This window comes from Pholcus phalangioides, unplaced genomic scaffold (assembly GCF_987345545.1).
Source record: "Pholcus phalangioides strain wild (caught in Gottingen) unplaced genomic scaffold, Ppha-v1.0 ptg000008l_1, whole genome shotgun sequence".
NCBI lineage: Eukaryota > Metazoa > Arthropoda > Arachnida > Araneae > Pholcidae > Pholcus > Pholcus phalangioides.
The window spans coordinates 27,193,692-27,297,599 of NW_028301601.1; the positions used below are offsets into that span (position 1 = coordinate 27,193,692).

The 103,908-nt window shown below is 36.0% G+C and overlaps 1 protein-coding gene across 2 annotated transcripts; it reads right to left on the reverse strand.

Annotated features, from left to right (window-relative positions):
- Nucleotides 1-17,604: 17,604 nt before the first annotated feature.
- Nucleotides 17,605-98,048, reverse strand: LOC149084132 (very long chain fatty acid elongase 7-like). 2 transcript variants are annotated; one of them, XM_089234476.1, is made up of 8 exons: nucleotides 97,701-98,048; nucleotides 49,615-49,674; nucleotides 33,073-33,263; nucleotides 30,873-30,953; nucleotides 24,625-24,681; nucleotides 24,387-24,492; nucleotides 22,937-23,073; nucleotides 17,605-19,364 (listed from the first exon to the last, which is right to left on the reverse strand). In XM_089234476.1, exons 2-8 carry the CDS (start codon nucleotides 49,670-49,672, stop codon nucleotides 19,116-19,118), a joined length of 879 nt encoding a protein of 292 aa, XP_089090602.1. In that variant the 5' UTR covers nucleotides 49,673-49,674; nucleotides 97,701-98,048; the 3' UTR covers nucleotides 17,605-19,115. The 2 variants fall into 2 exon arrangements, with proteins under 2 accessions (XP_089090602.1, XP_089090603.1); XM_089234477.1 differs by lacking the exon at nucleotides 97,701-98,048 and adding an exon at nucleotides 49,994-50,310.
- Between the last annotated feature and the right edge of the window lie 5,860 nt (nucleotides 98,049-103,908).

Consider the following 103,908-nt stretch of genomic DNA (forward strand, 5'->3'; position numbering starts at 1 on the left):
ACATTTGAACTCCTCATGGCACCCATGGGGGGTTGAATTTCCAGAAATCCCATCTTATTGAGTCTCTATATTTGTAAAATATAATGGTGACCGAATTTCATATTTATATTTTTTTCATATTTATATCTGAGCGATTTCGGCTCAGTGATGATTGCCACCATATTACCTTTCAAGCCCTTTATTACCAGCTCCCCTCCCACTTACTAGTCGAGTTTCGCCGAACCCCTTCTTGCTGAGTCTGTGTGTTACTGTGAAATCCCGAAGACTGTAAAACCTAGGTTTTTCTGGTAAGTCCAAGGCAGGATGATAAAAGCCCGAAATACGATTGCAAATGTTTTCATTTCGGACTTTTACCAATTCAGTGTTCGTTTTAATGAATTAATTAACCATTATGAACTTATTAGCTCTTGATTCTCATCAATTAATTAATAACTATAGTCATTTAATAATAAAAATTATTTAATCATTGTAATTAAATAATTATAATCATTGAAATTAAATAATTATAATCATTGAAATTAAATAATTATAATCATTGAAATTAAATAATTATAATCATTGAAATTAAATAGTTATAATTGACAGAATTTAAATTATATTTATTAATCAGCCGGGAAAATCTTCCCAGGTTCTGATATTCTAGGAAGTTATTGAGAACTGAAAGATTGCAATAATGTGTTGTACTAGCTGTTACCCGCGGCTTCACTCACGTGGAGTTGGCAATCTGAAAACTGCCGGGTGATGACTTCTCCATATAACATTTGAACTCCTCATGGTACCCATGGGGGTGGGGGGGTTGAATTTACAGAAATCCCGTTTTAGTGAGTATATTATAAAATATAATGGTAACAAAATTTCATATTTATAGCTTCAGCGATTTCGGCTCAATGATGATTGCCACCATATTATGGTACCCATGGGGGTGGGGGGTTGAATTTACAGAAATCCCGTTTTAGTGAGTATATTATAAAATATAATGGTAACAAAATTTCATATTTATAGCTTCAGCGATTTCGGCTCAATGATGATTGCCACCATATTACCTTTCAACCCCTTTATGACCACCTCCACTGACTAGTCGAGTTTCACCGAACCCCTTCTTGATGAGTCATCATGAAATAAAATTACTGATTGAATTTAATTTTTAGCGGTTTCGGTTCGGCGTGATTTCTTCACATAACCTTTGAACCCTCTTATGACCATCTTAAACCCCGTTCACATGTGCAAGATTGGGGGTCGCTTTGGTGGTAATTACCGGCATGACAACTTTTTTCCCCTCGTAAGGAAGAAAAGGTGGGAGAGAAGCTCATCAAAAAAAGCCCATCTTTCTTGGGGTGGATTGAAGGTCGACACCAACCTTCTCTCCCATAATCCTTTGCGCCGCGAAAACTGCTATAAGCTCCTTCGTCAACCATCTTGAATCAATCACTTCCGTTCAATCTACGTAACCAGTGACGACTTCCGGAAAGAAGAGGGGGATTACCGGCATAAACTTAACGACATGTGAACGGTTTGTAGCGAAAATCCCCGTTACCGGGGGAACGTCCCGGGATGTTTTATTGTACATGTGAACGTGGCTTTTGGGGGTCCAATTTCAAAAAATACATTTCTTAGCGTGTCTTTACATCATAAAATAAAACTACTGACCAAATTTCATATTTATATCTTCAGTAGTTTCGGCTCGGTGATGGCGAGTCTATCATTCAGTCAGTCAGTCGATCAGGACATGTTATTTTATACGTAGATAGATGTAAATGGTGACAGTAAGTTATTTATTTATCCCTATTAGAACATGGACAACACTTCGCGGCCTAGTATGACTGATGTCACAGCCAAGTACCGAGCCCCGGCCCGGTGGTTGAAAAACACTGTGCGCGATGATAGAACTCTACAAACGGCGAAAACACGCGTAAACAAGTGAACGAGCATCACTTCTACATTAAATCATTTGTCCTTGAGTTATCCGACATTCCGAATGGGTCACACCCAATGACTGGTCCTAAATCCTTACTGCTGCGGTGTAAAAAATTCTTAATTTCTTCAAAATAATTAAACGTAAGAAAAGAAAATATATATGTAACACACACACAAGAATTTTTTTTTTCTCACTCGATTTACGATATTTCTGTGAGAATCAGTGTAACGTCGGTGTGTTTACAAGTATTAATTCATTTGAAACTGCTCTTGAAGGCCAACGGCTCTTGCACAACAAGGACAGTTCTGGAAGAAAAAGATTAAAAACAGAAAAGGAGGGGAAAAAAGGAAAACCAGTGTTTCTAGGTAAACATATAAAGCTGAGGTGCACAACCTCCAGCCGGCGGGCAAAATGCGACTGGGCGACGATTTCCACCATCCGGCCCGCGAAAAGTGTTCTTTTTGATAGAAAAAAATCAACAAAGTTTATCGCATTCAACACATGTTGCGAAAATTCCTAGGTTGACCATATTTCCTTTATAAAAATACGGGAAGTCATGATCTATACGAAGCATCGCCAAACGACATTGGCAAATTCGAGTAAATTTGCAGATAATAGTTAAAAAATTATTCAAGTTAAGTAAAGTTACTAATTAGAGGGAAAAAAATGTTAAAATGGCCGGTTATAGCCAAAAAAAGGTAAAAAAATTACTTTAAATACGGATTAAACGGTTTTCCCGCATTTTAAAAAAATTTCCTGCATTTTTCGGATACGAATATCTCAGTGAATATTGCACTTGGAAACATGGAAATTTTTCTTTGCATTAGGAGACAGAGAAACAACTTTCTAATTTGATTCTGAGGCACACGGGGACTGTATAAAAAGTTAAATTATTTATTTTATTAACTATACAACGCCTTCAAATAATGAATGCCATATCTGAGTAATACATGTTAGTTAAAAGCTTTCTTTTCTAAATGGAAGTATACTTCTAGGATAATCGGTTCGCCAGTAAAATGCCATACCACCCTCAAGTTAAGCATTCCAAGGTAAACTAGGAGAATTTTCAAGTTTCATACCGTTTCAATGTACACGATATATTTTTTTTCCAAAGTACATAATACTCTATGATGCTTGGTACGATTTACCAGGAGAACGGATAGATTATGATTTCTTGGGCTGGGATTTTTATGATCTAAAAACTTCTAAAAAATGCTCTGTAAAATATGCATTTATGTTTTAAAAAACTGTAAATAAGCCTTAAAATATTTTTTCGTTCCTATCTGAAATAATATTACTTTTATTATAATATAATATTGAGAAGTGTTGATGCAGTTTAAACTATTATGAACCATTACTTATTAGAAATTCTTCATTTTACTAACTAGCAAAAATTTCCCTCAAACATTTAATTTTTGCGCAAGTTTCTCCGTCCGAATTCACAATTAATGTGCAGCCATGTATAGGTAAAAATACCTAGCCAAGTAATACGTATTTAGCTTTAAAAAAACACAAAATTAATAATAATAATATTAATAATTCTTTTATTTGATAAAAACTCTTAAAATTTCCCACAAACGTTAAAAAATCACCCACTCCTATTTTAGCCGATTTTTCCAACAGTTACTATCACCGACGCCTATTCAGATGATTAATCTATTTACAGCCACACACCAGTGTCGTTGAAGGAATAGTATTTAATGCTCTAAAAATTCAATGTTATTCCTAATTTTTTACTAATCAGCAACGACATTCCATTTTTAATGCGTAAAAATCTTAGCCTTAGCAGCTCTTGTCAAAGGCAGGAACCACAAAAAACCAGTCTGAAGATGGATTGGAATAGCGAGGATTGGATTCGATTGGAATTTTCGATAAAATTCACATTTTATCGAAAATCATGAAATATGCAAAATATGCCTTAAAATTTTGAAAATATGCTCTATCACGTGAAACTAACGAAATACGCGAAGAAAAAGAAAGAAATCCGAGTCCTGGTGATTACTAAATATAGTTCACTAAACTTGGAACATTGAGAAGAAACACAGGAAAAATAAGAAAAAACAATTTTATAGTTTGTCTGCTTGCAAAATCTCTGTCAATGCTATGGACAAAGAGCTGAAACCACGTTCAGTTATGTATTTCTAATCTCTTGCACTCCAAAAACATCAGCTAGAAAGCAATACGTCAAAAGTAGTTGAAGTGTTTCAAGGTTTACTATGGTCAGGGGGGTATAACAGTTTCCCCCACACGAAAAATATAGAGTTGAGAAACAAATGCAACACCGAGTTTGAAACCACACAGTGAGAAACTGTCAGGGACGTCCACTCATGCATGGCAAAGCATATAACATGACACAAAAATATAAAATTCAAAATGTTAATCAAAGTGCGTCAATGTATAATATACGCAAATAATGAGCCTGTGTATAAATAATAGAAAACTAAGGGGGAAAACCTCAGTCGAAACCATTTTTCTATGCCGCCAAAAGTTGGGGGTGGGGGGGGGGGTTCAAAGAGTGTCAGGGTTTTAGAGCTGCCATCTGTAATTAGAATTTTGAGTGAATATCACTGATTGAGTATCTGTACCGTTGTAGGTCCGTTGCGCTTATGTGCGAGATTGTTTGACGTGGAGATCTATTCATATTCACGCTTCAAAGTTGTCATTCAATGTCTGCAAAGTCCAGGCTGAGAGAAAATAAATTTTGAACACTTTCGTTATATAAGATATTTCATTCAAGGGTCCATGGAAATTGAAGGATCCAACTCTCAATATTTTCGATGCTCCGGTGACAATTTCATCACTCTGCAAAGCAATGCTCTTTTGCTTGCCGACTTTCATTTTATGCTATCAGAAATGTACTGCCATCTTTGGGTTTAGCCCCCCACCCACCCCCACTCCGAGAATCAACATGCAAGATTGGTTCTATTAAGTTCGATGTATTTTTTTGTGTACACTCAATTACTTCAGATGCTTCAATGAAGTTTTCAGACTGCAATAACTATCAATATATTTTACAGAATTCTACTAAATGATTACATTGCTCATTTAAAAGTAATGAATAATAGCCTAACGCTCAGAGTGGCATCTGACGCCAAGATTGTAATTACTAACGGATCAAAAGCGGATGACTGACTACATCTTAACTTTTGGACTCATCGGACCTTTTGAGAATTATTGAAGATTAAGCATCAAATATCAGATACACCCTGTCTTTTTTAAACTATGAAAAAGCGTTGGCGAAATGCATCACAATCTCAAAAAAGTATAGAAGCTTATAATATTAATTAGTTGTAACGTTAATAATATTTCTGGCCCTAACAAATGTTGTTTGTTATGAAGCGCTGTTTAGGAAAACACGCGCAGCCTTGCCTTGTCGCCCTCAGGGGCAAGAATCCGCGTAAGTTCTGGATTAAGATTTTTGGGCTTTCAACAGAATTTGGCAGGAAGGGATATTTTTCAAAATAATGAACAGGGACTATATACCCATCAACTATAATCAAAATTTCGAGTTCATATTTACCTTTTTGGACTTTCAGGTCAAGATAAACGACTCATTATCAGGAAAAAAAAAAAGACGTATAACCGCAGGAGTTTGCCAAGGTTCCAACTTAGGCAAGAACAATATTTTCGTGGATAATTATCCTATGGTGCCAGAGGACATCCAGGGGTTTATACTCACTGACGATGTTATATCAATTTCAACCGACAGGAAACCCTGAAAAGCGCTAAGTAACCTCCAGGATCTGATCACAAATGTCGAAAGATGGAACGCATACAACAATGCCAAGTTTAATGTGAGCAAATGTGTAATGCCCCATACCGAGATGACCCATCTAACACGAAGATCATCATAGAGCGACAAGATATCGTGCCATCGACTCAAACTAAGTACCTGGATGTTACATGGATGAAAGACTCATCTTCGGGAGCTATACCAAGAACAAAGTCAAAAGGTTTCAGATCCTCTTATAGAATCTATTCAGATTCTGCTATCGGAAGTCCAAACATAGTTTGAAGAACAAAGTTTTGATGTACGAACAAATCGTTCGCCCAGTGTTAACTTATGGTTACAGCTTGGGCTATTTCGCATCTAAGAGCAACATGTAATGCACAAACTACAACGATTCCAGAATTGCGTCCTCCGGCACTTCACTGGAGCACGTTCCCGCCTCACCGATCTGTACAAAGATTTGAAGGTGTCGTCCATGTATTCCCAGATGAAGGAACTATCTCGAAACTACTTCGAAAAACCAGAAAGGTCGTGCCGCCAACACTCGAGAGAGATCTCGAATTATGTTGCTCATCAGTTTCTGAAACATCTTTAAGGCCTAAAAACATACTCCATACGAATTTTGAAAAATGTGTGTGCGCCTGTGTACACATACAGAAAAAAAACCAGTGTTAAATACGGGTAAACGCTTTAATCGCATTTAATTCTGTTTCTTTCTAACTTTCCTCCGTTTTTCGAATTCAGTAAATAATGCACTTGGAAACGTGAAATTTTTTGTTTATTGTCAACAACAACTGTCTAATTGTGTTTTTAGGCACACTGTTTTAACATTAAAAAGTTGATTTGTTCTTTCAATAACTATACAACATCCCTTGAAACATGAATGGCATATCTGAGTATTATACATTATTTGGATACTTTCTCTGATTGCAGGTATGCCTCTAGGTTCGCCAGTAAAATGTCATACCCCCCCCCCCCGTTACCTATGCGCCCTATAAATATATTTGTAAATATTCAAACATTCACTAGTTAATTTTTCAAGACTATATTTAAGACATTTTCAATACCAAGACAACAAATGTGTGAGGAACTGGTGGATAAGACATTTTTCCCAACAAAATGTTATTTTATTCTCTTTTGTTTTTCCCTATGAAATATTATCATTTTAAGCCATATTTAATGCCAATGTTACATTGCATGAAGAGATCTCCTCTTCACTTCACTTATAAATACAACATTCTTCGAAAGACTGGTTATATTTGAAGATAATTTAGGAAGAAAAAATCATCTCTTCCTTCACAGGGACTCGAACCCCGGTCGCTCGTTTGCCGGTTTGTGCTACTCCAAGGTGAAGAAGAATAAGGCTCATTTGAGCTCGGTGCTCTGTTTAACGTTCCACGGGTACGGTAATTCCGATGAAAATGTCCCTGTGTTATCGACGATATCTCACTGGCGATGTATTGTTTTACTACAATAGCGACGTTGGAAAGCGATTGTTACTACTTAAAAAATCGGCACCATTCATGAGGCTCTCCTTCTCCCTCATTGAAGACGCACAGCTCAATTTATGTCTCATTACAAAGTCTTAATAGCTCGTAGTGATGTACACATATTCTAGATAGACATAAAAGAAGTTGTAGCAAATTTCATAAAGAATACACGTAACCCAGCAAGTTGGCACTTCACTTATCGAGAATATTTTGTTGTTCCCAATTATTGGTTATACATTGATTCCATTTTTACTTGCAAGGGGTTCTAGGAGTATAATCGTATGAACATCTGACAAGATAAAGTTGACGGCGAGTGTCTCGTTCAAGACGTTTGCCTAATCTAAATCAACAGAATGAATACACCCCTATAGATTCTTCAGTTGAGGAAAGTGTGCGGAAATGCATTTTACTCTTCTGGATTATGTTTTTAGGTCATTCGTTTGGTTGAGCAAGTCCAAGTTCCTCTGGTCAATGTCATCTATTGTTTTGAATTTACGATTCTGACATTACTGGAATAAATAAAGAGCTCTGGCGTTTTCTCGGATTCGAATGGTTCTCCATGATTACAATTTTTAATCAACGAATACTGTACATTTCTCCTTCTGATAGAGAGAAGAATTATTACTTATTAAAATATTTGATATTTTTATATGCTACTGTATGCGTGTAAGTGAAATTCTGTTCCTCGATTAGGAAAAAAAATGCCCTGTCATTATATCAAGTTACTGATGATTCGCAAGATATAAAGGAATAGCAATTCTCTTACAAACGGTCTTCATCACGATGGTAATAGAATTTTCTTAAAACTGAAACTGTCACCTATGGTAGCTGCTTCGAATTTTTGAAAAAATCAATTAAAAAAGATTAGATAAAATTCATTTTAACTTATTCAAAATCCTATAATTGAGTAGATCACGGGCTATCAAACTGAAATTCACCTCCCTGAAGAAGGCCATTCCGAAGGAGGCACAAAAAAACGTCCGACTTTTCAAAACCATTCAACAAGTTTATTTTTAAGAACTGGTTTTTTTTTTGATAAAAACTGTGACAACGAATTCATATAAAAAGGGCTTGGGAGAGGGGGTGCGTACGTAGATTATATAAATAATTTCGAGGGCGTCAGAACAGTAAAGTATTTAAACCGACAGCGTTTGCATGGATTCCAACAGCTAACATTTCGTATAAAGTGAACTCGTCCTCTCAACAAAGGCACGTGAACTTTTAGTTCCTTCGGAAACTGATTTTAAGCTCATTATCTTCATGGAACTGGTGGAAAAACACATGCAATTGAGTCATAAATTAGTTTTTGAGAAAGAAAAACGAGCTTGTGTTTAGTATAGCGATGCGCGTTATCCAGTGATTTGCAAAACATGTCTCAAAACACTCATTCAGAACGAATTACTGTTCCCTATGAAGACGAAATACGGTTGTAATAGGCTATTTTGTCGAAAATGAAGGCGAAGAAATTATCGAAAGCATCGGCAAAGTGGTGAAGATTTTCAGTGACTATATGAAACTGACTCGAAGTTCATAATGTGAATGAGAGTGTGAGGACCACGACACAATCTTAAGCAGGAGCCGTCAATGCATGGCACGCAGGTCACCTGAGGTTCTAATGCTTTTTGCTGCAGCCCGTCGACGAAAAAGCTTACAATGTTACAAATTTTCGAAAAAATGCTGAAATAAAGCTCAATGTAGAAATATGTTCCAGAACTGGTGAAAGGATTAATTTGAAATTATCTTTTTTAGAAAACATTTCAGAACTAATGAGAAAAATGTTTGCAGAACTAATGAGAAAAATGTTTGCAGAACTAATAAGAAAAATGTTTACAGAGCTAATGAGAACAATAACGTCAAAACTAATGAGAGTGATAATTTCAAAATTAATGAGAAATTATTAAAGAACTAATGAGAGCGATAATTTCAGAACTAATGAGAGTGATAATTTCAAAATTAATGAGAAATTATTTCAGAACTAATGAGAAAATATAATTATTAAAGGGAATAGAGTTTCAGAAAAAATTTAAAAACGATCATAATTATTGAAGAAAGAAATTTTTTATTTTATTTATTTATTTATTTAATATTGTTTGTCCGAGGCCTATACAAGAGGATGCGGAAGTTATGAATGACGAAAATGACGATTGAAGCAACAGGGAAATTCGGAAAACGTAGTACAATCTACAATATTCGGTGGTAGGTTGTTCCAGTCGATAATAGTTCTTGGGAAGAAGCTAAATTTGTGACAATCTGAAGAGGCAAAGATCAGCTGAAATTTTTGGGAATGGTTGTTGAATAGTTTCAGAATGAATAAAAAATGTTTGCAGATGAACGAAAAATATCTACAGAGTTATTAAGAAGAATTATTACCAAAATAATATTAAGATAAATATTTAACCGTCAATATTATTTTCAGAACTAATAAGAACATTCAATCGACAAATAATTTCAACATTATTTGTAAAATTAATGAAAAAATATCTACTGCAGAATTGTCGGGAGAAATATTTACAGAATTTATCGAGAGGAATATTTGTCGGTATAAAGAAGATTCATATTGTATTAAAAAATTTTCAGAATTGATGGAAAATTATTTGTAATAAAGAAAAACTAAAGAATTAATGACAGTCAAATATGATGAAAAAAAACTATCTCAGAATGTAAAAAAAAAGAAATCTGTTTGAATCTTAGCCCTGGGCTCCGTTGAGCCCACCCGTCAAGACGCAACTAAGTGCCTTTATATAGCATAGTATGACTTGTTTGTCACGCCTCATCTTTTTCTGGCATGCAATGTCTGGAAGGTTAAAGACTTCTAATCTACGCGAAGATGACTCATGATGACGTTTAACCCTTTATTTGGCAGTGTTGCTCTCAAACACATACAACATGGTTTTTTAATATTTGTTTAAGTAAAGACATTTCATATTTTGAGCTCGTTTTGATGTCGATATGCCACTAACAACTCTTAAACATTCTAGTTTTACTTGTGAGCTTTTTATGAAATTTCTATGATTACCTGAAGAATGTGTCAAAAAGATACACGTCTCTTATTTCTTCATAAGAAAAGCAAGAATGATTTTTGAATCTTGCATTTTGGAGGGAAGTCCTGTGTGTAGAGGAGACGTACTGCCGTGCATTTTTCAACAGTGATACCAATGTAAGTTGGCAAACAATAAGTTTTTATGCTATTATAATTCATGTAAATTGTATAAATGCAGTGTGTTCTCGGAAGTGTAATATCCCATATTTTTTTAAATATTGACAATTATTTTTTAGGGCTGGGAATCAGTTAAACTTTTTAACTGTCATGTCAAAACTTTTTAATCGACTCATCGACCGAATAATCAAATTTTAATCGCACATTTTTCGTAACTATATGATATTAATGGGTGCTATAAAAATGTAATTTATTCATTTGAAGCAGCTATTCGCTAGATGTAAACAAGTATAGGAATAGACTAAGAAATTAAGGCTGTCACTTAAAACAATTTAATACTCGTATGCTGAACATACTTATATTTTGTTAAGACGTGGAATTTCTTCATTTGAATCTTGTATTTTTTCTTACTTTTAAAATCGATTATTTTAAGTTAGTCACCGATTTCGAAACTACTTTTGATCATACTGTTACTTGATTTACTTCAAACTCCTTCTAAATGAGGACTGTGAGGCGAGGAACTGATACTTCTTAGAATAGGAACTACTGTCCTTAGTGGAGACAATGCATTTTGTTCTTGCCTTCTAAAACTCCCATCAAACTCAATTTTAAAGTGAAATGATCACAATTTTTTGTTGAATGGACTTGTATTTCCCAATGCCGAAGATTTTATTAAAATATTGATTCAAATTTTTTAATATATAACCACTTACTGAAAATGTTATTTATATTCGAACGAAAATTTAGGACATTTGATCGGTTTCGTTAAATATTCAAGTCATATTACTAACTTTTTTACCTAAATTTTAATCGAACTTCTATCGGATTGATCGATTCGATTAATTTAACTAAAACTTTCAACTGCGATTAACAATTGATCGATTAACCAACCCGATTAATTGATTAATCACACCAGCTTTGATTTTTTTTCTCATGTAATATCATTCAGGGGACCTATCATTTGCTTAATATAATCCCTCGGAATTTTTATTCTACGGATACGCTGATCCTTGCTAGTTAAATGGTTAAATAAGTTTCTTTTAAAAAAAATTAAAAACTACATTCGCCTACACCTATTAATCAATAAAATGAACTTCAAGTTCTGATAGACCTCACATGCGTCCGTATTTTAATATTGTGCACACTGCTTGGGAGAGACACCCCCGCTAATATAAACTGAATTTTTCAGACGCTCGTTACAACCATTACCATTCATTCCAACCAGAAATAATGTGTATTAATCGAACGAATTCTAGTTCAAGAGCAGCTCATCCGTAAACATAGAACTGTCACAATAAACGGGAAAAAAAGTTGTTCCACGTGCACCGAATACATTACGTTTTTAGTTCAGGTACATCTTAATCAATTTAGGAAAACATTCTGAATCTTAATGATACATAGTAATATATCTGTACTAATAGTAATGAAGAAAAAAACACTGGAATTAGTTTCTAGGCATGAATTGAAAAAAGACTATTGTTCTGACGTTATTATTGTCCAATGGGAAACGATTCCGAAAGGGAAAGATTTTACGTTTGAGAAATAGTATTTCGTAAAAATAAAAATATAGGCATACAAAAACATTAACTCTAAAACGTTGCGGCGCATGGTGAATTAGAATTACATGATATTTCCTTCGTAGGAACTTCCTCGTTGTGTTTTCCTTATGGGCATTGTTTAATCTTCTAAATCATTACTTTCTTTTTTTTTTGTTCTCCTCTTCCCTAATATGGAATATAGAAAAATTTCGATATTTTTAGATGAATAAAACAAAAAGTATATTCTTTATCTGGTGATGAAATTTTTCCTAACACTGGGGCCTGTTTATTTGTCAATGCTGTCCACTGTATCATAAATCTGTATAATAATTTTATTTATAGCAATTTTTCAATTTTCGATCGCGACTATTTTACCAGGGATATATAATAAGGGCTGTTTCATGACGCACGGTAGTCGATACCAGTTGACGCAATGCGTGACTTCATTTTCCTGACAGAACCGAGTGCGGTGCGCCCGCTTTGTGTGTGTGTGTGATACATTCTTATTTACAGTAGTTTGCGATCACTGAATTTTACTGAATTATTTCCCAAATTATGTATTTTGATTATTGTCGTTTGTATCTGTATTACCTTGTTTGCTTGCTTCGTTCAACGAATTAAACATTTAAAATAAGAAAATTTGCATACGCTAATGAGGGAACTTCCACTAAGGATATTTTTACTTTAATCTATTTCAGTTGATACCACAATCATGTACGTTAGTTAACTTTTGTTGGGCTGCTTAAAAGTCCACTCAAGATAGATAATTCCAATTAAATTTTGAGCTTTTTAATATAGTTTTTGTTTATCTTTATTTTTTCATTTCAATTAGGTGTAACTTTACTTTTAGAAGCCTTGGACTTCGTTATTACCAACAAAATTACAACATAAAAACATGGGAATCAAATATATAAAAAAAAATCCCTAGCATACAATGTTTGAAGTTATTATTGTTTTGAATGCAAATATATCAAAAGAGACATAACTCACGAACTAGTTCGTGGATTTCATTTATTTCTTAGCCTATAGATTATAAAAATGTTACAAAAGTACCATATGCGCATACCAGTGACACTAAAACAACACTATAACGAGAACTTCTCCCTTGAAAGAGTAAAATAAGCAACAAAAACTAAAAATGAACCACGTTAAATACAGCAAGTTTTGTGTGCTGAAATAAAGTATGAGGGTAGTAATGTATCACACAACAGCTCCTAGACCACGCGCCTACTGAGCCAAGGCCTCGAGCGCGACCTCAAAAGGATGAGACAGTCCTTACTATATAGCCTCGCTATTTTACGCATTAAAATATATTTTTTATACCAATTCGAATTTCGAAAATAGTTTTACTTGGGAATAATTATAAAGCATAAAAACAATTAATTCTCTCACTTAGATTGTGCTCTCTTTCATAGTGGAATTGAGTAACTGAAATTAAAGTTTCAGATAAACATTTTGCATGAACACATGTCAGAATATTTTATAAATACACCAAAGTCTCAAAATTACAAAATAATATATTATGAATGTATATGTATATATTATATAGAGAGCTACATTTTTACTGCAATGACCACACACGAAGAGTTCTTTTTAAAATGAGAGGAATGAAAGTTCTAAGATTGATTTTAAAATTGATTATGAACTAAAGTATGAAAAATGATTAACAGAAAAGTGGGAAATATTCAGCTGTGATACTTACACCTAAAAATGGGAATTCTTATTTTTTACTGCTTTTCGTGGTTTTTTTTTTCAAACTCTTCGCTCCAGAAGTCCACATATGTTTACTTCATTTCTAACGGTTTTAAATTATTCTTTTTTCAAGACTAGAGGTATGCGTAATGGTATACCTCTAAATAGACACGGTAAACACATCAGATCAAGTTAAAAAATTATCTTTTTTCTTTTTAAAAGATGTTTTGTGGTACAATAAACACATATCAATCACAAAACAAAAGTAATGGTCAATGTGCTCAGGTGCGAAAAGATTACAAATAGAAAATTTTCAGATATTTATTTTGGCATTTGAAGACATTTAGTTTAGCCCTATCAGATCCTGGTGACACAAATATGTGGGTTGTTTTTTCTCGCTGTAGAATTTCTTTATTTAGAACCTTATAGGAAGTTAAGCCTTGACTTAAAGGGTTGTGTAAATTTTTATAGTTAGAAAAATCGTGAATTTGGCCTTTCGGGGGCTTTCATTAGAGGACAGCACATGAAGTTGAACTTTCAGGGAGATTTAATATTTATTTAGGATATGGTTTCTGGAAGAAAGTGCCTCCGGGAAAAGTGCGTTTATTCCACAAAATTTGTCAATAAAATTTGAAAAAAAGTGTGTGAAAATAAATATACCCTTCTTTTCATCTGGGCAGAAAAAAATTGAGCGAAGTGAATTACTTTTCACAAAAAAAAAGAAAATTGAAAAAATTGAAAAAAAAAATATTTGCTGACGTTTATATGGTTTTTATGCAGGTTTTCGGTATCAAAAATGCAAAAAATATCTCGAAAATCTCAAAAGACCAATGCTCGGTTCTGTAAAGGATAGCGCGTGTCACAGAATCGTTCATTCTGTTCTCCAAGCTGTTTCTCGAATTAATAATCGTAGTAATAAGTAATAACGCCATATATCGATTCAACGTGTGTACAGCTGCTGCCATAAATCTCATTAAAAAAATATAAATATTTATTTTCCGCATCAATGTTTTTCCTTTAAAAGTTCCAGAAAAGTTGGTGGAAATTCAAATTCGTCGGTGCTGCTGTTTTCACTCTCCACCAAAATCTCTTAAATAGTTTGAGAGTGAAATCCTGAGTTGTAAATAAAATCAGGGAAAACTATAAAAATTATTTACGTATTATGCGTTGTTATATCATCAGTGTTTATTTCTTTCCTGCTACATGTATATTGACCAATTGAGTTTAAAAAAAAAAGTTATATTTTTTTGTACCCCTTGAATCACGTGGTTGTACAGAATGAAATTACGTGTCTCATTATCATCAGCATTTTCTTTTGGATAGCTAACAAACGATACCAATGACGTCTATTTTCGTTGTGAACTGCTCGAGATACAGCGACCGGAAAAGAATATGTTACGAACCAGGGCAACGGACATGGTGCCCATACAATGAGAGATATTGAAACCGGATAGATATCATGGAATGCCCCTTTGCAACGTGCCACACCATTGCTTTTGACTTACGTTGTATACTTTGTGAGATATAGCGGAAAACAATTTGTTACGAATCAGGGCAGCACGCCTGGTGACCTGACGGAAAGAGATATTGAGAACGTCAACCTGAAATATATGCGAAATGAATATGCATAATTTTTTGCTCACCATTATTATACTATAATTTATACTGTATTGTGAAAACGCTATGTGTGTGTAATCACGACATTTTAGTAAATATTAAAAGTTCAAATAAGTGTCATTGAAAAAACGGGACAAATGTATATAGAAATCGGAACATCTCTCGAAAATTACAGGAATGCTGCGTAATACAGGGCAAAAGCGGCCCGTCAAATTGTTTTCACCAGACATTTCACTGGTCCCTGTCCTCAGACACGTTGAGAAACACTGTTCTAGCCAATTTATAGAAAATAAATTACATTACGCAGTTATTTTATATGATAGTGAGCATTAATTCTAAAAATTGTGATGGTCATATCTCTAGCCCATCCTTTTCTTTAACTTTAGTTTTTTCATAAAGATTCGATTTCTATACACACATTCATTGGAATGCCATGCATACATGTATTGATATCAACAATTTAATCAGCTAAATGATAAGAGATCAATGACATAAGTTTCACAAAATGATTGTTTTATTAAAAAATAAAATAAAAAGTCTTACAGCATACACATTTTACTTCATGATAACAGTACCAATCAAAATTGAAAAATAAAACAAATCGGATGATTGAATATATTTAGTATTTTTGTATAAGTACATATAAATACTTGACACACTAATGTATTATTCATATTCAATCCTGACTATTTCAGAAATACTGATATACACTGTATTATTCGAAAAGTCCCGTACTATAATAAGTTTGATTATCACACTGTGGATACATTGCAAATAAGTTCATGAATTCCATTGTATATATTACGCAAGTACAAAATTTGATTGTTCCGTATTCATACGTGCATTAAAAAACTGAATATCATTATTAAAAATAATACAGTAATTCGAACTACGTCTTTGTCAATAACACTGTTCGTAAAACCACTATTCGACAAATTTATTACCGACTGTTGATTATAAACTATTTCTTCACTTATATAACAACCGCCATCAAAATATTGTTGATATACAACAGGATTATAATAGCGACTTTTTATATCGATAATTGCATTTAAAACGTAATTCAACACTTTAATCGCCAATATTACTTTCAATCATCCTATAAAAATTTATCAAATTTTGAAGCAAGAGAGAACACAGATATTACTGCATTTTTACAATATTTTTCGGTATTCTAAAAGTATTTTATACATTCCAATATTTTTCATTTGTTAATATTGATATGATGCATCCATTTTTGAATGATTATTTATGATATGTCTTTTTCTGTTTTGCGAATTTTATAACATTTGCTATTATACAGGGTGTCCTGTAATGTGGCCAATATCTCATGAACAGTCCGTCGTGGATGTGTAGTTTCAATTAAAAAATATTAGAAATGAGAGATAGGAACGTTGTGTGTCCATTAGATTTTGCCGTTCTTTTTTCCGACAATTCTCCGATTTTTTAATTGAAAACCCGTGAGTTTTGTTACTGGGCCCAGAAAAGACACGGCAAGAACTTTCTAATTGGAAGTTAAAGGACAAAGGGACCGTATAAAAATTTAGATTTTTTTGTGGACACACTGTATTTTCATTCTCAAAACTGGTACCTGGTAATTTCTGAACGCCTTCTGAGCATTTTTTAAGTTGCAATCACACCTCTACGACGCCGGACGGTTGATAAGATGAAGCCCTCATCAACACTTACAGGACACCCTGTATAGCATGCCATCGCATATTTGCAATTTGAAATTAGCATGGAATTTCTCGAGTGCTCATCAATTATTACGTGATCTGCAAACCATTCATTTCTCGTTTAACGGCTTAAAATATTGCCAATGGGTATAGATTTAACACATCATTCAGCTTGTTAACGTTTATTTGCATGTAATGTAAATACTGCCGTTTTCTAAGTGTTAAATCGATTGTCGTATAGGTTGTTGGTATTCGTGGAATTAGTTAGCCCATGCGGGGTAATAGTACTTATATAGGGACTAAAACTTGAGTTCATTTCGGCTCAAATAACTTGTGATTTGCTGGTTATAGAAACGTGCTTTCAATTAGAAAAAAAAATATTCAAATGAACATTTTTCAGATATACCATTTATTTTACTAAGGGTTGTATATGCACGGAGGTAATAAATTCAGTTTTAATGCGGTCCTCCTATCCACTTACTTCAAGCTAGAAAATTGTTTCCCTGTCTCTACTGACCCCCCCTTCCCCGGAAATAAATGTTCTATGTTCTCTAGTTCAATATTAGCCGACATATTTGAATTAAAAAAATCACTGAAATGAAGGTAATCATAACATAAGTAGAAGCTTGTCCCTTAATATGTAGACATGCTGTTCTTCCCTTCATTTTCAGTGATTTTTGAATTTAAATATCTCGAATAATTTTGCACTTAAAAACCATCGAATTGTCTTTGTTAGGCCCTGAACAGACTGGGCAACAAGTCTCTAACTGAAAGTTAAAAGATGGGGGGGGGGGGGGGGAACCGAATAAGAGAAATTAAATTTTGTACCTGCGTACATATACAACCCTTAATAAAATCAATCTAAATATTGTTACCTAAAATAGGTACGATATTTGAATACTTCATTTTATTGAATGTTTGTATAGCCGCGGTTAACGAATTATTGGAGCTGAAATGAAATCAAGTTTCCACTGTATACACTATGATCGATTACCCAGCACGTGATGTATAAATTTTATTGTTTGGAATATATTATGTAGTCATAGAGTCATATTGATACTGGATCTTTTTTCCACATCGAAAAATGAACCGATCCATGACCCTATGCAGTACCAGTGATTTCCGCAAGGGCAATTCAGGCATTTGTCCAGAGACCCCAAACGAATGAGCAGATTTAAACAGCATATAGTATATATATCCACGGACTAACAAAATATTCTTTAATGTAGTTGGAAGCCGACTTCGAACAGAAATCTCTCCACAAGCCGAAGCGTGGTCCTCACCCTATGTTTATTATCAAAAAATTGATGACTCATCTACATCACAGTAATATTAATTTGTTATATATCTCTACACTTAATTTTTCATGCGGAAACAAAGTTTTTCGACTACCCTGAGCTATTTAATACTCTTTTTTTAGAGAAACTTTGGTGCCTCCAATTTTGTTAGCTCTACCATAAGGAAAACATTGTTTGGCCATCCAAGGTCATTTTGATTTTCTCTCTCTCTATATATATATATATATATATATGCTATTGCTTTCCGAACAAGTCGACAGAAATGATGCTGTTGTATACAGAACAAGTTGCTAGAATGATGCTATTGTTTTCAGAACAAGCTGCTATTAATGATGCTATTATGTACAGAAAAAGTTGTCAGAAATGATTCTATTTCTTACAGAACAAGCTGCCAGAAATTATGTTATCACGTACAGAGCACTTTTCCAGAAATGATGCTATTACGTACAGAACAAGTTGCCAGAAATAATGCTAAAATCTCCAAAGCATCAGTAACGGCAGTTGATTAACAGTTTATGTGATTTAAAAACAATTAAAAAACAGTATTATAATTTTCAAGTGTTTCAAAAATCCGAGATTTCACATTGCATGTTTCATAATACGATAATGTGAAAAAATCTAAAAATCTGATAAAATACAAATTTGAAATGTGTGACGCAGTATCAATACAAAAACAGATAAAATTTCGTTTTATAACAAAAATACAATATCAGTTCAAAATAGAAACGTCGATCGATTCGAGTTCTGTATATAACTGAGTAAAATGAGCATCTTTCATAATCGCAAAGACTAATGTAATAATAAGATCTTAGAGTTCTTTTTGAGTACATTCATCATCATCATTCTCTAGTATGGGATCCTTTGTACAATTCCCAAGAAAGTGCGCTACCAATACGTAACGTTCACGAACTATAAACGCATGCTTTCACGAGAAGAGTGGGAATGCAAAATAAAAAAAATCCTCTCGCGCAATATAAGTACGCAATTAGGGTCGCATTTTGGTTATCTCATTTTCTCTTCGAGTTTGGCTTTCCCGTTCATGAACAATTGACTAAGGCTGTCGTGTTTGGCGTCCCCGTTCCTAACATCAGCGGGTTTACCCTTGAGTAGGAACGTTCTGATGTAGTAGTTGATGAACAGGACGCAGAACAAGACGCACAGACCGCATGTTATGTAGAACGTCGTCATTGAGGTCGCGCAACCGAGGTACTGCATCAGTGCCATGTAGGCCGTGATGAAGACGAATTGCAACTGGAAACATAGAAGAAAATTTTTTTTAATTCACTTGATTAACTCTGGTCAATCTTGAGTGTGCATATTGACTTACTGGTTAAAATAAACAACGTTCAACAATCTTCTTGGCATTATTGATGTTCATGCATATTTCTACACTATTAAAGCATATCCTATTCCCGTCATTGTTCAAGTGTACATTCTCAACATTGTGAAAGTATATTTTATTTTTAGAATTTTTTAAATACATTTTGTTGTCAGCATTATTAAAGTATATTTTATTCGTAGCACTGTTAAATTATATATTTCTGTACATTTAAAATATAATTCATTCTCACCTTTGTTGAAGTGTAGGGACGCAGAATTCACTTTATTCTCAGCAATGTAAAAGTATGCATTATTTTTGAATTGTTATATTGTACTTTATTCCAAGGATTGTGTGTGTGTGTGTGTGAAAGCATATTATATTTTTGCATTGTTTAAGAACGTTTAATTTTCTCATTGTAAAAACATATTTTACTCTCCGCATTGTGAAAGGGTATGTTATTCTCAGTATTGTAAGAGTATATTTTATTCTAAACATTGTTAACGTGCACTTTATTCCCGCCATTTTTGAAAAGTGTTCTTATTTCGCAACATTTTTAAAGTGTACTTTTTCAACATTGTTAATTTTTCATTAATTTCTCACCATTGCTAAAGTGTATTTAATTCTCACCATTGTTAAAGTGTATTTAATTCTCACCATTGTTAAAGTGTATTTAATTCTCACCATTGTTAAAGTGTATTTAATTCTCACCATTGTTAAAGTGTATTTAATTCTCACCATTGTTAAAGTGTATTTAATTCTCACCATTGTTAAAGTGTATTTAATTCTCACCATTGTTAAAGTGTATTTAATTCTCACCAATGTTGGAGCGTACTTATTTCTCACCTTTGCAAAAATGTATTTCATTTTTATATTGTGTGAGCATATTTTGATTCTCAGCACACTTGAATTCAATTTCCATACTTTGCTATATTCTATTCTAACCATTTTGAAAGTGTACTTAATTCACAGCATTGTAAAATTGGTTTTATTTTTGCCTTGTTTAAGTATGTTGTTTTATTCTCAGCGATGTCAAAATATATCTAGCGTTATTTGAAACTATATTTTATTCTATTGTATTACTAAATTACTGTCAAGCATTGTAGAAAATTAAATTATTAGCGCCATCATAGTAAATCCTTACCATTGTTAAAGTATACTCCCAATATTGTTAAAATACGTTGTTCGTTCAAGTTTTGGTATTGTTAGAGTCTATTGAATTTCTAGCAATGTTGAAAAACGAAGGAAGGAAAAAAAAACACTCAAGTGTGACAAAAACCTGAACATTGCTAAGCAACTTTCCCTACCGAATTGAAAATTTTAGAATTTTGTCTCGCATTAAGCAACAATTACAGCTCGACGATTGTTTCAAATATAATCACTGTTGCCTATTTATTGTAACCTTTTGCACAATTCAAAAGTTTTTACATTGAGCTAATAAAAGGTCAACTATTACTGGTCGCAGGACTTTTTCCACAAAACAATATTTTTTCGATTATTTCTGCATAAAAAAATGTCATCTTGGCCCTTAACTACTGAATAACTGAATAATTTTAAATAATGGGCTCATTCAGAATCAATGATATTTTTGTTTACCCTAAAACATGCATTCCGCCACGTGTACCGATCTGGCGATCAAAAATTTAAATGTGTGAGAATTGTATGCATCACACCAACTCATTAGATATCGATGCGCAATCGCAAAAATATATTTCCCTGTTTTGCGAAATAAATCATGGATTTTCAGGGTCTTTTCATGGAAAACCGAAAAAATTTATGCTCAATCTTATACTTATGTTTTTTTTGTTTAAAAAGTTTAAAGCAATAGCTTCTTAACGAAATTGTATTTCCCTAAATGCAAAACTATATTTAAAGCCCATACGTGTTTCCTCGATTGAAAATTCGCTGATATCGTAACGGTATAAGAGCTTCCTGATCATTTATCATATTCAGTACTAATGCATTTTGCGATTTTGAAACACCAATAATTTTTAAAGAAAATTAATGTCAGAACGTAATATTTTTCGTCTTTTGTAATCTTTCTCATATGGTCACGGAAAATTAAGGGTGATTCTCTTGTTTATGGGGAAAAACAACATGTTTAGTAGCGCATCTAAATACAATTGCGTAAAACAAAAATTTTCCCACTTTCTCGGAAAAAACGTAAAACGTGATTCTTTATTGATTATTGGCACACACGCGCACACACACCCTTCTTAGTTTTTGTAAAATTCCAGAGAAGCTTATTTTTATTGAACTAACCGTTTCTAAGTCATCGACGAGATATCTCGCCTCTTAAAAAGCTCTTTATTCCGGCAATAATGAACCCAAAGAAGATTCGTGCGCTGAAAATTAATCTCAAATAATTCACCGCCGGAAAATTTACCGACAAAAATTCGCCACCTATGCAATTCTCCACTAATTAAATTCACCGACAAGCAGGTCATCGACAAAGTGACATAGCGAGTGAGCGGGATGAGCAGGTGAGTGAGCCAGTGAGCAAGTGATTGATCAAGGGAGTCGGGATTTATATAGTGAGCATGAATGTGTAAGAAAATAAGTGAGTGAATGAGTGAAAAAGGAGATGAGGGAGTTAGTGACTGAGCAAGTCAGTTGATGAATGAGCAAGTGCGAGCGAGCAAGCAGCATGAGCGAGTGAAGGAGCAGGTGGGCGAGTGAGTGAAGGAGTTAATGAGTGAGCAAGTGGCCGAGTGAATGAAGGAGTTGATACGTGAGCAAGGGAGTGAACAGATGAACAAGTGAGGGAGTTGGTACGTGAGCAAGTGAGTGAACAGGTCAGCGACTGTGTGAGCGAGTGAGTGAGCAAGTGAGCGACTGAGAGAGTCTCTCATGTGATAACTCACGACCTTATTCACCCCGACAGAGGTTAAACTAAAATCACAGGTGAAATGATTGGAGATCAACACGGATTGGTTAAATTCAGGATTTTAACCAATCCATGTCGATCTCTAATCCTTCAACCTGCAGTTGTAGTTTAAACTCTGTTGGTGGATATGGTCGTCAGTCACTCACGTGGTTTTACTCACTCACTCACTAGCTTATTCGGAAGCTCATTTACAAACTTCGGTCCAACTATTCGGACACTCACTCGCTCACACATTCCCGCACTTGTGGTAACTGATTGGTGACGAACTATTGTTCGTGAATTTTACCAGCGGTGATTTCCCCTGTGGTGAATTTTCTGTAAATCAAGACTATTACTTCGTGAAATGTCGCATTTCACGTTCAGTGCTTCCTGCTATGATATTCCTAAAGCAGATCAGCCAAACCGATGGTGAATCCAATCTGAAAGCGTAGCCACTGATCACTTTCTGAGATTGGGAATAATTTGTTCCTTCAGGGCTAGTCCCTTAGGTTTTTGTTTAGCAAATTATTATTTGTATGCATGTTACCACAAAAATTCTCTGAGTCAACTTCAAATTCAATCAGAAAATTGTCAATAAATATTTAATTATTTTTTTTAAGATACGAATGTTGTACTTACAATTTGCAGCATGGTCAAATACCTCTTCCACCACAGGTATTTATGGAACTGCGGTCCGAGAAGAGCCACCCCATAATAGAAGTACATAAGCACGTGAACACAGGAATTGATACCGATAAATACTGAATGATATGGACCTGGAAGTTAAAAAAAATTCGCTAAAGTAAATATAGTTTTCCCGTCAAATGCATAATTTTGAAAATAATGAATAGCGATATTCATTATAACATGCCCCCCCCCCTCTCCTCATTGCCCTGGAATATTCTCTAATGATGTAAAGAAACTATCGTAATGTGAGATTTAGCACTACCCTTTTCGAGAGTAAATATGTCACCATTCGCACGGTTTTACTTCCAGTTTAGTTCGGGGCTCAAGAACATCACTTTGCCCGAGGTCCCATGATGTTAAAACGGCCCTGCATAGAACCCCTTAGTAAAAGGGGAAGCTCACTGAACCGTATCTCAAGGGGCCCGGAGATCGATCTTACATGAGAAACTTTTATTCAACATAAATTTACTCAAAAAAAATTATTACAATAACTTGAAAAGATCTCGCTCCTCAAGGGCGTAGCCAGGGGGGGGGGGGACTTGGGGGTCTGGTCCCCCCCCCCCCGAAATGTGAGAAAATGACCGAAAAAAGGGAAAAAGATGGCCAAATCTATTGTTCTGTCACTTTGGTCCCCCCCCCCGAAATGAAAGTGGTCCCCCCCCGAACGAAATTTCTGGCTACGCCCCTGTCGCTCCTAGATTATTGGTGGTTGGAGAAAATGGTGCCCAAAGTGAGGCATGGGCGAAAATAAGGTTAAAGAACACTATTCTAAGACAAATTTTCCAATAGCTTTTTCTCTGGCGGAACACTTGATGGTCACGAGGCTGTCCTTGAACCCTAATAAACACGTGACCATTAATATAAATTTTTATTCCAACAAACAATGAAGAAATTTATAGTTAGTCACATACATTTTATATAGCCACAATATACCCTTAAAAATTTCCCCCCAGAACCATGCGCTTCTGTGAAGTATAAGTTTGAAACTACGGTCTAGGAATGGGTAACAACATCATGATACCACGGTTTTTGATAAATTCCGTGAATCATCAATATTTAAAATTATGATTTTCGTGAGTAAGAGTAAGTATCTTGGTTTTGTTTTGGACAATGATATATCGTCCCCTTCATTCCAGAAGCAATAATATGCAAATTTTCACTTTTTGGGGTATATCCGCTGGTCGGATCTCTTATTTTGCTATCTAAGTTTGCCAGAAACATAAATAATTAATCCCCACTGAAAAACGCATGTTATAAAGCATTTTAGGGAAATAACACTCATGGATGGCTGGAGTAAACATTCAAACATCATTTCCCATGTTTTGGAAATTCGCACATTCATGCTTCTGGCAGGGTGGGGGCGGGCGATATATATGTGTCCAATAGAAAATTTAAAACTTACTAGTCTCAGATCGAAGCCCCATAAATCCAAATATCGGAACAATTGCATGATGGAAAACATGAAGAGTCGTTATCATGTTGAACTTTTTCCTGAGAACCAAAAACACCTGTCGACACGAGAAACGAAATTAAAAACAAAAGTTATAGAATACACTTTTAGAAAACTGTGAGAATGCTCTTAATCAAAAATCGGTTTTAAAATTTGCATAAAGTTTTCAAGAGCTTGATTGTCTACTCACCGTGTCGAGAAGTTCGATGTATTTTACCATGTAAAGCTGCCAGCCAAGTGAGTATAACTAAAATAAGAAATGTACATAAATATAAGAAGTCTTTAGAAATTTGAAAAAAAAACTTTTTTTTTTAATATTTATGTCATATATATACAGTTAAACCTCGTTAGTGCGTCACCCGGATAAAGCGTAACTCTGCTTACCGGGTCACTATTTGGGTATCTCAATCATCCTCTATGGGTTCTAATGTTAGTAAACTCTCGGTAATGCGTCTCCCCACTCCGCTTAAGAAGTCATTTTTTGTGAAAGCACTCTGAAAAATTGCCATTGGAATCGGGAACTCTTCGCACAATGCACAAGATGAGTCCAACGTTGTCTTATCGCGTCAAAGATCTACCTAGCATTTCTAGCAGAAGCCAATGAAGCCTCTATTCCTCCCCCACCCATCTTTCACTGCAGGTTTGTTGACAGATTCTTTCAACATTAGGCCATTTCTTATCTGGGAATGGTTCAGCTGGAATTTTTTTTTTTATGCGAGTTGTGGTTCTTGATCAGCTTTATAGCTGAGGTGTGTGTGTGTGTGTGTGTGTGTGTGTGTGTGTGTGTGTCCATGGCAGATATTCGCCGCTTTTTATTCATTTATTATTTTTTTAAGGGAAAAAAAAATTTAGTTCACGCTGCTCAATATTTTTATCGGGTTTTTGACGTTTTTAAACAAATCTTATTGGCTGGACGATTGTCGAGCATCTGCAACTCTGTGTACTCTGCCAGAATGTTCTACAAATTTAAAAAAAGTTCGTTTCGTTCGCTTTTAAAGACAAAGCAGCGTTATACTGGAAGAATGTGGAAAATCGACCCATCAAGAAAATTTGTATTGGGACTGCAAAACACAACAGACAGAGACTTCCAATTTCTATGTTCTTTGGAGAAAAGAGAATCGCTTTAACTACCAATTCCACGCAACAAAACTCCTCGGTTTTTTCAGTGAAATATGAACAATTATTTTTTGTCATAAAAAATATTCTATCAAAATACTTATATACTGTATATCATAACAAATAACTCATAAAAATGTTTTATTTTCATTTCTTATGTGCAAAAGATTTGAACTCCAACACAAGACCACAATACTTTAGTTTCCATGAACAGGCGGAAAAATTTGCGAATTTTTAAATATCGGAAATAAGTAATATTTTGTGTTGTTAAAATGCGTACTTATGGAGCAAATAAACATTAATTGATTCGGAAAAACTCGAGTAATCAATTTTCTTGAATTAACTCGTTTGGATAACTGGAATTCACCGAACTAACTCGTTTGGAATAAGAAGACAGGAATCGGTAAAGCCATGGCTTACCCCGTTTTACGAGTCACTCCGCTTACGAGGTTATATTTTTGGTCTCCCAAGAGTGACTTATTAACGAAGTTTGACTCTTTATATTTACGTACAAATATGTCTCGAATGGTGTTTACTTAATAGACTTAATCTCAATATTGATAAACTTTTGTTCGTTCATACACTCATAAAAAGAATCCAATCTTTTTTACGTATAGCATTAATAATACCCAATTGCTTAGAAGAACCTGTCCGACCTGCTGATCACATTAGAAATCTTTGTTCTGCGTCATATAAAAAACTCAAAAGAATGTCGAGAGATTTCAACGATAGTAATACTTTAATTTCCCTTTTTAATACGCTTATAAGATCTAAACTGCAATATGCTTCAATTATCTGGAACCCATTTCACGCTTGGCATATTATGAATCTTGATATTATTCAAAACAATTTTCTAAGGTATTTATATTTAAAAAAAAACATGGTCCTTAAAACATATATTCTATTTGCCACTCGTATACGAAACAGTTTCAATGTCATTCGTTTACAAAAACGCAGAGAGTACTTGCTCGTTATTTTTTTCAAGAAATTGTTGACTAACCAAATTGATTGCATACCCATTCTTAACGAAATCTGTTTCAATATTAAGTGCCACAATATAAGATCTAATTGCTTATTTGCCGTCAAATCATTCAATACTAATATTGGTAATTACTTTGCTGTAAACAGATTTTCCGAATTTTATAATGAGCTTCCTCGACATCTGGATGTTTTTCATTCGTCTGTTACCGACTTTAGAAGATTTCTTCTGTGATTGCGTTGTATGTATCTTTGTATAGAATTTTTGTATTTTGCAGTAATTTTTGTTACTTTTTATTTGTCTTTTGTGTACTTTATCATGTAGTTGTATTTTCTATAATGTGCTAATTTTTATTTTTACTGCCAACTGAAATTGGATTTAAACCTGTAGCTCTGAATTAAAAAAAGTGAAAATAAAAAATATTATTTGTACATTTGTCCGCTTTTAACCACAGCCGTATATGAATAATCTCAATACATCGAATATTATATTTAATAAACTACTTGATTATTTCCTAAATAATTATAGTATTTGTACGTGCTTTCCAACAATATTTACTTTCGTAATAATTCTTCAATGGTTCGTTTGAGGGTTGCTCAACTATTTCGAGAGTACGGGACACTTGAATGATCTGATAAAGGGTCAAGAGCCACAGTGAAATAAATTAGTTCATAATTTTGAAACTTTTTTTCAAATTTTAAACAGGGTAATGAAGATTTTGGCGTACAGTGTCATTAATGCAATCCCATATTAAAGTTATGCCAATTGGTAGGGCCAGAAATATAGAGAAGACAAGTTATTCTAGTGCCTTGAACCAGATGGGAAGCACCGAATTCATTAGAAATTATGGGCTGAGTGCATCAGAATGTTTTTTTCTTCGAAAGTGAGGGTAAATCTTTGTTTTTAGCTGCACAGCTGATTTTGAGCAATACGTATTTACTTGACGACCCTTGAAATTCACAGTAGAAACTGAAATCCGTCATTATTTAATCAAAGAATAAAATACCGTGAATAAATAAAATAGGATTAACAATATCATTGCGTTCTTTCGACCAAGTGTTATTTCAGGTTTGAGTTACAGACTCAAATTTTATCAACTTGATGATAAATTAGGTTTGAAGAACCGGTCCATATATATATCTAGCTCGTGGGTCATGTATTATGCATATGAAAATTTATAGATTCGTGAATATGTTATTGTATTATTGAACTTTAGCAGTGATTCTTAGCCAGGAGTGTGAACTAGAAAATATTCATTCACTATATAATTTAAGTGGATGCGATAATTCGAATTCATGTTCTCTCAGTGTGCGGCATTGTAAAATAAACCACCTGCACATAAACTTTTCGGTGTGTATTGAATTATGGCCTTTAACAGAACAGAATTTAATTTATTTCGTCGTTTCCCAGCCCAATGAGGCTGTCTGACTATTTACAAATAACCTTTCTCAAGCGTTGTGAAGGAGGAAGACAAGTTTGTACATGGTAAAGTGCCTGGGTAAAGTGTGTTTGTGTAAACAAAAGATCAGTCCAACGTCATGTCTAGAGTACAAATGTAGTATGTGCTCCGAAAGATCACAATTAGGGGAAAAATTACATATGAAACGTATAATATATAGAGATATAGAGGAAACATACGGATATAAGAATGAGTACAATATACTAGTGGCAACGTAGATAAAATAGGATATAATAGGATGACTTATACAGAACAATGAAAATAGAAATGCACAATATATATGTATTTTTTTCCACTTTATATTTTTTCTTATTTATTTATATTTTTTTATAATTCTCTTTATTTTATATTCCTTTTTTTTTTCATTTTTCTCGAAAACATTTCTAACAAAAACAATCTTAATAGAATACATTAAATTATCTTTGTCTACGGTATATGGTTCTCTTGCAATGGGTCGTAATCCACTATCTCATTGAGATGGTCATATTCGGGGTTCTATAGTTTGTCACAGTAGGTTTTAGATAGCTTCAGTGTAAGGTCAAGAACGACCCAGGTCGTTCTTGATGTCAGCTCCACATATAAATTTAGGTGCCTTCACAAGAGACCTTAGGATCTTGTTATGTTGAGAGTGTAGTTTTTGCATGTTGATATGACTTGCGTAGGCCCAGACCGGGGCTGCATATGTCATAATTGGCTGAAGTATGAGGCTTATATAGTATGACTTTTTTTTATTCTTTAAGGTGAGACGAGCTTGAGGAAATGTCATTTTGGAAACCATGCCTAGGGCTTGAGTGGCCTTGTTCCTGACATAGTCAATCTGCGGACCAAAAGTCATTGGCCGGTCCAGAATACAGCCTAGGTATTTTACTTTTCTCACTGGTTCCACGGCTGCTCCATCGATATAGATGGGAGCGTTTCCTGGGTCAGTTTTTTTCGTGAACGAAATAAATTGGCAGTTGTTATGGTTTAGTTCAATGCCGTTGATGTCACACCAATCCTCAATATCCTCTACGAATTCTTGAAGATTTTCACGACATTTTCTAGCCTTCCTATGATTAGTGAGTATGATGGCATCGACCGCAAAAAATGCTATGATTCCTACCTGAGGAGCAGGAATGTCATTTATATAAAGTAAGAAGATCTGAGGGCCTAAACAGGGCCCTTGTGGAACTGAGGCTCTCACTGGGTGCGGCGGAACTGGCTACCCATGGCGGAACTGGCGGAAGCCATGTTGTTCGGGTCGGATAATGTTATTTTGATTGAGGTAGTTATCAAGTCGAGTTATACATATATATACGCTCAAATAATTTGGAGGTGCTAGAGAGAAGGCTGATGGGCCTAAAATTTTTTTCATTGTGAGGATCAGTACCCATTTTACGAATATATTTTATAATAGAAAGCTTCCAGATGTAGGAGAATAGGTGAGAATAGATGAGGAAATAGGTGAGAATAGATGAGGAAATAGATGAGGAATATGGAATAAAGATGAGGAAAATAGTTGATTCGGAGCATGTTATTGAAGAGATTTGTGAGAGTAGAGATAATTTGAGGAGATAAGTTTTCAATTGCATAATTGGAGATTTCGTCATGGCCAGGGGCTTTCTTAGTCTTGCCTTTATTAATAAGTGTCTTAACCTCGTCCGAAGTGTTCAGCTCTGCTTCACTACATCCACACAGAGCCGGTCTTGGTATGCTCAGGAAATCTTGAAGTTCCCTCCGATGTTCAATTTCGCTGATAGATGGTTGATTGGAGTTCGGTGAGAACTGCTCTTCGTAATTGTGTGCCAGTACTTCGGCTATTTCACTTTCGGAGAAGACAAATTCATACCTTTTGTTTTTGATCTTATTGATGTGTTGCCCCCTTTGATCTTGCGGTTTTTCCAGGCTCTCCAAAGTGATCCATGTGCTGCTGTGGCATCTTCTATAAAGTTGGAAAATCGTTCGTTGACGTAGGATGAAGTCTCTTTTCGTATTTCTTTCTAGTCTGTTAAGAGCTACTTTGTCCATTCGCCTACTGTGATGTTGCCATATTTTCCTGATCTTGTTCGTGAGTTTAATCTTGTTTCGCAGCTTTTGGGAGATTCTATATTTGTTGTTAGTTGCAAGAATTTTCCTTGTCGATTTGTCAATTGCATCTTTAATTTTGGATGTGATCTCAGAGATCTCTTGTTCGACACTATCAGGTGTAAGTTTGTCGAGAGTTAGTTATTCTTCGGTTCTGAGAATTGCACAGTAATTAGACCAGTTAGTTACTGATTAATAAGGAATGTCTTTGGGTCTTAAAATATTTATGGTGAACACTAGTGGATTATGAGTAGAATTTAGACTGGCATTGAACCTAAACGAATGTTATATGAAAAGTTCTTAGAAATTGCATAGTCAAGTACATCAGGCCTGCCTCTTCCTCCACGGAAGTTGGTAGGAACCGCGTTTAAAGTTTAATCAGGAATATTTGAACATTGAACATGTTTTTGTATAATATTATGTAAAACAAAAACTTCAGTGAATATCAATCGATTTGCCATTATCATCATGAACGAGATATTTTCGAAAGTTTTTTTGAAAAATTATGAAGATCTACAGACAGAACCACAACGGGGGAGGCAATTTGCCCTGGTGCCCCGGACCAGAATGGGCGCCAAATGCACCCTCCAACTGCTTCTTTTACATCCAAGAGGCGCCAAAATTCCGGCTGACAATGTATCTAGTTGTGGCCTGATCCTGAGTTAAAGGCCAGTGTAAAAAATAATTAAAACTTGGGAAAACAGATAAGCTAACATCTATTCATATCTGTGATTCTATCATCTTTTAGTATACTCATATGCAAGAATGAACCTTATATTCCGAGAAAACACAGTGATGGATAAAAAAAAAGATAACTTACATTTCCGATAAGGGGATTCGCACCTATCCGCATGGGTCCACAGAATAGCTTCCAGCCGAAGTACGGCAAATAGAGGGTCCCCTAGAATAAAAATTGTATACTTATTATTTTAACAAAATTATTAAAATGTAATTATATATGTTGTTGATATCTCAATTATTCCATGTACTATAAGTTATTCATTGTTTTAGTCATCTTGTTTTCATTGATGGTTAATTTTAAGCAACCACTTTGCCATTGACTAATAAATAACTCTACTTAAGTAGCGAAACCAAGACCAGTGCTCGGTACTTCGCATCCAGCTAGCAACATTCTTTTTTCAACGAAAACAGAAATTGTTATCTTTTCACAACAGATGGCAGCATACTGTGGCATTAATTTTAGTTTATAATTCATACATGAGATGGCAGCAGCAGTCATCGTACAGTTATTTATATTATTTTTAATACAATATTTCATTTTTGTAATTTCTTAGTTCAGAATAATTATTTATGCAGTCCTCTCATGAACAGATTTCAAATAGCAAATTAGCAATGCATTCATTTATTGACAATTCGAACATGGCATCGGAAGTTCCTCTTATTTAAAAAAAAAAACTACTTTATGGAAGGAAATTTATTTCTGTTGCATGTTTTTCAGATGGCAAGTAAATTTTTCTATCCAATCTTTAAATAGTTTACCTCAACTTTAATCCATAGACGTGCTAATAGTTCATAGCTAATTAATGGAAATTAGCGTGTGCTTAATCTTTTTTGGTACATTTGTTTTATTCTTATTTCATTTTCGCTTTTGCTAATCCTGATTGTATCGGGCTCAATGTTTTCTGATGGATTGTTTCCATAGAGCGTATATAATTGTTTCATTTAATGAATAAATAGAAGATGCTCTCCGACACGACCCAGACGGTGAAAAGAGGAAGTTGTCATGCACAACAGCTCTGGGCGTGAGCTATTATTAATCAATCAATCCATAGACGTGCTGTATCTTACGAGTGAACTGAATTTAAAAGTACACAGAGGGTTTTTTTTTGAAAAACTGACATTTTGATTGATATAGGAGAAGACACGTGAGAACGTGACTGTTTGTTCTTGTGTGTGGGAGTGAGGGGCTTATAGATATCGATTACGTCTGATAACAAAGTCAAACGAATGCAGCGTCATCTGTCGTTTAAATGTAAAGTTTATAACACCCGCTTATGAGGAGAAGTCAAATGACTATACCGTCATCTATAGCTTAAATGAAAAACTACACGGTATTTTCTTCTTGCCTATTCAAAGTCGAACGACTGTAGCATCATCTATCGTTGGAACTTAAAAACTCCACGATACCCGAATCTGACGGCACTCAAAAGACTGTTGCGCCATCTTTAGTTAAAATTAAAAACTAAATACCACCACATGATTTTGTAGAACTAAGTAATTAAAATTTTACAGGATGTCAGACAACCACGCAAAAAACTTTTTACATTTTAATATATATATATATATATATATATATATATATATATATATATATATATATCATTTAATAAACAATTTTATTTATTATGTAATTATTTTGTAATAATATTCAGTTTTAAAAATGCATTCTGCAAATCAATATGTAAACTCACACATTTTCTAGGCAGACCTAGGAAATGCTGGTCTACTTTATCCAAATTTTTTATTTCATTCCACCCTAGCTGAATGAAATGATTAATAAGTATTTTCTTTTTCTTTCAAACCAAAAACGGTCCATGCTCTATCGCCGTCGGACAAATCAAATACAAATACAAATACAACGCCACAACAGGCAAATTGCCCAACGAGGTGGCTGACTTAAGAACATCATGGATCCCCGAGCCCCTACCTACTACTGCTACACCACACATGCACCCCCCCCCGGCAAATCAAGCAACGAACCTGGGCCGTGACAGACTTTTTATACGAAAATTATAATAATAGTGGATAAAATAGGAAATAAACAACGCACATATACAAGTAGAGCATACCTATGCATGATGCGATGGCACCAAGTAAACAAATGAGGAATTTATAAGGCAATTGTTATTGCCGATTAAGTCATCAAAAGTAAATAACTAGAGATGCAACTACATTTATTTACCTAATTTGTGAATTTTACCAATCACTACGCGTGATTTGTTAAATTTATTTTAAAAAAATACAATTTAAGAACTGATAAATGTTCAAAAATTACTGACTCTGATAAGGAAGTAGATGTAGAACGCAACCAGTCCAGCATTGTACATCAGCATCAGGTTTTTGAGATCAAGCGGCTTCTTTTGCCTCATCCACGCTGGTCCTATGATCTTCACGAACATCACGTAAACCGTGGATATCAGAAAAACCTGCTTGAAGTCTTGCAGTAGGAACCATTGCCTGATTACTGGCTCTGTAATTAATAGAAACGACGATGAAGTAAAGTTTGCTTAATACGTTGTAAATCAAATTATGTTTGCTTCATTTGATGTATGGAAATAGAATTGTTTTGTTAATTTGCAATCTGCGGCGTAGTGATAATGAGATCCGATCTTAGACCGTGATTACACAATAAAAGTTTGATAAAAATATATTTCACAAAACTTAAAAAAAAAACAACTAATACCTCTACTGATTAAATTCGCTTGGAAGTAATCGATACGCTTATTGGTTACATTTTTAAAGTTTTATAAAGCAACTTTAATAAAACGTTTATAGTATAATCCTGGCCTTGGGACATATGCATAATTGGTTATCGAAAATATTGAACCAATGAAAATACGTGGGGAATTGCCCATGTGTGTGTTCTGTCAGGAACAGGACCTGTGCTTCCTGGAATATTCACGAGTTTTTGTGCTGACTTTAGGTTCAATCTAGATTTTCCTATCTGTGCTATCAATATAATTTTTTTTCATCTCTATCTACCCTTATCTATATCTGCATCTATCTACTCATCTATCAATGTCATTCCAGTCTTTCTGCCATTTCATTTCCATCGATTTCCAAACGAAATCTCGTGAGCCTGCAATGGAATATGGCAATGTTGTGATCTGATTTCCGCGAGTCGCCTTTTTTTTAAATCAAAAATCAGTTCTCTGTGAGCTGCGGTCCATCTCACGACAATGCATTGCCTCTCCTCTCGAATGAATATTTTCTAATTAGTTATTGTTCATTTATTTTTTTAAATCATTTTAATTATCAGCTGAAACATCCCCCGTCGATTCTTATTTTTCTCTCAGAGTTCATGATCATCCTGGCTCCGGAACTGGGACAGCCAGTCGGTCGCTGCTAAGCTATATTGATGGTGACAGTTACGTAGATTTTTTTCCTTGGCTCTTTAAATGCGGAGACATTAATAGCTGGGCTCGTTGATGGAATTTCCACAGGGAACGTGGATGTTGTGATGAAATTATTGACTGATCGTCTATTAGTTCTCCGAAGCTCCTCAGAATCTTTGATTCCGGTCGTTATCTGGATGCATAGAGATGCAGTTGTGAGAGTGACACGTGTCTAAAAAAGTTTGGTGTCAATATTCTCGGTTGGACATTAGGGAATCTTCTTTCGTCAAGTTTCCCAACAATACTGCAATCTCTAAAAGTGGCCGTGCGTTTTTCATGGCCGTTTACGTGCATCGTCTACTACCTTCTTTCTACGTTTGTGTACTCAGATGTTGCATAGTTTCTTTATGCGCTTAACTGATTTCGCGGTGATCGAAATGCTGCCGATATGTGAACAAATCTCTGACAAATATCACACTACCAGAACAGGTAGTAGTGACAACGATCACAGATTTTATTTTGTCACGGATGATATTTCTAACGATTCCTGTTATCATGTAGTTATTTTGTAGAATGTAATGCTGTCTTCACGATGAGTTATTTTGATTTCGCTTCTGTCACGGAGAATGATGTTCCCAGCCGTTTCCGTTACTGATGATGTAATTGATTTGGGTGCATGGAACATCAGCAAGATTCCTGGAATTGTCGCGTCATAGTTTTGTTCATTTTTACTGTTCCTTTTTTTAATTATCCCCCCTTTGATTTCTCATCATATGAATTCTCTCGAATTGCCACACTACATATATATATTTTTTTTCAATCGGTATAACCCTTATTATAAATATATTGCTGGTTCGTCGTCGTGTTCGTAACTGGTCTTGGTGGAATTGTTCATGCCAGTGTTTCCACTATGACTCACAACTATTGGGGTAGCCAGCTCAGATCTCCCCTTGGGGACAGACCGGAGGGCCATGGTTGATCTTTTGGTTTGGTTTGACATCTGTCACGGATGGGGTCACAATGCAATGAAACATTTGTGACAGTTGTTAGAGATTTTTCATCGTGGGATCGAGACGGTGGCCTTCCATAGGGAATTTGCTTTAATTCGTAGGTGGTTTATCGTTTTAACATTCATTATCTCTAAATTATTTTGCCTTTAAATCACCATATTCAAGCGTTTTATGTTAATATAGTAGTTAGTACTGACTTTGATACTTCTTACCTCGACGTTTTGGTTATCAGAAATTGGTAATCACCCTCTGTTGATCAACATGAAAACTGAATTTCGCACTATAAAGTTCAAATAATCTCTGGGGGATATCTTTCCGTTGCCCATTTTTGAGTAAATAAAAATAATAAGAGTTTGGTACTGCTGTTTGAATATAAATTTTGCCTTTTTGGTGAATTTTAGGGCACTTGTTAGAAATATCTTCACTCACTGGTGAGTGAGTTAAGAGTTATACTCATAATTTTGTAATTCAAATGTGAATGTCCAGCACTGTCAACGGAAGCTCTGTTTCATTATTCCCATCGCAGTGGAGACTCTGTGTGTGTATATTCCGTAAAAAGAAAGGGAAACAAAATTGTTAGCACTGTGGACGGAGGTTTTGTTTCTTCGTTTCCCGTCACAGTCGAGGCGCTGTATATATGTAATTTGTATACATTGTGTATTTAGACCATTCTCAAATCTTTCCCACTTCAACATGCCAGCTTCTTCTTCTTTCTTGCCCACAAGTCTTTCCTAAACTTCTTTCGAAATCCCAGGCTGCGGTCTCCGGCCCTTATGTGCCACTGGGCGTACGTGCAATTTTTCTTTCTAATCATTGGGTTTAGCTATACATTTTACTCAAATGGCTTGTGTGTTGCATCAAGTTTATCGCTGCCTTCATGGAGAGAACGACGCGAGTGATTCGATACTTGCAAGCATGGGGCAAGGGAGCCACCACTATAAATCTCCGCTAACTTTTGCGACACAACTCTGCTTCTTTTGAGGTAACGGAAGTTTTGCTTTGCATCAGTCTGGGGTTGCGAGCTTTTTTTCATCTATCTACTCATAATTCTGAAGCATGACTACCGTGGCTTGCCTGGGAAAACTTGCAATCTTTTGGCAGTCACAACAACTTACATTTAAAGGTTACGTTAGAGTCAAAATAGACACTCTTATGAGTTTTCTTCATGGACTTTAGATTTGTTGCGATTCCCGGTAAAGATATTCTTAAAGTGTAATTGGAAATGCATGTCTTTTGAACACGGGATTTTTCGAACTCGCGAATTTCAATCGTAACTCGGTAACTACTCTTTCCTGAACAAGCCGCATCAGTAAGCAAAGATTGATTTATCCTCGGATCTATCCTTATTTAGACCAGGAATCTCTAATAAAATTTGAATTTTCACATTTAAATTCTATAAAAATTCATTTCTTTCTTTAAATATTAATTTGCGCTATTCAAAAATAACTTCTTTCATTAAATAATAATTTTATTACTATTTCGGAACGTTTGGTGGGCCACATAGACCCACTCACCCAACTCAAAATATTAACGGCTTTTGACAGAAGCTAGACTGACTGAGGTAGATACATTTTCTCAGGGCGTACCGAGTCTTTAAGACTCCCATAAGCTTCCCTGTTTGATGCTGCTCCGTACGAGCTGGATGAAGAAGTTAAAAAGCTGTTTGTATGTGATAGTTGAGTGTGTGAGTGTAAGTGTATAAGAGGCGTGTCAATAAAAGATAATAAAATTTACAGCCCATGCTGTACTCAGAGAGTCAGTATACGTCAAATTATTCTTCGTATAATTTATATAAAAGTAAATTTTATTCAATTAAATCCTTTAAAAAATTTTCTTGATGAATGAAATGCTAAAAAATTATTCAAGAAAAAAATTTAATTTTCAACACGCGATCAAAAATTGCGGTGATTTTGTAGAAATTCAGATCCATGAGTGAAAACTTTCTATTTATTTAAACAACACTAGATGGCGCTTCCACAATAGCTGAAAATGCTTCTCGTGGAAATTGATGCAGGTTGTCTCTCATGAGCAGGAATCAAAACATCATAAATTTCGCTTTATATTACTAAAGAATTATAAACTTATATTAAAAGATAAAATAAAGACAATCAGATAAAAAGAAGAGAACAAAAACAACAGAAAGAAAAGTAATTCGACGCCATTTGAGGAACTATGAATAGTCTTTTTACGTTACGTAACTGGATTTTGAAGGTTGATCATAAGTTAATCGTTTGCTTGAACAATAAAAAATAATGAGATGCCCATTAGTGTGAAAAAAAAAAATTCACATGAATATACAGAATGTTGTAACATCTTGATCAGTGATAGCTGATGTCATTATCAAAGTTCAGAAATATATAATAATTATTATCTTTTTATCTAATAATGCTCTGTGCACACCGAGTTATGAAATTGGTGTTCATTCATAAAAACATTAATATTTTGAAGACTGAAATTTAAGAACAATCAAGTATAACAGCGATCTAATAATGCTCTGTAGACTAAGGCGGATTTATGGTTTTGCGGCCTGAATGATATACGAATATTGCGCACGCTCTAGGTCTCCCGTTTGGTCGTTTACTGATCTGGTCCTCTCTACGTCACACGTTTGGTCCTTCTCATGCTCACGTACTCTTTGTCATTCTTTTAGACACTCATCGAAGTTGTTCACTCACATTTTTGTAAACTGTCTTGGTCACTCATTTGATTACTCACTGGTTTAGTCTTTCCCTCTCTATTCAGAGGCGGATTTCTGTTTTTTACCACCCCACAGTGGGCTAAATAAATTTTTCCTCTCGTCTCTCATTTTACAAGTTTTCTTGACCCCCCCCCCCCCATTACTCAAATTTTCCGACATCCGAAATGGCCGCCCAGGGTTACAGATCGCCAACCTCCCCTCCCTCGTGAATACGTCACTATGTGTAGACACCGAGAGTTACGAAATTTGCATCCATTCATAAAAGAATTAACATTTTAAGGACTCTTTAAAATTGAATAATATTTACGTATAAGAGGTGAGTTATACTGCCACAAAATATATTCAATTGTCATGTGGTGGACAAAATGGGATTTTTTTAAGAAATGTAATTAATGTGAAGGGGGTATAATGGAAGCGGAGCGATAACATGACTGCAGAATAAACTTCTGCCGCAAAAATTCCACCATCGAGGGGCTAGTACACCAACCCCCGGAGAGATTTATGGAGAAATAATATATCCCGGTCTAATTTACCCTCGTGAGCGGTTATGCCACAAAAACGATCATAACTTCAGTATAGACACTCGTTTATGCAACACTCACTCATCTGCCACACTCGTTTATATGCAACGCTTTTGGCTACACTGGTGTGAAAAGTTAAAGAATAACACCTTATCACTAGCATTTCTCATATGTCCAGTGATTTGAAACTGAAACCAACATCTTTTACTGCATTCGATTATATCTGCCGAAGAGACATTTATAAAACCTTTTTTTTCAACTTCTTGGTCCTCACAAAAGGTTGAATAATAATTTTTTTTTTAATTTTGTCCTTATGAAAATAAAAAGTGCCCGACGCAGTAAGCAATGAACAGCCTTACTATTTTCACTACAAAATAATATAATCTAATTAAAACAAAACGGTATAAACATAGGCAGAAACCCCAACCTGATCATCTGGAGGATAAACGAAGATGCAGAAATGACAAGCCAATAATGGGTGGAAAAAAAACTTTTATTTAGCGATACTTTTACATGAGGACAGTACAGATGAAAGCCATGGTCTATGATATGCGCGTTGACTCTGACACCGACGCCGTCGCAAGAATCTCCGTCACAGTTGAAAACGTCCGCTAAATGCCGGGTATTTTTGAAAGGGTTCGACATTCAATGCGTCGCCATTGTGAAGCGTGCATGACTGTGGATGGTAAGAACTTTGGGCACTTTTTGCGAAACTTAACCTGTACATGTACTGTCCTCGTGTATATAAAGTGTTGTTAAATAGTTTCCCCCCACCCATTATTGGCTTATTTCTGCATCTTCGTTTATCCTCCAGCTGATCAGATTTCAGGTTTGGGGGCGCGGTAGCCCCGTCGATAAGATACTCGCCTAAAGTACCAAAGGATGTTTAGAGGAGTCGCGAGTTCGATACCCTGTTCATCCTTGTCAAAAACGTTCCTGACACAGAGGTACAACAAAAAAACAGTGACTTGACCGCAGCAAAAAATTGCTACCGCAGGGAGTTCCCCATCGAGGGGTTAGCACACCAATCTCTCGATGAGTATAAAAAACCAGCCTGCCGTTCGGAATCGGCAATAAATTGTAGGTCCCGGTGTAATTAGCCCTCGTGTGCAGATAATGACCGTGGTGCGTTAAAAATGATCAAATGTTCAGCTGATCAGGTTGAGGTTTCCGGTAATACATTCCTGTCTATTTTTGATTATGAGCGTAACTGATACACGCCTCCTTTATAATGCAAATCCATCAGAACACGCTGTCAGTGTTGCCCGAATCCCCTCTTGGACAGACTCAATGACTTTCGAGATTACCCTCTGGTGTCTGGTTGAAGACCTATTAGAGTGTGTGCAACTCACCCTCCGTGCCAGATTTACGGCATACTGGAGTGAATGAATCGAGCATTGGGGCACCAGTACCAGCATCTTCTTCTGCATACGGTGTATTTGAAGATATTCTTGAATTCCTGACTGAAGTTTTACTTTCTGTGCTGTGATATGTTCTTTAGTATTTTATATAGATGTTGAATCCTATAAATTGAGGCGAAACTAAGCTAATGTATGCCTACGCTTTATCTTTGATGCGCTCTGCTTTCCTTAGGCGGCAAGCACTCTCATTTTTCGCCATATTATCTCATACCTGTTTTACTTTTCGTCATCTAACTTTCTTACGCTTTTATTTTGTTTCACCCTCAAATAAGCATTTTATTTTCTTATTGTGTATATACTGCAGTAATCTTTTATACTTACCCTAATTTAATTTGTACAATTTTTTTTTCTTTGTTATTCTTTTCGTAATGCTATTTCTCTAGAGCAGCGGTTCTCAACCTTTTCTGACTCGCGGAGCCCTTTCAATTTCTCTGGCGGAGCCCTGTTTAACTTGAAGAGCCCTTTTGAGTATATCATTTATATGGCGGTACCCTATAGGCCTCTTTTTTGTTTGTTTATTGATTTATTTTATTATTCTCGAGTGGCCGCGGAGACCCTGGGAAGTGCACATGGAGCACCGGTTGAGAACCGCTGCTCTAGAATACTTTGAGACATTCATTTTTAAAAATATTGTTGGTACTTTGAAAATCTGAAGTGCCTTTTGTGGTGATCACCACAAAAAAATGTATGAAAAACTAAATTCTTCATTCAGCTTTGTTCCTTATAAACTGACCTGAAAGATCAAACTTCCAGTTCAGTAATTTTTTCAAGACCCAAGGAGACAAATGACCGAAATCCCAAAACAAATGACCTCCACACAAGCAGAAGACAGGTAAGATCGAAAAAAGTGAATTTTTCCACACTCCACTTCATAGTAATGTGCTGCCATCTAGTCTCAAATTTAAAAGTGATTCGTGTGGTGATAATGAAGTTCAAAGTAAAAAAAACACATTCTTTATTCCGCTTGGTTCCTCATAAACAAAGCTCATAAACTGAACTGAAAATTCAAACTGAAAGTTCGGCTATTTTTTCTGAGCATAAGGAGACGTCCAAAACGAAGAACCTCTTAATGAGCAGACGACAGACGGTTTGTTCGTTTCCCTATATGCTAAGCTCACAAACAGAACTGGGAGTTCAAACTTTCAGCTCAGTAATTTTCTCAGGACACAAGGAGACGTCCAAAACAAGTAACCTGGAGAGAAGCAGACGATTCCGAAGCTTGCATCGAGCTTATATTACTGGAGGGAGCTTCCATGCTCCGCGACTGCAGCGACATCAAATGTGAGGCGTGACTCGGCGGAAACAAAGTTCCCGCCAGGAGATTTGCACATAGAAATGTACAGTTCGGTCTCTAAATATTGGGTTTTAAAGATTAAAAAAAAGGATATAGAGAAGAACTCATCTAAAGGTGAAAAAAGATTAAGTTATTTATTTCATTAATACCGCAATCATTTCTTTCATCAATTCTTGAATTTTCCTCCATTAATTCTGGAATTTTTTCCTTCATTATTTCTTGAATTTTCATTCATTAATTCTGGAATTATTTCCTTTATTAATTATTATTTCTTTCATTACTTCTGGAGTAATTGCTTTCATCAATTCTGGATTTTTTCTTTCATTCATTCTGAAATTATTTTTTATTAATATTGGAATTATTTCTTTCATTGATTCCGAAATTATATCTCATTAATTCTGGAATTGTCTCTTTCATTAAATTTGGAATTATCTCTTTTTCATTAATTTTGGAATTATCTCTTTTTCATTAATTTTGGAATTATCTCTTTTTCATTAATTTTGGAGTTATCTCTTTCCTTCACTCTGGAGTTATCTTTCATACATTTTATTATTCATTAATACTTTTATCAATGCTGAAATTATCTCTTACATTAACTCTGGAATATTTCATTAATGCTGAAATGATCTCTTACATTAACTATGGAATATTTTCCTTCATTAATGCTGAAATTATCTCTTTCATTAATTTTGGAATTATCTCATCGATGCTGAAATTATTTTTTCATGTTCTCAGCACTGCCAAGGCGGACTCTCCAGTATCGATGGAGGCTTGATTTATATACTGTTGGTGCTGCCATCTAATCTCGAAATTTCAGGCAACTCGTGCGATGACGAAAAGAGAGAGAGAGAGAGAGAGTTCTTTTTGTTATTTTTTGGCGTAAAATTTTTTTACGAGACGAAAATTTTGATAAAGTAATAATTTCTTCCCACAAAAACATTCGGACAATACGGATGATCGAACAAATAGGTGAAAATACGGATTAAGTGGTCTTCAGATAGGGTCACCAGATTCAAAACTGAAAAAAGAGGACGCCTGGTGAGAACCTTAGGCAGTGCCGTCTTAACGCATGCTTCCCCCACCCCGGGCCGTGTCCGAAGGGCCTCAAGAGAAGAGGTACCTCAGAAAAACGGGACGTAGTTGAATTTTTCGAGAATTTTTCAGGTATGTCCTCCAAAAAATTCCTTGGCTCGGGGCCCATGATGCTCCTAAGACGATCCTGCCTGTCAGCCCCCTCTTGTGGGGCTCATGGATTTCCAGTACTTGATTCCTTTACTTTTATTAAGTTATATTAATTAAACAAAAATAGCAATAAAAAATTCGAAAAATGATCAAAGTTATCGAATTGCAACGTATATTTGATAAAGAAATGATGAAGCGCTTTAAAAGTGTGACAAAATTTATGCCTGTTCAATACGGTTCGAGCCACAATACGGTGCACCACGCTAATTACTATTAATAATTTATGAATTTTGTAAAATCAATTTAAATGCCATTCCCTCTCAATGGATCATGTTCGATTACCATCTAGACCAGCGGTTCTCACCCTTTTTTGACTCGCGGAGCCCTTTTCGGTACATAATTTCTACATCGGAGCTCTATTTGACTCGAGGAGCCTTTTCTGTGTATAATTTTTATGGCGGAACTCCGTAGGTTTCTTTTTTTATTTATCTGTCAAATTTACATATTTATTTTCCTTGAGTCACCGCGGAGCCCCTGGGAAGTGCACACGGAGCCCGGGCTCCGGTGCACCGGTTGAGAACCGCTGCTCTAGAGTATCGTGATATTGCGTCGTCCAAGGTGCTGTCTGTCCATGTTCCCATATTGTTTTGTGTATTGATGTATGTTCTTTTGTTCCGGAGAGGGTCTGCGGGATGCAGGTCCAGCACCTACAGCTATCGCCGTAATTGTTATACATCTGGAACTTCTTGCTCTTCTCGTACATTTCGGGTGGGCTTTGTGGCGGATGCGATGGAAGAATGGGTTGGGTTTTTGCGCCTGATGGGGTACTCTTGGCATCCGTGGGAGGTTTCACGGCTTTCCTACATGCTTCCTATACGTTGGAGGTTCCTGCTGGAATGTTAACGTGGGAGTGTGTGTGTGTGTGTGTGGTTCTCAAGATCATACATTGCTATGTGATTCTGTTTTGTTTTTGTGTTTTCTACTTCCCCTAAAAGTTTACACGTTGAGTTTTGAATCACGCTTTAGAGCCGGTTCTGCATATCATATATTGGACGTTTTAACTCACGGGGACTGCATGAAAAGTTTTTTTAACACCAAAAAATACGACGTTTTAAGAAACTGTCTTTTGAAACCGTTTTTGTAATTGGAAGAATACTTGTTAAGTCAATGGTTGCAGAGATAGTCGTATGGACAAACAATTTAAATCACCCTTTGTTTTCAGGCAGTATATGTCCCAATAGATGAAAAAAAAGCAATTCAACAAATTTAGCAAACAGATCGTCATTTGAACAGACTTTACATAGACTATATAATAGTGAACTTTATCAAAAAGTTTGGGAAATTTTTTCGGAAAAAAAATACAGTTTACGGAAAATTTTAAGCCCCGCATGCGCTTTGTCGAAATTTGTTTCTTTTCCCAATGCACCAGATCTTGTGGTCATCTACTTGTTTGACAGTTCTTGGTAAAATTTAAGATGATGATCCTATTGCAGAGATTTTCAACCTTTTCTAGTTGCGAGCACCTCCTGTACCCATCATCCAAAATAGAGCATTACGACAAGTTTGACATACGAATGCATGAATTCAGGATACTTTTTATCCTTGAATGATATTTGTACGAGGCGTTTTTTCGGGACGTTGATTGAATGCTCGCAAGTACAAAATTGGGCATGTGCATAGAGCACTGACGGTGATTCAGGAAACATTGTGGTGCGAGTGAGCAACAAGTTGAAGATGCCTGAGATCGTATCTCATTCATTCTGCTACCGGATGAGATTCCGACCGACTTCTTTCTATTACCACAGACAAACGAGGCCGATCTCCCCGTTAAAAAGTCTCTCCACAGGGAGCAACAGGCCTACAAAACGATAAAATTATTCAATCATTACACTTCAGTCATAGTGATAAAAGGTGATGGCAGATGGCAGCACTACACATTGCAAGCATTACACAGAAACAAAACTTCACGTAAGGTTCACAATACATACACACACATTCCAACATGTATTAATTCGTTAGAAGTTCCACAGGGGAATATGGACGAGGTGCTTGTGTGGTTTAGTAGACAAACGAGGCCTGTGATAAGAGTGATCCCGCTCTTAGTTTGGGACACCGGTAAACTAAACAAGTCTGATAATATATGAGAACAAGTATAATTATCTGAGTAACTCTGAGTGCTCTTGAAATTGTTCGCGTTACGGTCGATTGCAAAAAAATTAAATCAAACAAATTGTGCCTACTTAATAAACGTAAATTATGAATTTTTATAGTTTAACAAAGTTCAAAGCCAAATCATCAAAAAAAAAATAATGACTTGACACATTTCCCCCACTCTTGGGTTTCGTTATCAATAGTTATAATTATTATTAGCACAAGTTTGTGGCAGATAATTCTTTGTTTGGCTCTGAACATTCGAAGGGGTCTCGTACCTTTCAACACGTTCAAAAAGCTTGAAAAACTATCTTTAGTAAGAATATTAAAAATTGTATATGCTATGCCGTCAACACAATTATTCACATATTTCTAATGTTTTTTTTTGTTGTTTTTGAAAATTTTCAAATATTAAGGTAAAAAACGGATATTGCAAAATTTTAAAATTGAAGAAAAAAGCTTAATATAAAATAGCATTATTTTTTCAATAAATGGTATATTTATGAATAGCTGCCGAATATTTTGCTTCATTTCATGGACTAGAAAGTTTCCTCCATTTTGATTTGTTTTTTTATATTATGCAATTTTATCATACGCTCAAGGTATTAATATAATTTTTTTCTCCTCGATGATTGCAAATGTATAAAACAAATGAGTATATATAGCATTATTATGTAGGCAAAGCATAGCATAGCGCATGCGATCGAATATATAGAGCGTTGTTTTGAAGTAGCAACAAATTCAGAGGGTATGATATTAGGCATCAAGAGGAACAAAAATTGCCATGGAACATGGTATCGCAAACCACGTTTAGTCGGTGAAAATCGCAAAAATACTTATGAGGAGGATGTGGTGTCGAATGGGACAAAAAGGCCAATAATAAATAGAAAAAACATTTATTTCACAGCGTGTGATTACAACACAGCCTGTGGTGTACAAAATACAATAAAATAATCACAAAAAAATGAAATAAATAAGTACAAAAACCATTTAAGTGACAGCATGATTACGATACAGTTAGCGCAGTTCGATATCAGGAAAATAGACGACGAGAAATGATTACAGGAGATTTTGTACTTATATTATTGTACTTCATTTTGTACACCACCACAGGGTGCGTTGTAATCAAGCTGCCAAATGAATGTTTTTTCTACGTATTATTGGACTTTTTGTCCCACTCGATGTCACACCGTTCGGAAGTATTTTTGCGATTATCACCGACTAAACGTGGTTTGCGATAGCATGCTCTATGACAATTTTTGTTCCTCTTGATGCCTACTATCATCTCTTCTGAGTCTGTTGCCACTTCAGGGCAACACCCGGTATGTGTAACGAACTTGAGTTAAAACAGAAACCAAACAATAGTTTTTTACTTGGGTTAGGGGGGCCCAATTATCGCCTACGTTTCTAAAAATTATCATTTCGTTCGTTCGCTCGTTTTTGTTTTTTTTATAATATGGCAAGTGTAAGACAATAGATGAGGTGGCATGGGGCCCCCTCCAATTGCTTTTAAAATATACCTCCATCCTAATATGTGTACATTGATCCGTCTAACACATAGTTTCCCAACCTTTTTTGTCCCATCGCCCTTTTCTTCAGAAATTTTTTTCTCCCATCGCTGCCAACGTAATCTATGTTAAAATCCTATGTTATATCCGTAGCTTCTACCGCCCCCCACGGGGCGTTAAAGCCCACGTTGTGAATTCACTGGTCTAACGAAATTCCGAAACTTTTCTCCAACTTCCAACCCCATCTCGTCTGTAATCACCACAAAATCTGTTAATCGCGACAGTACCCGGGGAAAATATGTTGTAAAAATTTTGTATGTTATTTATTTTTTCCTTTTTGACACAAAATAAAGTGTTCCAGGGTCTGCAACGAAGCTGGAAGAGATCTCGGTGACGGGGTAAGTCCAGTGACAGAGTTCTGGCGTTCATTCATTCGTTCGTCTACGTTCCTAATACCGCCTATCACGGTTTCTTCTTGATTAATGCTTTTAGCTGATGGCCACCACCGGAACTACGAAGCTTTCCCTTTCAGTCGTTGTTTGTGGAAACTAGACGCGCCTGTGTTGTTTTTTTTTTTCCTTTTCTCTGGGAATTTTTCCTTATTTTCGCGTACGATGAATTAATAAACACGTTTTATTACTTTTAGAGAGCACAATCAATAAAGTTCAAGTGGTGGCGTTACATCGTTTGAGACAGTGAGAGCGCCCATAACAGGCTACATTTTGGTGTAGTTTGTTTCTTGGTTTACGATCCGATTCCGAGGGTGGCGGCCGCCATGTTTGAGAGTTAGGTTGTTCCCATTATCACCATATAGGCGATATTACGAACACTTGCGAAGTAGATTTTTTTTTTCAGATGTCACATAGAAAGACGAGGAAAAAGATTAAAATGAAAGAGATGGGACTATATAAAGTATATTAAAAGCATCGGAAGCTTTTCAAGTACCTGGATCTACATTAAAAGATTACGTAAAAAAACCTGAAGATGAACTTCAAAAATTACTTGATGTGCCACTAGGACGAAGTTCTTTTTATCTTCTTATGTGGAAGACCAATTTGTTGAGTATTATTTACCAATGGATAAAACTTATTATGGACTCAGGACAAAGGATGTAAAAAGGATGGAATTTAAACTTGCCATTAGAAATAATTTACGCCACCCATTTTCTGAAGAAAAAAAAGCTCAGGTAGGAAATGCCTCCCTTTTTTTTCAACACATACCCTGACTTGTCTCTGGAAAAGAAAAAAAAGGGAAAAGCACTACCACTTCAATGTTCGTTAACTTCTGGCAACACACTGGCAAAAAACATCGGGTAAATCTGTAAAGGAACGAGTTCCGAAAAAACTCAAATCGGTAAAACGTAAGGAAAAAGGATCTCTTCATGAAAGAACCTCCGTATGTGTCAACTGACGACAATGACAGCAGTTGTGGCGAGGATGATACCCAATGCTCAGTTTGTGTAGGACTTCGCTCAAACGATTGTCATGGAGAATCATGTTTAAAATGTTTGATATGTCCCACGAAAAATGCGGTAAGAGGAAAGTGAAGAAAACAAAACGTTATGTTTGTGTAGAATGATCCTATTTTTTCTATGTATTTAGGAAAAGTGTTGAAAGGGTACGTTAATTATATTCATAAAAGTACAAAAAAAAACCGTCTTGCATTACTTTTGATTTTGTTGTGTCTTAATTTTCATGTTTTAATCAAGTATAATCATAACATAAATTAAACTTTATTTCATTCCATTTTTGGCATAGGTGATATTAGGAACAGTTTTTTTAATAGGCAAAATTCAGAGGTCACAAATTTTTGATTGTACTAATGATCTCTGTTGGAGTTGTAATTCAGTTTATTTTTAGATAAGTCTAGACCAGAGGTGGAAAAATTCTTTCTGTTCATCTGCCAACATAATGGTCAGCTATAGCGTCACGGACCACATCAGTAGTGAAACTTCCGTGTATAAGCTGCTCCATTATTAATTGAAGTAATTATTTATTAAATTAATTTCGTCACTAGAAATAAGAAGTTTGTTAATCAAGAAATCTGCTGTTGGAACAGATAGTTCAAATAATGATCACAAATTTAATTTTTTCACGGTACTTATACCTTGTAGCGGCCGCACAAAATCACCTCACGGGCCAGCTGTTGGCTACCCCTGGTCAACAGCAATAGAATAGAATAATTTTTACACAAATTGACCTGACTGAATTAGTCCTGTAATTAAAATAATGGCTTAAGTGGACAATATTTGAGCCCGACCCTATATATACATGCAAGAGCACACTTTTTGAGGCTTTCAACCATGTTAAAAGGTAGGAGACTCCCGTAATGCAGAGGTTTTGAACATTTTGAGCCCTCATAGAACAGTTGGTGGTTAGAAAAACGGTTTCATTGACTTCGAATAAATATTTCCCCATGACGTATACAAATATTTGAAACATTTTCCAATTGCAAAATGGCAAAAATGCTCGGGCTAAACCCTCTGAGTTCCACAGAGCAGTGCTCTGGAGAAATTTGGAAGAGACATACGATTTGTGTGTATGCGTGTGTGCGTGAAAATTTTCTTAACATAGTAAAACTCACTAAGCTCCCCGTAAAATGTCACTTTAAGCGGTAGTCATTCCTTTAATTTGCAGCCGGTGCAAAGTAAGAGGTGGGGGAAAAAGGGTTCCATCGAGAAACCAACTTTACAACAGATCTGGGCTAAAATGAAAGGCTTTTACGAGGCAAGATATCTTGTCAATGTCTCTTGGAGGGTTAATAATTAAAACAAATTTAACTTTCCCAATAGATTAAATGTCATTTAAAGGAATCACTCGCATGTATGAAAGTATATTTGGATCACAAAGTGCTTGAAGGGTAAATTAATTTTACTGCGTAATACAGTGAAAATACGAAATCGTAAAAAAAGGATACCTCTATAACGATAATCACCTTGATATCTTTCACCATATTCTTGCTATTCCATATTTAAAACCATTAGTCGATAGCGGGACACTATGTATATTCCACTAGCGAAAATACTCGGCGCTGCCCGGGTTTTCTCCATATACTGAGAGCATTGAAAAAGTGGCAAACCATTGTAAATGAGTAAACGTGTCTGAAACGCTTTACTAGGGAATCCCGTTAACCAAAGTAAACATTCCAAAAAGTAGTGCTGAGACTCGAAAACCACTGTTGTCCGACACTTTTTGTCTCCGATTTCGAGCATTTGCCCAGCTCTGGCGTACTTTCAAAATAGCTTATCGTTCAAGTCGGGTCCTGCTTCACATAAATATATATATATGCAAAATCTGACAGTGATCGGTGACGGAAATTGTGGATTTGTATTGAGAACATACACACATCCTAACCGAACTTTGACCCAGTCCAAAAATATTTTATCTTATATACACACTCATACAGACAGACAGACGCACACGCACACACAGAAAATCAATTTTATACATATAGATTTATAACGATATCTCCTCTACAACGATCCATTTCTCATGTCCTTTGATTATCGTCATAATATAAGCATTTCAATACATACTATAAAATTAATTTAGAAAAGTTATTAATAAAATTCATTCAGTTTTTTTCAGAAAAAGAAATGTTCAATTCCAGGTAGTATAGACTTGATACTAATTACTAATTTAAAACTCTCATTTCGTATACATTTAGAAAATGTAATAGTGATTTTTTTTTTTTTCACTCACCTCCACCATGCATATAGTCATTGAAGCTCTCCCAGGCTGTACTCACAGACATATTCATCACTGAAACACAAAAATAATAAAAAAAACCAAAATTCAAATAACTCCTTATCGATAATAAAACTGCTTCACACCAACACAATACGTCCCTACAGCACTGGGAGGTTAGTTATCACAACACTACTAACACGGCGACGACCACTTTCACGGGGCTGTCATCACGGTATGCGAGTCACAAAGTCAGTGTGTCAAGAGGTATCCCGAATTCCACACTGGGAAGTGGAAAAGAATACCTGTCAACTTCGCACCAGAAAAAAAAAGAGAAAGTATATCGATTATATTATTCAGTATATTTTTTTCTAGTAAATGACGTATTTGAGACCTTGATTGTCTTCTTCCTCAACATGGAAATGGCCCGGTCTTGCAACAATCGTGATTTAGGTATCTTTCCTCGTTTTTATCGAAAGTTGAAGACTAGTTCCTAACATAACCTTGCTAATCATATCCGTCCGAAGATATATATATATATACAGACATTTTCTTAATGTTTTAAAGAAAAGACGGGTTTTTTCCCATCCAATATCACCTTCAAGACTAATCTCTCTGTCTCTTAGAACTGTATTCAATTAATAAGTGGGGATAGTAACAATAATGATGCAGATGGTGTCCATGCAATTATCCAGTTTTTTCGTTCGGATATAAAAAAAAAAGTTATATGCTGCTTCTTCTAGTTTGATACATGACCATTAACATGACCTTTAACATGGGGAAGTCTCTACGAAGAAACACCGGTATCTTTCCCTTAAAGAGTAAGAAGATGCCTTGAGGCTTAAATAAATGATATCGCAATTTTCTGCCACATGTGTGTGGTTTCCTTCTTAATTTTTTTATTTTATTTTGTGGTGGCAGCATAATTGTTGTTGTTGAATATATATCTGGAATATTCAGTTTGATATCGATGAAAATTATTAAAGAAATATATAAAAAAAATAGAATGTGACGTCTCAAACTCTCGATTATTGTCAAAACATGTTTATGAAAAAATTATAATTATGGACTTCTAAGAAATTCGATTTTTCAGCATCTATGGTCTGAGATCTTCGTAGGGGAAACTGTTTTAAAAAGTTGTCAATTTTTATTTCCTCATGGGGGGAATATGATTGCTTTAATTATTTCGCCTTTAGGTGGTTATACTTTAATTTGTATGAAATTTTCCGTTTGCTATTTCTTTAACGGCTCGAAAAATTATTCCTTTTCTTTACGAGAATTGACTAAATTTTCCTCTTGTTTAACAAGGATAAATAATTTGATAACATTTGAAATCTTACGACACATGGGTTTTTATTGAAGGAAATATCCCGTATAATGGATGCCATCAGGCTTCCGTTATCAAATAATCGATCAAAATAACCGGCCACACTCGTGGGCACGTCGACAGGTATGCAGAGATCACGTTGAACTGATGAAAGCGTTGGTGACAGTACAGCACTATTGGCCAAACTCATCACCACCATGAGCTGAAAAGCACACCTAACGCAAGGCGTTGTTACTCATTTTGCTTTGATGCAGACAAATTTCAGTGGATCAGTAAGTTCTCAAACTGCGCGCCGCTAATCTTTGTCAGAGGTGCCGCGGAGAAGTGGCTCTAACAAATTTTTTTTCGAAGTGACTCTTTTGTTAATCTGCTCTTTGGAGCCGTGGTTAAGTGTTAATTAGGAGAAACGGGCGCCTCGGGTGGAAAAAGTTTGAGAACTCCTTGAGATTTTACCCAATATGGGGAAATCCGTCCTTTCAGAATTAGTATGGAGACGTTCTTCAGACCGGAATACTCCAGAATATCCATCAGAGGCAGTTAAGGAAGCTAAAATATGCCGATTGATTGCATACTTCGGAAAGTGTCTTTTGCGATCCCCCTATATCAGCAATTCTCAACGTGGGGCCATGGGTGAAAATCAAATGGAAGGAGAGCCAAGACATGTGTGTGTGTGGGGGGGGGGGGGTCACAGAGAGTTGTGAAGAAATAAAACTTCCAAGTGAAATATGTTTGGGAAAAAGGTGGCTACTTTCATTATCCAGCAGAGCTCCCCGTAGAACCAGGACACTGTTTATCTATGGGCCCGTTTGGGCTTGACCTAGGGAGGGGGCCTCATACGATGAGATCTGGTGCAATGATTTCCGAATTTATACAAATACGTACGCTATTAGTCTCCAGCTAAGTGTGGAGTCCCCGGCCATGGCCCCCCCAAGAAGGACGCTCGCTGAACTCTAGAATGATTTACTAGATTCGTGCCTGGGGGCGCAGGGTTAAAGAAATCTATCTTATTTTAAAAAATGTTTGAAATTCAATTCGCTAAATGGAGAGGTTCTCGCACTTCGAAGAGGGTAGCAGGCCCTACATAAGACGAGGTGGAAACGAGAAGAAAATATTGTTTCATAATTTATAAATATTTATATAAAGGGGGCCATGGGCAGAAAAATGGTAAGAAACACTGTTCTATGTTACACCACCGTTCGTCCTCAGATGCATTCGATTTGGCTTAGGCCGGCATTACACTATAAAAGTTTTGTAAAAGTTATTTTATGAAACTTGGAAAATCAACCAATAGGCGTGTCAGTTATATTGGTGCGAATGTAACCAATAGACTTATAGGTTGTTTCGTCGGGGCTTTAGAAAAGTTACCCAAAATGGGTGACATTGCCACCTCCGGAAAAAGAGGGGAAAAAAATAATGGTAAATAAACGAAGAATAAGAAAGAAACTAGGAAAGGATAATGGTAAGACACTATGTGTGAAGGTTTCAACGACTGGCTGATGAGAGGATTAATCCAGGAAAGAAAATTCACGATCGTCGCTTACGCTAGGCGACTGCGCTAGGCCATTACGCTACAGAAGCAACGAATTTCTTTCCTGAGAGGTAAACGAGACCGAGCATGTAAGTCACACCCAACTCAGCTAATAGCTCATATTAATTGACATTCTCACCACCAGATGGCGGCTATGTAAAGATGATATCACTCTTCGCTATTCACACGAAGGTTTTAACTGCTGGCTGATGCGAAGATTATGAATTAGCTAATGCTAAGTTAGGTCCGACTGCCCGTATACGGTGCCGTTTAGCGCATATAAGCTCAAAGGAAAGAAGTTCGTTGCTTCTGTACCGAAGTGTTTTAGCCCAGTTGTCTGGTATGCGAAAGGACGTAGATTTGATTCCCAGTAAAGGTCGTGGAATTTTCTTTCCTGAATTAATCTTCGCATGAGATAGCTGTTAAAACACTCGTATGAAAAGTGGGGGTGTGACATCATTTTTCAGATGAGCTTCTATGTGAGTCGATTAAGAAGAGGGTCATTTGTTTAATTTTTCTGTAAAGGTGGTATCATAAATACCTCAGAAAACAAGCCATAAGCCAGGATTACACAATAAAAGTTTGATAAAAGTTTTTTCACAAAACTTGAAAAGAACAACCAGTCTACCGATACGCTTATATCGGTTACATTTTTCACCTTTTATAAAGCGTTTATAGTGTAGTCTCGTCCATATTGACAAATGATATATTTTTATCAATTGTTCGCAAACTGCTGTAATTTTTGACTTATATTACAATTTTCATATCTTTTGTCGGCTCTCAGTCTGGGTTTTCTATTGTGAAGGCATGTAAAGTGCCATAATTAAACACAAATCTGTCAGTTCGGAAATAATCATCATATTATGTTAACTTTCGAAAGAAACAGATAAATGATCGAGGAGCACCGATAATTTTTTTTTTACGGTATGTATAAAGCAGTGCTCTTCAACCAGTACTAAACCGCACATGCATCTCGAGCATGTTCCCCTGCGGAACTTCTAAGCGTTCATCGACAGCTGGTCAGCCTTTGAATTCTCACGGAAACTTTTCTATTAACACAACATAGCCGCTACATAATTTTAGATTTGATTAATATTATGTACTACCTCTATATACAGTGGAACTTCGGTTAATGAGCTCGTTATCCGAATAGCTCCGATTATTCGAATCAAACTTTCGCATAGGAAATAATGGAAACTCGAACAATTCGTACCACAGTTATTTAATTTACATAAAAATTACCAATAAAAACTGCATTCAATCAGTAATCAAACACAATATAAATTATATATAATGCAATAAAATATACGTAATATAAATAACGGCTTAAATAAACATACAAATACGAGATATATATATATATCGTATTTTGTTTTATACTGTCTCCGCCGGGAATCGAACCCAGGACCTTTTGCATACAAATGACTTTTATTTCCGAGTTCACCTCAGCATAATATCCAGAAAATAAAATCTTTCCTTGATATCTTGGACTGAGAATAAGCCATCTATTTCTCATTATCGTTTGCTAACTTAATCTTTCTGTGAGACTTATAAAAGAAACCTTATTCAATGACATTTGCTTTTCTTCTTTTTTTTAGGATTTCTGGGAAATGGAATATTGCAGGGATCGTTGGACAGACTCATTGCTTGCACGTTGGCTACAGCTCTATTTGGGTGTTTATTTTCTACAGAGTTTTGCACAGGTTCCCATATTCCACGCATCTCTCTAATCTCATTTTATGTATGGATGAGAGACTCTCTTTCTTACTTCTCTCTTCCTCAGACGAGATACCATCCATAAACTCTTGCTGGTGCGTGCAAAAGAGATCCATCATTTCATCTACCGTCAACTTCTAGACATTTTTCACCACTAGTTCCTGAATGACATCCTCATTCACCTCCAGTCCATGGTCTTCCCCAAGCACACAATCTCTTCGACAAGTAGTGGCTCTTGTTCATGAGCTAGTCCCCTCAAAATCGAGTTAAATAATGTGCAATCAACCCACAATTTTTTTTCCAAACAGAATTAAAATAAAATGCAAGTGCACATACGCATCGCTGCTATGCTACATCTAGTTTCGTATCATAAATATCCACACTCACACGTGTTATTTTTCCGACTGAGGTACGCTTACCAGAGACCGTAGGGAAGAATATTACCCAAAATTCCATAGCATGTGTGTGTGGGTGAAAGTGAAAAAACATCAGCTCGGTCGTGACAACGTGAAAATAAATAAAATAAAAACTTTTTGCTCGTTATGCGAATTGCTCGTTAACTGAAGTTCCATTGCATATATAGGGTGAATCCGACCTATTCTGCCAAACTAAAGAGGATGATAGATGAACCCAAGTGGATCATGAAACATCCCACCAACACCCTGTTTTATTTAAAAACGATTTCTAGTTATAGCGGATATAATTGATTATGGAATAAAAATGCGTGAAGTCTGAAAAAAAAAAAGAAAACCCCAGATTTGTGAAGTTTCTGAGAGACCTACACGCAAACAATGGACGATCAATCCTTTTAGAATTGGCGTGGAGTTTTTTTATATAAAAAAAATTGCTTACGGGAACACTCCGAAACATTCATCGGATGCTGTTAAGAAAGCTAATAAGACAATTGGTTGTTTAGAGATCTTTGGGTCTTTGCGATCCCCTTAAAGTAATGATGGGTAAACTGCGGCCCGTTTAAAGATTCTATCCGGCCAGCCGGAGATTTGAAAACAATACTATGGAAATTTCCATTTTCAGGTGTATAAAAAACATTCATCTGAAGTGGTGTTCCTCTTCGCACGTAGAAAATATAATTGTAAAAATTTAAATATAAATTGCTTTTATAAAAACGTTTGCATATGCAATAAATATGCATACAGTTGTTAAAATAAATTTATTTTTATTTTCAGAGTTGTAAAGGATAAACCATTGTCTTTTATTTGCGGTGAAAAAAACCGCGGCAGTTTTCAAATTATACAACACACCCCGCATTTCATTTCTATGAAACCCCCCAGTTCATTTTCTATGGATAAGAACTCCAAGAACCGTTTTTAAATGAAGTCGATTCCACTTCGACATAGGAAGCTAATAAAGACGATCGATTGCAGACTTTGGAAAGTTGCTTTGGGTCCCTCAAAATAACGCCGCGGCTTCACTTGAATGTGTTCGTCATGTTATGGCTTAGAGAAGTTTCCCAAAATAAAAGATATCGTCGCCTTTGGCGGAACTTGGAGGAAAAAATAAGTTCCTATGTGTTCGGATTAGGAAGAGGTTCACTGTTTTTTCTCTTCATTTTTTCCTGGGATAGCCGTGCAAGAAATATTTAAAAAAAATAAGTAATCACATTGACCAATGATTGATTTACCATTACCGATTGATTGTTGTGGGCTGTAATTTTTAACTTAATATAATCCACTGTTCAACTGTTATCAAAGCTCTTCTTAACGGCTTGATGGTTTTTACGCGGGCAATAATATCGTCCGCGGTTTACCTCGTAGGTTATAACATTTGCAGAGATTTCTTTCGAACCTAGCCTTGATCTGCAAATTCCAATTTTCTTGTGTGATAAGTAGGGCACGGATTTTTATGCTCTAAAGATGAAACGTCGTTGCTCATAGGTTAAAAAACCTGAAATTTTTACCGATAAGCAACGACGTTTCATTTATAGAGCATAAAAATCCGAGCCCTAGTGAAAAGTTATCCATAACTTATCGAATTCATATTTTCTTAATTGATTTAATTTATACTGATTCTGTGAGTGAGCTCAGTTCTGTATGTTTTATAATCTTATATACACACGCGCACATTCAACTACAAACTATTTCCAATCTGCTTCATAGAGCTCGCACGGAGCAACATCGTACAGAAAAGCAACATCAAGACAACATCATTGAACGACACCGTTACGGTGGTGCAGCATTGCTCGTTTGGGGTGGAATTATACTGGGTTCCAGAACAGAACTGGGTTCCATGGTTCAAACCGGAACCATGAAAGCCCAAATTTATCGGGACATCATTCTGGAACAACTTGTACGTTTGTTTAGGGGTGCCATGGGCGCAGAATTTGTGTTTATGGATGACAACGCCCGTCCTCACCGAGCAAACATCGTAAACGAATGCCTTGAATCTGAGGATATAACCCGTATGGAATGGCCAGCATTCTCACCTACCTGACTTGAATCCGATAGAGCATGTGTGGGACATGGCCGACGAGTTGCAGCCCGTCAACCACCTCCTACATGTGTACCGGAACTTCGGAGAGCATTGCTTGCTGAGTGGAGTAATCTTCCCCAAGATCAGATCGATAATTTGATACTCAGCATGCCTAGGCGTTGTACGGACTGTATTTCATCGCATGGGAGACATACAATGTATTGACCATCATACCAACCATGTAATAGTAAGTTATTGTAAAGGAGATATTTTTACAATTGCTCCAGGGAGCAAAATCGTAGTTTTTATGAATGGTATCATACATACACCATCGTTTATGTTCTTTATCTTTTGTTAATTAAATGTGCTTTATGAATAAGTAACGTTTGTTTTGTTTCTGAACCTTTATTTGCCGGAGGCACTATCCTCAATTTATGGACATGAGTGTATATACCAGAACATAATCACAACGTCTGGTGACAACCAATTTTCTTATGTGAACAGTTCACTTTCACAAGTTATTACGTATTTTTAGTCATTTCCACGACATTATAATTTGTCATTTGATCACTTTTGTCGCACCTCGGTCATTTTCTGCACACGATGGCTAATTAGATCTGGACCTGCAATTTATTGTCGATTCCGAAAGGCAGCCTTTTCGGCATTTTGCCTTTTTTATACTCTCCGAGAGATTGGTGTGCTGAAGCCTCGGTGTGGGACTCCTTGCGGTAGCAATTTTCTTTTGTGGTCATGTCGCCGTTTCTGTTGTACCCCTGGTGTCAGGAAGGGGTGTATTTGGCGTGTATCTTATCTACCTGGGCCACCACGCCCTTTAATTTGTCCTTTAATTCTTTATATGTGTGTGTGTTACTGCCAAAGCCCGAAATTGGACAATTCGCGACGGGTCCGGCAGCTTTGTGAATTTAAATTGGCCAATTTTGGGGTTAAATATTGACCAGCACAATGTCCGAATTTCAGACATTGGCCGGCCAGTTCGAGAAGTGGACGATGACTCCTGCCCAAAGTCCGATAACGAAAGACATGACTCGGGATTAGCGTCAAGTTGGCGTATTTTTTCGTGATAATTATGTCCACGTTAGTTATGACAACCCATCAAAATGCAGTCACGATGCGGTAATCACTTTTTGGTCTGCAAAATTTTGCGGAAAAAAACTATATACGTTCATATAATTATATTTACACTTTTTTCTCTCGTCACATGGAGCTAATCCAATACAGCTGGTATATATAGACGTATATGACACGTTGGCGACTAAACAAATGGATTTGGCTCCTCCTTCTCACATCAGGACATCGAGCTTTGTTCATGGATCTCCGGCCTCTTCACGAAATGACCGGCCAAAGTCCGAATCATTTCTGCAATTCGAACATTGGCCAAAGCTCTTCATGACGGGGCCGGCCACTTTGTGAAATGAATAATTTCTGGCTTTGGCAGTATAACATATACCGTATATACAATTCTTTAGCGAGAAGATAGGAGAAAACTTATTACCTTAAACCACAAATTTCATTACCGTAATTTTCAACAAATATTCCGCATCCATAATGAGAAAATTTTTCTTCTTTTTTTTGTAGACATGCCGCAGATTTTCGCAAGCTCCCTATAAGCCTCATGTTATCTACATTCATGAGCTGTAAAAACAACGATAATTGAATAAAACTTGATTTTGACGTTTAGCTAACCGTTCAGTTTCTTATCAATTTCATTAAATTACCGAGTAAACGTCATGCATTATATAAGAGTAAAAAAAAAAATTCAACGTTTGGACGTTCCAACGTACTGCGACACATCAGAAATCTCTAAGCCCTCTGTCATACTTCTTTAAATTAATAAAGAAGGCTCTCTCTCTTATGATTTTCGGCAGTTGCAAAGTATAGAAAAGAGTGTTTTGTTGGGAAATCTCCACTTTACAAAATATGTTTGCTTGAAAATGCTGAAATAAGAGGCGTTTGAGCAGGCGAGATATCGCGTCAATGTTATTTAAAGAGCTGATGGAAATGAATTCATGTGAAAATGATTATAAAATTTTTAATGGAGTCTTTAAAATCAAAATGCCATAAATAAACTATTGAATAGGCAGTTGCTGTTAATTAGTCGCAAGAGCTAAAAATGCACTCTAATTAGCCATGATTTTTTTCGGGAAATTACGATAATTAGACTGTTTTCTTTGACTAGATCCATGTAAAAATTCAAATGTCTATATTTTCCATTGTTTTTATTTTACGGAAATTTCACTTTTGAAGTTTCTTTGTCTTCCTTATTCGTTTTTTAATATTTCAATTTTAGAACCAGTTAGAGTTTTTACTTCTTTAAGTCCTAAATTCTGAAAAAATCAAAAAATGAAAAAAACGCGAATTCTCTAATTAAGAAAAGATACCTTCAAAAGGAATTGTGAAAAGCTTCATTAACATTTAAGAATGTGTCTTCATTTATCCAAACACTCCAAAGAATCATATACTGACATCTCTATGGGCTCTAAATTTCCTACTATATTCAGTCTTCAATTATATATGATTAATAATCTTTTCCCCCTTTAGATCATGGCAACGTCAACATTATGGTTGACAAATGAACTTGTCACATTTCCAATGACAAAATGTCTTCATTTATATTAGAATATTTACAGACCGGTGTCATTCCATTATTTTTCTCCTACGTTCTACGAGTAATCCCCTAATGAAAAATAGTCTTTCTCAAACACCAAATAGAGCTCAGGGTCACTCTGATTAGAGAAAGTCATCAACGTGCAGCGTATCATCATCAACAACAAAGACAAAATCGGACAGTCATTGACATTTTCGGCTTGAAACCTGCTCTATAATCAGCTTCCATGAATATTAAGATAGGTCATTGCAAGCCTCTGGGATGTAATGAAAACGCACTGCCCTACCAGTTTTTATTAGTAATTTCTTATATCCGATATAAGAAAAGTATTAGGGATAACTCGTCTTCAAGACCAAAAAAAAATTACTTTGATTGATCGTGTTATTTCCTAGTCTTTTCCGTGTATATGGGAAATAAAAATTTAATGATCATCCAGACGGAGCTCATAAATTCGCGATCAATGTCAGTATTGAAGGAAATCGATACCTGGTTGGGAATTTAAAAAAAAACCCATTCCCTTGATGATTTCTACCGTATAGTAATTATTTGTTTCATTTTAATGTCTTCTGATATATACGTACCATAACCTTCTCCGATTTCCGCGTTTGTACAAGTATCTTCAATACGATTCAAAATTCAAATTATAATGCGCGTTCTCTTTTGGTCATTTACTATTAAATTGTCCTTGGCACTAATAATAGTTAATTGGTGTTATATAGCTGCAGGGTCCAGTCTTTGATACTGCGCAGGACGTTTGTAATGATTTTAATGGTATTTCGTAGTTTCTCTCTTTCTCACGGTAATAATTATGACTTGTGAAATTTTGTAGGGTTTTTTTACGCATTTCAGATTTTTTTGATGTCGGTTTTTATGACGGAATCATTTTGGAGGCCCAGTTCAAATAGGCGGCAACTCAAAATTCTATGTTTTGAGATATCTGCATTTTAAAGACTCACTTTGTATGGGAACTGTAAGGCTATCTCAACTCAGATTTAGCTACACAGGGTGATTCTAAATTCATAGGACAAACTTTAAGAGGTAATAAAAAACACACACATAAGCAATCATTTTTGGCCTAAGAATGGGTGGTCGAATCGCAATAGCAAAACAGTAGAGGACGTTTTTAGGGGAGTTCACAACAAAATTTTACCAAAAAAAAAAAAAAATCATATTTCCCGACGTATTTTCTGGGGAAGTTGAAATGTGGAAGGCCTTCTCACATGGTGCAACTTGGGCAACGCTAAATTTTACACAGGGCATTACATTATATCGTGTTTTGTTGTTTAGCGCAACATAACCTTGATGGTTCCCACACGACTAAAAACCAACTCCCATCTAATCTGAAGGTGCATACGCACCAATAGAAACCAAATTGGTTTTTTTTTAAACCAAAGCTTGGTTTTTATTCGTATGTGAACCGTTAAGGAGTGGCAAGCCAGACGTATTGTGTGTAGATACATTTGGTTGCTCTGTAAAACGAACACGGCAATTTTTTTTCGGTATTATTCTGTTGTTGGGAACAGTGATCGCCCCTCTCTGTATCCTAGCTATGATAAGCTGGTTAATGACTTGTGGTAGATTTTGCATTACCTAGGTTTCAAAATGAGGAAGCCTATCACATTACAACCCCTTGCACCCTCGAATGATTGATAGCACATATCGCAGCAAAGACATCAGAAAAAAATATTTTTTTTCTTTCGGTGAAGTGCTGTTGTGCAACTCACTAAAAACTCTTCACAGGCTTTGTTATTGTGATTCGACCACGTATTTTACGAACGAAAATGCTAATTTAGGTGCCTTATATCAGCTCTTAAAGTTTGTCCCCTGAATGTACTCATAGAATCACCCTGTAGCAGGCCTATAAGCAGAGTTTTGGAGTTGTTGATGTTTTTCAATGCGTAGAGACATTTTCCATCGTTCTTATGGCATGCATAACTGAAGAATGCGATTTTCTGAGTTGTTGACTTTTTGAACTGGGCTGTCGTATCAACAAAACATGAGAAGTCAATTCTCCTAGTAATATTTCGCAACACTGAAAAGCTGCCAAATCTCGGGACGAAACATGATTTGCATAATTAGCTTCCAGTGTGCTAAAATATGCAAGAAACTTCTACGCCCCCCCCCTTGTGATTTTTCTACATTACTAATTTTTTTAAATAGGTGGTAAAAAGTCCACTATCATAGAACTTGCAACTTCAGTTGCAGTAGCAAATAAGTGATGTGGTCTAATTAATTTCACGATCAATCTGTATTTCAAATAATTCTAGATCAAAAGTTCAGGTGGGGGGAAATCTATCAGCATTTTTAATGAGTGCTGTTTTCAGAGTTGCCAATTGAAACTTTGAAACTATATTATATATTATATCGATGTGTGGTAAATAAATGAATTCCAGCTGTCACCGGGATGAATATTCTTTCCTTTCGTAACATTCATCGTGAATTATCCTGTATAATATTGATTATGATTTGAAATTTCAGGTTTATGAATTTCAAATTTTTTCGATATCGGTTTCATGACGTAATGATTTCGACAACCCAGTTCAAATAGGCAACAACTCGAAATTCCATGTTTTGAGATATCTGCATTTTGAAGATTCACTTTGCATGGAACTGAATGGGAATCAACTCAGATTTAATTATGGTAGAGAGCGCGTGCAAACGAAGATGGGAGTTGCTAATGTTTTGCAATAGGTAGTGGCATTTTCCACCGTCCTTATGGTGTCCATAACTCAAATGCAACTTTCTGAGTTGTTGCCTTTTTTTGATTATGCAAAAACTTCAACACCTTGTGATTTTTTTACGAACTTTCAGAAGCTGCTATTGGTTAGTTTATCTGTGTATTTAGTTTTCCCCTTCTGCAGGATCTTGTGCTGTCCTCCAGGGATTTTTTTTTTAAATATTTATACTCTTTTCTTTTCTTGCCTTGTAAAAACACCTTCAAAAACGCTCAAATTTGAAAATGCTTCGCAATAACTTAGTTAAATTGAATGAAAGCGCTCAATTGCCTCAGAACATCATTTGCCCAACAACATGGTTGAGCGATTACAGTAGAGATGTGATGTCAGAAATGAAGGAAACCGATCGGAACACGATACCATCCAATAATGATGAAAGAGCGGAAAAAAATTACAAGAGAAAAGAATAGAGACCTAAAAAAGCGTAAGACCAAACAGGGACGAGGCCTGAATAACAGTCACAGACAAGTGAAAGTCAAATGAGTTCAAATGATGGGGAAAACATCTGGGGACAATTGACTGAATAAGAAATACTGTGTGCGTAATAGAATAAGAATGGAGGTACAGCTCGAAGATGTAGGAAATCAATGTCCACAAAATGTTTTTTAAGCACAATTATCATAGAGCGTTTTAATTTCATGGTGATGGAACAAATATTTATTTCAGAAAAAACATTCATTAGGGAAGAAGATATCCCATTAATTTGAGAGAAAAAATTGCATATTCATTTGCGGATCAAAATACCCAATGAGCAAGAAAATATATCCAATTAATTTAGGGAGCAAAGTATCTCATTCATTTGAGGAAGAAAATATTTCATTTATTTGGAGAAGAGCACATTCTTTTCATTTGGGGAGGAAGATATATATTCCACAGGGAATAAAGTAGTTCGTCCATTCCGGGAACAAAATATTTCATTCATTCTTGAAACAAAATATTAATTCCTGGAAGAAAATTTTATATATCTTTAGAACCAAAAGTTTTTAGAGCTCAACTAAAAAAATTTTCTAAACACAATTTTAGCCAAAACTTTTCTAAAAAAATGTGAGAAATATATTACTGTTTTAAGTTGAAATACAGTGATCTCATTTTCAGATTAATACGAGAATAACCCTTAGGTCGGAATTACACTATAAAAGTTTTAAAAACGTTCTTTTATGAAACTTGAAAAATTCAACCCATAAGTTTATTGGTTATATTCACTCGAATATAACCGATGCGCTCATTGGTTGCATTTTTGAAATTTTATAAAATAATTTTTCAAGACTTTTATAGTGTAATCCCGGCCTTAACCCGAATTTTTAGGTGCTGTTTTTCTTGGTCTATAAACCGCTGTGTGTGGGTGCTCTCTTACTCTCTCTCAAACCTAAACTTTGGAGGCTTTACACTAAAGCAGCATGTTCATTATTTTTTGTTTCAAAAAACATTACACCAAGGAAATTGACTATGGACATCATCGTATAATATACACGCGTAGTGACCCATATTCTGTACGTATTCGTACGCAATTGGTCGAAAATCTTCTCCATTAATTTCACAACCGACCCTAAGTTTCTAGTACTGTATTACAGAGTCGCCCTTACTGGTTGTGAGAGAGGTGCGGTCGCACCGGGCCTCGCATTTTGTGGGACCCCGATCACGGTAAACTACTGGAGGCTTTTCATTAATTCTGGAATTATTTCCTGCATTGATACTGAATTTTCATCAAGTCTGGAACTTTTCCTTTCAACAATTCTAAAAAAAACATTTCCCCGTAAATTCTGCATTTTCATCAATTCTGAAATTTTCTCTCATAATTTATTAAATTCTGGAATTATTTCTTTCATCAATTCTGAATTTCTTTTGATACCGTAACTACTTTCAATTATTTTTAATACATCAAGTCTAAAATTTTCATTGGTTTCGAGATAATATATAATTTTTGTCTTTCATTAGTTTAAAACTTCATTCAGTACCGGATTTTCACCAGTTTTTTGAGTTAATTTACATTTAATTGTGTATTAAAATTTTGGTTTGCATGAATATTTCTCAGCATTCCTGTATACTCTGAAATAATAGATACGATGTCGACTCCCCCACAAAATATATGAATCTCGGCAAATATTTTTGGTGTCTCGAAACTGTTGAGACGCACCTGGACTAGCGATTATTTTCGCATCGGGCCCCACGTCTGGTAGGGTGGCCCTGCTGTATTGTAAAGGATGAAAAATTATTTTCTTACATAACTTTTTTTCAAATCAACAAAAAATTCCTAAACTTTTCGATGTATCACGTAATTGAATATATGAGTATTTTTAAAACTAACTCAGCAGTATGATGCTCATAAATTAACTATAAATGCCTACTTTGATATTATATGCTTTCAGATGTTAATGACCTTCAGAAATACCTTTACCTCTTCGTTGACAGACGCTGAAGATTCCTGTCAAGTGATTAAATTTTTTATGTGACCTTATTCATCACCTTTGAATTCGATGAACTTATAATATTTTCTTTAGTTTTAGTTCAATATTATGAACACGCAACCTTTGTAAAAATCGAAGCTGTCGATTCTAAGAACGGATGATCGTTTTCAATTTCCATCATCTCCTAAAATAAAGAGCGGCATTTCTCTGTTGGTGTCACAGACGGCACATATCAAATTTCTGAACGGCCTTCAACCGGATCAAGCAAGGATTTCTTCTGCATTTTTTCATTTAATTTCTTACATGTATTTCCTCGTACAATTAGTATGTTAACTAATCACTTTCGCATGAACCTATGTGTACGTGTATTCGGGTCACGGCCAACGTTTTGGCCACTCAGATGTACTAACGTTTCGATCACGCTTTGGGGCAGTTCTTAGGTTCCTTTAGGGAGGAGAAATTAATACTTTTTTTTTTCATAAGAACAAGTTCCTAATATATTTGTTTCTCCATATTAAATATGTACGTCTTTTTCCTCAATTATGGACCGAAAAAAATCGGATTGTAGAAGTCTCATTTCATTAATTGATTATTAAACATGATATATATTTATTCCTGCAATTACGTGTCCTTGCTTGATTCGAAGATGTTTTACCAGTTTCACTTTGTGTACAGCTCTTCGCCCCTACAAGGCTGGAGCTGACAGGGTTCCAGCCCTGGGGCCCGGAACACTTTTAATATTTTTTTTTTCACTCTACAAATTCACTTTGAAGGAGCCCGTCAAAGATCACAGCCTAGGTGCCCTGCTGCAGGTTATGGGGGGGGGGGAATAGTACAGCTATTACTACTACTTGTCGCAGATGCCTAAAGCGATTTTGTGTATGACGGATAGATTTCAAAGGGGTTCCCTATAATACGCTCACCTTGCCCGAAATAGGGAAATTAGTAATAATTCAATGCCACGTTAATTTCCGCCTTTATCAACGCGGAAACTTATCTCAGGCAATGTGAGATCGTTTCTAAAAACTACGGGGAGTGGCTCGCGGGCGAAGGACGCTCTGGTTCTTGTGATGTGCGACTCATTTTTGCATGGAAATTAGTTTCAGTGTTATATCCATCCCTGTCTGTTGCAGTTGAATATGATCCCTCTTCCACACATTCACGAGATATCTCCCCTCTCTAAAATACAAATACAAGACACAATAGGCAAAATATCCAACGAGGTGCAACTGGGCTTTCATGAGTCGCCCAGGAAGTTGCCATGTGGGTTAACGTGGACACAGTTTGTATGTCCCTCAAAGAAAGAGGGAGATATATCACGACATATCAAGATATATCATGATCGAAAAAGCCTCATTGAAGATAACCCGGGCAGCGCCGGGTATTATAGCTAGTGTATATATAATATGGCAAGTGTAAAATAACAGATGAGATGACATGGGCCTCCTCCAATTGCTTCTAAAATGCACCTTCATTCTAATATATGTACATTCATCCTTCTAACGAAACCCCGGAACTTTTCTCCAACTCCACCTTGTTTAGCATCACTACGAAGTCTGTTAATTCCGTCAGTACCCAATTGTACGGAGGAAATATATTGCTCAGTGTGAATTATACAGGGCTTCGCGTATATAATTTAATAACGCTCGAAGAAAAAATAATAATAATTATAAATATTTTTGAACAATAAAAATGAACTAGTTACTTTGATGAATAATTATAAAATATGCATGGCAGTTCTGCCATAGATATTATATACCAGAAAGGGTTCCGCGAGTCAAAAGACGGCCGAGAACCGCCGCGGCTTTATGAGAACGCGAAAACACTTTCTTAAGAATGAAACCGAGCAATCTGTAGGCTTTTTTTTTTGACCGCCGCTTTTTTCAGAAAACCTAAGCCGCTTGTCAATAGGAATACCCAGATCGGTGATCCTAGTTGCATGCCGAATAACAAGTGAAACGTGGGTTGTTCGAACCAAAATGAGCGACCATGTACTTGTCAACGAACCTCATTTAGCAACATAGACATAAGATTAAGTGTTGTATTATATATATGTTTAGCAATGACGAGCTCAGATATTTTCCAAACCTGATTTCACAATCTGGATATTTCTTTTCATCCTTTAAACCTGCTGAAAATTTGGGGGAGGGGATTCCTTCTTCGCGGAAGAAATATGTGGCATTTTATGGAAATTTATACACTGCTAGTGCAATAGTGGAAATAATTTTGCCTAGAAAAAGCTTGATTTGATTAGATCTGACCAGCAATATACAGGTAGTATATTCTCTACTATCGTGGCAGTTGAAGCAGAATGGAAATGGAAATTTTTCTTTTGAACATATCAGCATAGTTTTGAGCTGTTTCGTGTTTTTGGTAATACATCTGTCGGAAAAATTACATAAAACTTCTTCATACGAATAAACTCACCTCACCCCAGACATTCTCTAGATTCATTGGATACATTTGCTTTCTATCTCAAACAAATTATAGAACTAAATGATATGCTTTTTCTCAGCCTATACCATATCTACGAAAGAGAATTTCTGGATATTATTCAGAGGCAATTCTCAGAAAGAAAAAAGTTTTTGTCTCCTGCAGGGACCAAACTGCATCAAACTGTGCGGGCCAAAACACAGTGCGGGCCACATTTGACATTTTATGAGGCTCGCGCGTTGCTAATCTGTCCGCGGGTTGCTAAGTTCTCGTTTTATCATTGCAAATCATCATCGATCCGCAAACTTAACATCCATTACTGTCAATTCCTTCTTTTCCTTTCAAATAATATCATGCAAATTATTCAGTTACACAATTATCCAACTAATGCGTGTCCACCCTGTACACCAAAGCCAACTTTCCTCTTTTCATAACATTGGAATTGGTAGCGCGGTGAGCTTAGTGGGGACAATCCACGCAATTAGAGCACTTGTCCGGTTTGCAAGAGGGTAGGAGTTCGAGTCCCGGAGGAGACAACTTTTCTTCCACAGCTTTCGACTCGTGATAACATCCAGAAAGTATTTTTGTTAAATATAGAACTAATAACTCTCATTAAAAAATAATAAATCTTGAAATAAAAAAATATATAAATCTTGGGCCATTTTTGAATCTGAATAAGACATGCATTTGCTCAAGAAACGTTCAAGACTTATATGAAGATTGAAAAGTGTCAGGAATTGACAGTGTCAAAATTTTAACTGGCAAGTCCAAATATACATAGCGTATGTATATTGAAATAGCTTGGGATTTCAGGAGATTTCGAATTGGAGTCCGAGTTGGAGAATAACATTCCGGGTCTTTGTTAAATCTGACCTTGAACTGAATCCTACACGAAATATTATGACCCAAAAATCGCTGTCAATGGTGGTAATAAGAATCAAAGTCACAATTTTTATCTGTTGGAATATCTAGCCATAAAAAAGAGGTCATGACATATTAAAAAAATATTCGATTGCGATTTCTATTACATCTGTCAATTGCACTTTTAGTATGACGAATTCCGTTAGATTGATTAGGTAACCCAAACGGCTATTATAAGCAGTGCGAATCAAAAACCTAATATAATGATTTTGAGTGAATTTTCCTGCTTTTCAGCCTTGAAAATTGTGTTTTTATTTTATGAAGTCCCATACTTCATTGAGACCATTTGGTGACAAGTAAGGCCGAAACATCAAAACTATTTGCCCCTGCGTCAGATGCCTTGAACTTAAGTAATTATCCTGTCCGACATATTTGTTTCTAAATTGCATATATATTCACTTTTAAAATTATGTTTTTATTTTTCACTTAAATCCTGTTTTATTTCCCTTTGTTACTTAGTATTTGGATTTTTAATTCAGTATTTATTCTGGTCTTGACTGAATTTTATCGCATATTCTAACCTTGTTTGAATATCATTAATCTCAGGTTCAAAACCCGTGAAGTTTGGAGAGGTTTTATAGATAAAAAATGTCTAGAGATTCATGAGAGTTCATGAGATTTAATGAGAATCTCTTATCTTGATTTACTATCTATGGTTCAAGTCATTTTCTTCTCTGCTCATGGTAATGATCAATATCTCTGAAGACATGCCACGAATATTTCCATTAATAGCATTAATTATTAGACATTGCTAATTAAAGTTTTAGGATCGCTTACTGTGCGGCAGGTCCGATTAATCGATTTATCGGGTCGGTAAATCGCCCGATTGTCAATCGCAGTTAAAAATTTCAGTTGAGTTAATCGACTCTCGATCAGTCCGATTAAACTTTTTATTAAGAATTTGTGTTAAGTGATCGGATTTTTTTACAGCGAAACTGGCTGTTGATTTTCCAAAAAAAAAAAAAAAAAAAATCAGAATATTTGTTATAAAAACAAAATTAAAATGTCCAGTTCTCTATACCAAACACAATTTTAATTTATATGATTTGTCTTATATATTCCATAAATAGGATAAACAATAAGACAATATATGATATTTTATTCCCTCAACAATCGTGCTGGATGTTTTGTTTTTCTGGGACAAAAAGGAGTCAGGTACGGAAGTTTCTCAGTGACAAGCTGCATACGGCCATTAAAAAGGCTACAGGGTATGAAGAATGTGCGATGGGAATCTTCTTAAAAATATGTCCTGTGACCCAACGTTCTTTTATGAGGGACTGAGAGCAAACAATTCTTGTCAGATTTCGTATAATTTCAACCCGTAAAACATAGGCGGAGATACACTTGGAAGTCTGGGGGTGGGCCACGACCTCCTATATAACCTATTATATAGGTTATCTAGGTGGTCGTGGGTGGGCACGGTCATTATTGCTGGGAGGAGGGGGGGGCACGATGATGATGTCAATTCATATATACATTAGATCCGTCGACTCCACCTTTGACGCCCAAAAATTTGCATCGCAGGACTTGAAACGAAATGCTGAAGTGGTTGAATGAACTTCTCTCTCTCTCTCTCTCCTTTTTTCACCTACAACGAAAATCCAACTCGGAAGTTGTCGTATAGATTCAAAATCGGAGTAGTGTTTAATACCATTTATATACTAATTAATTTCTATGCTAACGATTGGAGTTTTGGAGAGAGACCATGCTTACAGGACAGACTTCGTTGAAGGGGTGCAGAGAAGAGCTACCGCGTGTCCTTGTTGGCACACAAAGACTTCATTTTTTTAATATGTTTACATTTGAAGAACGCGGGTATCTTGGGATATGATCGAAGTGTCCAAAATTTTCAACGGGGTTTATAGGAAGGTTCCATGGATTAATAATAAGCCGACAATCGACTGCTTTGACAAAGGAACACCAGTATCGAATGCTAAGGGATAATTCCAAGTCGTGGTGTCACAGGGTATATTCGCAAATCGGGTCGTGAATGAATGGAACAGCTTACCCTTCGGGGGCGGGGGTAGTAAATTCTAACACAATTGACACGTTTAAGTTGCTGTATTTTAGAAATATATGATATCCATATTTGTTGATATCCTCAGCACCGCAAACACCCTGAGGATATCAGAACTACAGTCCCGGAGCCAGAACCAGATAGAGAGCCACCTATGCCAGTTAGGAAATCCACTAGACTACGACGTCAACTACACCCAGACAGCGATCTCGTACATCTGTTTAGAGAAGAGGAAGAAGAAGAGGAGCCTGAGTAGTCGAGAATAGTTTGATCCACGCTGGCTTATCGAAAAGCTGGATACAGGCAGCAATTACTGACGAATGTCTTTAGACTAAATCAAACTACACGGAGCAGCGATTAGATCAACCCAGCAGTAGATTGACAGCTTTCATTGATGTGATAGTTACTGATCCAATGAAAATCCCTGAAGAGAAGCAGATCAAATTTTATCAAGAACTATTCCCGATTATGACGATTATTATGAGATTTATAACCTGTGATTTACAATTGTGATTTATTTACAGAATCACCATTTTTCGATTACAAATTTTATACTTGTTTACTGGTGAGGTGCGTAATAGCACCTGCCCATGTATGTAATATATGTTTCTCAAGATCAATAAATGGTTAGGTTTCCCCGGAGGCACCCGAGTCCCCAGGGACAATGTGCTTATATCACTGAGTGTGACAGAGCCTGGGTGTCTCTCGGTTCCTATCACTATCACTATCATATTTGTTGGGCATTTTGCCTGTTGTGATTTTCTATTTCTGTTATGTTATAGAAAAACAAAATAAAAAATGGTTCTTTAACAGTGTTGTGCATGTATATATATATATATACGCACAACACTGTTAAAGAACCATTTTTTTTTCTATATATATATATATATATATATATATATATATATATATACACGCTTTCTTTCAAGTAAATCTTTCTTCTTCCTTTGTGGAAAAGATTTATCTCAATTTCAAAGTCGCGAATCCATCATACTCTCACTCTATGTGGTATGTTCATCCAACTGTGATAGCTGTCACGCATGTACATCGATCATATTTTCGTATGAGAAATGGCGTATCAGCTGAGGCTGAAATGCATTCACCTAATATAGTATCTTATATTTGTGCCGCATTTTATTCGTTCATTCGTATACTATACCGTAAGATTGAGTTGGAATCGAAACTTTTGGAAGTGTTGGTTGGAAGTTTGAAACGTTGGAAGTTTTTATCTAGTTCATCGGAAAGTTTAACACATTATTTTTCAATGTTAAACATTTATAACTGACGTTGTTTTAGTAGCTATATCCAGTATGACTCCGATTGCCCGAGATAATATGACCCGGACCTACCTCGGATAATCCGGACCTTACAGAATTTTAGCGTTATATGAAATAAATAAAGTCATGAATTGTGGAAATAACGTTTACAATAATTTATTTGTAATTACTGGGAGGTGCAGGAGGGGCCAACCCATACCACGCCATGGTATCAGGAGTGGCACTCGAAGTTTTTCTACAAAAAAATTCAAGAAAATTCTATTTAATATTTTAATTGAAGTTTTTTTTTTCCTTTCTTTCATTTTTCAACCATATTTTCCGCAATAGTCTTGCACCCTATAAAACCCATTTGGTATGGTAGGCCTTCTTACAAGGATTATCAAAACATTTTCGTTCGGTTTCTTTGTTTAGTTTATTCAAACGGAAAAAAATTGAATAAAACTTATGGGATAATAAGGAATATCACTATCGGCCTCTGGGCAAAATAATACAGTATTCTGGGTCCCCATCTAGCCCGAATTATCTGCCTAATGATCACTGTACTTATTCTTCAAAACCATAGTACTGATCCTCAATTCCAACATTTACCAATTCGTTAGAAGTTCCGCAGAGGAATATGGACGAGGTGCATGTGGGGATTAGTAGTAGTAGTAGTAGTACTAAACTCATTATCACGAGGCTGCCTATACGACCGGAGCCAATGCATTAACATATCCCTGAAGATCATGTTTATACAATTCATTTTCGGTTCGCCCCCACCCCAATCTTAGTGAAATATTTGTATTATTGGCACAGGTAGAAGGGGGAAGTAGACATTCAACCCTCAAACGTTTATTATACTATTATACACCCCCCCCCCCACGTTTGAGGGGTCTGTATCCACTTTTGCACATAACTATATTAATATAATATGATAGGATTTTTATAGATTTAACAAGCCTGACGTAATCCTAGTAAGTAGGCATAGAAGGGGATCAGTTCAAAAAACGCTATAATAATAATAATTTTTACCATTCTCTTAAAACGTATGCGTATACGGTCTAATTGTAACTTTGGACTGATTCGATTGTTACACGCTATAACTTGTATTCTCAACGATAATGTCGCTAAATTTCACTTCCGTATTGTCATGTATGACTAACATTTAAGTGTACAATGAAACTTTTAACGACTCCACAATTTATATACACAATGTATGTCAAGGCCTGTGTTTTCATCTCTCGAGTTATTTTATAAGTTTTTTATTCAATAGGAATAAATCAATCTGTATACGTGTGGGCTACGTCATTGTGTAAATTCACGAATTATTCATCAACAAAATGTGCAGATTAATGATTTACGCTTCCGTTATAGCTCCATGGGCGATTGAAATGCGAAACAAAAATAATTTATGGCCATTTATTGCTTTTAAAAATATGAATATGCAAATCACGCAATTAGGAAGAAGAGAAACTCATTTGCATTTCAAGTTAATGACCTTAACTTTTCTTTCCTCGGAAATGAAATATAACGTTCATTTCGCAGCGTTATTGATAATTTCCAGCACTGATAATTTTCAGTATTATTTTTCTTGCTTTTTCCTTTACATTCAGGCACATTTTTTTTTTATTTCTGGGTAAATTAATTTTAATTTATGTAAATATGAATTGTTTTGAAATTAGTTTAGCAAAATATATTCATGTGAAGTTTTCCAAAAAATTGTGTTTCATAGGTATTTATTGCAATTTTTTTATGAAAGAAAAATCCAAAATAATCAAAGTTGTTGAATTTCGAGTAAAATAAATTACATAGGTCTTTTAAATTTTCTGAGACAAGTGGTCTAGGTAAATGATTTCATAATGTTCCATTCGCATCAGTGATTATTTTCCAGGCAATGGCCTCGAGGTTCAATAGATTCATATTCTGAATCTAACGCCATCTATTAAGAAGTCTGGCAATATTCAAAAGATTTCGAACATGAAAATTTAGAGCAAAAAAAAATGTTTCATTACGCATTGTTATTTAAAAACTTAGAATTCATCAATCTTTTATGAATATTAATTTTGATGAATATGTATTTACAGTATAAAATTTAATATACAACACAAATTTAAAAACTCAATTCATTGTGAAAGGTCACCTTAAAATTATCATTATTATCTTCTTTAGGATAATACATAATTTGTAGATTTATCAAGTTGTCATACCGCCACAAAAATTAAAATTTTCATACAAGATATACAGGAACTGGATCTTGTGAAGATATTTATTATTTGAGATGTTAATTTTTTAAGGAAGGAAAAACTCACCTCTGCCTCGAGTCCGGGCCGGGTCCCTCGGTTGCCGGACGAGTGCTCTGACCACTAAGCTACAGAGGAGATAGAGATTTTCCTTCGCTAGAGCGTGTATATGTGCCGAACGGAACCGTGCAATGGACGGTGAACCGATCAGCTAATAGCTCATTGACGACGAGCCACCAGATGGCTATATATATGACATGAATGTCCCGGGTTCGACTCCCGGTAGAGGCAGAGATGAGTTTTTCCTTCCTTAAAAAAATTAACATCTCAAATAATAAATATCTTCACAACATGCAGTTCCTGTATATCTTGTATTAACAAGTGGAGAGCGACATTCATGTCATATATATAGCCATCTGGTGGCTCGTCGTCAATGAGCTATTAGCTGATCGGTTCACCGTCCATTGCACGGTTCCGTTCGGCACATATATACGCTCTAGCGAAGGAAAATCTCTATCTCCTCTGTAGCTTAGTGGTCAGAGCACTCGTCCGGCAATCGAGGGACCCGGGTTCGACTCCCGGTAGAGGCAGAGATGAGTTTTTCCCTCCTTAAAAAAATTAACATCTCAAATAATAAATATCTTCACAAGATCCAGTTCCTGTATATCTTGTATTAACAAGTGGAGAGCGACATTCATGTCATAAAATTTTCATAATTCTCAATAAATCAATTTTAAATTAGGTAAATATAAATGGTTTAGAGAAATGAGTTATTTTTCTATTTAGGCCAGTATTACACTATAAAAGTTTCATAAATGTTCTTTCATAAAACTTAAAAAAAGCAAACAATAAGCGTATCGGTTATGTTTGAGTGTAATTAATGGGCTTTTTAGTTTTTTTTTTCAAGTTTCGTAAAAGAAGTTTAATAAAACTTTTATAGTATAATCCCGGTTTAAGTAAATAAATTCATGTAATTATTTTTCAAAAATTCTCTTTCCATATATGTTTATGATAATTTTTTATGAAACATAAGAAAATGCGAAATAATCATTAACGATTTGAAAATTTGAGTAAGGCCGGTATTGCACTATAAACGTTTGATAAAAGTTATTTTATAGAACCTGAAAAATTCAACCAATAAGCGTATCAAACTTTTATAGTGTAATCCCGGCCTAAAAGACATCACAGAGTGTTTCTTAAAATTCCATTAAAGGCGATTGGGCCAAGCGCCCAGGTAAATGAATTCCTAATGTTCCATTCACATCTGTGTTTTGAGTTGATGGTGTGTGAAGCATTAGAAATTAATTTTTCTCAGATAATGGCCAAACGGTCCAATGAATTCATGTGCTGATCTAACGCCATCTATGAAAGTGTCAGACATTATTCAAAATATATTAAACTTCAAAAACTTACTGAAGCAAATCTCTATTTTATTTCGCATTGTTACCTAAAAATTCAGAATTTATTCATTTTTTATGTGTTTGTGCGGTTCATCCAGATCGTACAAAGCAGCATCGAACAGGAAAGCTTATGGGAGTCTATAGACTTGGTCAGTCAATAATAAAGGGAGAGCAAGATAATCTTCTTTTATTAATATTATCATCTCACATCGGATAATAAAAATACCACATTAATAAATTTATATAATAAGTATCTAAATATTCTTAATTCTGAGAATATTAAATTTAATTTAATAATCGCGTAAGGTTTCCCAAAATTGTCTTTGGAAATTGTAGTTTTTTATAACGCACAAAAAATTTCAGTAAAAGGCATCACAGGGTGTTTCTTATAACATGAGGCCTAGGTAAATAAATTCCTAGTTTTGTATTCGCATCTGCGGTTGGAATCCTCAGAGTTATTGGTGAAGCATTAGAAAATAATTTTCCAGGCAATGGCTCGACGGTTTAATAAACTCATGTGCTGGATCTAACGTCATCTACTAAAGCAGTGATTCCCAACGTGGGCGTTAACGCCCCCTGGGGGGCGATGGAATGTTCCAGGGGGGCGGTAGAAGCTACGGGTATAACATAGGATCCTATGGGTTAGATTGCGTTGGGGGGCGATGGGAGAAAAAAATTCTGAAGAAGGGGGCGATGGGACAAAAAAGGTTGTGAACCTATGTACTAAAGCGTCAAACAATATTCAAATGATACTTAACGTCAAACATTTAGTGAAAAAACCCCTTTCATATCGCACACGATTATCTAAGAATTTGAACTTTCCTAATTTTCTATTAATATTAGTTATGTGCCTATGTAAAGTATTTACAGAATAATAGCACAATCTATAATACAAAAAATGTTAATGTAAGCCACGATGTTGTTCAAATGACTTAGTCGACGCACGATATAACGAACCTCCCCTTTCGTTCCGTTGAAAGCGGACGCTATAATGGGTGGGTTGTGATATCGAAAGGAAAACATTTAGAACTTATTAACAGTCGTTGTGATGAAATGATCGCTATAACGTGGGGTCGTTATAACGAACGTCGACTGTATGAATCTCTGATTGGCGTCTCTCAATTATGTCACATTATCCTTAGGTTGTTTTTTTTTTTTTTGGTAGCACAGCATCAGCTATTTTTCCCCCCTGTAATGTCAAATGCTCCTTCAGAATATGATAAATATTTTTCCTGATGAGTGCTCTGAATTCAAAGATCTGTGAATTACCCACTTGGATTTTGACATAAAAATTACTTTCTCTACATGTACACACACTGCACTACTGGCACACACACAAGCACACAATCTTCTCTTTCCCTTCATATGCCCATCCTAAGCGATCTGTAGATCGGAAGGCAGCCTGCAAGACGAAAACGTTCAATTCTGGAGGTTGACCATTTACTTGTGTGTCCTCGGGAAGGATTTTATCTTTCAGTCCGGTATTTCTCGTTATCAACGATAAAAGGGAAGTTTTTGCGACCATATTCTTCATTAACGATAATGCGGATCGTATGGGAAGGACAATTTCGGATGAGGGCTAAGACTCGTTCAGCTCAAGGACAACTTTATCAGCAGCAATGGTCTGATTAAATACAAGCGGAGTGAAAAAAAATTACATCTACTTGTTAATGTTATCGTGTTGGATCATAATTACATTACGTTAAAAAAGTTTATCTATAATATAATAATAAGTTCTTAAATATTCATATAATTCTGATCAAATTAATCTTAAATTACATAAATATAGATTGTTTAAAAATTAGCTTAACTAAATATTCGTGTATAGTTTTCCGAAATTGTCTTTGTTAATTACAGTTTACAACAATTTTTTTTTAAAATTGAAGTTATTAAATTTCAGGTAAAAGACATAAAAAGTGTGTCTTAAGATTAATGGTGTACAGGGACTATGTGACATGAGTAAATTGATTCCAAATGTTCCATTCATTACTGTGATTTGAATCTTTAGAGTTATTCAAACATTAGAAATTAATTTTCCAGACAACGGCCCAAGTTTTTAATAACTTCATACGCTGTATCTAACGCTATCTCAAAGCGTCAAACAATATTCAAAAGACAAACTTCAAAAATTTAGTGAAAAAATCTCTTTTATCGCACGATTATCTAAAAATTCAAAATTTGTAAATTTGTTACTGATATCACACGAAGTGTCGTATGATGACGAAGTGTTTGCAGTATAATTACACAAAGTACAATACAAAATTACGAATTATTTAAAGTACAAAATGTGTAAACGAATTCCTTCTACTTATCATTACTATCTTGTCGGATAATAAATATACTGCGTTGATAAGTTTATATAATAAATATTGAAATATTCACACACACACACACACACACACACACACACACACACACACACACACACACACATATATATATATATATATATATATATATATATATAATTCTGCGTAAATGAGCTTTAAATCATGTAAATATAAATTGTTTGAAACTTAATTCTAAATATTCGCATAGGATTTTTCCAAAACTGCCTTATAAATTTTTAACACAGAAAATACAATAAAACACTCGTTCTGTTTCGTAACCAAATTACTAATAACTACTTAATACAATGTGTGAAAAGGTTGTTAAATTTTGAGTAAAAGACATCACAGGGCGTTTCATAAAATTCTTTGGCTATGTGCTCTAGGTGAATGAATTCCTAATTCAGATCTGTGTTTGGAATATTGGCTGCTGATAAAGCATTCCAAATTATATTCCAGTCCTACAACATTCCAAGCAATCCATATGCCGAATCTAACATCATCTCGAAAGCTTCATGTTGTCTATCTTCTTGAAAATTTCACTTGCACACAGAACTGACTCTTCAAATTTTTTCGAAGGCAGAGTAGAGTTCTGAAAGAGTAGAGTCTTACCAGTACATAGTAGAAATACCAGTAGTAGATACCAGTATATAGTAGAAACAATGTTGATCATTGAAATTTTGAGTTTGAAAACTTTTTGATGAATTTATTGAGAACATTTATTAACTTAAAAGAACATTCATTAATTTAAAAAAAAATTATTAATTTATCAAGAACTCTTTAAAGCATTTATAAAGTTTTGGCGTTAGTAGTGGTGTATTGGGTGATTGTAAAATAATGGCGTTGTAAAATAAATGAAACTAATGCCAACTCAAATCGATAAACTATCAAATTACCTATAAAGCTATTGGAAAAAATCATTTTCGCACATTTTTTTTATCCACTTTTATTATTTGCCGAAAGTGCAACCAAACATCAATAGATATAACAAAATGAAACAATAGTAGTAAATAATTATTATTCTTGATGAACGATCTCTTATTCATTTCTCCTTGTCATTGCTCAAAATCCAGAAAGCCACGAAGAGAATAATTATTAGCCACCCCGATCACTATGAAGTCGTCACGAAAGCTGAGAATTAATATTCTAAATTGTAAAACATCTCAAAATAAGTAAATCATTTCGTCTATTATGTTATTATTTACGTACAGTTTTTCTATTTGCAGAATATCTAACTCCATAATCATCCTGTTAACGAATAACCATGAACCAGCCGAGTGTAAACATTCTCATGAATAAAATGAAATAATATATGATCTAACTACAGGTTTATAAAATCATCAGTTACGGGGATAATATTTAAATTTCAAATTTAAAAAGAATCACTCACCTATGCGAATAAGATGTGGCACTCGATAAAAAACAACACCCTTGAAATATTTGCATAAAAAATAAATACAGATAAAATTCACGGCACTGTGCACCGCGTGTTCAGCAATACAATTTTTTTTTCGGTTCCAGTGGTGTACCCAAGTGATATGTCACTACGCTGATGGAATAATGAAGAAATACCTATACTAACTTAGAATTTAAGACAAATTTCTTGAAATTTTTTTTCTGTCTCTTAAACGTCACGGATTAATGCTGGAGATACTTGGAAAAAGAAAAAGTGAAATGTATCTAAACCTAGCATTTCCTTCCTCTTTGGTCTAACATTGTCCATCCACACTTTAGACTCCTCCTACCAGTTGCTAGCTTGAGTCGAAATGGTGTCTAACCTGATTTCCCAGAGGGGGTAGAATTCTTTTGCAACTCTTTTAGACCCCTATATGAAGATCTCTGAATTTCTTATACGTCTCTTATTATTATTTTCTCAAAGGATTTTTCTATTCTAATCTATGTGTGTCACGGCCTTGTTTGTTATTAGCTCTTAGGTAATTTTTTGCTTTTTCTTTATCTTCTGAATTTCTACTTCCTCATCATTTTACGTATTGCCTGTCATATCTTCCTGTCTCTCTGTATTTCTTATATACGTATAATTTCTTGTTGTTGTTTTATATGTGTGCATCTTCTACGAGTGTCCAAGACTGGAATTAGTAAGAAGTTCACTTACTTACTTCCTTTCCCTTTCCATTTTCTCGAGGCTATAGGTATGAAACCGCACAAGGTCAATCGGACATTTCCGAAACTGGTAATTTTACGATGTTGCTAATTATACAAAATGAAGAAAAATAAGAAAAATACAGTGGAGGAAATAATTTTGAAGGAAGATGGATTTCTTTAAATATTTTTTTATTGATTTCTTCTCTATCACGATCTTTTTTTATTGCTTCTCTTGAAAGGTTTCTCTTTTTAAACAATTTAACGGAAAATAACACTATCAAAATACTTTCTTTTCCGAATGACTTGTTCTTTTACACTTTTTTAAAGAAGTTTGTTTTTGGAAATAATTGCTTTTTGGTTTTTTTTTATCGCAAATGTGTGAACAACTTTTTATTGATGTTTGTTTGGAAATTATTTTATTTATTTATTTTTTCAAACGAAACGTCAATAGTTTCAGGATGTTTTATCTAACTTTTTTCAAAAAAAAACAACTTTAAAAAATAATTTTAACAATTTTTCACTCCATGATTTCGAAAAAACTTTCAACTTATACATTGTAAAAAATCCATCGCTTTTTTTTTTAGATTTTTATCTTCTGCATATTTATTTAAATTTTTAAAAAAATTAACTGTTTATGCAGATGAGCTTGGGGGCTTGACGAGAGCCTACAAGGGTCTTGGCGTGCCCTGAAGAGGGAACACCCAGGACCACTATCCCTTCTCGTGGGCGGGGCTTGAAGAGAGCTGAAGATGGGGCTTTGGGTGCTCTCGCAAGGATCATCTTTAAAGGCGACACATGAAGCTTTGCACCCGGGCGGCCACCACCAGACCAACCGTGACCCCCGCTCTGTGCCACTAGGGGATATAAGCTGGTCCGTCTAAGGAGACGTGGGCCACGGTGAAAAAATCCAATGACATCCAAGACCAGCAAACCACCCACACCAAGCCACAAGCCAACCAGCAGCAGGATCCCTCATACGACTTCACCCCCCCTACCCCCCCCCCCCCCACACACACACACACATACTTCCCCCACTTGTTTTACGTGAAATTATATATCAATAGAAAGATATGGGGGAACATGGGCAGGTGCACAGACGCACATCGCCTGCAGGCCACGAGTGGGTCCCACGAAATACCCGGGCGGCCGGTAGGCTCGAGCCGCCCCCTGAGCTAACGTGGAGGAATACGGTACGTGTGGGGATTGAATATTTGCGGCGTAACTTATTTCTCCCGAAAGACGTAAGAATGGCAACACTTGCCTTGAAAATAATCAATACAAGACAATTCAAAACAGTTTTAAACAAAACAATCTATAGAAGTTCAATCTGTAGAATCTCTTTTTCCTAAATAAACAAGACCAACAACCCTTTATACGTATTTAGAATTTTCGTCAGTAGTGATACGGATATTTGCATATGTAAATTAAATTACTTCTTTTTTTCCTTAAGAGAGAAAGAAATTTGCATCCACACGATCATACGAGTGGAATTACGATAATCAGTCCAAGCGGATTTCAACAGGTAGATATCGTTAATTGCAAATTATCATATGCAAAAAACACATCTCACGAGTTTTTCCCACGTGTTTCAGTTCCTTTTATGATATCCTGCTTTATTTTTCACTGTAAAATCTCTCTTTTGCGGACAGTGGCGGGACAAGCAAAAAAAAAAAAAAATCCGTCCGTTAAAGAAGAGGGTGACCGTTTATCAGAGGGTTTGAAATGCATACATTTATTATTCAAAGGGGAATTATTATTTGGCCGTAAAAGAGGGATGATCGCATCTTAGGGGTGTCCATTAAGAGGGGTTTCACTGTATATCATTAAGGTATAGCGTAAGCCAGTGGTCTTCACTTTTTGCTAGTCGCGAGCACTGCCTGTATCCATCATCGAAAGAAGAGCACCCTTGACGGAAAATTTGACATAACCGAATGAATGAAATCATTATGATTTCAATCCTAGAAAGAAATTTTTACGAGGTGTTTGATTGGAACGTTGATTAAGTGCTCGGGAGCACGAAATCGGCACGAGTATCGAGCACTGTGGGTGCACCGTGGTTCTCGCGAGCAACGGGTTGAAGATGCCTGGCGTAAGCTTTGTAACGCATAATCTTAATTTTCGAATGCAATTTTTACAATGTATTTAATTGAAAACTTGATCAAGTGCTCACGATCATGAAATCTGTCATGAGCAATGACCATGACTCTTAGTGCTTCGGAGGAGCACCATGGTGCTCGCGAGCAACGGGTTGAAGATGGCTGCTCTAGACCTTCCCTTTTCTGTCCCTTCCTAAGCTTTCCATCTTAAAGAGATACACTAGCTCACTTCAGATGACACTTATTATATCCGACGCAGCGTACGAAATCATTGGTAGTCCGCTTTTCCGGCCGGGACCACTGATTACACTATCGGACCATCGGGAAAAAAATTGTGGTGGTCCGCGGCCCGGACCAGTAGCGAAAAACTTCGCGACCCTTCCCCGCGGTTATATATTGATCGCGGAAGAATCACTGATCCGCAGTGGATTTTTTTATAGCTTTTTGCAAACCCTTGGTGGTATATCACTCTTCTAAATGCTAATATATTTGGGGAAATTAATTATTATTTAGAACCGATTTCGTTTAGCGGGCCAATAGGTTCTCTTATTCACTAGTCTTACGGACACCAGTGGCTTTTATTTTTCAATTCTAACACTGCCATGTTACCCAATACATAATCTTTGAAGAAATTGGCTCTCATTATACAGGGAAGAATCACTAGCTGAAAAATGAGCAGAGTACAATAAATGCAACACTTGCGATGTACATTGCGCTTAGTTTCAAATTGTTTGGCGCAATTTACAATAATTAATAAACGCTTTTGATAACTTGCGTGAGTGAATTCCGGGAAGTAGAAAAAATAAAAAATACTAGTAGGAGCCATGAAAGTGGGTGACAAGCGAACGGCAAGCGTGACAAGCCTTCTTCATAATTTTTTTTCATTCTCATCGCCCCCTCCCCAACTCAAGTCAATCCATAGAATCCTATACTAAACTCCAAGCTTCTACCGCCCCCCCCCCTCCCCTGAAGTTTTGCATTGCCCCCAGGGGGTTGATATTGCCCACTTTGGGAAACACTATAGCATCGTGGGGACGTTATGATAATGCCCGTTACTGTTCCATTTGACGACCACGCCTGGAGGCGGAGACGACCCAGTGTTCTATATTACCCGACTATTCGATAATCCCTGCACTTCTCATATTACAGTGATATCCCCCTGTCCTCTAACTTCCAGTTAGAAAATTGTTGCCCTACCTGTCTACCTGTCCTGGGGCCAAAAAAAAATAATTTCTCGTTTTCAAGTGCAATAATCGCGGAGATATTTGCCTTCAACAAATAGAGAAAAGTTGGAGAAGAACATCACGAACTAACGGTCCGTGCTACTTTCCCATCATTTACGCTGTTATTCCGAAACTTTTTCTCCAATTTTTGAATTCGAATACCGCAACGAACTCAAAAATTGGAGAAATGTTTTGAAGCTTTGGATGAGAGTTTTGAATCATTTAGAGGCATGATTTTTTTTTTTGGCCTCAGGAGATATCATGACAGGGCAACAACTTTCTGATTAGAAGTTAAAGGACATTGTAAGGGGGACTGTTAGATTTATAATAATTTATTTATTAATCATTTTTTATTAATCATTTATAATAAATAAAAAATTTAGATTTTTTTTGTTTTACGTCCACTTTCGAAACAGGTACAAAGTGATTCGTGAACACATTTTGAGCATTTTGTTAATTACAACCATAGCTCTACGACGAACGGTTGATGAGGTAAAGCCTGAATCAGGAGTAACAGGACGCTCTGTATAAGAAAGAATAATTTGTCAAGAATGGCAATTTATACTCTGAATCCCATGCAAATTGTTAGTTTCACCGTTAAAAGGCCGGTGAAAATAAAATTCCGTAACATTTACTTTTCAGACTGACGCGTTGACAACAAATGTTCCAAAAATATTGTGAACTAATTTGAATGAATAGTATCCGAGGATGATGACACTCTCCGCTATCCATACAAAGGTTTTTAAAAACTGGATGATGCATATATATATATTTTGGAAGGAAAGAAAATTCAACTGCCCTGCGGGGAATCGAACCGACGTCCTTTCACTTTCCGGGTGAACTTTGTATGGATAGCGGAGAGAGTGACATCATCCTCGGATAAGTCGCCATCTGGTGGCATTGTCCGCAATTGTGAGCTTTGGTCTGAGTTAGGTCCGATCGTCCATGTACGGTCCCGTTCAGTGCACACGAGCTCCAAGGAAAGATTGAGGTATTCGTTGCCTCTGTTGTCTTGGGCGTTCACCCGGAAAGCGAAAGGACGTGGGTTCGATTCCCCGCAGGGGCAGTTGAATTTTTCCCTCTTTTCAAAATATATCTATGCATCAGCCAGCTGTTAAACACCTTTGTATAGTTATAGTATATGCGTTGGAATGTTTTATTCATAAGAAATTATTGTGCATTGACAATATATATTGATGATTATTGTGGCTGGTTCAATTAATTGACAGATCTATAAGTAGGACCAAAATATTGTTCAATTGTCAGCCACGCTCATATAGTTTGGTGGAGTAAATTGTCTAAGTCCGATTAGAACTCCGATAAAATTTTGAATAAGAGCAAAGTCTCCTGTTAGATGAATCCGATTCTATTTTTGAAATTCTTTATTTGATAAGTCGATTAATCGATTAAAATTTTTCCATAACGAGTTGAGGCAAGAACGTTAGTTGTGCGATGAACGAGGATCTTGGACATATGTTTAGAATTCAATATTTTACAGCTGTTTGAATGAAAAGTAATTGACTTTTTTTTTTTGTGTCGTATTGTTTCACGAAAACTGTCATATCTCAGAGAATGTGTTTCATGCATCCTAAAACATTTAGTTCATAGCACAAACAACAGTCATAGCAACATACAGTGTAAAAATAATTCAAATAAATGGCGTGGTTTTCAGTGTTCACAGTCTGGCGTAAGTACTGAAACTGCGCCGATTTTAAGGACATAATTTAGAATATCTCAAAAGGTTTCGAAGTTATTTCAGAAATTTTACCGGATTTCCTAATTTCATACAGTATTATGATTCAAATCCCGCTTGTTTTGTGAAAATCACAGTGCTTTAAAAAAAGAAAAAGTGCCCCGCACGCGCGTAGTCAGTCGCCTTCATTTTTTTAAAATTTTACTCGAGTCCTACCCTTAATAAATTACTAATCAATTAATAGTCTATTGGTAATAATAGAAGAAAATTGGCCATCGAATTCTACTGAAGATCCAAAATAGTTTTTTTTTACATTTCTTGGTACCAGAGCAAATTTCTTGTATTTCTATTTCAGTAAATTTTGATAAACAACCAAACAAGTTTCTTCTACCAATGATGATATAGATGAAAAAGTATACGTCTAAATATTTAAATGCGAATAAATAGATTAATTCAGTCTCAGTGAAAAAAAAAATTATGCATCTTTTTAATTGGTTTTTTTACATAAATGAAAAGAAAAAATTCTAATAAGATGAAAAAAATAACAATATCATATTAATAACCAACATTGGTATTAAATTAGATTAATAAGCGTAATTAATATTGAGGAGGCATCTCATGGCTAACCAGAACGTGTTCTTTGCTAATTGAAAAACAAGAACTTTTGTTGTCAAACGATGTATTTGTATATAAGTTTGAGTCGATAGAACTAATTGGAAAATTCGTATTTCGATCTGAATTGAGAGGAATTTATTTGTTCCCGATGCAACGGCGCTGCTGTTTACATGTTGTTTGATAAATAGAACACAGTCACACAAATAAACCCCCTATAAGTTGAATCCTTGAGATCTCGTAAATGCAACAGATAAACGGAGACATTGGACCATTTTTACACTCAAGAAATTCGCTGACAAATGCATTCGAATTCTCTATGTAACGAAATTCGATTCAACGAATTCTTCGATTTAACGATTTTTTTCTTAAGTCCCTATACAGTAGACATCGGACTATCCGGCCTAATATGTGCGGAGGGGCGGGTCGGAAAACAGAAAAGCTACATAAGCCGGAGTTATATAAATACAGTACAGTCTAACCTCGTTAGTGCGTCATCCGGTTAACACGTCACTCCACTTAACGGGTCACTTTTTGGAAGTCCCAGCTGTCCTCAGGCAGGAATTGGCATAGCTATGGCTTACTCCGTTTAACGAGTCACTCCGCTTGCTAAGTCATATTTTTTCTCTCCCAAGAGACTCGTTCACGAAATTTGAGTGGACTCACTTCCTACCCCCACCATCGAGAACTTTTTATACCAAACCCCGCTCTTATTCACATTTTCTGAATTCGAAGTATTGCGAAGTAGTACAGGCGAGTACTTAATAAATATGTACTTCTGAACTGTTCTGTTTTAAAAGTTTATTATAGAAAAAAGAAGTTCAAGAATAAAAATTTGCACGTATTTCTAGATAAACTTGCAAGTGTCGTGAACCTGGCGTGAAGTTTGTTTCTGCGTAATGCTCGTTATGTGTAGCGCCGCCATCGGTTTTCCTAACTATGACTGAATGCGATGATTGAATAATTCTATCGTTGTAGGCCTGTTGCTCTCTGTGTGCGAGACTCTTTAACGGGGAGATCGGCCCCAAATGGGGAGCAACAGAAAACCAACTTGAGCCGACCACTATTGTGGCTACGGTGAGGCTCGACCTCGGGTCCGACTTCGTCAGTATGACCACTCGACCACCACTGCGGCAATACACTGTATAGCAGTGTTTTTCAATGGTGGGACCATTTTCATTATTACTATTATTTCATGCAGGACCGAACTTAAATGCTTAGTCAGCCGGGGCATACACAAACTTTGGCGACTCTTTGTAATATTAAAAGAGAAGTAAAAGTGTAATTAGCGCCCCCTCCCCTGTACCCCAGTTACTGGACCCACCTGCCCCCATTCCCTCCCCCCCCCCTCCGTATTTGCGGCCCTGACACGTTTAGTGCTGTGAAAAATTGTAATTTACTACTTTACTGCTTTATGTATGCAGATTATTAAAAAAAAAAAAACACGTTTTGGAGATCACAGGAACGCAGCGTAGAAATTCACCTTCGCTACAGCGAGACCGCGGTGTCGGGACCCTTCACTAAAGTGGGTTCAATACATCAAAAAGGTTGGGAAAACACTGCTGTACAGTACAAATACACACTTTCAGAACGAACAAAACATAAACGTAAAAAAATAGGCTAATTTTGTTACAAAAACTGTTTTAACTTATTTTACTGTTTGGCAATTTCAAGTGATTTTGTGGAAAGGTACAAATGTGAGAAGGAGATATTAAGTCATTAATGTGTTATTGTTTTTAAACTAGGCCGGATAGTCACGAGCCTACAGTAAACTAACTAATAACTCAACCCCGATATGACGATTTTCCTCGATTTAGTGAATAAAAATGTCGGTTTATCATGAACTGTTAAATAGAAGTTCGGCTGTACATGTGCTTGGTGTTCATTTTCACAATTACGTGTCATTCAGGAGCATAGTGATAAAGCAAAAGCTTTTGCTCTATAAGTGTTTTTCAACCGCCGAGTCATTACTGGTACCTGGCCCTGGCATTAGCCACACCGAGCCATCTATGATTTGCCGATTCATTTTCTCCTATTTATTACCCCCATTAATCATATGTAGGACCTTGTCTTCTACCAACAATATTGAAATCAGCAGGGCCGAAGGTTTCCTAAAAGTTGGGAACCACTGCTCTTTAACATATATAAGGCATGATAAATGTGATGAAATCGGTTATTATAAACCGATCATTATGGAAAATAACCGACAATTTTGGTATATTTGATAAATTTCCCTAAATTTACCACTTTTACGTGCGGTTATGCATAATCGCCAAGCGTCGTTGGTTAACATGATGAGTCGTATAATGAATTAATTCATCATATTTGTTGATTATTGTGTATAATCACCATTTCGTATTGTAAATATGCTTAATTGGTTCCATAGCAATGATGAGGTTTATTATGCAGATGGCTGTACTTGTGCGAGCCAGATTCTGAACCGGATATAATGAACTCCGACTCAACAAACTTTTCCGAACAATCCCGAAATAACACCCATAATTAACTCTCATTAACCGCAACTCGATATAACAAACTCCAATTTAACAAATTTTAATATCTTAACCCGATATAACAAACTCCAATTTAACAAATTTTAATATCTTAACCCGATATAACGAACTCTCATTTTACAAATTCTTAGATTTAACGAATTTTAATATCTTAACCCGATATAACGAACTCTCATTTTACAAATTCTTAGATTTAACGAATTTTTGCAAGTTTTGTCCGTATGCAATAAGACCCCCAACATAACAAACTTCTAAGAATTTCACGATTGTACGCCGTTATAATGAACTCTCAATTAACAACCTTAATTATAACTTAACTATAACTAATGACCTTTGGGAATTATGTATAATTACCGGTAAAATAAGCGATAATTTTTTTAGTAATCATCAAATCCACCAAAGGTATTATGCATTTATGACAAAGGAAAACTGATAATTTTTTAGTATCTCTCAAATTTACCAACGACGTTAGGATATTATGTATATTCACTGGTTGAAAGTGATAAATTTATCAAAATTACTGGGATGGTCGACGATTATGCATAATAACCGTAATTTTGCATAAAATAGGACTCATAACACTTACCTTAACATAGACATTCACAATGCTATCCCAAAAGGCTGCTAGATATCACTTGAAATTTAACCCTCTAGGGCAGCGGTTCTCAACCTTTTTTGACTCGCGGAGTCCCTTCTGGTGTATAGTATGTATGGCGGAGCCCCAAAGGCCTATTTCTTATATACTCATCAAAGTTACTTTTATTATTCAAAAATATTTATAATTTCTTTTTCCAAATTTAATGTTTTTTTATATTATCCTCGAGCGGCCACGCAGACCCTGGAGAGTTATCGCTCAAGGGCTCCTCGGAGGACTGGTTGAGAACGGATGCTCTAGGGTTCACTCCCATACAAACGTATTGAAATTTTAAAAAGAAGAAAACGGATACAAATTAATATACCGTATAAATATATATAGAAAGCCATATTTTTAACTGAGGCAATACATCAGCATCTGAGAAATTTAATTAACTACAGTGATATTTGAAGTTAGCTTAAATGGTAAACTAAGGATGAAATATACCATTCGCCTTGATTTTAATTTTTTACTGATAAAATCTTACGTAGCAGAGTTGAATAGTTTTTATCTTGAATTTCATTTTTGATTCCCATAATTTTGTGCAATTTATAAATCTCTGAACACACAAACACAACATGAAATCAACTCTTTCTGGATAAAAAAGTTATTGTACTTATACAGAGCTGAATTTTTTGTACTGGAATGGCCCTAAAGTTGTACTTTCTAAAACAATAAAATAATCCAGAAAATAAATAGATATAATGGGTTATTTAACCATACATTTTTCATGCATATTCTAATATGCACTATACTAGGAGTTAAGCATGAGTTTACACTCTTTCCAACGTATATCCAATCGATTGCGCTCTATGACAGTGATATGTGGGGGAATGACGAACATTTTGAATTCAATTTAATTCGCCGCACTTTGCTAAATATTTTTGTTCACGTCTTCATGCCTCTAAATAAGCTCCATCTAACATTGCTTACATGAATTCAGCAGGCTCCCTCTAAATTTCAAAATACTGCTAAAATCGCTGCATTGCTGCTCGAAATACACATCGAAATATAAAATTCAGTTTTATTGTTAAAGGTATTCCCGACTAACGTAGGTTGATTGATGAATGAATTAAAAATTTTTTCAAAATTTTACGAAGATTTCTATTTTATGACCCTCTAGAACGTATTTCAACTTCAAACAACACCAAGCTCTTGAAGGCATTAAGTAACCTTCAGGAGCTGAACACGAATGTCGGAAGATGGCATGTCTATGACAATGCCAAGCTGAATGCAAGCGAGAGTGTCATAATAGGGCACGCATATACCGCGATATTCTCCAAATACAGGGCATCAAGATACCATGCCACTGACTCTCACCAAGTACCTGGACGTGACATCGAAACCCATACCAAAAAATGATGGTGAATGAAGGTATGGCAACTCATCATATTACAGGCATGATGCGCTAATCATATTTTTTTCTCTTAAATTTTTTTTTTCTCTCTCGTCACATGGAGCTAATCCAATATAGCTACTATACATAGCCATGTTTCTCACGTTTGGCATTAAAAAAAATGGATTTGTAGCCTACCGGACCGTTATACATCAGCACATCGTTTTTTGGTCAGGGACCTGCAGCCACTTCGTGAATTGGGCCGGCAAAAGCCCTCCAGACCAAACTTAATCCCCGCTCTGCCCCCAGGGGATATAAGCCGGTAAAAACCCGAAAAATTACAGTCATTTGAAAACCGGCCTTTGGCCGCAATATATATAATGGTAATTTTAGGAAACAGTCAAAATACAAACATGCAAGGCAAAAATACAAGATGCAAAATCCCCAATGAAATCGCCCTGAAATCGTGGCTGAAAATCGTCCAAGAATATTTTTTTCTGGGATTATTCCCGAAATAATACAAGGAAGAAAAATATTTTCTTCTCAAATATGAATTTAATGGAAATAAGAAATAATAATTTATTCAAAACGAAAAAAAAAATAGATTCAGGTTTAGAGAAACTTTGAATGAGATGTTGAGAAATGAAACTAGTTTCCATTTCCTTTTGCGAAAAAAAATTCCATTACTGACAAGTCTTTGAAGGAATCTTAGTGAGGAGTTGTCAAACATGTTCTCGTCGACCCTTAACAATAGAGTGCTAAAAGGCATCAGAATTTAATAGAAGAGAAACTTTCCATAAGAAATAAAACCCATCAATACGAAACCGTGAAGATGGCCGCGATGATGACCTTCCTCCGGACACGTCGAACATGGAAACAGAAACGCACATTAGAAGTCTTCCATAAAAAAAAAGATTTTTAGTTAGCAATAAGCAACCCACACAGTATCTTTAACGGTCATCAATCCCATTGACAAAGACATTGAAGAATAGAAATTGGGATGATCGATATCTCAATATAAGAAAAAAAGGAACCATCTTCAGGTAAAGGAGAAAGTGATGTTACAAGGGATTGTCCGAAAGTGGAATTGCATGTCAGTGTGACGACCTATTTCTTGATGGCGCGCAGCAGCATCTCGACGAGAATATCAATTCACCAGACGGAAATGGAAATTTTCGATGTCGCATTGCACAAAATGCATACAATTCAACACAAACAAACATAAAGCACAAATAATTATTCCAGAACAATGGACGTTTCTCTACCTTCTTCATTTTTGCAACGATTCTCAATAATCTCGTTCGCTCATCTCCAGGAAAATTGTTGAAATGCGAATGCGGTCAATTAACATTATCATCATGAGCATGTATTTCTAGATGTTTCGTTTTTTTCATTCGCTGCACAAAGGGGCCAAACTGAACACCCCACAAATACATTCTATTTTCCTTCTCATCATGTTTTGACATTATTACATACTAATGTCACTAGGGACAAGTAATCACTGGGAGAAAAGTTCCAGAAAATCACATGATGGGCACGTGACACAGGTTAAACATCGAAACATTAGGTTCTTATCATTTGTGAGGTTCGGGTTGAGACTGTGAGTTTCACTCTGTGAGTTTGGACTTTCACGAGTAGCTTCAGAAAAAATTCTATCGGGTGAGTATAAATGGCACTTCAATTTTAAATTAAAATATTTCTCTTCTTTTTAAATTTTTGAATTTATTTTAGAAATTATAACGTTTTACTACTTCTTAGATTTTTTTTGATTCGTATTCATATTTGTTTGAAAACATTAATTAAAAACGTATTTGTAATTTTTGGTATTATAAGTTTCAACTAATTTCTGACCACAATTCCAATTCATGACTAAATTGCACATAATGCTATGTATGATTACACTTGAATGACATACTTAAGTTGTTTAAGAAAGAATCCCGTCAATTTAACTGTGCTTTTAATTCATATAAATATTCAATTAATCGTCAATAATTGAATAAATTTATTAAATTTAAATAATTGTAAGTTATATTACGTGAAGCTTCATTGACTATGTGACAAGAAAAATTAGTGAAGTTTTTTTTAAATTATTTCTGTTTATGATAGAAAAACAAGTTCTTCTCGGAGAACAGGATAACACTTCTAAAAATTTAATTTTCAAAAAAAATCATAAAAATTCAATTCCTTCTTGAACAAATTTAAAAAGAAAGCTGGGTTGCTTAATTAGAAATTTTAATTCCTGAAAAGGATCGTTTCTCACAAGCACTTTCATGGAAATTATTTGGAAAAAATGTTTAAAAAGGTTATCACAAAAGAACCATCTGTCGGAAATGGATGGAAAAATGCATCATCATTGATTGATTTTGGTAGAAACTTTATAATAATTATTACAAAGAACTTGGAATTGCAAATACAACTGATACACAATAAACTAATTGTTGACTCTATACAAACTTTTGAAATTTATGAGAAAAAATTAAAAATATGTATTGTTTGATATGAGGCTACTCGCATACAATACAGTCGAATATGTATTACTTCACCAAACACCAATATAGCCATATCGCTATATTGCAATTTACTGCCATTAATGAGATGGGTTGGAAATGAAAGCGCTGTCTATTGGTGGTCGCCTCCATTTTGTTAGGGAAAAAATATCTATAAGTCGAGTATTTACTGGTGTATCACGTGTTGTCAGTAAATAATTTAAATATTTTTTCTTGAATTCACGCAGAATTTGGAATACATTCTTCGAATTAAATACTGTGCATTGAATCACATTAGTTCATTAGGTTCTGCTTTTTACATTTTAACCATGAAAATGTTTTGAATATTCAAAATAGTTTAGTGGATAGATAGATAGAATCTCTCACAACCCTGGACTGGTTCAAAGCACCTTACTTCCGTTACCTCAAAAGAGACAGAGTTGTGTCGGAAAAGTTAGCAAAGATTTATAGTGGTGGCTCTCCACGTGCTCGCAAGATTCGAATCACTCGCGTCGTTCTTCTCCCCATGTCATCAACTCGATGCAACGTACAAGTTATTTGACAAAAATGGGTGACTGATGACTAGGGAGAAAAATTGCACGTGCGCCCAGTGGCACATAAGGGCCGGAGACCGCAGCCTGGGATTTCGAAAGAAGTGTGGAAAAGACTTGTGGGCAAGAAAGAAGAAGAAGAAGCTGCCATGTTGAAGTGGGAGAGATTTGAGAATGGTACACAATGTATACAAAAAATATATACAATGCCTCCACTGGGACGGGAAACGAAGAAACAAAGCCTCCGTCCACAGTGCTGGGCAGTTTTGTTTCTCTTTCCTTTTACAAAATATGCAATATACACATACAGAGCCTCCACTGCGACGGAAAAAATCAAACAGAGCCTCCGTTGACATTGCTGGACATTCACATTTGAATTACTCGCATACATTATTTACATTACAAAATAGTTTAATAAATAAACTAAACTTATTCTTTCTGCGAAGGAACCCGATAATATTTTCGCACTGGGCCCTGCGTTTTGTAATGGTGAACCTAGGTTCTCTGCACCATTTTACGATGCGTAAGATCACCTTCCAACTTGCGGCTGTGTTGATGACACCGTCCGCATGACTCAAAGCTCAAAAAACATGTGGTGGTTTGAAATTTCATAACAAAACAGCTCTACAAACTGAATACCGAAAAATAATTTGATTTGATCATTGAAAACGGAAATCGAAGCACGTTTATTAGCAAAAAAATTAGGAATGTCTTGAAAATCCGGGACATATAGTCACACTATGTATCAGGGTCGCCGATAGAATTTTTTGTCAAAGTGGGGGGGGGGGGCGCTTCAAATAGTTCGTGAACCACTGCTATAAATCATCAGTCTTTCGGAAGACTTTCAATTACAAAGAATGTTTCAGATGTGTGTTGTCACGTATCAAAGCTTCGAATTAATATATGATCCCCCTGATCCTATAAGTCAAATCAGTTGGAAAGTTCTTCAGATTGAAACATGTGGAAATAATTTTTTTAATGACCAAAGCTGACTGAATTTATAGCTAATTAAAGATGGAGCATTTCTTGCTCTGAGAAATAGGCGTCAAAATTATTTCAGATCCAAGCAATTTTGAGCAATTAATATAAGGAAACACCAATATAAGGGAAAACTCCATAAAAATAAAAAAACTGAAATTAGTGTTAGTGCATGGATATCCATTAATGGCACATTAACAGAAAGAGCCAACTTTAGACCAGTCAAATTGGCCAAACATGTTGAATGATTGTTCAGGAAATATTGAAATGATAGAAGGGATTCTAATTTTTTCATTTTTTTTTCACCTCAAAAGTGGGTCTGGCTCATTATTTTATATTAGATTTTCTGGGCTTCGTATTTCTATAAGCGAAGTTAATATTTCAAAAATTCAATTTCTAAAACTATTTGATGTGGCGGAAAACCCCACTAAATTTCCGCATTTCTATGCTAAAATCGGCAATTTTAACATTGATCTCTATGGGGAATCGTGTTTGTTTGCAGCGAGTCACGTAATCTTCCGACAGAGATGTTGGGGGACACTAAGACGCCTTCATATACGTGTATAAAGAGGTTCTACGGACACCGTTCTCAGCCCTGTCAATACCTTCTAGAGCAGAGCTGCTGCTTCTGCTTTAGAAGGTATTGGCACTGTCGAGGCGGAGATCGCTGACGTCATACTCCCTCCAGTAATATAAGCTCGATGGTTGAAAGCGGTTCTTAAATGCACGCAGCGCCATCTGTTGTCGGCTACAGAACACTTATAAATCTTCGAGGTAAGTGGTGGCGACAAATTTAGTAGAAGCTGCCTACCACACATTAACAGAAAGAGCCAACTTTAGACCAGTCAAATTGGCCAAACATGTTGAATGATTGTTCAGGAAATATTGAAATGATAGAAGGGATTCTAATTTTTTCATTTTTTTTTTCAATCATGTTTTCAAGTTTTACTTGGGGTGTTACACATGTGGTCAAACCTTTTTTTTCGGGAGGGCAGGGTAAATCTTACAGAGTCGATATTTTTTCTTCAATTTTTAATTTTTTTTATTTATTTATTTTAATGTCTTGTGGAGTCAAGGGCCCACTTTTTCCTTGAATTCTTCTCCAGGGGTCAGCGAAGTCTCCAATACCAGTCTTATAGATTTTGGGCAAAGCTCACTTAATTTTTCTGAAAAGGAAGGTAGGGGGGGGGGGTAGAGCTCAAAATGGCTGAAATTCTGTTGACGTAATCCTCGTACACTCCATAAACACCACATTATTCAAGGGAATGCAGGTAGGTAAATCAAATCGTAGTTGGGGGGGGGGGTGCGAGAGGGGGGAAAAAAGATAACCCCACCGTGCTAGACACGAAGCTCTTAATAAACTTTACAGTTCCATCAATAACGGAAAAATATAAAACATTATTGATTTTACTTTTTTCTATTAATTTACCGCATATTGATATTTTTTTCCTCTTTTTTTGAAAAAAAAAAGGGGATTTACAAATATTTTCAATTTCAAAATTTCGATTTCAAATTTATTTTACAATTTGTGTGAATACATGTTATATGATATTATTGGCAACCAAGGAGACAAATGTCCCATACTGGTTGTTACAATGAATAGGTTTATAAAATATAGTTCGATGAAATTATTTTCAAATATATGATGGAAAAAAAAACAATACAAAAGAAAGACCGTAGTTACGAATAAAGTTTTGAGTATAGTTAACAGAAAATAAATAAAATATGTTAAAGATAAATAATAAAGGATATTCTCTTGCAACGGTGGTGGTGCTATAAAAATTACATATGAATAATATCAACATGAGTTCTTAATATAGACTTAATATTGACCCCAAATACACAAAAGAAAAAAATATATGAATAACAAGTTAACGATATAAATAATAAATATGAAGCTAGCACGTGAATTTGTACAGGATTATGGAAGGTGATTTAAAGATATGATTTAATTAAGCATAATGCTTGAGGATGTAATCAGAAATGGGACTCAATGTTAATGAGTTCGAGCAGGTAAAGTTTGAGGCGTTTTTTAAAGGAAGTAAATGCAGTAGTGTCAGTGATTTCTCTGGGTAGATTATTATAGAATTTCGGAATCAGAGAAAGCAAAAGTGTTTTTTAAGAATATTTTTATGAACTAATGGCAGTGAGTAGATGGCATTTAGACGAGCATAGAATAGAATTTAAAAATGTTAATAGAAATTATTTCGTGAAAATTATCTTTGGAAAATCCATCAGGCATGATTGACTTTTCAATATTTAAATACAGTAAAATCTGTCTTCAACGGAATCGCAAAGGAAATACCGTATATACTCGTGTATAAGCCGACCCTCCCCCCCCCCCCACTTCAAGACCACCACAACCGCAATAAATTGAAAACCCGTGTATAAGCCGACCCCAAAAAATCCGTGCATTTTAGAGAAAACAAATTCTTTTATTTTCATGCAAAATTAATAGCTTGCGGGAATTTACAATAGAAAATGTGATTCAAACTTTTTAATTAGTATCTTCTGAGTCTCCAAGAGCTCATCGTAATCCATCAGATCATCAGAGGGGGTGCGACATCTTCGTTTTTTTCCTCATCTGGGCTGTCATCGCCATTGTCGCTTTAAAAGAGGATATCATCTTCAGTTCCGTCCATCGCATTGCGGATGCAACACTTTTTGAAGGATCGGATGATAATTTCGGAGGAAACAGAATTCCACGCCTCGTGTACCCAAAAACGCTTGGCCACACCATTGGCACACTAGGCCAATGTCAGGTTTCTTCAAGGCACCACTTTTTGTAGTTTCTTTATGACGGTTTTTTTATTATTCGATCCACAAATTCCTCAAACAGTCTTTGAAAGACTTGTTGATGCTCACATCTAAATGCTATACAATCGACGTCAGCCCACCTGGTATCAAAGCCAATGATGTTTTCGATTTCTTTGCCTCGTCCTTGACATTATCGGGGTTTTGAACATATCCCATGCCAATAATGCCGGTTTCTCGAACACTCCTACAAAAATGACTACTGATTGCGGGGGGTCGATATTTTCTCATCAAAAACTGACCCAAGTATAAGCCGACCCCCCCCCCCCCCACTTGAGAAACGAATTTTTCAACAAAAAAACTCGGCTTATACACGAGTACATACGGTTACACGTTTTCGCTTAATAGGGGTTCATAATGCGTAATGAAAAGATCTCATATAAAATTGAAATAAAATAAATTAACGGAGGGAAATGAATAAATAATTCAAAAATAAAGTAATACACATAATTTACTTTACGATTATTAAATATTTATCACTTCATATGGTTATTTACTAAAAATAAATATATACTGTATTTACTTCAACAATGCGCTATATTCAGACCGTTACATACATTAACTTTTCGTATCAGCGACTTGTGAGTAAAAAATTAAAAACAGCAGTGCAATTAAATTTTTATTTTTTCAAGTGGCCAAATTAAAGTTTTCTGTATGCAGTGCACACCCTATTCTACCCGACTTTCAGTAAACAGTTTTGTTTCAGAATTCATACAGAAAAGTCCAAGTTATTAATGCCGCAAAGTAAAATAGTTGCAGTTCTTTCAAGGTTTTGATAGCATAAAGTCCGAAACAGTTTTTGCTAATGTAGGGCGAATGATGCAGAACTCACATTGGCAAGCAGATTGCTTAAAAAATTTCCGTAGAGCAGCATTTCAACATTTTGTGCGATTCCCTTGGTCTATTGGTTAGAGCAGCGGGGCCAAGTTCTGGTTAGCAAGAGGCGGTCTATTCACTTGTAGTTGTTTATGTGAAATTTTCCGTTGAAAGCATACAATTTTGCTCTCCGTTTCCGCGTTAGATAGGTTCCGTTCAATCCAGGTTTTTTAACGTGTATTTTAGCATTGAAATCACAGGACCAAATTTGGTAGGCAGACAAAAAAGTCACTTTGCTTAAAAGTCGGTCCATAATGCTCTTGAGACGGCATATCCCGGCTGGCAGGGCTATTAGTCTCCCCAAATTGCCTACCGTGCGTCTCACCAATTTTGTTAACACGAGACACGAGGATCTCTATGCACCTGAACCTTCATGCGCTAAAATGGTCCACATAAAGGTTTTTTCACGGACCCGAATTCAGATTCTTTTAGAGGAGGGGTTCCCCCCAAAAATTTATTTTCGGTGAATGTCTAGAGCAAAAATTAGTTAACCTCTAAGACTAATCCTTATCTTATCTCTCATGGGATGTAATTATCAAAGAGGGCCGCAAAACTATTCTCGCATCCGGGCCGCAAAATGACCGCAAGTCTTTGGCCCTGTATAGAGCCTTATTTTGTAGTGAAATGACACTAAAAGATGTACTTTCTAAAACACGAAAAAATTGAGAAACGAAAATAGATATAATGGTTGTTTGTTTTTTTTTTTACCATGTACAAAAAATATATACGCGACCCAGAGGGTGAATTCTGAATAACCGAGGGTCAATTCGAGAGAGTTAACTGATAGACTACAATACACTACATCATGCATTTCAACACGTTTACCTGCTAGATTTGCCCACTATCATAACAACCAGCATTTTCCTAGTTCTGTATCAGTCTCTGCTGCTCTACAGTTTGGAACTTCTGTCCGGAAAGCCATTTCCTTAAATAGATCACAATATATTGAGCTGTTGAGCACCGACCTATCGATTTTCTATAAAATATGAATTTATATCACGTAATGATATTTTGATTTTCCTGAAGAAATTCATCTCGATTTTCGCAATTAGTAAATGGAAGAGATTCTTATCTCAAATTATGTGAAGATTTTCTTCGATTGAAAATAAACAATCTTATAAATCCGATTGTTCGGTCGAAAGTAGCACGTAAGAGCAATGAACGGTTGTTGTTCCGTGTGAAGATGTTACATCAAGAATCCGTTTCTCAGGAATCTCGTTTTAGAGATATACAGTATTGATTTATCTAAAGAAGTAAGAAGGGGGGAAAAACTGTTCCCCTCACAATGTAAAGTTTCAGCTGTCGCCATCTAGAGTATTGTCTAAGAAACACATACCAAAAACTGCATTAAATCTTATCTTCACGCAAGTTTGCCGATAATGGAGTGAAAATTTGATAACCACTTTAAAAACTACGAGAATTCAATCTTTGGGAGATTGCGGGCCATTTCATTTATTTGAAAACGTTCCTTTTATTATAATGACCTGGGATGTTGCTTAAGGGATCTGTAAATATGACACTTAAGTGATCCGGGAATGTGCCGCACGCCCCATGAGTGATGTGGAGCTGCTCTACGGTTTACTTGAGTGCTGCAGAAATGTGCCGCGGGACACTTGGGTAATGTGGAACTGCACCACTGATCACTCACTCAAGTGATTCGATGTACCTTGGAGGGGGGGGGGTCATTCAAGTATTACGTCAGCATCGGGGGGGGGGCGAGGGCGTTTGAAGATGGCTTACGTCATCAACCACCCGTTTTGAAGATATGAAATATTCTAAGCTGCTGACGAAATTTTGCTGACAAGGGAGGAGGGGGTCAGTGTTTTGCTGACTTTTGCGTGAAAAGGGGTGGGGAAGGGGGGTCAAAAATGGCTTAAAATCTGCTTACGTAATACTTGAATGGCCCCTTGCGTCGCTTGAATGATATATAAATATGTCACGGGTCACTAAAGTGCTCTAGAACTGCTGCCCGTTGATCTGTAAATATGCAGCGGGCCGCTTGAATGATTCGAAAATATTCCACAGGTGACTTGAGTGATCGCAAGATGAAATGAGTCATGGATCAATTAAGTGCTTTAAAACTGGGCTGCGAATCACTCGAAGATCTGGGAATGCACCGCAGGCCACTTGACTGATGTGGAACTAAGCGTGGGGGGGGGGGAATAGGGGGTCTCGTGCGCCTTTCCCCCAGACGAAAAAAAATATTTTAATGCAAAAAAAAAATTGTAAACAAATTATAATTTCAAAAGAAATTACCTTTATATATTATTATAATCGATTTCTGTTAATTCCAATGCTATTTGAAAGGTAAGAACTCAAAATTTTTCTTTAAGAAATTCATTGCGACCTACCCTTTAAGCCATATATGGTAGACCCTTGGCTCGCGGACCAAATGTGGCCCTGAATGTTATCTGATGTGGCTTGCCTTCTCAAACCTAATTTTGTAAAAATGAACTAAGCGACACATTTAAAAATCGCTTAAATGACCCGTGGCACAATTCAAGGGCATTTAAGTGACCCGTGGCACATTTTCAGATCACTGAAGAAGGCCTCAAATATCACTTTCACATTCAAAGATCACTTAAGTAACACGCGACACGGTTCCAGAACACTTAAACGGTTTGTGGCACATTTAGAGATCGCTTGAGTGACATGAGGTACAATCAAAGAGCAATTAAGCGGGATCCCAGTGCGGTTCTACATCAGTCAAATTACCCGCGGAAAATTCCCAGATTACTTAAGTGATCCGTGGCATAATTACGGATCACTTGAGTGATGCGTGGAACAGTTCCAGAACACTTAGGCGGCCCGGACACATTTCCAGAGCACTTAAGCAGCCCGGATACATTTCCTGAGCACTTGAAGGATCTCTGAAACATTTAGAGATCGCTGAAGTGGCTCTGTTAGGGATTTATCATTGGGGACAATGTTAGTTCAGGTGCCCAATAACTATATTATCATCAAACGTCAATCGGAAAGATGGGCGAAACATTGCCCCCAGCGTCAACAGTGGAGTGGACAGATCTAATGTATATATGTGAATTGACATCATCATCATCATCGTACGCTTTCCAGCAATAATGATCGTGCCCCCCCCCCCACCCAGACTTCTGAATCTATCTCCGCCTATGATCAGAAATCCACACACATCGAACAATAGCCGTCTAAATTCTCAATTTTTTTAAGCGTTTAGTTTTTATTCGGGGAAAGTTATATTGTTGCGTGTTCTGGCCGGTTTTCTGGGTCAGAATAGTGGCGCCACATATTGTGAAAATTTAGAAAAGAGTAGGCGCGCGCTAACGATGCACGTCCAGGCATCCCGCTTTCTTAATATTCTAACCTAGTAACCCTATAGTGATGAAGAGAAAAAAAAAAGTTTTTCACTTTCCGTACCATTGCAAGCTGTCGCCATCTGGAGGAATTTCTACGAAGCATATACGAAAAGCATTAAATCACAACTTTCATTGACGGTAATATGAATTTACTCTACTCATAATCGCTTTAAATCAAAGGTGTGCAACGTTTGAGAGATTGCGGGCTACAATCGGGTCAGCCACGGTCACCCCCAAAAGTCTTCTGCTGAAGCTTTAGCTTCTCTAAGGCGTCCTCTGCTGACGTAGACCTAACCGGATACGACCAGGTGAATTTCGTGAACGCATCTACAACAGTTAGTATATGCTGGTAATTCTTATTCGTTGAAGGTAAGGGACCTATGAAATCAACGTGATAAGTTCCTAGTGGTACATCTGCTTTTGGGATTGAGTTTAAAAGCCCTTCACTTTTCCCACATTTTTTGTTTGCCAATATGCATCGAACACAACTGAGAATAACTCTTTTTGTCAGCTTGCTCAAGTTATTAATATGGAACTCTTGCTTGACAACCTCTTCCGTCTTTGATGTGGAAAAGTGCCCTTTTTCACGGGCTAATTTTATCAGCTCCATCTGCGTGTTTTTTGGAACCACAATGAGTTCACGACCATTCATAAACTTGTAGAGAATGTCGTTCCTTACAAAGTATTCTTCATATTCACTGTCAGTAAGCAGTGCTCTAAGGGCTCAAATCTGTTCATCTTCTAATTGGGCATTCTTCAGGTTCGCCGTCAAGGTGCCATTCCCGACCATCATGACTGGGTATCTACTTAAGGCGTCGACATGCTGCATCGTCTGACCGGGTCTATGAGTGATTTCATAGTCAAAATCTTCCAGAAGAAGAGCCCATCTAGCGATTCTCATAACAAGATCTTTCTTGTCCATGGTCTTCTGAAATGCTGAACAGTTCGTGACAATTTTGAAATACTCGGAACTTCTTCAAGGCTTCGATAATTGCTAGTACTTCTAACTCATAGCTACTGTACTTCTCCTCAGCGTGACTTGTTCTTTTCGACGTGTAGTAAACTGGATGAAAGCTTCCGTCATCACCTTCTTGTAGCAATACTGCACCGTAAGCATGTTTGCTGGCATCTGTATGCAACTCTATTCTCCGCCCTTGTTGAAAAATACTTAGCACTGGACTTTCGGTTAGTAATGTTTTGGGCTTCTTGAATGCTTCTTCTTGTTCGGGACCAAAATCAAATGTATGGTCTTTTCTCAATACCTCACTTAGTGGTTAGGCGATCTTGGCGTATCCTGGGATAAACTTTCTGAAATATTCCGCAAGTCCTAAAAAACTCTGTTTGCTTCATGCTCGTTGGGGCAGGAAATTTTTTCACTGCTAGTGTCTTTTCCGGAGATGACCTGATCTCGAAATCTTAAGTCGGGCTGACTCCCACGAACAAGAAGCCTTTTTGCAATCGTCGAACCTCCGAGCTTGAGTGGCTTACTTGAATCAGCACTCTCCGCCAACGGAGAGTGCTCGCCATCACATCCAAATGCGACGAATTCAAATTGAGTCGGCTCCAACAAAGACGAAACCTTCTTGCGATCGTCGAACCTCCGAGCCTGCGTGGCTCACTTGAATCAGCGCGACTTGAAGAGGAAACTCGAATCAAGACGATTCGCTCTCACATTCAAATCCGATGAATTCACATCGGTCCCGGCTGAGCCCCCAATTTCTTTGGGCTCTTCACAGAGAAAAACACACAGCCTCTATTTTCTAAACATTTATTACGCGCACAAAACATACAGGACGATCATACACAGACATAACAAAAAACGCGGCCTTTCTTGCCAACTTCTCCCGGCAAGCTCACTTACAATATTGATTGATTCTTATCTTTACAATATTGATTGATTCTTATCTTTACAATATTGATTGATTCTTATCTTTACAATATTGATTGATTCTTATCTTTACAATATTGATTGATTCTTATCTTTACAATATTGATTGATTCTTATCTTTACAATATTGATTGATTCTTATCTTTACAATATTGATTGATTCTTATCTTTACAATATTGATTATTCCCCTTGTGCCGCAGCGCCATCTACCGATAACAAAAAGGACTATAACTACAAATCCTACATACAGTCGAATATCGTTATAGCGAAAATCTCGTTTCAACGAACACTTTTCTAATACCCCAAATAAGTTTACATAGGAACAATGCTAGGTAACCTGAAATTCCTTCATAACGAAAATTCGTTTTAACGAAATGATTCCTCCGGTCTCTTGGCGTTCGTTATAACGGGATTCGACTGTATATATATATACGGGGTGATTATAAAAAAACTATCATACCATTCACAGAAAGTGAATGAAATTTTGGCATAAGGTATTTTGAGGTATGCGCTCAAGAATGATATGGAAAACAACAGTGTCACTCTAACAGTTACGGTTACAGTGAGAAAATTTCGAAAATATCAAATGGCAACACCAAGTTTTTTGTATTGGAATGTGATCTCCATTGTGAAAAACCATAAATAGCGTTCGAACGGCAACTGTAGCATGAAAATCACCGACGGTAGATAGGCTAAAAGTGGGGACAACAAATAAGGACAGAGAAGCAGCATAAAATAAAGCATTTTATTGTGTTTCACAAATTTTCCACATGACCTCCTTCACACACGATGACACTTTGCATGAGGCAGATGGTGGATAGCACTGCAGCACGTACCATGGCAATAGGAATCTCTTGAATCGCAGTTCTGATGGCATCTTTCAAATCAGATGCAGTTTGCGGACGAAACTGATACACTTTGGATTTCAGATATCCCCACAGCCATAAATCCATTGGTGTGAGATCAGGAGACCTTGGTGGCCACGGAAACGGGAAATGACGGGAGATAACTCTGTCACTAAACTGTTGACTTAAGACACGTTTGACAGAAGACCCTACATGTGGAGGAGCGCCATCTTGCATCCACACAACTTCAGATAGAGCATTTTGCCGTTGCAATGCGGGAATCGCGTAACGAGTTAACATGTCCAGATAACGAGCACTCGTTACTGTACATGTTTGCAGATCACCGGCAGTAACCTCTTCAAAAAAGTAAGGGCTGAGGATGAACGTACTCGTTACACCACACCACACAGTCACTTTTTCCTCGTGTAATGGACGTGCAAGCACATCATGTGGATTATTGTCTGCCCAGTGCACACAATTTTTCGAATTAACGTTACCAGTTAACAAAATGCGCCTCATCTGTCCACAGAATGCGCAAAGGCCAGCTGCTATCTTCATCGTACCGGATAAGGAATTGATTCGCAAAATCCAGCCGTAATTGATAGTCTCCCGCTTCCAACATCTGGACACGCTGGAATCGATACGGAAACATGTTTAGAACAGAGCGCAGAATCTTGCGGACAGTTGAATTCGGCAGATTCAGAACACGTGAAACATCACGTGCACTAGCGGGACGAACTGTGCTTATCGTCTGATGAACTTCTGCAACAGCTTCGACGGGAACGGAAGGTCGTCCAGACCGAGGTCGATCGCATGTGCAACCAGTTTCTTCAAATTTATGAATCAAGTCCCGTACAGCTTTGACAGTGCACGGGCCTCACCGTAATCCATGGTTTCTGCGGTAAACACGCAATGTCTCTGCGGCATTTTGGCCATTCAGGAAATAAATCTTTACGATTTCCCCACG

What these genes read in the sequence shown, in the direction of transcription:
- LOC149084132 (XM_089234476.1), bottom strand. Translation starts at nt 49,672, where the DNA reads ATGAATATGTCTGTGAGTACAGCCTGGGAGAGCTTCAATGACTATATG. An exon ending in ACATCTACTTCCTTATCAGA is followed by an intron (nt 30,954 to 33,072) that starts GTCAGTAATTTT and finishes TTTTTATTCTAG; the next exon opens with GGGACCCTCTATTTGCCGTA. An exon ending in ACATCGAACTTCTCGACACG is followed by an intron (nt 24,493 to 24,624) that starts GTGAGTAGACAA and finishes TCGTGTCGACAG; the next exon opens with GTGTTTTTGGTTCTCAGGAA.